Below are 144,179 nucleotides of genomic sequence, written 5' to 3'. Positions count from 1 at the left end.
TCGGGTCCTGGAATATTAGGTCCTTCATTGAAATACCTGTGAACTCATCCCTTTTTGACATGGCAACAAGTCATCATCGATAGGAGGGACCGCCTAAGAAGAATAAGTTTGCCGAACTGTTACACGTGCACATCTACTTAGGTTGTGCATATATATATCTTTTTTAAAAGCACAACAAATATTTATAAGCCAAACAACATTTACAAAATAAATTGCCAACAGAAAGTTTCAAATAGCTTGTGGAATTTGGAGAACATTGCACAAGAAATTCTTACTTATGAAACACATTGTTAGATGCAGAATTTGCTTTGTATTCTAACATAAGTATTATCCTGATGCTGTGTAATAGAACAACTGGAAAATTTATTATGTTAAAACACAAAAAAAAATGAATAATGCCATGGTGCAGTTTGAAACCTAGATTTTTTTACCAACTGATTAGATATTTTGAATCAAAATGAATGATATCACTGAAGAAATACTTCAACCCTCCTCAGCTTATGTGGCTCAATTCTCAAAAATGAAACAGAGCCACGCAGACAAAAAAGAAAGACTTGCATTTATATAGCGCTTTTCACGACCACCGGATGTCTCAAAGCGCTTTACATCCAATTAAGTACTTTGAGTGTAATCACTGTTGTAATGTGGGAAACTGTGAAGATCCAGGTCTGATCTTTGGCCTGTGTTAAGTTAGTTGATCTCAGCAAGGTGGTAGAGAAGGTGATATAATTTGCTTCAGCGCTCTAGGAATTTTGAAGAGAAAAATCAGACAGAGTTCCTGACCATCACCAGGTGATTCTCTGCTGGAAAGTGCACACGTGTACATGTCGGGTGAGGACAGAGGCTTTTCTATGATGTACCCCATGACTGCAGTTTACCAGTTCTGGGAGGCCGGGAAGTTAACCGGCTCCTATGCTGAGCTGGGAAGGGTAAGGCAATCTTGGGGGGTGGGGGCCTCAAATGGGCTGGCAGTTGGTCATCGTATTTAGGGAGCAAGGAGGAGCAGTCTTGCCCTACCAGAAAAGAAATGAAAGCTTCCAAGGTCATGTTTTGAGCAGTCTCCAGCGATGCTGTAAAGGGCCACTCCTTCGGCTGCTCAACTAGGTGTAGTGTGTGCAACAATATTCCGCCCATTTGTAACCGAAAATATAGATGCCTTACGACTGATATAGGACACTGATTTGCATATTTAAGCAGCCTCCCACCCATTGACATGCCTGCCTGAAAATTGCATTCGGTGGGCCATGGGCATCAGTGGAATGGCTGGCAAGCTCCCTCATTTTAAGTTGCTGTCTATCCATTCTTCAGGCAAGAAACAGGCCAATTAAAAATTGTCCCCTCAGTGTCTTAACCAAGGGTGGTTGTCATAGTTTTCAGGTTTTTACACTAGATATTCTCTTGCACTCGGCATCATCAGTCATATGAGGATATTGCGTCCTCCACATTCCAACGTGCAGCGTTTTGTGCGTAATATCTGGTTAAATGATACCAAGATCCAGGGCTTATAATAGAGAACTCTGATTCTGTACACTGGCTGCTGGAATCTATAACATTGCCACATGACTGAACATACAAAAGATAATGGACAGGATAAGCAAAGCTGGTCCATTGAGCCTGTCCCATACAGCCATGATACCCTAAATATCCTGATTTACAACATCCATCAGCAGCTATGTGATCTCTTGGGAGAGGCAAAAAATTTAGGCCAACTTAAGGAGAAAAAGATGTGGAAAATTCCTCTCTGACACCCCTAGGCAATCAAAAATAGTTCGGGAGAAAACAGTGACCACTCTTTATATTACTTATTCTTCCGTCTACCTTTTGTATGTTGTGATCTCTGCCCAGCCAGAAAATAGTCCAGCTCTTTTTTCATGGTATGTAGTGAATCCACACTTAATGCACAAGCTAGTAACTTGACCTATAGGTCTACTATTCTCTTGGAAAAATGAATCTCCTGACATCTAGCCTAGTTCTACCCTTATGCAACTTAAGCACATGTCCTCTTTTTCTGGAAGGCAGTCTAAATAAGCACTGAGACACAAGTTTTAAACCAATAAGTGGCTTATTTACATAAGATTTATGAATGAGCAGGTACACAGTTTTACCATTGAAAAATATATATTTCCTTGCACTCTTTTGTATGCAAAAATAATGGGCTCAATTTTCCCCAGTGATTTGCGCTGTTTTTTTGGCGTGTGCCGTTTTTTTTGGCCTAAATTTTAAAATCCAAGTTTCCCCAAAGATTTTTTTAGGTTTGTTTTTTTTTGCATCATAGGGGGCGTAACCTGATGTCTGCACCAGTTTTTGACATTTATGCAAGTTTGGCCAATTAGGACGGCATATGTGACCACTCCCAAAAAACCTTCTTAAGAAAAACCAGTGCACATCAAAAAATCGAGGCAGAAAGATGCCATTGTTTTTATGTGAAGCTTTGGAAGGAGTCAAGAATACATAAATATGCATCATCAAGCTTAATTTTTTGCAACTGAAAACACAGAAAATGGAAGTTACATGCAAAAAAAAAATTCTTCAATTTTAGATTTTTTTTTAAAGTGCCACGTCACCACTGATCGTCTCCAAACCAGACAGTAATGTGGAATGCCCGGCTTGGGTCTCTTCAGAGGCTGGTCTCGGGATTGGAGTGGGAGTGGCAGTTGATTCTGTTAATGGCCGCGGAGTTTGGGCATGTTCCCTTATTTCAGTGGCTAACTCCGACATTCCCTCCCTCATGTTCGCCGACGGTGTCTCAGCAACTTGTGACATTCCCTCCCTCATGTTGACCAACAGTGTGTCAACTACCTGCAACTTGTACGAAAGCATAGGCTTTAAACTAAACATCCGTAAGACAAAGGTCCTCAAGTTGACCCTGCCACACAGCACTGCCCCCCAGTCATCAAGATCCATGGCATGGCCCTGGACAACATGGACCACTTTCCATACCTTGGGAGCTTATAATCAGTAAGGGCAGACATCGACGATGAGGTTCAACACCACCTCCAGTGCGCCAGCGCAGCCGTCGGCTGCCTGAGGAAGGGCGTTTTCAAAGATCAGGCCCTCAAATCTGGCACCAAGCTTATGGTCTACAGGGCTGTAATGATACCCGCCCTCCTGTATGGCTCAGAGACGTGGACCATATATAGTAGACACCTCAAATCGCTGGAGAAATACCACCAATGATGTCTCCACAAGATCCTGCAAATCCCCTGGGAGGACAGATGCACCAACATTAGTTTCCTCGATCAGACCAGCATCGAAGCACTGACCACACTCGACCAGCTCCGTTGGGTAGGCCACATTGTTTGCATGCCTGACACAAGAATCCCAAAGCAAGCGCTCTTCTCGGGACTCCTACACGGCAAGCGAGCCCCAGGTGGGCAGAGGAAATGTTTCAAGGACACCCTCAAAGCCTCCTTTGTAAAAATGCAACATCCCCACCGACACCTCGGAGTCCCTGGCCAAAGACCGCCCTAAGTTGAGGAAAAGCATCCGGGAAGACGCTGAGCACCTCGAGTCTCGTCACAGAGCATGCAGAAAGCAAGCGCAGGCAGCAGAAGGAGCATGCGGCAAACCAGACTCCCCACCCACCCTTTCCTTCAACGACTGTAAGTCCCACCTGTGGCAGAGACTGTGATTCCCATATTGGACTGTTCAGTCACCTGAGAACTCACTTTTAGAGTGGAACCAAGTCTTCCTCTATTTTGAGGGATTGTCTATGATGATAATGATGACATTCCCTCCCTCATGTGCCCTGACAGTGTCTAAGCAACCTGCAACATTCCCTCTGTCATGTTCACTGACAGCGCAACAGCTACCTGCGACATTCCCTCCCTTATGTGCACTGAAATTGTATCAGCTGCCTGGGACATTCCCTCCCTCATGTTCCTGGACAGTGTTCCCATTTCTCATGAGAGTGTTGTTACTTCTCCCGACAGTCCCGATACCTCATCACCCACCCCACTGATGGTGTCCAGGAGTGATCGTGTAAGGACAATGCTCTCCGCACTCATTGCCATCATTTGAACCACATCTTTTAGATCCTGCACCTCAGGAGAACGCTGTTGAGCTCTTCTTCCCCTCCTAACCCTGAGTGTGGCTCTGCATCCCACTGGGACCCGCAGCCTCGGACTGTTGGAAACCATGGAATGTCCCAACACTCGAACCACTCAGGAAAGGGGCTGGCACCTCAATGGGCGGCACCTGCACCTCCTCCAGAGTGAGTACAACACTGGGGACTTCAACCATCACCTCCCCCTCACCCCCATGCGCTTGGTCTGGAAGGTGGGATTGGAAGGTATTCTCTTCAGGCTCATCCGCGTCCGAGTCTTCTGCATCGTCAGGGTTGGCCTCAACTTCTGCAAAATATAACAGAACAGATAAATGGTTAGCAGGAGAGGAGGGGGCAGGATGGGTGGCATGAGTAGACTCACGTTGCACAGGCAGCAGGCTGATTTGAAGGACAACGATGAATGATAGCACATTGCATCAATGAAGCGTAGCTGACGGAGACATCCCCTTGAACCAAAGCATGGCTAACCTGCGCAGCACTTAACATTTAGCAAAGCCAGACTGTGGAATTTGCAGGACTTGCCCTCTCCCTCGAGTGTGGGCCCAACTTATGCAATGGTGGTTGCTTTTTTCCAGGCAGGACACATCAAAGTAGTGACCCTGTCTTCCAAGTGTATCAGTGAGTACAGATTTGCCTCCTCCTGTTCGAGGTCTTTCCCTTTTGTTGTGGGCCACCTTCCTCTGCAAAGATGAAAATATAACTTTTTAGAGAGGGTGTCTTTCTGCTGGGTGGGACATATACAGATGGTCACATTTACCATTGCAATTCCAGTGAATAAATGAAAATATTACTTACACTAACTACTTGACCAAGGTCCTGCCACTTCTTTTTGCACTGGCCTCCAGACCTCGGAGTGATCACCATTGCACAGTAATCTTCTGCAAGTTGGTTCCAACGTTTCTTCATTTCTTTTGGTGAAACTTTTGTGTGACCTCTGCTGGTGTCCAACCTATGCCATCTGGCCTCAATTACAGTAACTAGTGCCCCCACTTCATCCTTTAAGAAATTCTTGATCCTTGAGCCACGTTGCATCTTGCATTGCAGCTTTGATTTTTCCAATGAGAATTAAAGTTATTACACTCAACTGGCTCTTTAAAAATGGCCGAATGCAGACCAGGAGCTGTACTGGACATCGCAGTCACATCAAAAACATCCTTTTTTTTGCGTATGCGCAGAAGGGGGGGGGGAGCATCGTTTGTTCAGCGCAGATATTAGGCTCCACCCCCCGAAGCTAAAGGAGAGGCTGCACGGCGCCAATTAAAAAAAATAGAACGGGGAAACTTGCTACTTATTTTTTTTGGAGTAATCGAGGCCCAAAAAAAACAGGCATAACTCTGGCAATATGCCAAAAAATGGCATTGGGAAAATTGATCCCAATTACTATGCTACTTATTTTTTTTCTAAACATGTGCTCGAAAACAGAAGATTACTTACACTAGCTTAACCCTACAAAGTTAAGTTGGCTCAGGTATTAAAGTACAAATAGCATTTACTACTGCCAGTTTGGCTGACAAACACTTTTTGAGACTGTGTCTCTGAACTACCTCCTTAGGTGTGGGAGAATGAGTCTCTGGCCACTGACCTGTGAGTCACAGAAGGCACAGTCAATCAAGGACCTTCTTCTTAGGCGGTCCCTCGTATCGAGGATGACTTGCTTCCACACCAAAAAGGGATGAATTCGCTGGTGTTTCGATGAGGACCCGATATTCCAGGACACAAACTACATATTGAAACGTGGATTTTTTTAACGTGGGGTGGCCGTTGCACACCAGCCACCACATGGGCTTGACAGAGCTAGGTCTTGGTCCAGTGGCAAGGATTAACCAAGACAACTGGAGACCGGTTTTGCTGCATGGACCTAGTGCGCGCACATATGGGTTTCATTGTCCTTACCCTGGGCTGAGGCCCTACCCTTTGATGAGAGGCTCAGGTGCTTCGAAGAGTTTGCCTGGCTATGCTTCCTGCTGTGCAAATTGAATAGAACAACACATTAGACAACCTGGTGTCAAAAGGAGCCATTGCTAGGAAGGAAGGACATTAGCTTGGATGATGTGGAATCTATATGGGTAGAACTGCAGAACACCAAAGGGCAAAAAAACCTTAGTGGGAGTTGTGTACAGACCTCCAAACAGTAGTAGTGATGTTGGAGAGGGCATCAAACAGGAAATTAGGGGTGCATGCAATAAAGGTGCAGCAGTTATCATGGGTGACTTTAATATGCATATAGATTGGGCTAACCAAACTGGAAGCAATACGGTGGAGGAGGATTTCCTGGAGTGCATAAGGGATGGTTTTCTAGACCAATATGTTGAGGAACCAACTAGGGGGAGGCCATCTTAGACTGGTTGTGTAACGAGAGAGGATTAATTAGCAATCTCGTTGTGCGAGGCCCCTTGGGGAAGAGTGACCATAATATGGTGGAATTCTACATTAGGATGGAGAATGAAATAGTTAATTCAGAGACCATGGTCCAGAACTTAAAGAAGGGTAACTTTGAAGGTATGAGGCGTGAATTGGTTAGGATAGATTGGTGGCGAGTGATACTTAAGGGGTTGACAGTGGATGGGCAATGGCAGACATTTAGAGACCGCATGGATGAACTACAACAATTGTACATCCCTGTCTGGCGTAAAAATAAAAAAGGGAAGGTGGCTCAACCATGGCTATCAAGGGAAATCAGGGATAGTATTAAAGCCAAGGAAGTGGCATACAAATTGGCCAGAAATAGCAGCAAACCTGAGGACTGGGAGAAATTTAGAACTCAGCAGAGGAGGACAAAGGGTTTGATTAGGGCAGGGAAAATAGAGTATGAGAGGAAGCTTGCAGGGAACATTAAGACGGACTGCAAAAACTTCTGTAGATATGTAAAGAGAAAAAGGTTAGTAAAGACAAACGTAGGTCCCCTGCAGTCAGAATCAGGGGAAGTCATAACGGGGAACAAAGAAATGGCAGACCAATTGAACAAGTACTTTTGTTCGGTATTCACTAAAGAGGACGCAACCTTCCGGATATAAAAGGGGTCAGAGGGTCTAGTAAGAAGGAGGAACTGAGGGAAATCCTTATTAGTCGTGAAATTATGTTGGGGAAATTGATGGGATTGAAGGCCGATAAATCCCCAGGGCCTGATGGACTGCATCCCAGAGTACTTAAGGAGGTTGCCTTGGAAATAGCGGTTGCATTGACAGTCATTTTCCAACATTCCATTGACTCTGGATCAGTTCCTATGGAGTGGAGGGTAGCCAATGTAACCCCACTTTTTAAAAAGGAGGGAGAGAGAAAACAGGGAATTATAGACCGGTCAGCCTGACATCGGTAGTGGGTAAAATAATGGAATCAATTATTAAGGATGTCATAGCAGCGCATTTGGAAAGAGGTGTCATGATAGGTCCAAGTCAGCATGGATTTGTGAAAGGGAAATCATGCTTGACAAATTTTCTGGAATTTTTTGAGGATGTTTCCAGTAGAGTGGACAAGGGAGAACCAGTTAATGTGGTGTATTTGGACTTTCAGAAGGCTTTCGACAATGTCCCACACAAGAGATTAATGTGCAAAGTTAAAGCACATGGGATTAGGGGTAGTGTGCTGACGTGGATTGAAAACTGGTTGGCAGACAGGAAGCAAAGAGTAGGAGTAAATGGGTACTTTTCAGAATGGCAGGCAGTGACTAGTGGAGTACCGCAAGGTTCTGTGCTGGGGTCCCAGCTATTTACATTGTACATTAATGATTTAGATGAGGGGATTAAATGTAGTATCTCCAAATTTGTGGATGACACTAAGTTGGGTGGCAGTGTGAGCTGCGACGAGATTGCTATGAGGCTGCAGAGTGATTTGGATAGGTTAGGTGAGTGGGCAAATGCATGGCAGATGAAGTATAATGTGGATAAATGTGAGGTTATCCACTTTGGTGGTAAAAACAGAGAGACGGACTATTATCTGAATGGTGACAGATTAGGAAAAGGGGAGGTGCAACGAGACCTGGGTGTCATGGTACATCAGTCATTGAAGGTTGGCATGCAGGTACAGCAGGCGGTTAAGAAAGCAAATGGCATGTTGGCCTTCATAGCGAGGGGATTTGAGTACAGGGGCAGGGAGGTGTTACTACAGTTGTACAGGGCCTTGGTGAGGCCACACCTGGAGTATTGTGTACAGTTTTGGTCTCCTAACTTGAGGAAGGACATTCTTGCTATTGAGGGAGTACAGCGAAGGTTCACCAGACTGATTCCCGGGATGGCGGAACTGACATATCAAGAAAGACTGGATCAACTGGGCTTGTATTCACTGGAGTTCAGAAGAATGAGAGGGGATCTCATAGAAACGTTTAAAATTCTAATGGGTTTAGACAGGTTAGATGCAGGAAGAATGTTCCCAATGTTGGGGAAGTCCAGAACCAGGGGTCACAGTCTAAGGATAAGGGGTAAGCCATTTAGGACCGAGATGAGGAGAAACTTCTTCACCCAGAGAGTGGTGAATCTGTGGAATTCTCTACTACAGGAAGTTGTTGAGGCCAATTCACTAAATATATTCAAAAAGGAGTTAGATGTAGTCCTTACTACTAGGGGGATCAAGGGGTATGGCAAGAAAGCAGGAATGGGGTACTGAAGTTGCATGTTCAGCCATGAACTCATTTATTGGCCGTGCAGGATCGAAGGGCCGAATGGCCTACTCCTGCACCCATTTTCTTCGTTTCTATGTTTCTAACAATATCATGAGTTGTTTAAGATTGTAAATAACAACCCTGAGTCACTGTGTTGTGTGCACCTAAATTGACAAACAGACTAGTAAATGTTTTCTATTAAAAGGAAACGATGTGCAGCTTTGGAAGTTAATACATTACATGTTGAATCTAGCATCACAACAACACAAGTTAAAAATTCAACACAGGCAAAATACATTCTACCACAGTGATACTAGAATTTTATGTCTACAATGTTGTAAAAAGTGGTAACTTTTACAACACATTAGGAAAATAATTTGAATTATTAAAACATGATGAAAAAATGATCGAAGGGAGAAGTGTTTGCCACTATAGGAGGAAAGAAACTATGAGAAACCTTACTTCACCCAATTATTTCATATGCAAACACATTACGAAGGGAAACAAAGTGAAAAATCAGGGTGAGATGCAATGTGTTAGATTGTCTACCTCATTCTTTTAGCATTCCTTACCGCTACTTTCTTTATGCGAGGAAAATTCAATTCCATGTGCAAACTCAGCAAATAACATTTCCTCTAAACTTGTTTTATTTCATGTGCGTGTTGTATGCCTGGGTACATAAGGGGAATACAAGATATGAAATACTGTTGAGTAAAACACTTCAAATGCCATAATGTTGCAGTTTTTTTGCAAGTGTAAAACATGTTTTTTTCACAATAGCAGAAGTTGTCAGGCACCAACTGATAATTTATCTTTCACTGATTAATGCTGAGGATTTGTTCAGTATTGAACTTGTGGAAAGGTCCTGACCATATTAATGGAGATTTGATAGTGACAGTAAGTGATATATTTGGTAAAAAAGTGGCTTGACTGCCCTTACCTCCTCGGCGGCGGGGTCCGTCCGACCAACATCTCGTCGGGGGCGGGCCCCGCCCGAACTCCTCGGTGGCGGGCCTCGTGAGCAGTTGGTCACAACACACTGTGATATCAAGCAGGTTTACACACAGTTCGGAGGGAAGCGTCCTTTTGGTGTTTCGCTGCTCAACATGGGATGGCATAAGCACTATGGCTGTCAGTTGCATCAGAGTGACCCCAGTGGAAATTACGGAGGGTGGAAGGCCACCTGCATTGGGAATAACAGCGCCGCTGCAGTATCTATGCTGAAACAAGACTTCAAAGAAGAAGATATGACTTTGCAGTCAGCACTTGCATTGGCAGTTAAAGTGTTGAATAAGACTATGGACATCAGCAAACTATCGGCCGCAAAGGTGGAAATTGCAACGCTAACCAGAGAAAACGGGAAAACGCGCATAAAGATGCTGAAGCAGAAGGAAGTGGAGGTTTTGATTAAGCGACATGAGGCAGAAGAAGCGAAATCTGAACGTGAGAAAGATGAGAAGGAGCAAAAAGAGGACAAATAGAGCTGCAAATGAATCATTGAAAATCTAGCTGACTGCAGGTTCTCAATTTATAGAATTGGCCATACCAGATATCATCCAGCCTTCCTCTTCAGCAGGCTGCAGGCTGTTAGAGGTCTCCCGGTGCTGCAGTAGGTGAGTAGAAATGTTTAATTTTTTATTTATTGATTGATTTTTTATAATTTTTTTATTTTTTATTAATTTTTTTTGATTGATTTATTGGTTGATTTGTTGATTTATTTATCATTTATTATTGATAGCTCTTTATTGGTAAAAGTGAAGTGTTTAATGCTTTGTAAAATCCCCTAACTTCGCTCTAACTTGCCTCCACCCCCCGCACCCCCCCCATCTCTCACTACCTGCGCCTAATTTATAAAGTGTAGGCAAGATTTTTCTGAGCATACAAAAATCGACACTTACACCATTCTAAGTTAGTTTGGAATAACTTTTCGCTGCCTAAACTTGCAAAACAGACGTAAGTGGCTGGTAATGCCCCCTTTTGAAAAAAAAACTGTACTAAAACAAAACTATTCTAACTAACTAGAACTGGACCAAACTAAATGGCGAGAATTGCGATTTCTAAGATATTCCATGCTAAATTAGTTGCTCCAAAAAAATAGGAGCAACTCGAGCCGAAACTTGAGCCCTGTGTATCTCCTTAACCAATCAGATTGAAGAATTGTGAAACAAACAGCAGGACTGAGAAGTAAGTGTAAATTAGAGTGGAATGGGAAAATTCAATGTTAAATCAGGTACAGAAAGAAAAATAAAAGAGAGGGGAATAAAACTTGGATGAAAAGGCAGAGAGAAAAAAAAGAGACAGAAAGGAAAAGTAACATTTGAAAAAAAAAAATTTATATTTTTAAAATCTCCAACATTAATTAATACTTATAGGAATAAAACTTCGCACTTGTAATAGTTAATTTTCAGTGGCAGAGAGGTTGATTGGCAATAATGAACAGTTATCACATCGGTAAAAGGGTACTTGCGCTTGAAATGACAAGACTTAACTTCTGTGGCGACTTTAGTTTGCATCGACTGCACAGCTCAATTATGACATATATGGAATTGTTAGAAATGGCCTGTTTAAGCTATATGCTATGAACTACTGGAACTTCAGTGGCAATGAGTCCTGTACTATTAATCAAGATTTGAAAAATATCTCATTTTGCTTTTACATTACTCTACTTATTATTACTGGTCAGTCTGTCAGTGCATTGCAGTGGGAAGATTAGAAATCTGGTTTGCTACAATACTTTGAATTCTTGTATGAAAATGCTGCTCCAAGTATTTTCAACCCCCCACATTTTTAGTTTTTCAACTCCCAAAATGATGCATACTATATGCTATTTGTAAACAGAGAAGAAGTGGAAGCATGCCTGTTTTCAGATGCCTGCTAATACTGCTGCTGAACCAGTTCCTGAGAAATGCAGACATGTGGTGATCAAGACTCATCTGCAGAAACTGTGCCACACCACTGCAATGCTGAAATATATACATGGCAATTTCTGTCAACAGTGCACATCGGGCAAGCAGTGGGTGGAGTGATTGCAGCGCCTGCCCTATGACACTAGCGAGAGGCACAAACTATTTTCATAGTTGAGCCTCATTTGAACAAGTTAAAAGCTCACGGGGTTGGGGATAATATATTAGCACGGATGGAGGATTGGCTAACTAACAGAAAACAGAGAGTTGGGATAAATGGTTCATTCTCGGGTTGGCAATCAGTAATTAGTGGGGTGCCGTAGGGATCAGTGCTGGGACCCCAACTATTTACAATCTATATTAACGACTTGGATGAAGGGACCGAGTGTAACGTAGCCAAGTTTGCTGATGATACAAAGATGGGAGGAAAAGCAATGTGTGAGGAGGACACAAAAAACCTGCAAAAGGACATAGACAGGCTAAATGAGTGGGCAAAAATTTGGCAGATGGAGTATAATGTTGGAAAGTGTGAGGTCATGCACTTTGTCAGAAAAAAATTGAAGAGCAAGTTATTATTTAAATGCAGAAAAATTGCAAAGTGCTGCAGTATGGTACATGAAACACAAAAGGTTATATGCAGGTACAGCAAGTGATCAGGAAGGCCAATGGTATCTTGGCTTTTATTGCAAAGGGGATGGAGTATAAAAGCAGGGAAGCCTTGCTACAGTTATACAGGGTACTGGTGAGGCTATACCTGGAATACTGCATGCAGTTTTGGTTTCCATATTTAAGAAAGGATATACTTGCTTTGGAGGCAGTTCAGAGAAGGTTCACTAGGTTGATTCCAGAGATGAGGAGGTTGACTTATGAGGAAATTTGAGTAGGTTGGGCCTCTACTCATTGGAATTCAGAAGAATGAGAGGTGATCTTATCGAAACGTATAAGATTATGAGGGGGCTTGACACGGAGTTTCCACTGATAGGGGAGACTAGAACTAGGGAGCATAATCTTAGAATAAGGGGCCACCTATTTAAAACTGAGATGAGGAATTTCTTCTCTCAGAGGGTTGTAAATCTGTGGAATTCGCTGCCTCAGAGAGCTGTGGAAGCTGGGACATTGAATAAATTTAAGACCGAGATAGACAGTTTCTTAACCGATAATGGAATAAGGGGTCATGGGGAGCGGGCAGGGAAGTGGACCTGAGTCCATGATCAGATCAGCCATGATCCTATTAAATGGCGGAGCAGGCTAGAGGGGTCACATGGCCTACTCCTGCTCCTATTTCTTATGTTCTTACGTTCTTATGATTGGTGATGGGTGGGGGGGGGGGGGGGTGAATCCATTGACTCTTCCACAGAGCTGTGCCTGAAGTCAAACCTTAAAAGTGGGGAGGCAGTCCCAGGTGGGCCACTGTTATTTGTCATTTGGTAAAGTTTTGTTTATTTACTGAGAACAGGGGAGGGAGAGAGAGTGTTTGGCTCAAGTTTTGGTTTTCAGTTTCAGTTTATCTTCCCCAGGTTTGTTCCCTCCTTCTCTGCAAACAGTGACTCATCCTATGGAGGGTAACTTTCAACTTTGCCACCTGAGTGATAATCTGGCAGAGGGGATCACCCGCACACAGAATGTGCCCCATTTTTATTCCATCAAAATCAATGGGATAAAAATCGGGTGCGTTCTACAATGGGTAGCTGATCTACTCATCCGGGCTACTGCACAGGTGATTCAGATGAAAACTATCCCCTATGATTCTATGGGTGATGGGAAATGTTCACTATTTCATACAAGTGATTATTTATTTGAGCCTAAACAGTGATTGCCAGGAATCTGTTCTAGCACAGGGAGTATCAAAGCTGAGCATGAGTTTATCTTCATCGGACATCCCTACAGATGCACTCTCCAGCAGGTGTCCTTGGATAGTAATTAGGAGCAGGGACTTTGCTTGACAGTTCCCCTTCCTTTAGCTTTAGATATTGAGGGCAGTTATAGTGCCCCATTATTACGTGACTGAAATCAATTGATTCAGCACTAAGCAGGGATCGAACTTGGAACTTACTGGGTCAGGGTGGCTAGATACCACATCACTTAGTCCAATTAACTGCTGAACTAATGGGGGATTTGTTTATCAGAGTTCTTCTACTGGATTTTAAGAAAATAGATATCAAACTTATTTTAAATTTGATTTGGCTATGATAAGAACTATCTTGCAAAATGAAACAGTTTATACAGCAAAGAGACTGTGAGCCTGCATTGGAGAATTGCTTCAGTTGCTGGCCAATGGGCCATTTAGTGGAATAACAACATAATTCATCAAAAGGCACCTTTAACCCTTCCTGTGCCACAGAGTTCTCTCAGTCCCATAAGTTTGCACTGTTTGTGTTGCAGATGAGAAAATTCAGCAGTTGCAGGGGTAAAAATATGGGCCTGAAATTTGTGGTGAGTAATAACAGGGAATGACCAGTGTTCGCTGTTATTATCCCTTTGAAACTGACCACAACTTCAGTGCATGCGGAAATCCTGAAGTTGGGGTCAGTCATTCACTGCTCTGACACTGGCTGTGCTGTGCCCCCAGCTGGCAATTAGTACAATCTGTGAAATAAGTGAAATGGACAAAAACGTTGGCTCTTCCGGGGTAATATTGCTATTAAATACTTCATTAAAAGTTAGGCCTTGTTGGATTATGTGTAACTGTGGTTTTAACAGTGTATTGCCTGCTAATCAAACATTATGGCCCTGAAAAACTAATTTTAATTTTGTGGAGTGTCAAATTTATCCAGTTTGATAAAAATTACAATTTTAAAGAAAATTTTAATTAAAAAAAAATGTTTTTTGAAAGTTTGTTCCTCTTTATTTCACGTTTACCTTTTCCCCATGTGAGAACCCCAATCTTTATTTTGCTTTCTATAACATTTTTAAAACATTAGAATCAAAGGAGCTTACTCACTTCCTGGTTTTTGGTCTGTGAGAATTCTGTATTGTGATTGGCTGCTTAGTCAGCTTGTTGATGTCAAAGTAGCTTGCACCAGGGGATTCCTAATAACCTATGTTGAAAGCCGAAATTCTCACTACACAGATCGCAAGATCTTTGTGGAAAGCTTACTTCGGGCCAATGGCGATTGCCTTTGCTTCACCGCTGACCGCAAATTACAGGCCATGAATTCTTGATGAAAAAAATAATTTGTTGCCTGTACCAAGAGGAATGAAATACTCTAAAGACACAAACCAATCTCAATTTCTATGGTTGTTTAAACACACTTTAGGGTTGTTTGTCTGACTTCATAGAGTGTTTATAAAGTCAATCAGTACAGGAAAGAAGTTGCTCAAAGGCTAACATGTGAACACTTTACTACATGAGGCAGTCAAGCAGACTGAGGAGGAGTTTTATAATCTCAAAATATTCCAAGGGCATCACCAAACTGTGCCAATCTCACGATGAGTATTAAAATGTTGCAAGTAATGGGCTGTGTATGCAACTAGCTCTTATTGGTAAGTAATTTGTATAATATTTTGGTTTCCTAATATGGTTGTGGATGAGATGTTAAATTGAGGCATGTCTACTTGTTGCTGGATTATCATTAAAAACTCAACAGGTTCACTTATGTCTTTTAGGAAACAAAATTTGCTGTCCCTACCTGGTCTGGCCTATATGTCAACTACAGTCCCACACCAGCGTGGTTGACTCCTAACTGCTTTCTGAAGTGATCTAGCAAGCCACTCGGTTCTAGGGGTGGGCTATAATTGCCAGCTTTGCCAGCAACATCCACATCCAGAGAATGAAGAAAAAAGATCCTGCTTCTGTGATCGGTCACTAGCTGGACATTAATGGGGTGGTAGCCTTTTTTATTAATGAATGCTGCTGACTGGTGTTCTGGTGCCTTGATTGCAGCATGTGTACAGCCAATGTTGCCCTGGCTGCAAGAGAAGTCAGCCACTGCTGCAAATCCCTGAGCTCTTGTGCTGACTGTTGAGGCCAATGGGAATATAATCTACTGCTTAGCCCTGGTTAGCAGTGACCTGTTTAATGCAGTTTTGTACTTCAGACTGGGAGGTGCAGCAGACTGAAAGTAGCCAGTGGTGAAGAAGTTAAGAACAGTGATGACTTTTACAACCACTGGCAAAGCATGATCCCCTGATCCAGTAAGCAGCAGGTGCTTCTGCAGGAGGCTGCAGAGGTCTGCAACATGCCGCCTGGAAAAGCACAGCTTCCTGCAGCACTGCTCTTTACATAGATCCAAGAAAGTGACCCTTGATCTGTACACCCTGTGTGCTGGGTACAGCCTCCTACAAGCAGCCCCTCATACCTGTAGTTTTCTGATAGGCGTAGCTGCTTCTGATGTTGGTTGCCATGGCTGCTGCTGTTGCTCCTCCCTCCATCCAAATTAAACTGGCAATAATTGCACCTATTATAAGGAAAATAAAACTTACGAAGCTGATATGGCAGAAAAAGAGAGAAAGCAGCGATGTGGAAGCTGGAAACTCTCCTGGCAAACCAAATAGCAGAAAGGTGAATGCCCCTTTAAATACTGCTTCAATGTCTCCGAGACACCAGGTTTCACTGGCGAGTCTGGCACTGGGCAGGATTTCTATGATTTTTGGTTAAGATGCGTAGGATCCTAATTGTATCATAGGAGTCTAATTTAAATGTGTTCATGTTGCCCCCACCTGCTTGTTCTGGAGGCCTCAGCCATCTTCGAAAAATGCATGGCTAAAATGGTGACAGATGTCTAGAATGAAGCGATAGGTACACAACCATTATTTTACCCACTCGCCCGCTCTGTCCCCGTCGGGCAGGCAGTGTTAAAATTGGGGCTTATGTTTAAACAAAGGTACGAATTACATGTTTTGTAGATTATTCAATGGCTGCTTGGGAAACTCACAAAAATGTTGTGAAATAAATTTGTTTCCTTAGTCAACATTTTAAATACTGTACTTTGCAAATGATAATTTTAATGGGTCTTTGTTATCTCGACATCAAAATAAGATCCCTCTCCTTACATACTTCCAAGCTTAGTATGTGCAAGATATGAAACCTGAATTCAATGTTTTTTTCATTGAACCCTGTTGACTCGTTAAAAGAGCCTCCTCCATAAAGACTCTTGTATCCAACTACTTAAATACCACTGCAGAAACAATTATGAAAGACCAAGAATTACCAGCATTCTTTACAGTTCCATCATCATTAACCTGCATTAATCAGCACTTGGAAAAATATGGAAAAATAAATGAAAGCCAGCATGGATTTGTTGAAGGAAAATCATGTTTGACTAAATTGATTGAGTATTTTAATGAAGTAATGGAGAGGGTGGATGAGGGTAGGGTGGTTGATATGTATATGGACTTTCAAAAGCCGTTTCATAAAGTAGCACATTATTAACAAACTTGAATCCCATGGGAGTAAAAGGGCAGTGGCTACATGAATACAAAATTGGCAAAGGACGGAAAGCAGAGAGTAGTGGTGAACAGTTGTTTTTCAGACTGGAGGAAAGTGTGCAGTGATATTCCCCCAGTGGTCAGTGTACTTGGGTATACAGGGCATAATTTCAAAGTTTCCAGATGTCATGAAACTCAGAAATGTAATAAACAGTGAGGAGGATAGACTTCAGGAGTACATAAACAGACTGGTGAAATGGGAAGACACACGGAAGATGAAATTTAATGCAGACAAGTGTGAGGTGATTTATTTTGGTCGGAAGAATGAGGATAGGCACTATAAACTAAATTGTACAATTTTAAAGGGGTGCAGGAACAGAGAGACCTGGGTCTAGAAATTCGTCTCAGGCGGTGGCACAAACGGGCGGTATCGGATTGGCCCGCCATTACACGCAGTGCCTGACATTCAGTTCGAATGACTGCACTGGAACTGAATATCAGGCGCTGCGTATAACGGGCGGCCGTTCTGAAACCGGCCGTTTTGCACCACCCACCGAGATGAATTTCTAGGCCCTGGGGTGTATGTTCACAAATCTGTGAAGGTGGCAGGACAAGTTGGGGAGGCTGTTAAAAATGCTTACGGGATCCTTGGCTTTATAAATAGGCCTTAGAGAGGGTGCGGATGATATTTGCAAGAATGGTATCAGGGACAAAAGTCTTCGGTTATGTGGAGAAACTAGAGAAGGTAGGGCTGCTCTACTTAGAGCAGAGAAGGTTAAGGGAAGATAGAGGTGTTCAAAAGCATGTGTCATGTATTCAACTGTCATTGTAACCCATGTATAAACTGACCTAAGTTGTACACCGTGAGAACACTGACCACTAGGTGGTGAACTTGTGGGAGACACTCCTAACCTGGACTTTCAGGTATAAAAGGGGAGGCTCCAACCACCTTCATCACTTCAGTGCTGGCAAATAAAGGTTACTGGTCACAGAGTGACCTTCTCTCTAGTATGGGCCTCGTGTGCATTTGTACTGTTTAGTAAGGACATATTATTGGCGACGAGAAACTGGGATTTAAACCACGCAAGCATAGCCACGAGCAGCACAGATGAGAGGTACCGTGTTGGTGATGATTGGGACGATTTCATTGAGAGACTACAGCAAAGTTTCATCACTAAGGAATGGCTGGGACAGGATTTGGTCGACAAACGCAGTGCTCATCTCCTGATGGTTTGTGGATCCAGGAGGTACTCCCTGATGAAGGACCTTCTAGCACCAGAGAAGCCGGCGGACAAGACTTTTGAAGAGCTCAGTAAGTTGATCGGGGAACACTTTAAACTGGCGAGCAGCATGCACATGGCGAGACACTGGTTTTACATGCACCAGCAGCAAGAAGGGCAAAATGTTCCAGACTTCGTGGCAGACCTCCGGCAACTGGCGAGCCTATGTAAGTTCCCAGATGCATGCAGAGCGGAGATGCTGCGAGACTTTTTTATTGAGGGCATCGGGCACGCTGGGGTTTTCAGGAAACTGATTGAGACCAAAGACTTGACCCTGGAAATGGCGGCTTTGATGGCCCAGACATTTATCTCAGGGGAGAAAGAGACCAGAATGACGTTTGACAAAAATCTTTGTTTAAATGCAGCAAATGGACAGGAAGTCAACATTGTTAACGCAGCACACAGTTCTCCAGGCACACAGGGGCAATCGGACATGCCCGAGCATGTAGTCGAACCCAAAGGGGGAATTCAACAGAGACAATGGCTAGCTGAACGGCGATTCATGCCATCACAAGGGACAATGCGATCAGTAATGGGGCCATCAACACCTATCAATGGTGCATTTAAGGACAGTTACAGAGACAGTCAGAGACGATCGACTGGTTATGGACCTTTTGTTTCCAACAACGGCTCATGTTGGAGGTGTGGAGGCAAACACCCTGCCAGAGCTTGCAGGTATCAACAATATACCTGCAGAAATTGCAACGTCAGCGGTCACTTGGCGCATATGTGCAGGAAGCCTGCAGCCAGGTTGATGTACGAGGAGGACGGGCCCTATGCAAGCCCTATAAGGCCAAATGGACACTGGGGGAAATCGCTGGAAGCTGAAGTTCAGCGAGTTCAGGTGGAGCACATATACAGTTCATACACCAGGACGCCACCGATAATGATGAAAGTGCTCCTCAATGACATCCCAGTATCAATGGAGCTAGACACGTGGGCCAGCCAGTCCCTGATGAATATCAAACAGTTCGACAAGTTGTGGGCGTCCAAGGCCAGGAGGCCAAAATTATTGCCGATTGACGCACAACTACGGACATATATAAAGGAGATCATTCCGGTGCTAGGCAGCGCCACGGTAGTCATGACCCACAAAGATTCGGAGAACAGGTTGCCACTCTGGATTGTCCCGGGGGACGATCCCGCACTGCTGAGGAGGAGTTGGCTTGCTGTCATGAACTGGAAATTGGGGCGATGTCAATGCAATTTCTTCTGTGGAGCGAATATCATGCTCACAGGTCCTGGACAAATTTGACTCACTATTTCAAACCGGCATTGGAACTTTCATGGGGTCCAAGGTAGTGATTCACATAAACCCGGACGCCAGGCCAGTACACCACAAGGCCAGAGCGGTGCCGTACGTGATGCGGGAAAAGATAGAAGGCAAATTGGACCGCCTGCTGAGGGAAGGCATCATCTGGCCAGTCGAATTCAGTGACTGAGCGAGCCCGATTGTGCCGGTGCTCAAGGCGGATGGGTCGGTCAGGATATGTGGTAATTACAAGGCCACCATCAATCAGGTGTCACTCCAAGACCAGTACCCACTACCGAGAGCGGAGGACCTCTTTGCGACGCTATCCGGTGGCAAACCTTTTTCAAAATTGGACCTGACCTCAGCTGACATGACCCAGGAGCTGGCGAGTGAGTTGAAGAAGCTGACCACCATCACGACACACAAGGGGTTGTTTGAGTACAACAGATGTCCGTTCGGGATTCGCTCGGCCACCGTGATCTTTCAATGAAATATGGAAAGCCTCCTCAAGTCGATTCCAAGGACGGTAGTTTTTCAAGACAACATCCTCATCACGGGTTGCAACACTGAAGAACACCTCCACAACCTGGAGGAGGTGCTACGCAGACTGGACCGGTTAGGTCTGCTGCTGAAAAAGGCGAAGTGCGTCTTCCTAGCTCCAGAGGTAGAATTCCAGGGGATGAGGGTCGCAGCAGACGGGATCAGACCTACTGTGTCCAAAACGGAAGTGATCCAGAGAGCACCCAGACCCTGTAACACGACGGAGCTGCGTTCGTTCCTGGGGCTCCTGAACTATTTTGGTAACTTTCTTCCCAAATTGAGCACGCTGTTAGAGCCGCTACACGTGCTCCTACGCAAAGGTCGCGAATGGGTCTGGGGGGACAGCCAGGAAAGGGCTTTTGATAGAGCACGCAATTTGTTATGCTCCAACAATCTGTTAATGTTATATGACCCTTGTAAGAAACTTGCTTTAACGTGCGATGCGTTGTCCTTTGGGGTTGGGTGTGTTTTGCAGCATGTTAATGCCAAGGGTCAGTTACAGCCGGTAGCTTATGCCTCCAGATGTTTGTCCCAGGCAAAAAGGGGCTACGAGGTGGTAGAAAAGGAGGTGCTTGCATGTGTATATGCAGTAATAAAAATGCACCAGTACCTGTTTGGCAGGAAATTTGAGCTGGAGACAGATCACAAACCCCTAAAGTCCCTTTTGGCCTTCAACAAGGCCATAAATGCAAATGCGTCGGCCCGCATACAGAGGTGGGCACTCACGTTAGCCGCCTATGACTATACAATTCGGCACAGACCGGGCATTGAAAACTGCGCTGATGCACTCAGCAGGTTCCCACTAGCCACCACCGAGGGGGCAACCGAGCATGCTGCTGAGATGGTCATGGCTGTTGAAGCTTTCGAAAGCGAAGGCTCACCGTGACAGCCCGTCAGATCAAAGTCTGGTCAAATAGAGAAATGTGTCCTGAATGGGGACTGGGCAGCCACGTACAGGGTATGCCCTGAGGAATTTAAACCATTTCACAGACGCAAGGATGAACTCTCGATTCAGGCTGATTGCCTACTATGGGGAAACCGAGTAGTCATGCCCCAGAGGGGCAGAGAGGTGTTCATCCGAGAACTTCACAATGAGCACACGGGCATTGTCATGATGAAGGCAATTGCCAGGTCACACGTTTGGTGGCCAGGGATAGGTGAAGACCTGGAACTTTGTGTTCGCAGGTGCATCACGTGTGCCCAGCTGGGCAATGCGCCCAGGGAAGCCCCCCTTAACCTCAGGTCCTGGCCCTCCAAGCCATGGTCACGCATCCATGTGGACTACGCAGGTCCTTTCATGGGAAAAATGTTTTTGGTTGTAATAGACGCCTACTCCAAATGGATCGAGTGTGACATTCTCAATTCAAGCACATCCTCTGCCACGGTAGAAAGTCTATGGGCAATGTTCGCCGCCCATGGTCTACCGGACATCTTGGTCAGCAACAATGGTCCGTGTTTTACAAGCATTGAGTTCCAGGACTTCATGGCAGGAAATGGTATGAACCATATCAGAACGGCACCGTTCAAGCCGGCCTCAAATGGCCAGGCGGAATGAGCAGTGCAGATAATCAAACAGAGGATACTCAGAATCCAAGGGGGTTCCCTACAAAGCCGCTTATCATGCCTCCTGTTGGCCAATAGATCCCGACCACACTCGCTCACAGGGGTTCCACCCGCAGAGCTGCTGTTGAAAAGGACGCTCAAAACCAGGTTATCCCTCATACACCCCACCATGAAAGAAATTGTTGAGAGCAGGCGCCGGTCACAATCTGACTACCATGACGGGAATGCGAGGGCGTGATGTATTGATGTCAATGACCCCGTCTTTGTCCTCAACTACGCTGCAGAGCCCAAATGGCTTGAAGGCACAGTGATTGCCAAAGAGGGGAATAGGATTCTGGTAGTTAAACTTACCAATAGACAAATCTGCCGCAAACATGTGGATCAAACAAAAAGGAGGTTCAGCAACCCCATAGAAGAAGCAGAGGAAGAACACAATGTAGAGTTCACTCCACCACAGGTGACCGAACACCGGAACCAAGTGGAGCAGAGCCCAGTCACTGTGGGCAGTCCGGACAGGCCTGAGGCACCGCAAACAGCAGACACTCAGGCCAGCGCCCCAACTCAGATGCTCTACAAGGAAGCGTAAACCACCAGAGAGACTTAACCTGTGATCCCAATAAGACTTTGCAGGGGAGGTGATGTCATGTATTCAACTGTCATTGTAGTCCATGTATAAACTGACCTAAGTTGTACACCATGAGAACATTGACCACTAGGTGGTGAACTTGTGGGAGACACTCCTAACCTGGACTTTCAGGTATAAAAGGGGAGGCTCCAACCACCTTCATCGCTTCAGTGCTGGCAAATAAAGGTTACTGGTCACAGAGTGACCTTCTCTCTAGTATGGGCCTCCTGTGCATTTGTACTCTATAGTAAGGACATATTAGCATGAAGCATTTTGATAGAGTAAATAAGGAGAAACTGTTTCCAGTGGCAGAAGGGTTGGTAACTGGGAGGACAGATTTAAGGTAATTGGCAGAAGAACCAGGGGCAACATGAAGAAAAAAAAGTTATGTTGATCTGGAATACATGTCTGAAAGGATGGTGGAAGCAGATTCAATAACTTTCAAAAGGGAATTGGATAAATACTTGCGGGTAAAAATTCCGTTGAGCCCCATTTGGGGACAGTAATATCTGCGAGGTGGAACTTTTTGCACTCGGCACGGAAGTCCTGCCCCACTCTCGAAATTGGAGTTACTGCCCCCGAGAGGAAGTGGTCCGCAAAATAACATGCTCCACTTCCTCTCTGGGGCGCTAATGGGGTGGAAGCAGAGGGAGCGGGGTGCAGCGCAATGCACTGGGCCACGTAGCACTGTCGTGTAGGAAGGGCTTTCCCCTTCATTAAAGGAGAGGGTCCAAGTTGCCAACTCTGCGGGGTCCACCAGGGAGCGGGGTGCCGTGCCACCAGCCGGAGTACTAGGCTGCTAGATCGCGACACGAATCCCCCATTCAAAGCAGCAACGGGGTGCTTGTGAAAATTCCTACATTTTTTTCAAACATGACCGACACCTCCCCTTTAAGTAGCGCCTCATGAACCTCAAGCCATCCCATTCACATCCCCTAAAGCTGTCGCTGTCATCATCCGGCGCAGCTTCAGGATGCATGGCCCAATGTTTGTTCCGGGGTGAAAACGGAGCGCTGTCCACGGTTGTCATCAGCGGAGCTGGGTGCTACCAGTTACCTCCGCCGCTAACTCCCGCGGAATTTAGCGGAAGTTATTGGGACACTGCACCCGGATGAAAAGTCGTTTGGGAGGGTGCTAACGGGAGGCACAAATGACCCCAATTTCTCCCCCTTGAAGTAGAAAAAATTGCAGGGCTATGGGGAAAGAGTAGGGGAGTGGGATTATTGGATAGCTCTTCCAGAGAGCCGACACAGGCACAGTGGGTTGTATGCCCTCCTTCTGTGCTGTATCATTCTATGATTCTAATAATAACTGAGATTATTCTATCAAAATAGCTTACCTCCTGAACACAGTGGTATTTCTCCTTCAAGAACATTTCGTTAATTAATAGGATGGTTATGCTACGCAGATTGCATCAATGCAAAGTGGTTGCAGTTTTATATTGACAAATAATGTACAATGCAACTCCAGAATGAAATTTCTGAATTGACAGTGATTTGCATTTTCACAGGCCTTAAGCAGGTAACCTCACACCCCTTCAGCTTCATGTCAGCAACATTTAAAAAGCTCTCAAGCACTTAGTTAGACAACCTGAAAGCTTGCTAAACTTAATTTTTGACCTTTTCAATGTTTGCAGGGAGCCATTTTCCAAAGAAAAGTGAAAATATCACAAAGATTATAAGAGCCTCATATCCTTCAAAAAACTCAAACTTTTTGGAAAAAAACAATTGTATTCTCTTAAAGAGGGAAAATACTTTGTTTCCTTCCTTATTTTCAGACATTTGATATGTTTAAAAGTAACAGAACTTTCAATATTATTGTCATTTAAATATAACTCAACTAATCTGCATGATATTTTTGAGTAGCTGGATAATTCAACTAGTTAAAATGGTCTTTGTTGTATTAATCGATATATTATTTTTCCAGTAAGACTTTACAGTCCAGAGGGGTTTTACTAACCCAGTGAACAAAACACTTTTAAAAAGTCACTAATTAATTAAGAATTCTGCCGAGACCAGTATGTGCAATTCCACCAAACCTGTTTATGAAATATGGCTTGCAGGTGAATGTCAATGTTTGGTATGCAGTTTTGTCTTGTGCTGTCTTGTCTTTGTACCCCTTTGGAAGGCAGGCTAAAAAACTTCACTATGACAAGTTTGTGCTGGAATTTGTAATGATTTAGAATTGTGCATAAATCTCCAATGTCAAGTGCATGAAAAAACATAATCCTTTTTGAGAATTGAGCTCCAGGTCTGGTGCATCATTTGTTGAACAGCCTCTTCACAATAAACCATATTCTTCACTAAACAGACTCTGTCTTGTCAATCATTTCTAATTATCAAAAGAAAGGTATCGCACCTTATGCTACTACTTTAATTGATGCATAAAATATCAGGAGGTATCTCAAAATGCCATGTCCCAAGGATTTCTCAAAATTGTTTGCATGCTGATGTGAGTGATGTGGTAGAAGAAATAGTTTCAAATCTGATGAACTAAAACAATGTATCTAGAGACAATGATAATGATATGTTTTGGTATGAGAAAATTCTAACTGATTGGAAACATTTTTAAAAGAGTGAATTTAACTAAAATTTGGAAAGGTCAGTTATTTTTTATAAAAACATAAGGATGAATATGTTGGAGTTTTGAGAAGACCGACAGTCTGGGTGAAGATATATGCAAAAGCTGAGGTCAGAATTTTGCAGGAGGTCAGCGGCCATGATCCGTGGTGGGTCGGATGGGAAAGCGTTTTTGTTTACAGCGGGTTGGGACCCCGCTGCCACGTGCCTTTCCCAAATGTCGGGTATGCCAGCGCTGAGTAAACCCAACACGCAGCAGTGGGGGAGACAATTGATATCATTACTGGCTTGACTACAGCCACTTAACAATGCTTTTTTCCTAGCTTTTTGATTTTGACAGGTCGCCCACCGGTTTCCCGCAGTGCCAGGACCTCATCTGTGAAACTGAGGTGGGAGGCCACTTGTCATTGTTTCAGCTGATAAGTTAACAGCTTCAAATGTCAAGTCAGCTGATTGAGAAATGTTCCCTTAAGCACTAGCTGCTCTAAACTGCATTTCCACTACAGATTCAGAATGTTGCAAGTATTTACAGAAGTCTCCATCCAGTCTGATCTCATTACCTCTCCCATCATTAACTGATCACTTCTGTCAACTCTACTTCACCTGCCATCTATTCCATCAACATCGGTGCCCTTGAAATTATCTCACCTTGGTCCTCAAAATTTCACTACGATCAGCGCCAACACCAGCATTACCAGGCACACCAGCAGCACCAATAACAGCAACAACCTTCTCCGCAATCACCTGATGCTGCACAAGACACAGGCATCAGCACCCAAGCACATTGCTGCCTGGGAAGGCAGGGATAGCCTTACCATGCCCAAATTTACTTCACTTGATGCTACACATCCTGACTGTCACATGATATGGCAGGTTTGCACCACCCCACACCGACACCATAAAGCATCCCTACAATGCCCAAGCTATTCCTTTTACATTTATCAGCATTGCTGGGGGGAGTGGGGGTGGAGTGGGGGGATACCATTATGTCTCATCATTCACTGCAACTCACTAAGCCACTTCAAAAGGTGCACACAAATCTGTTCAAGAACAGAAAGTGTTGAAAATAAAGATTTCAATGTTTGACAGCACATTAACAGAAAGTTCACATGAACATTGGCTAAAACAAGTGCCTACCCTTGTGTGCTGTTAGTTGGTATGATTGGACTAGGATGAGGGTGACTGTGAGGGGTGTCTAGTGAAATGGGGAAGTGATAATGTAGATAGAGAGGGATCGGTGGAGGTGCAACGTAATTGGTGTAAGGATGTGCAGGAGTAGAGTAGGGAAGGCAGAATGATGGGGATGTGATGAGTGGCACAGCAGGATGAGGTTGAGTGTGCCTTTGCCGTAACGTTTCATGATCTACTGAGATCATTGAAAGGTTTGTGTCACTGAAGCCTGGTCCCCCTGATGGCATCCCTGCTTGTGTCCTCATGTGCAATGTCCAACCAGACTGCACTGGTCTCCTGGGGAGGTCTCTTCTGCCCATGCGAAGGGAAGAGAACCATAAGCATATGGAGTGAGTCATGGGAGAACCTGGGTGCAGCTGTGCTCCTCTGTGCAGTGCTTGTCAGTGTTTGCAGCACCTCAATGCTGTAGAACACGGACAGCACAAATGGCAAATTTAATTTGTGCATTGTCCCTTTAAGGAAACCGGCTGATGATGCATCATCAAATGACATCATCAGACCCGCTTCCTTCAATTAGCCGGCAAACGCACTAGCCGGGCTTAACAAGCCCAATCAGGGGAAAATCATTTTGGACAGCGGGCTGAGCCAGTAGCGAGGCCGGGACCCGCCAATGACTTCACCTGCCATGTCCTGCCGAGCTTGGTAAAATTCAGTGCTCGTGAAATCTAGAAAAGCAGTTAGAGACCTGAAATATTTGCTGTCTGTTTTCTGCATAAGTAAATGTCCGCTTGACTGGAAATAAACAATTTTATGAAATCAAAATGCTTTAATTAGTCTCTTTTAAATTATAACCTAGAAATACTATTGGTGAAATTAGCAAATTATTAACTTTCCTGCTTTAATGTAAACAATAATCTGTACCTCTTTTATTTTTTCTGATGATCAAGGCGAGGGATGTCGGTGCTGAAGAATGGAGCACATTCAATTCAAATGCCCAGAGGGTGAATTTCCCCTGGATTCTCCCACTCGTGCACCATAACTTTAGCTGAAGGGCGCGTAAACCGCAGAAAAATGGTGTGAACTGTGTTCATGGCTTTTTCTGAGATTCTGTGGCTCTTCTACCAAAGATATGGTGGACAAATGGGAGAACCACTCGAGAAATCCACTTGCATCAAGCATTTTCAGATCAGGTACAGCACAGATACAAACATAGACCTCCCTCAACAATGTACTTCAGCTCCAACCTCAGAACAGCATTAAACTCCTGCAACATTGTGGCAGCTTTTCCATTTCCACACCAACCTGACCTGTCTGAGTGACATAGTTAATTAGTGCCAAATTAGGGACAATCTTGTACTGTATGTCTACTCCTTGGAACTGGATTGAGACTATCCATATTTATTTCACAAAGGACCCTTCGGGATTTAATTTCTGCAAGGCTTCTCCCGATCGTCCACCATAAATTCGGCAGAAGATCCATTCGGCATAAATCCTTCTATGCCGTCTCTCCAGAGTTTCTGCAGATCTTCCAATGAAGTGGTGGACAATCAGGACAACTATTCAAGCAATGTAACCCCTTAAATTCAGCAATAACAGAAGGCTTTCATTCCACCTTAGCAGAATTTGAACCCAGTTTTTTAGCGAGATCTTGTTATTTTAAATGTGTTTATGTCACTATTAAAATAGTCGACAAAGGAGGATAATGCAAATACACTATGTATTCAGCCACTAATACCACCAATAATAATTTCTGGACTTGTATGTTTTATTTAAAATAGGATTCATTAATCACAGGATTAGACAGAAATAAACCTGAAACAATTTTAGTGTTTCGAGTGACACAGAAGTTTGATATTGTTGATTGACTAATAATTGTCTTATGTACAAACACAGTTTCAGTATAAATGGTTTGATTTGCAATCGAAAAGGAAGAACTGAACCCTGGAAAATGTAACTCCCACTCTGTAACTTACATTTTTTGCGAGATTTTTTTATTTTAAATAACTTAGATTTTTTTGACACAGTACCCTAATGGCACGACGTAATAGTCATACTGTTTTAATCAAAATATCAACTTAACTGTTTCTCCTGCCTGATTATGAAAATCTCTAAACTAAAAGTCATGTAATTAACTCTGAAAATTGATCTGGTTGCCGGTTAAAAAAAAATCCTGTCCTGTGAAATAGAAATAGAGAGCACTGCAAATACACAGCAGGTTGAGCAGCACATGAAAGTGAATGATAGGTTAACATTTCAGATGTAATCCTTCATTCGAATGACTAAGTACCAGTATTCACACAGTTTTTTTTCTTTTTATTCTCTAAAAGCTGTTGCTTGAGAGTTTTTGTAGTAGAAAAACAAAAGAATGTTATGAGGGAGTGGGGTAATTTAATTATGCTAGAGCTCGAATTACTTTCAGGTTCAGATTACCATTATTAATACTAGGAAAAATAAACAAAGCGGTGGAGTGGTAGAATGCCATGTTGCAGCACCAACACATGACACCATAGAGTGGTATGACTGCTTTGATATTGGTGCCATTTTAATTCAGGTTCCAGGAAACATCATCCATGAGCTGGTGCCTGACATTTATGCTGTACAATCCAGCTCCCTTATCCTGGAAGTAGATTCATGGTCCTAGTTTTCATTGACAGCGTAGTTGACTAATGAAATAACAGACATGACAGAGACCCAACCAATGAGCGAGGACTTGTCAAATTTCATTTTTACAACAATGCCGAAAACCACAAGATTCTGAACCTTACTATCAATTCTGTTGTTCTCCCTAGCTCCTGTCCCAGCCTCAACCCCACAGCTCCTTGTCCAGTAATGCCTATGCTCCTGGCCTCAGCCTCACTAACCCCTTGGTGTCTCCTATACCCCAGACTTTGCCCCTACCAGACTTAGGCAGAGAGACCTTAGGCCTTAGACTTTCCTGCTCCGCTCCATGCCCAGTAATGCCTATGCTCCTGGCCTCAGCCTCACTAACCCCTTGGTGTCTCCTATACCCCAGACTTTGCCCCTACCAGACTTAGGCAGAGAGACCTTAGGCCTTAGACTTTCCTGCTCCCAGATGATAGCTTCCTGGAAACTGATCCTGCACCATCCCATTTCAACTCAGGCATTACAGCCTAGGCCATCCTGCTTATATTTCCACATTCCATGACTGATGGGGCCCCTGCTCCACTGTGCCACCCCATTCGCCATTCCCCCTTGGACTATTATCCTGCCTGTCACTTGCTTCATTCTCCATTCTAATGCCCGTGCCCCAGATTACCCGCAAACAACACCATGGGAAATATATAGCTATTCAGAAGAACTGACAATCTGTACTCATAATTTATAAATCAGCATTAAAAAACATGGTCTCTTATTGGGAGATGTTATAAGGCCACCTTTTTATGTTTGGCCATTGATTTTACCATTTATGTTTAATTCTATGCCACGATCCTTTAAGTAAAGCCCACATTACATTACATATACAGAATAATAGTTTTTGTCCAAAATTCGCTGGTAACCTTACATTTTTTTTTTAAGTATCGAATCAATTTGAGTATTTTAGCTGGGAATTTTAATGATCATATAGGGGCCAAAATATTTTGATCCCATCATAACTGCAGTGGCGAGGGATTCATGTCCAATCAGTGGCCTACGTTCCTGACCCCATTGGAGTATCAGAGGTCAAGGTAGGATCTTTACATTTAATAAATTAAGTAGGTGTCTATGGAAAAATAGGTGCATTTACTGAGGTGGAGATGGGGCACAAAATACGATATCTGGTGACAGTCCAACCAGATTAAAAAGCTTGCATAACCAACCTTTGTTATAAGAGGGTAGAATTAAAAAAATTAGTCAGAACAATTCTGTGTCTTCCAGGCCATAACCCCATCCTCGAGACTGTGTGGGCACCGATTTATGTACCTGGATGCCGGTATTATTCTGGTGTCCGGGTCGCTTGATGCTCAGGAAGTGGGAACTGCAGGATACCACTCCACCAACCGCACCACCTTTCAGACATCAGGCTATTTGTGGGGCAAATGGAATAATTGCCCTCCTTATGTCTTTAAGGTGGAGACTACAAGATGCACTGCAGCAACTCGCCAAGGCTTCTTCGGCAACACCTCCTAAACCTGTGACCTCTACCACCTAGAAGGACAAGGGCAGCAGGCGCTTGGGGCCATCATCATCTGCAAGATCCCCTCCAAGTTACATAGCATGCTGACTTGGAAATAGATCACTATCATCGTTGCTGGGTCAAAATCCTGGAACTTCCTCCCTAACAGCACTGTGGGAGTACCTTCACCACAGGGACTGCAGTGCTCCAAGAAGGCGGCTCACCATCACTACCTTCTAAAGGGCCACTTAGGGATGGGCACTAAATGCTGGCCTTGCTAGTGATGCCCATATCCCATAAACCAATATTTTTTTAAAAACTCAGCTTTTCTGGGCACTTTGCACAGGGAACCTGCCTCAGACGCTGAGGAAATTCAGGGTCATATGTCACTTTACAGTGGCGGATGCAGTGGGAAGGTCAGAAGTTTCATGACACCAGCCCCCCAATCAATTTGAGGTCAGCCAAGTTTGTATGTCGTGATTCGGACAAGACTGACTGCAAATAATTCACTCACTTAACTTTTAAATCCCCAATTGTGATCACGTTGTGGTTTTGAGGCCGACGTAGACAGCAATTGTAGTATTGGAGGATTTTGTGGCTGCGTTGTGCCAAGTCGGCCAACTACGCGCTTCATGCCCCTCCTCAATCCTTTGACCTTAGCTGCACTCCTGTCACTTTAGCGGCACAATCAAGTGGTACGAAATTACAATTGAATGGCAATGTTGTCAAATAATTTATTCTGGCTATAATTGAGGGATTTTGATTTTTTTTCTTGAGTGCTCCAAAAATATCAGCATAACTCAGTGATGTACAGATGAGACACAAAATACAGCAAGCTAAACAATAACAAATCAAGCAATAGACATGACAACAGCCACTTGCATTTATATAGTGCCTTTAATGTTGTAAAACATCCCAATGCACTTCATCAAGGCTCAAGTGGTTTATTAAAGTCACTTTACTGTTGAAATGTATTACTTGAGGGTTACTGCTTTGTTACTACTGGGATTGCTTTACAAAATCAATTTGAGAGAATTTGATTCATTTTATGAACAGCCACAAGGGGGCGCCATACCCAATAACATGTGCAGCACCTTCTAGTTTAATGGATGTTAAGCTAATGTACATTTTCAATCTTCTAGCAAGGGGTTCTCCACAATGGGTAAATCAGTGGTTTTTGCTCCAGGACAGAGAAATAATGAGATTAAAGAATACTGTATGGAACAGGACTAGTCAAAAAATCTCTCCAGGTGAATGAAAATGCTGTTCTGATGTCTAAAGTGTCAAAAGAAAAATATTAAACCTAGTTAAAATCAATGTTGATAATATGAATTGACCTGACAGGAAGCTAGATCCATTTTTGTTACTTTCTGTTCAAGTAAATGTTCAGAGTCGATAACGGCGCACAGCGTTCGCTGTTGCAACCCTTGTAAAAGGCCCCGATGCTTCCAGGTCTCCGTGTGCACTGCACATGCGCGAAAATCCGGAACTTGTGATCGATCAAGGTTCGCCTTGACAAATCTACCACACCAACCCAAAAATCACTTTCGCTGGCGCAGAGTCCAGCAAATGCCCACAAAACCCGTATGCTTGATAAAAGCAGGCGTAGAGCCTGCTTTCACTAGTGGAAGGGTTAATATAAATGTTAAATACAACATTTAAAAATAAACAAACAATCATCCACAAACATTTAAAATTAGTTGATGTAAATTTCAGCCCAGATTAAAATGTTTAAAATATATTTAGCAAAAAATTAATTTTTATTGTAATTTTTTTTATTATTAAAGTGACTTTTAATTAATTTGAAAATGGGAACATTTATTTTTATTCCAGTTGTGTAAATTATTGAATTATTTGGGGATTCCTCATATGCTAATGGGGATTCTGTTGGTAAATGGAATCCCCATAACCATACGAGGAATCCTCCTATCTGAAAGGAGGACCTGGCCCGCATGATCCCAGGTCCGCTTCCAACCCGCCTGTGTCCCTGGAGTCCATGGGCCTTTACACAGGCGAATCCCAGGAGCCAGCAGGTATGTTTGGATGCTTTTTCCGGGTTGTGGGCATACTCCCGAGGTATGATTCCAACCACACATTCCGGCCCAATATCTCAAGTAACCAGTTATTGCAGTCGGTATCAAAAAATTACATGTTTCTCTTGGTAACATTAGATTTTTAACCCATGTGAATGAATGTGTTTGCAGAAGAGTAAAGATCCTTTTATTCTAATAATGCTGAAAGCATGCTAATGAACAACAATGAGCATTGCATTTATATAATACCTTTAATGTAGAAAAGTATCCTAAGGGGGTCACTGTAATCCGACAAAAATGGATGCTGAGCCGAGATATTATGAGGGGTAACCAAAAGCTTGGTCAAACAGGTGAGTTTTAAGGAGGGACTTAAAAGAGGAGAGCGAAGTGGAGAAGTGCAGAGATGTTTAGTGAAGGAATTCCAGGCCATAGGGCTTAGTCAGCTGAAAATGCAGCCACCAATAGTGGGGCAAAAGGATGGGAATTGCACAAGAGGCCAGAAACGGAAGAATGCATAGTTCTGAGGGCATTGTATCGCTGGAGTAGTTTACAGAAATAGTGAGTGATGATGCCATGACAGCAAGGATTGGTGGGATTTGTTGCTGGAGAGGATATGGGCAGCAGTGTTTTGGATGAGCTGAAGTTGATGGAGGGTAGAGCATCTGAGGCCAGCCAGGAGAGTTTGGAGGTGACAAATATATGGGCTGTGATTTTGCCCACCGAGGCGGGAGCTAGGCGGATGATGTCCATAGTGTGTTCCCAAATTCCTAGCCCATGCCATCCCCCACTCTACAAGTGAATTTAAAGTAATTGGGCTTGTTAAGTCTGCCCAGTGAGGTACCCGGCCAATTAAAAGGAAGTGGGTCTGGGTTTCCTTAAAGAGACCATGTCCACATTGACTTTGACAGTTGTGCTTTCAGTGTTCTACAGCATTGACGTGCTGGAAACACTGATGAGCACTGCATAGAGGTGCACAGCTGCACCCAGGTTGTCCCATGACTCCTTCCATATCCTTCAAATGGGCGGAAGAGACCTCCCCGGGTCATCAACACAGCCTGGTTGCACATTGCACAGGAGGGCACAAGCAGGGATGTCATCAGGAGGACCTGACTGCAGTGGTGCAAACCTTTCAATGATCTCAGTAGATCACAAAACATTACTGCAAAGCCACACTCAACCTCATCATGCTGTGCCACTCAATACATCCACATCATTCAGTCTTCCCGACCCTACACCTACACATCCTTACATCAACTTACCTTGCACCTCCACCCATCCCTCTCTCTCTATCTACATCATCACTTCCCCATCTCACTAGTCAACCTTCACATTCACCCTCCTCTTAGTCCAATCATACCAACTAACAACACACAAGGGTAGGCACTGGGTGTTTTTGCCAATGTTCATGTAAAGTTTCTGTTAATGTGTAGTCAGACATTGAAATCTTTACTTTCAACACTTTCCGTTCTTGGACTTTTATGTGCACCTTTGGAAGTGGCTTAGTGAGTTGCAGTGAATGGCGAGACAGAATGGCAACACTGCAATGGTGATAAGTATGAAATGAATAGCTTGGGCATTGTAGGGATGCTTTATGGTGTTGATGTGAGGTGGTGCCAACTTGGTGCATCATGTGGCAGCCAGGATGCACAGCGTTAACTGGTCAATTTGGCCATGGTGAGGCCATCCCTGGCATCACAGGCAGCAATGTGGTCAGGTGCTGATGCTCCTTGTCCTGTGCAGTATCAGGTTATTGCGGAGAAGGTTGGTGTTGTTGTTGGTGCTGCTGGTGTGCCTGATAATGCTGGTATTGGGGATGATCATGGTGGGATTCTGAGGATCAAGGTATGATTTTTTTTAAGGGCACTGATGCTGATGGACAGGTGAGGTTGAGATGGCAAAAGTGATCTGTCAATGGTGAGAGAGGTTGTCTCAAGGAGGTGACAGTGGATAGAACATTTACTCCAAACACTTCCAACCTGCATAAAGCTCAAATGTGTCTTCCAAATCCTGAAGGCACTAGCTTGTAAGATTGGAAAGTGAACAGCTATGAAATAGGAGCTTTTGTGTCTCATTTGCAGCTATCAAATATTCAGCAGAATGGATACTGATTGAACACCCGACCTACTTACCTGATGTGATCCCCGAGTGGCGTGAACCCTGGAAAAATGGTAAGCTCAAAATTATGTTTAATTGCCTTTTAACAAGCTCTTAATAATCTAAATTGCCTCCCCCACCACTTGGTGCTGGGTCTGCTCAGCGCTGACAGACGCGACACCTGGGAGACTAGCGTGGAGATGGGTTGACAGCGGGGTCCCGACCCACTGTCAATCATTTCAAATTTCAATGGATGAGGGTTTCAGCAGTAGATAGGCTGAGGTAGGGGAGGAGGTGGGCAATGGTATGAAGGTTTGCAATGTAGGATACTTTCCAGCAGACTTAAAAACAGCTGTGAAATGTAAGATAACAATGTTTAAATGTTTTTGTATATTACATTCAGAATAAATGTCAAGCTTGTACATATAAAAATCTTTTAGAATGAAAAAATAAAAATGTCTAAAGGATCTTTTAGAGACATAGGTATGTTTCATCTCTAAGCAAGGTCCAAGATGTTGCAAAATGCAGATTTGTCAGATGTTAATAAAGTACAAATTTTTGGGGGGGAAGTTTATTCTTTAAAAAAAGTTATATTTATATGTTTTTTTTTTAAATACTGCACTTTTAAAATTCTGCAAGCAAAAGATTGAAAAATTCTGCTTTTATCTAGATATTATCATTGCTGTGGTAATAAATAAAGTTGTTACTGTAATTACACTGTCTCCCTCCTTTCACCACAGGGCAATAATATCCGGATAAAGCGAGCAAGTCAGAAACATTTGCTGTTCCTTCCAAAAAAACTGCAGAATATGTATAATAGTTTGGTATAGACATTTATTTTTGTGTGTTGATTATCCCTCCTGTGATAAAGCTGAAAAATAAATATTGGCCCGGATGTTGTGGACTTCGAAGAAAGCTGCCACAAAGTTCTGGTGGGCTCGGTGGCATCTAGTTTATCTTTTCCAACGTGTATTTCCATCTGGCGCCATCTATAGGGAATCTGTGGAGACCAGCAACAGTGATGTCATCAAACAAGCTGTACAACCAATCATATTGAAGAATTCTCACAGACAGCAAACGAGGAAATAAAAAGCAGGTTTTATCATTCACTTTTTAATAATTTTACAGAAAGCAAAATAAAGATGGGAATATACACATGTGATTAAGGTAGAAGCTAAAATATAAACAAACTTAAAAAAAATTATTTAAAAAATCTATCAAATTTTTATCATGGAATGGAGGAAATGACACTCCACAATATAACATTCATGTTTCGGGGCCAGAGAGATTGTTCAGCAGTAATTATGACTTAGTATGCCAGCAGAAACTCAGTTATACCTTATTCAACAAGGTTTAACTTTTTCAGGAATTTTTACAATGAGAATAGTGCGTAAAAGTGGAAGTTCACATTAAATCAGTGATTTCTAATTGATTCCATCTGCGAAGACTGCAACAGTGCACCCTGTGGAGGAGCAGGGTATCACTGAGCAACTTCCGGATTTCCACGTTTAACTGAACATGTGCAGATGCCAGAAGTTATTGTCAGTTTTACACAGTATGATGATGAATGCTGACAGTTTCACCGTCATTACAACAGCAAATTCTGGGCTAATATAGATAATAAAAGGTGCAACAAATATATGAAAATAGAAAAGTTAATGTGGTACAGTTAAATGTTGAGGAAAATGAGCGTAATCATTAAATTCACAATATGGCTTCCAAAAAAGTAGGTCATGCCTAACAAATTTGATGGAGTTTTTTGAGGAAGTCTCAAGGGTAGTGGATGAGGGAATTCCAGTAGACACTGCCTAACTGGACTTTCAGAAAGCCTTTGATAAGGTTTCACTCACTTGGTTACTTCAGAAGATGGAATCTTGTGGAAACAGTAGAAATTTGAAACACTGGATTAGGAATTGGTTCCAATTCCACAGGCAAAAAGTTGCAATAATGAATGCGGTTCATGTTATATATGTAAACTTGTATTTACTCTGTACAGCCACCAGAGGGCTCATCCCCTGGAGTCCCAAGGGATCCCATAATCCCTTGGGAGCACAGGTATTTAAGGAGGCTTCACAGGTTGGAGAGGCACTCTGGAGACCTGCAATAAAAAACTAAGGTCACACTTTACTTTGAGCTCACAGTGTTCAGTCTGACTCTTTCTCCATACACAACAACTGGCAACAAGATACAGATAGCGAACCCAAAGATGCAGAGAACGGTGGGTATCCTGGAGAAATTCTCAGAGGGAGATGATTGGGAAACTTTTGTGGAGCAATTCGACCGATATTTCGTGGCCAACGAGCTAGATGGAGAAGAGTGCGCTGCCAAATGAAGGGCGATCCTCCTCACCATCTGTGGGACACCAACTTATGGCCTCATGAAGAATCTGCTCACTCCAGTGAAACCCACAGAGAAATCGTACGACGATTTGTGCACACTGGTCCGAGAACATTTGAATCCGAAGGAAAGCGTTCTGATGGCGAGGTACCGGTTCTACACCTACAAAAGGTCTGAAGGCCAGGAAGTGGCAAGTTATGTCGCCGAGCTAGGACACCTTGCAGGACATTGCAAATTTAAAAGGACATTTGGAGCACATGCTCAGAGACTTTTTCGTACTTGGCATTGGCCATGAAACCATACTTTGCAAACTTTTGACTGTAGAGACCCCAACCTTGAGCAAGACCATAGCGATAGCCCAGGCGTTCATTGCCACCAGTGACAATACTAAGCAAATCTCTCAGCACACAAGTGCTGCTATAAGTACTGTGAACAAAGTGATGTTGTTTTCGAATCGTAACGTACAGGACACGTCACACATACCTGCAGCTACACGTCTGCAGATGTCTCAGAGTCCACCATCAAGGGTGATGAATGCAAGGCCATTAACACCTTGTTGGCGCTGCGTGGGTGATCATTGTTTCCATTCATGCCGATTCAAAGAGTACGTTTGCAAGGGCTGTGGAACAATGGGAAACCTCCAACGAGTGTGCAGACGAGCTGCAAAGCCTGTTAAACCTATAAACCACCATGTTGCAGAGGGGGACAGATCCACGGAGGATCACGATGAACCAGAGCCTCAGACCGAAGAGGCAGAGGTACATGGGATGCACACATTTACCATGAATTTTCCCCCGATAATGCTGAATGCTGAACTAAATGGACTCCCAGTGTCAATGGAGCTGGACATGGATGTGAGCCAGTCCATCATGGACAAAAATACATTCGAAAGGTTGTGGTACAACAAGGCCTCAAGGCCAGTCTTAACTCCAATTCACACAAAACCAAGAATTCACATGAAAGAACTGATTCCTGTCATTGGCAGTGCTACCGTAAAGGTCTCCTATGAAGGAGCGGTGCACAAGCTACCACTCTGGGTGGTACTGGGCGATGGTCCCACGCTGCTCGGCAGGAGCTGGCTGGGAAAGATACGCTGGAACTGGGACGACGTCCGAGCGCTATCGCCTGCTGATAACACTTGGTGTGCTCAGGTCTTAAACAAATTTCCATCGCTGTTCAAACCAGGCATTGGGAAATTCCAAGGAGCAAAAGTGCAGATCCACCTAATTCCGGGGGTGCGACCCATCCATCACAAGATGAGAGCAGTACCGTACATGAGAGAAAGAATAGAGATCGAGCTAGACCGGCCGCAAAGAGCGGGCATCATTTCCCTAATCGAGTTCAACGAGTGGGCCAGTCCTCAAAGGAGACGGCACCATCAGAATCTGTGGCGATTACAAAGTAACTATCAATCGTTTCTCCCTGCAGGACCAATACCCACTACCAAAGGCCGACGACCTTTTTGCAACGCTGGCGTGAGAAGACGTTCACGAAGCTGGACCTGACTTCAGCCTACATGATGCAGGAACTGGAGGAATCATCGAAGGCCCTCACCTGCATCAACACGCACAAAGGTCTTTTTGTTTATAACAGATGCCCATTTGGAATCCGATTGGCGGTGGCGATATTCCAGAGAAACATGGAAAGCTTACTGAAGTCGGTCCCACACACCGTGGTCTTCCAGGATGACATCTTGGTCACAGGCCGATATACAGTCGAGCATCTGCAGAATCTGGAGGAGGTTCTTAGTCGACTCAACCGCGTGGGGTTCACGTTAAGATGCTCAAAGTGCATTTTCCTGGTGCCTGAAGTGGAGTTCCTGGGAATGAGGATTGTGGCGGACGGCATCAGGCCCACCAACGTGAAGATGGAGGCAATCGAGAATGCACCGAGGCCACAAAACGTGACAGAGCTACGGTCGTTTCTGGGATTCCTGAACTACTTTGGGAACTTCTTACCGGGTCTCAGCACAATGTTAGAACCACTGCATGTCTTACTACGAAAAGGGGACGAATGGGTTTGGGGCAAAATCCAAGAAAATGCCTTTGTAAAAATGAGAAAATTGTTATGCTCAAACAAATTGCTTGTGTTGTATGATCCATGTAAGCATTTGGTACTAGCATGTGATGCGTCGTCATATGGGTTGGGTGTGTATTGCAACAAGCTAATGATTTCAGAAAACTGCAACCAGTTGCTTATGCATCCAGGAGTCTGTCTAAGGCTGTGAGAGCCTATAGCATGATTGAGAAAGAAGCGTTAGCATGTGTTTATGGGGTAAAGAAAATGCATCAATACCTGTTTGGGCTAAAATTCGAATTGGAAACTGACCATAAGCCACTTATATCCTTGTTCTCCAAGAGTAAAGGGATAAATACCAATGCATCGGCTCACATCCAGAGATGGGCGCTCATGTTGTCTGCGTACAATTACGCCATCCGCCACAGGCCAGGCATAGAAAACTGCGCCGATGCTCCCAGTAGGCTGCCATTGCGCACCACGGGGGTGGAAATGGTGCAGCCCGCAGATCTAGCCATGGTTATGGAAGCATTTGAGAGTGAGCAATCACCCGTCACTGCCCAGATCAAAACCTGGACAAGCCAGGACCCCTTATTACCTCTCGTCAAAAGCAGTGTGCTTCACGGGAGTTGGTCCAGTGTCCCAGTGGAAATGCAGGAAGAGATAAAGCCGTTCCAGCAGCGCAAAGATGAAATGTCTATACAGGCAGACTGCCTCCTGTGGGGCAATCGAGTAGTGGTCCCCAAGAAGGGCAGAGACACCTTCATCAATTACCTCCACAGTACTCACCCAGGCATCGTGATGATGAAAATGATAGCCAGATCCCACATGTGGTGGCCCGGTATCGATGCGGACTTAAGAGTCCTACGTTCATAGATGTAATACATGCTCGCAGTTAAGCAATGTACCCAGGGAGGCGCCGGTAAATTTATGCTCTTGGCCCTCCAAACCGTGATCTAGGGTACATGTCGACTCTGCAGGCCCGTTCTTGGGTAAAATGTTCCTTGTGGTTATAGATGCGTACTCCAAGTGGATTGAATGTGAGATAATGTCGGCTAGCACGTCCGCTGCCACCACTGAAAGCCTGCGGGCCATGTTTGCCACACACGGCCTATCCGATGTCCTGGTGAGTGACAACGACCATGTTTTACCAGTACTGAGTTCAAAGAATTCATGACCCGTAATGGGACCAAACATGTCACATCTGCCCTGTTTAAACCAGTGTCCAATGGTCAGGCAGAGAGAGCAGTGCAAACCATCAAGCAAAGCTTGAAGAGGGTAACTGAAGGCTCACTGCAGACTAGCCTATCCCGAGTCCTGCTTAGCTACTGCATGAGACCCCACTCACTCACTGGGATCCCACATGCTGAACTGCTCATGAAAAGAGCACTTAAGACAAGGCTCTTGTTAGTTCACCCTGATCTACATGAACAGGTAGAGAGCAGGCGCTTCAACAAAGTGCATATCACGATAGCGCAAATGTGTCACGCAAGATTGAAATCAATGATCTTGTATTTTTATTAAATTATGGACAAGGTTCCAAATGGCTTCCCGGCACTGTCATGGCCAAAGAGGGGAGCAGGGTGTTTCGGGTCAAACTTTCAAATGGATTCATTCACCGGAATCACTTGAAGCAAATCAAACTCAGATTCACGGACTATCCTTAGCCTATCTTGGACCCTACCATTTTTGATCCCCCAACATACACACCAGTGGTAACCGGCACCACGGTTGACCACGAAGCAGAACCCATCATCCACAGCAGCCGAGCAGGGCCCAACTCACAGGCAGCCCAGCAAGGCCAGCAGCACGGCAGCCCAGCGAGGGCCCAACAAATGATTCAACAACACCAGCTTTCACATCGAGACGATCAACCAGGGCAAGAAGGGCCCCAGATCGACTCACATTGTAAATATTTACACTATTGACTTTGGGGGCGGGGGGGGGGGGGAGTGTTCTTATATATGTAAACTTGTATTTACTCTGTACAGCCACCAGAGGGCTCATTCCCTAGAGTCCCAAGGGATCCCATAATCCCTTAGTAGCACAGGTATTTAAGGAGGCTTCACAGGTTGGAGAGGCAATCTGGAGACCTGCAATAAAAGACTAAGGTCACACTTTACTTTGAGCTCACAGTGTTCAGTCTGACTCTTTCTCCATACACAACTGTTCAGCTCAGAAACATGTTACTAATGGTATCCCCCAGGGATTGGTCCTTGGCCCGCTAATCTCACAATCTTTATTAATAACCTGAACAGTGGTTGGAAGTATGGTAAGTAAGTTCACAAATTATAGCAGAATCTATGCAACGGTTAACATAAGAATTAGGAACAGGAGTAGGCCATCTAGCCCCTCGAGCCTGCTCCGCCATTCAATAAGATCATGGCTGATCTGGCCCTGGACTCAGCTCCACTTACCCGCCCGCTCCCCGTAACCCTTAATTCCCTTATTGGTTAAAAATCTATCTAGCTGTGACTTGAATACATTCAATGAGCTAGCCTCAACTGCTTCCTTGGGCAGAGAATTCCACAGATTCACAACTCTCTGGGAGAAGAAATTCCTTCTCAACTCGGTTTTAAATTGCCTCCCCCGTATTTTGAGGCTGTGCCCCCTAGTTCTAGACTCCCCGACCAGTGGAAACAACCTCTCCGACTCTATCTTGTCTATCCCTTTCATTATTTTAAATGTTTCTATAAGATCACCCCTCATCCTTCTGAACTCCAACGAGTAAAGACCCAGTCTACTCAATCTATTATCATAAGGTAACCCCCTCATCTCCGGAATCAGCCTAGTGAATCGTCTCTGTATCCCCTCCAAAGCCAGTATATCCTTCCTTAAGTAAGGTGACCAAAACTGCACGCAGTACTCCAGGTGAGGCCTTACCAATACCCTATACAGTTGCAGCAGGACCTCCCTGCTTTTGTACTGCATCCCTCTCGCAATGAAGGTCAAGATTCTATTCGCCTTCCTGATTACCTGCTGCACCTGCAAACTAACTTTTTGGGATTCATGCACAAGGACCCCCAGGTCCCTCTGCACCTCAGCATGTTGTAATTTCTCCCCATTCAAATAATATTCCCTTTTACTGTTTTTTTCCCCAAGGTGGATGACCTCACACTTTCCGACATTGTATTCCATCTGCCAAACCTTAGTCCATTCGCTTAACCTATCCAAATTTCTTTGCAGCCTCTCTGTGTCCTCTACACAACCCGCTTTCCCACTAATCTTTGTGTCATCTGCAAATTTTGTTACATTACACTCTGTCCCCTCTTCCAGGTCATCTATGTATATTGTAAACAGTTGTGGTCCCAGTACCGATCCCTGTGGCACACCACTACCTCCATTTTCCAACCCGAAAAGGATCTATTTATCCCGACTCTCTGCTTTCTGTTCGCCAGCCAATTCTCTATCCATGCTAATACATTTCCTCTGACTCCGCGTACCTCTATCTTCTGCAGTAACCTTTTGTGTGGCACCTTATCGAATGCCTTTTGGAAATCTAAATACACCACATCCATCGGTACACCACTATCCACCATGTTCGTTATATCCTCAAAGAATTCCAGTAAATTAGTTAAACATGATTTCCCCTTCATGTTTAAGAGGGTAGAGGAGTGTAATCAAATCCAAAAGATTTAGATGTGCTTTTTAAAAATTTGTTCCTGGGATGTGGACATCGCTGGTAAGGCCAGTATTTATTGTCCATCCCTATTTGCACTTGAGAAGATGGTGGTGAGCCTCCTTCTTGAATTGCTGCTATCCATGTGGTGAAGGTATTCCCACAGTGCTGTTAGGGAGGGAGTTCCAGGATTTTGACCCAGGGAGGATGAAGTAACTGCAATATGGATGGAACTGTGACTTGGATGGAAACATGGAGGTGGTGGTGGTGCACCTGCTGCCCTTGTCCTTCTAGGTGGTAAAGATCGCGGATTTTGGAGGTGCTGCCGAAGAAGTCTTGGCGAGTTTCTGCAGTGCATCTTGTAGATGGTACAGACTGCAGCCATGGTACGTCGGTGATGGAGGGAGTGAATGTTTAAGGTGGTGGATGGGGTGCCAATCAAGTCGGCTGCTTTGTCCTGGATGATGTCGAGCTTCTTGTGTGTTGTTGGAGCTGCACTCATCCAGGCAAGTGGAGAGTATTCCATCACACTCCTGACTTGTGCCTTGTAGATGGTGGAAAGGCTTTGAGGACTCAGGAGGTGAGACACTCGCCGCAGAATACCCAGCCTCTGACCTGCGCTTGTTGAAACAGTATTTATGTGGCTGGTCCAGTTAAGTTTCTAGTCAATGGTGACCCCTAGGATGTTGATGATGGGAGATTCGGCAATGGTAATGCTGTTGAATGTCAAGGGGCAGTGGTTAGACTCTCACTTGTTGGAGATAGTCATTGCCTGCCATTTGTGTGGCATGAATGTTGCTTGCCACGTATCAGCCAAGCCTGAATGTCGTCCAGGTCTTGCTGCATGCGGGCTGGACTACTCCATTTCTGCAGAGTTGCGAATGGCGCTGAACACTGCGCAGTCATCAGCAAACATCCCCATTTCTGACCTTATGGTGGAGGGAAGGTCATTGATGAAGCAGCTGAAGATGGTTGGGCCTAGTACACTGCCCTGAGGAACTCCTGGGCTGTGATGATTGATCTCCAACCACCACAACCAAATTTCTTGACTCCAGCTAGTGGAGAGTTTTCTCCCCTGATTCTCATTGACTTCAGGTATACTAGGGCTCCTTGGTGCCACACTCAATCAAATGCTGCCTTGATGTCAAGGGCAGTCACTCTCACCTCACCTCTTGGGGAGTGTGCCACATATTGGCCAATGGCATTTAATTTAGATAAATGTAGTGTCATGCATGTTGGTTGGGCCAGCAAATACATATAATTTGCAGGGAACAATACTGAGAGGTCAAGAGAATAACATATCTATGTGTTATTCTGCACAGGTCACTAAAGGTTCATGACCAATGTAGAGAAGCTGTAGCTAAAACTAAGAAGGTACTGGGTTGTATTAATAGAATCATTCAGTATAAATCAAAGGACACCATTATGACACTGTACAGGTCACTGGTTAGACCATATCTAGAGCACTGTGCCCAGTTTTAGTCCCTCCACATGGTGGATGACATAGTGGCCTTGGAAAAGGTCCAGAGGAGAGCTGTAAAAATGATACTTCGTTGAAGAACTTCAGCTACTCAGATAGGCTAAAGGACCTTGGTCTATTTACTTTAAAGCAGCATAGACTTAGCGATGACCTGATAGAGGTCTATTAAATAACTGAAGGGCTGGATAGCATCGCTATTGATAGATTATTCCAGTTTATCAGATTGGGGAGGCATAGGAGACACGAGTTTAAACTATGTAAGTGTAGGAATAGATTGAGTATTTTCCCAGAGAGTATTGAGCCTCTGGAATGCATTGGATACAAACATACAAATATGGCAGGCAGGAAAAGACCAGCTGGCTGATCCAGCCGACCCCACATCATGATGGCTCAACCATCATGGCTAAACACTCCTTCACCTTCTACCCCCACAGGAATGTTATCTCCTGGGAGAGGCAAAAAAACAGAAATAAAAATCCAAGGTCAATAAGGGAAAAAATACTCTGTAAATTTCCTTTCCAACTGCCTCAGGTGATCAAAACCATTCCAGGAGATCACATGGACCAAGTATTGCGTTTAAAGACACTTACCTTCTACATGATGCCATCTCTGCCCAATCCAACCATCTTCACCTGCTTCATCAATGACCTTCTTTCCATTTTAAGATCAGAAGTGGAGATGTTTGCTGATGACTGCACAGTATTCAGTGCCATTCACAACTCCTCAGATAATGGAGCAGTCCATGCCTGCATGCAGCAAAACCTGGACGACATTCAAGCTTGGGCTGATAAGTGGCAAGTAACATTCACGCCACACAAGTGCCAGTGGTGGGTGCTGAATCTCTGTACACCTTCAAGAGGGAGCTGGACAGATTCATGCCGAATGCGCTCGAGTAGCACCCGCGAACCCGTCTTACAAGAAGTGGAGCACGCGACATTGTGCTCCACTTCCTGTGAGGGGCGGTAACCATAATTTCGCCGCTGAGGCGGGACTTCCACGCCAGGCACAGGAAGTCCCGCCCTAAATCAGTTACTGCCCCAAATGGGGCGCTGTAGAATTTTGCTTCCTAAAAGTTCTTTACATCTTGGCTTTGAAAGGGCCAGAGGTTAGATTTTTCTCAATGGGCGGTGAAGAGTTTATGTTGCTAAATTTGCTGATAATCTGCACAATATTTGCAAAGTGATCATGTACATTTTTCAAAGTTTAGTATAACAATAAATCTGCTGCTAGTCAATCCAAGTTGAAATATATATATATTTTTTTTAAATGAGCTCAACAGCCTAGAAGTATGCCAAATGATATTCATAAATCAGTTAAGCACTTTCTTTATTGGAAAAAGGCAGTGAAAAGTGGTACATTATTGCCAACCGGACCTCTGGTGAAAGTTCTGATAGCTAAAAGGACAAGGGCAGCGAGCACATGGGAACACCATCATCTGTAAGTTCCCCTCCAAGTTACACATCATCCTGAATTGGAAATATATCGCCATTCTTTGTACTTGTTAAGTACTTCATTGGCCGTAAAGCGCTTTGAAACGTCCAGTGGTCCTGAAAGGCGCTATATAAATCCAAGTCTTTTTCTTTCCTTCATTGTCATTGGGTCAAAATCCTGGAAATCCCTCCCTAACAGCACTGTGGGTATATCTTCACCACAAGGACTGCAGCAGTTCAAGAAGGCAGCTCAAGGGCAATTAGGGATGGGCAATAAATGCTGGCCTTGCTAGTGACGCCCACATCTCATGAACGAATAATTTTTAAAAAGCTCAACGATAGGGACAGGAGCAATCACAAGCACTTTTTATTACTGAGGCAAATTTAGGATTCCACCTCAGACCCCTTCACCATAGTTTCACATAAAGCAATACAAAGCATTGACATGAGAGACAATGGCAGGTCATAGCAAGCAAATGTATCTATCTAGGAAACGGCACAAAAATAAATGTGATCAGTTTTAATGATGTGTGCTGAGCGAAAAATATTGGCCAGGAGAAGTCCACTGCTCTTTTTTGAATGGTGCCATGAGATTTTTTTTACAGCTGCTTGAGAAAGCTGATGGAGCCTCAATTTCACATCTCATCCAAGACAGTACCTTAGTTAGTGCAGCACTCCCTCAGTATTGCATTGAAGAGTCAGCCTAGATTATATGGTGACGTTTCTGGAGTGGGTCTTGAACCAATGATCTTCTGACTCAGAGGTGGGAATGCTAACACTGAGTCAAGGCTGACACTGCAAAGTGTTCTGAAAAGTTTGCAGAGATAACCATTTCATTTGTGTGACCTTTTAGCTACTTACATTATTTCTGAATGTAATTAAAAGGTACTCCTCTGGGTTACCTTGTCTTGATGTGGTGGAGAATGAGTCACCAGTGTAACAATGGTTGACTGTTATCACTTTAAGCATGACTGACATTGGAGTATGGAAATGAATGTAACGGTGTTATGGTTATAGCAAGCTCCAGTCCTACATGTTTAGAAAGTAGCTATGAACAGAGATATAGGCTACACTTGAAAACAATTAAAAACATTTGATGAGAAAAGCTTTTTCACCAATGGTTAATAAGAACAGTATTAATGATAGGACCATTGTTTGTGAAATTTATGCTCAAACTGGTTTTATTAGGTGTATGAATCCTCTTTGTGTCACACATATTTTTATCTCTACCTACTCTAAAACATTCATTCACCTATTGAAACAACAAATGTAATAGTCATGGCTGGATTAACAATGTAGTATTGGCTACTTTTGCTGTGTGATGCAGGTGGTAATGTCTTTAGAATAAACAAGTTTTAGCACATTAGTCCTTATATATTCATGCTACATTTAGCATTTAGGACCAATTAAGCAGCTTAATCCTAGTGTAGATTAGTATAAATTAATACATTCTTCAACATTCAAATGTAGTACATTATTGTGGTAATAACCAAATTTTGACTAGAAATATTCTCTCAGAATTAAATATTGCTAAATTGATTCAAGACTACCGAAGGAAATACAGCAATCTTAAAGAAGACTGTTGCTCCACAGATTACTACTATTCATAATCAGTAATTATCTGATTGTATCTGTTTTTATTTTTACGATCTACTGTGCCGACTATGTGAGTTTGCAGGTCTCCTCCATGGGAGCTCTGGGCTCATCTATATCATGATCCATAGGCAATGTATCTACTGCATAATAGTACCACCTATGAGCCACCTATGAGATGTTAAACTCAGACTCCATCTCCCTTTTTAGGTGGATGTAAAACATCCATGACATTATTGATGAAGAGCATAAAGGTTTGCTAGCCAAAAATAGATGCTTTCCTTTAACCAAAACAAATTTAACTCATTTACTGTTTATATGACATTGTTGTTTGCAAATTTTATGCTGCATTTGACTACACAACAATATTGACTGCATTTCAAAATTATTCTTTGATTGCAAAGTGCTTTTGGAGGCCCTAGGATGTGATAAATGCTATATAAATGCAAGATCTTTCTTTCTCAGTTTAAAATAATATAGCCTGACTTGCCTTGTAACACAGACCCTTAATTCTTATGATCCTGGTAAATCTGCATTGCATTTTCTCCACCCCAACAGTATTCTAGGATTACATTACAGAGGATTACATAGAATGTACGACACAGAAATAGTTCATTTGTCCCAACTAGTCCATGCTGGTGTTTATGCCCCACTCGAGCCTTCTCCCATCTTTCCTTATCTAAATCTGTCAGCATAAGCCACTATTCCCATCTTCCTCGTATGCTTGTCTAGCCTCCCCTTAAATGCATCCATCATCATCATCATCATTATAGGCAGTCCCTCGGGATCGAGGAAGACTTGCTTCCATATTATTCACTTGAATCACTCCCTGAGGTAGTGAGTTCCACATTCTCACCACTCTTTGGGTAAAGAAGTTTCTTCTGAATTCCCTATTGGATTTCTTGCTGACTATCTTATATTGATGGCCTCTAGTTATGCTCTTCCCCACAAGTGGAAATGTTCTCTCTGTATCTACTCTATTAAAACTTTTCATAATTTTAAAGACCTCTATTAGGTCACCTCACAGCCTTTTTTTTTTCTAGACATGACCGAACCATTACTTAGTACAGAGTCATGATGACCTTTTTGCTTTTGTACTCAATCCCTCTCTATATAAACCCTCAAATGCCATTTGTCTTCTCAATGGCATTTTTTTTACATGTCTACTTACTTTAAGAAATGTATACATTTGCTCCTCTACTGCATTGAGATATTTACCAAAGATATATTTCCATTCTTTATTTTGCTTCCAAGATGTATTACATTACATTTTTCTGTATTTAACTGCATCTGCCATTTATCTAATAATTCCCCTTGTCTAATTATGTCCTTTTGTAGCCTCCTGCATTCTTCCTGACTGTTTGCTACTCCTCCCAGTTTTGCATTTTCAGCAAACTTTGATATCCACCTGATATGTTTATGTATACTGTGAACAAAAGTATTTCCAATGCATTGCCACCTGTCAGTGTGAGCAAAATTAATTTACCATAGCCCTTTGCTATCTACCTATCAGCCATCTTTCTAATCATATTGTTACTTCCCTTTTTAAGGAAGAGGCCCTAGCTTTTTCAACACATTTCTTTTTCAAAACTTTATCAAATGGTTCGAGAGTCCATATATACAACTCTTACCACATCCCCCATCAATACTTAGTTATTCTCTCAAAACATTATATTGTGTCATATATGACCTATCCATTACAAAACCATGTTGACTATCTCTGATCTAGCCATGTCCTTTGAGGTATTAATTTATTTTATCGCTAATTATGGTTTGTAATCATTTTTCCATTCTTGCAAGGCTAAGCAATTGATAGTTGCAAGTCTGATCCTTTAACTCCCTTTTTAACAGACAGACATATTATTTGCCACTCCAGTTCTTTCACACAACAGCCAATTCTACTGAATTTTGAAAATTTCCACCCATTACTTTCTCACTAACTCTTTCAGTACTCTGGTTGCATACCATTTGGTCCTAAACATTTCTCATTTTTTAGTACTCTTGGCCTCTTAAGAACTGTTTCAGTTGGTTGTCCTTCTACATTCTCATTTAAAGCCTTTGAATACTTTCTTCACTCTTCTCTGTAAATACTGAAAGAAAGTATTCATTAAGAAAATCTAGCATTTCATTAAGCAGTACTATAATCTCACTATGCTCCTCAGTAAGAGGCTGCATCCCAGACTTAACTGACTCTTTGTCCAAATGTATTTTCAAAAACATGTCTTTTTTCACCGTATGTTGGCTGTGAGGTTTTTCATCCTCTTAATTCTCCTCTTATTCTTTGTTTCTATTTGTAAATTGTTGTATTTCTCTTATTTGATTTTGTGTCATTAACTTTGTCAAACTTCTTTTCTAGCCCTTATTTTCAGCCTAATTGACTGTTCAGCCATGGAATCATGACCACTCTTCCTCATTTGAATATTCCGAGATGGGGTTGTAGCAATCTCACACTGAAATGTTTGCCACTGATGCTCTACTGTTTTATCAGTTTCCTTTTCTCCTTGTTTATCTGAACTCCTTTCTCTTCCATTCCGCTTTAGGTTGCTCTTCTCCAATCAACTTTTTTTGACTGTGCTCTTCTCTGTTTTACCATTAAAACCAAACATGTTGTGATGGCTCATCCCTAATTTATCTCCTACCATTACACTGCAGAATTACTTTGGTTTGTGATTGAGAACCAAGCAGAATATTGCATTCTCCTTGTAAGACTGGTTATGCACTGACTCAGAAATCGGTTTTTAATGCACCCTATAAACCAGGAGTCCTCAACCGGGGGTTCTGGTCGGCGACAAGCTTTAAAGGGGATTGCCGCTATAAGAGCATCACTGAATGAAATCTGGGTCTGCCGTGGATGCCAATCAGTTTGACAACCAGGAAAATCAAAGTCTCTCAATAGCTCAGAGAGTAACTAAGAGAGAAGGTCCAGCCATAGGATGAATCCCAACGAGTGCTGATGCTCAATCACCTGATCTCAGTTGGGTGATAGGGGCACAATAAATGGCCTCGTCATCTTGGCTTAAGGGAGGGAGAGAATCCTCAAGTGATCAATGAGGGCTTTTATTATTGCTTTCAAATTTCAGACTCCAGGTGAACAATTGACTGTCTTTCTCCATTCTTTAAAATAATGTTTTATATATTGATCAAAGTATTATCTGCTGCGCAATTTCCGAAAGACGACAGGTTTACATTGTCTTTATATCGAATGGTGGCATTTTCAACAGAGAAGAAGACCATTTGTTAGATGGTGTCCATCCCAGTTTCGCATGAGAACTACTTACTCTAATTCTATTTCCATGCAGATAGATATACGAGTTAAAGGAGCCGATGCCCCATTAAATGTTCAGGCCACTACTGCACGAATGTCCTGTTTGCCCGGCTCATTTCCTTGGATCAGCATTATTTAAACACTATCACATTCCTGCATGTTCAACAATTTGAAGACAATTTTGCTTCACGCAAATGTTCACAACTACTGTAGCCAACCGACTATTTATGCTGTTATTTTTACTTTAGTCAGTCATACTGTTTCCAGATATTTGAACTGAGTTCCCGCAGCTATGTGCTCATCCATAGCGTTTGAAAATAATTCCCATATCATGCCGGGAGATCTCAGAAATGCAGTAATCGTAACCATCTTTAAAAAAGGGGACGTCCGACTACAGCAACTACAGAGTAATCTCCCTGTTGTTGGCCACTGGGAAAGTCATCGCTAGAATCCTCCTCAACAGTCTCCTCCATGTGGCTGAGGAGCTCCTCCTGGAGTCACAGTGCAGATTCCATCCACTACGGGGTACAACGGACATGATCTTTATGGCGCAACAACTGCAAGAGAAATGCAGAGAACAGCACCAACCTTTGTACATGGCCTGCCTTGACATTACAAAGGCCTTTGACACTGTTAACTGTGAGGGACTATGGATCGTCCTCCTCCATTTCGGCTGCCCCCAAAAGTTCTCACCATCCTCAGCCTGCTCCACGACGACATGCAAGATGTGAAAATAATTCGCACATCAATCCCAGGTTATCTTATTCAGTGTGAGCAATTCTTGTTTTGTTAAGGACACAGCACATGTTGGAGTAGAAACTCTCTGATGATAAACCATGTTACACTGTATACCATGTGTTTTCTTAATACCGGAAATAAATTAAAATCCGCGATTAATTATGAGGTAGATACTAGTAATATTTCGACAGCAATGGTAGTCTGTGCTGTTATATTTATTTCCGAACAGTGACGTTTTGGTTTATGGGAAAGTTATGGTTAGTTTGATTAGTTTAAGCAACTAGCAGGTGCTTTTCAACAGTTTTCTTGGATTGAATTCTCTTTGTTTGCAAACACTTTTGTATTGTGTAACCCTGGACTTAAGGTAAATGTGAAATCTATTCTTTATTTTGAGGACGCCATTCATGTTGTTAGAAAGTTTTCAGCATACTACAGTTTTCCCATTCACCAACATCAACGCTCCAGTTCCCCCAATGAGGATGGGACGATCTAAATATTTATGAAGACGGAATCAAATCTGTAGTCAATTGGAATCCCGCAGTGAGCGATCAGTAGTGCTCTCAAATTATTTCCTATAAGCATATTCTATTTTTTCAAATGTGCTATTTTTTTTGCCGATTATGGATAGTCTTCCTCAATTCCCCACCCCAACACGCACACACACCAACAGCCTGGAAACATCAGTAGGACATCTTTCAAGTATAATTACCTTCAGTCTAAATATTCATGTTGCTAGGAGTAATCTGAACGGAAGAAATTTAAACTGGAGATAACACAAATCTAAGAACAGATGCAAAACGCCGCAGGCGCCGATGACTACAGCATACACAGGGTGCGGACCAAAGCATCAGCAACCAAAGGGTAAAAAGAAGCGGGTCAAGATTCGGAATTTGAAATTCCTCCAATTCAAAAGGAAGTTCTATAAACAATTTTCTAAACGATCTCAAATAAATGTAATAATCACGGGGCAAACCAATAAGTTTTAAGACTCAACAACAAGAAAGGTGACCCGTTGTCATTTGATTGCTAGTGAAATAAAATGGAAGGACAGAAGGAAACAGAAACCACAAAAAGTGCATTGAACAACATATTGGAAAGAACTCCATCTACTCCTGTTCTTGTAGCAACACTACACAATAAGTGCCAAGTAAACAGCTTTTGAAACAATATTTGGCAACTCCAAAACACCATTGTCCATCTTCGAAGAGTGAAGACATCAATATAAAGAACTCAAAAAAACGGTTGTTCACTTGAGTTAACAACACCAGAACAGATTAGAACTGGAATGTCAATTATCTTTTTTGCAAAGATTTCATATTCTGGTGCTTCAATGACCAGCTATGTAAAAGGTAAGGCTGTAAATAAATTATGTTGTGGTGATAATACGAGGGCACAATAAGCAACTTGCAGGATCAAAAACGACACCACAACGTTTTAGCATACTTTTGTTATTGTATCCAAAAACAAGATTACTTAGTCATAAAATACAATTTGAAAGACTTACTTTTTCTAATTCAATGCTCCAGTGTCTTTCTTCACTGAAATCCTTCCAGTTTTCCTTGTCTTTGTTTTCAGTTTTATATCTCTTCTCGTCACCGCACTTTCCATTCAACAACATCCTTCACATACAACGCAAATCACCAATAGCATTGAAGTGAGTTCGTGCTATGTCAATCCACCTACCGCCCAAGCACCCAAGGCCTGACCCCACTGCTGGCCAAGAATGGGGAGACACTCATCAAGGACACCGAGGCAGTCAGGACCTACTGGAAGGAGCACTTCGAAGATCTCCTTAATCAAGACTCTGCCTTTGACATAAGTGTTCTCGACTCCATCCTGCAGCATGCTACCCACCACCAGCTCAGCAAAACCCCAGTCCTGCACGAGGTAGAAAAGGTCTCAAGAACATCAAGGCATTGGGAGCAGACGGAATCCCCGCTGAGGCACTAAAGTATGGCAGATAGGCACTATTGGCATAAATGTATGACCTCATCTCTCTCATCTAGAAGGAGAGCATGCCGGGAGATCTCAGAAATGCAGTAATCGTAACCATCTTTAAAAAAGGGAAAGTCCGACTACGGCAACTACAGAGTAATCTCCCTGTTGTTGGCCACTGGGAAAGTCATCGCTAGAATCCTCCTCAACGGTCTCCTCCATGTGGCTGAGGAGCTCCTCCCGGAGTCACAGTGCAGATTCCATCCACTACGGGGTACAACGGACATGATCTTTATGGTGCAACAACTGCAAGAGAAATGCAGAGAACAGCACCAACCTTTGTACATGGCCTGCCTTGACATTACAAAGGCCTTTGACACTGTTAACTCTGAGGGACTATGGATCATCCTCCTCCATTTCGGCTGCCCCCAAAAGTTCTCACCATCCTCCGCCTGCTCCACGACGACATGCAAGCCATGATCCTGACCAATGGATCCACCACAGACCCAATCCATGTCTGGACCAGGGTCAAGCAGGGCGGCGTCATTGCGCCAACCCTCTTCTCGATCTTCCTTGCTGCAATGCTCCACCTCATGCTCAACAAGCTCCCTGCTGGAGTGGAACTAAACCATAGAACCAGTGGGAACCTGTTCAACCTTCATTGCCTCCAGGCTAGATCCAAGACCGTCCCATCTTCTGTTGTCGAACTACGGTATGTGGATGACGCTTGCATCTGCACACATTCAGATATTTGAATAGTGGCATGGGATGATTTATGTCCACTTAAGAGGGTGAAGGGCTGAAGGACAACACTTTCAACAATGTAGCACTCCCCCAGTTTTGCACAAAAGTGTCAGCCTAGGCTTTGTACTCCAGTCTCTGGAGTGGAACTTGAACCCACAACCTTCTGATTCAATGATGAATGTGCTACCAACTTAGCCAAGGCTGACACCTATTATATAAAACTAATCTATATCACTATTTTTTTCTTGGAGTCACCCAGAGATTTGTACTGGGGCCTCAGCTTTACATTCATAGATGAAGGAATAGAGAGCTGTGTATACAGGTTTGCTGTTAGGTGGCACAGTAAATAGTGTAGATGGGAGCAGAAAGTTGCAAAGGGACAGTGATAGATTAAGTGAATGGGCAAACTGTGGCAAATGGAGTTCAATGTGGGAAAGTGTGAGGTCATCCACTTTGGACATAAGAAAGATAGATCAGAGTACTTTCTAAATGGTAAAAGCTAGGAACTATGGAGAGCAGAGATATTTAGGGGTCCATGTAAATAAATTTTTTGAAAAGTGGCCAGGTAAAATATATAATTAAAAAGGCTAATGGAATATTAGCCTTCATCTTAAGCGGCTGGAATACAAAAGGTGGAGGTTATGCTACTGTTGTATAAAGCTCTGGCTGGATTACATCTGGAGTACCACATTCAGTTCTGGCATTGCGCATCAGGAAGGATATATTGGCCTTGGAAGGGATTCAGCACAGATTCACCAGAATGATACCAGGACTAAAAGGTTTAACTTATGAAGACAGGTTGCATGGATTAATCTTGCATTCCCTCGAGTATAGAAGCTTAATGTGCGCTATAATTGATTCAAGATGATCAAAAGATTCGATAGGGTAGCTAGAGAAAAAAACTATTTCCTGTAGTTGGGGAGTCCAGAAAAAGAGGGTGTACAAAATTGGAGCTCGGCCATTCAGGGGTAATTTCAGGAAGCGCATCACACAAAGGGTAGTAGAAATTTGGAACTCTTTTCCCCTTCCCTGCCCCCTTCCCCATAAAAGCTGTTAAGGCTACGTCAATTAAAAATATCAAAACTGAGATTGATAGATTCTTGTAAGACAAAGATATTAAGGGACATGGATTCAAGGCAGGTCAATCGAATGAAGAAATAGGCCCATAATTTGCGGTCAGTGGTTTCACGTGGGTGGAAGCCTCTGACCACAAAAATTTCTATGAAAGTATCTGGTGGTCCCAGGCCTCTAAGCGAAGGCCTACGTTGAGGCCCACGTATCCCAAGAGCATATGGGCTTCGTACGTATTCCTAGGATCACATGGGCCAGCCCAACCTATCAGTGTAGGGGTATTCCCATTCATTAATCAAAATGGAATTTAATTAATTATTTAAAACAAACATTTAATTTTTTTAAAATTCATATATTTTAAAAGGACTAAAATAAACTTACCTTATTTAACAGGATTTTAAATGTCTAAGTTATTTTTTAATGTATTTTTCTGTACTTCAAAAGTCTTACACTGATAAAAGCAGAATTTCAAGGGCAATCGCTGGGCAGAAGTTGGACAAATAGCCCAACTTTCCGCCCGCGGAGGCCTTTTACCTCTGCATGTGTGCAATCAATCAAAAAGGATGAAATCGCAAGTTCTGGGTTTAGGCATATGCCTAAACTTGGAACTTGCGGGGCCCCTACGAGCGCGTCAGCTATAGGGTCTAATTGAATGGTTGAACAGGCTGGAAGGACTGAATCACCTACTCCTGTCCCTACGTTCCATACATTTTTCCTGATTTGCTTGCCTGCATCCAATTTCATAAATTTTCCCCGCGTTCCTGCTTTGGTTTCCTTGCTGCTTAATCACAATATTTGCATGATGCTCTCCCTTCCCCCATAACATTAGTTCAGACACAGCTCTTCGCAATGAAAATGTCGGAACGTTATAGCCTGTTCATCTGACATCAGTGAAAATCAGGCAAATTATGAAGCCTATTTAGTCGGATGAGTCTTTTTTGAAATGGATGCCTCTATAGGAAGCAACACTTGTAAAACCACCTTCCCAGGAGAACTGAACAAACATGTCTTAACACCGCCAGCACCTCGGACTGACATTTCCCTTCAATTCCAGAATTGAAGCAAACCACTTGCGTCAATTGTTGGCACACATGCTTGATTTTGTCCTGCTTCTAATCATTCATTTCCCTTTACTGATAATACCTTAAACATCTTTTTCTTTCCTCGTTCTGAATTGTTTTTCGCCCATTTTCTTTCTGTAACCCATTTGCTGGTATTTTACCGAAGCATTTTCTTTGCCTACAACCTTGCTGCTGTGATTTTTTTTTTGCTTTGTTACTTTTTTCTTTTTCTTATTTGTAAGGCGATGTTTTTGATCAGCTATTCTCTCTCTACCGATCATGCTCCTGTGCCTATTCTTCCTCTTTTATTCCAGAATTCCAATTGTATGTTCATTCTCTGTCTTCTCTTAATTTTGCTTCATTTTAAAAATAATTTTACTTATATTCATTTCCTAATCCACACTGAACATAATGAGAGTTATGTTTTTTTTAAAGATTGGATCTAAACGTTTAAATATATTTAAAATATGAATAATAGGGCTCATTAAAACGTTTTCAGTTCCTTTTGCGGCTGTGACATATTTAGTCTCTGTTCCAGTTGGATACTGTGACATATCAGGTTCACTGCACGGATAAATCCTTCAGGCGAAAACTCCAGCAAAGTGAAATTAGCGGAGAACCAACGTTCTATCGTACAACGTATAACATATGCTAGGAAATAATTTTCCCGGTTGATGTGAGCTAAAACAAAACAAGATGCTTGGATGGATTACCTTTTAAGCAGGCAAAGTTGTTTTAGTATCTATTATAAACTAATATTGTACTGTATTTTAATGAAACGAGCTTATAATATTTGCAAATTATTTCTTTCAACAACCAAATAAAAGTTGAAATGGCAACGATATCATTAAGTTCTGTGGCACACTGCAATTTATTGTGTCCACTTGAACAGAGATACTTAGCTGGAATCAACAACAAGTTGCGTTTAATGGGGACAGTAATATAGCAAAGCGCCTGGCAAAGGATTTCGACCAAAAGACCAAGTGGTAGGTTTTAAAGAGGGTTTTTGAAGACGCCAACAGATCTAGCAGGACGAAAGTGGTGTGGGGAAAGCTGTCTGGAAGCTTCAGTAGACTAGAGGACGTGGTCAACTTATCATTCGGTCCATTATTTGCAAACAAAGAATAGCAATTATCTAACAGAGAATGCTGGACATCTCAGCGGATCAGGCAGCATCTGTGGAGATAAAAACAAAGTTAACGTTTCGGATGGACAGTGAACAAAACACACACAGCAGCCATACACGAATTAATTATAAACTGTTTAAAATGTGTCTATGTTATTCGTTGTTATTTCCTGTTTATAACACCCAGTTTAATTCACCACATTTAGATAGATCGGTGCTTCAGAGCTGTTTTCGATCACTGCAGGAAGCCTAAATGTATCAATCTCTACATTTCCTCCCCCGATAGGGGAATCTACCATCACTTGGCATCTCCCTCTTTAGCTCCATAGAGATCAGTATTGCGTATCAAACAGCCGCTGCTTGGTTCCACCACTAAGATTGTAAAGAACTACAAACATAAATACAACGTCCTGTGCATACATCTATGAAAACAAATACCAAAGAATCGTTTCAAGATCATAATTTGCCTGATTTACATAAACTATTGACGAACCACCCTGGATTACAATATCCATTGGGTTGCTTTCTATTGACGGATGTACAGTTAAAGTGGAAAAAGGACCAGCCAATTTAAATAAAATAAAGTAAAATGGAAATCTACAAGAAGCATAAGTTTATAACAGAATAAATTTACAGACATTTTCTACCATTTAATGTAACGATTTTATATTGGCCGGAAAACTGCTTAGCAATGTCTCAAAGGACAGTTTAGGCATTGACTTAAAAATCGTAGCACTTCAATTCGCAGACTGTCAAGTATCATCGGTGGAAATCAGTTCATGAGTTTAATTGTATTACTAAAATAGTTGACAGCTGAGATCGACGTTCTCACACAGCGGGAGTCCTCATTGCTTCTATTACTTAAACCAATCGTTCTCTGGTGAAAAATCGCATCACACTGGTACTAGGCAGATATCCACTATACAACTACGGAAAGAATCATTCTGGCATGTACAGCGGCGAAAGTCACGTTTATTATATAATAAAGTGGCGTTTGTCACATATATAACCAAAAGAATTCATCGAAAAGGATTGACCCATTTTACGTTTAATATTTATTTCTCACAGAAAATGTAATGTTTCGTTAAGTACATGATGAAGGTTCCTTACATGGAATTTTCCAGTTGAACTTTGCGGCTATATTTTACTCCTTCATGACTTCGCCTCTTTGCCGTGCCTTGTTTATGATTCTTCTCTACTCAGTAAGATAATGGGACCAAAGGCAGATAAATCCCCTGGACCTGATGGCTTGCTTCCTAGGGTCTTAAAAGAAGTAGCGCAGGGATTGTGGATGCATTGGTTGTAATTTACCAAAATTCCCTGGATTCTGGGGAGGTCCCAGCAGATTGGAAAACTGCAAATGTAACGCCCCTATTTAAAAAAGAAGGCAGACAAGAAGCAGGAAACTATAGACTAGTTAGTCTAACATCTGTGGTTGGGAAAATGTTGGAGTCCATTATTAAAGAAGCAGTAGCAGGACATTTGGAAAAACAAAATTCGGTCAGGCAGAGTCAGCATGGATTTATGAAGGGAAAGTCACGTTTGGCAAATTTGCTGGAATTCTTTGAGGATGTAACCAACAGGATGGATAAAGGGGAACCAGTGGCTGTGGTGTATTTGGACTTCAGAAGGCAATTAACAAGGTTCATAAAAGGTTACTGCACAAGATAAAAGTTCACGGGTTTGGGGGTAATATATTAGCATGGATAGAATATTGGCTAACTAACAGAGAACAGAGAGTAGGAATAAATGGTTCATTCTCTGGTTGGCAACCAGTAACAAGTGGGGTGCCACAGGGATCAGTGCTGGAACCCCAACTATTTACAATCTATATTAACGAGTGTAACGTAGCCAAGTTTGCTGACGATACAAAGATGGGAGGAAAAGCAATGTGTGAGGAGGACACAGAAAATCTGCAAAAGGACATAGACAGTCTACATGAGTGGGCAAAAGTTTGGCAGATGGAGCATAATGTTGGAAAGTGTGAAATCAAAGAATGTTATTATTTAAATGGAGAAAGATTGTAAAGTGCTGCAGCACAGCGGAACCTGGGCGTACTTGTGCATGACACACAAAAAGGTTAATATGCAAGTACAGCAAGTGATCAGGAAGGCCAATGGAATCTTGGTCTTTATTGCAAAGGGGGTGGAGTATAAAAACAGGGAAGTCTTGCTACAGTTGTACAGGGTATTGGTGAGGCCACACCTGGAAAACTGCGTGCAGTTTTGGTTTCCATATTTACGAAAGGATATATTGTTTTGAAGGCAGTTCAGAGAAGGTTCACAAGGTTGATTCCAGAAATGAGGGGGTTGACTTATGAGGAAAGGTCGAGTAGGTTGGGCCTCTACTCATTGGAGTTCAGAAGAATGAAAGGTGATCTTATCGCAACGTATAAGATTATGAGTGGGGTTGACAAGGTGAATGCAGAGAGGATGTTTCCACTGATAGGGGAGACTAGAACTAGAGGGCATGATCTTAGAATAAGGGGCCGCCCATTTAAAACTGAGATGAGGAGAAATGTCTTCTCTCAGAGGGTTGTGGATCTATGGAATTCGCTGCCTCAGAGAGCTGTGGAAGCTGGGACATTGAATAAATTTAAGACAGAAATAGACAGTTTCTTAAACGATAAGGGAATAAGGGGTTATGGAGAGCAGGCAGGGAAGTGGACCTGAGTCCATGATCGGATCAGCCATGATCGTATTAAATGATGGAGCAGGCTCGAGGGGCCGTATGGCCCACTCCTGCTCCTATTTCTTATGTTCTTATGTTCTTATATCTTCTATCTCGATAGCATGGAATATATTGTCATGACTAATTACATTAATATGGGAACAACAACTTTATTTTGAGCGGAAAGAAGAACAACAGCCTTTCGGGGTTGTCCGTTAAGACCGTTTCGATGTTTTGCTGTACTATCATACAACAGGTGGGTCCCGCTCAAAACATCTGTGTAAAATGAGACTTGGTGGAAGATGACAATTGTGCATCATTGTAATATGGAGGAGTTTCAATCAGTTTGTCTCTCTGGTAATATTTGAGTCATTCAAGAAGCGAATCGATTTATCATGAAATAGAATGGATGCGCATCCAATTGGAGCGCACTGATTGTGCTGGATTGAAACGCACTGGAAACTTGACAGATATAATAGTCTCAAATGGTTTGCACTAACACTTGAGCACCTCGATTTGTGGACAGCGTTAGATCAGAAAAGTGAGCGTGGTGCGAGAGAATAGCTCGTCGCATCTTCAGCACAGAAACAAATCTGGAGGTTATGCACCAGAAGTATTTTCCAGTTTGGCTAGTGTTAGGGTTATTTATATATCCCTATTATAAAAGATCGGCGTTTGGGACGGATTTTGCTCTCCCAGGCAAACGGAAGGAGTCAGTCGTCCATTACATTTGCATTTCCCACGAACTTTCTAAGTGATTTTGCACTGGAACGTGGGCCGTATTTTGCGGTAAACATATCGGCGAGGCTCACCATTATTAAAGATTAATCTAGAGGGCGTTTCTCTGAACTGGCTGTCTCATTGCGGCAAGTTACAGTGCAAAATCCCATAGAAAGTCTGTGTGCAACTGTAATGAATGCCTCGTGCAGTTCGTTCATAACTGAAAGCAACATCGTGGTCGCTATAAATTAGAGAGACAAAACGGTGGCACGTCCTCTACAGGACACCTGTGCGAACAGGGCCAGCAACTCTGGATCTACTTAACAATGATATTGACGAATCGAGTCTGAACTGGAGAGTGTCAGAATATTGGCTTGGATTTTATGGTTAGACAATTAGTGGGCATTTGCGCTGCAAAGTATGGTTAAAGAGGAGACTAACACAATAGCAAGGAAGGACATTAGCTTGGATGATGTGGAATCTGTATGGGTAGAGCTGCGGCACACCAAAGGGCAGAAGTGTAGTGAGGTTGGCGATGGCATCAAACAGAAAATTAGGGATGCGTTCAATAAAGGTACAGCAGTTATCATGGGTGACTTTAATCTACATATAGATTGGGCTAACCAAACTGGTAGCAATACGGTGGAGGGGGATTTCCTGGAATATATAAGGGATGGTTTTCTAGACCAATATGTTGAGGAACCAACTAGAGAGCTGGCCATCCTAGTCTGGGTGTTGTGTAATGAGAGAGGATTAATTAGCAATCTTGCTGTGCGAGGCCCCTTGGGGAAGAGTGACCATAATATGGTAGAATTCTTCATTAAGATGGAGAGTGACACAGTTAATTCAGAGACTAGGGTCCTGAACTTAAAGAAAGGTAACTTCGATGGTATGAGACATGAATTAGCTAGGATAGACTGGCGAATGATACTGAAAGGGTTGACGGTGGATAGGCAATGGCAGACATTTAAAGATCACATGGATGAACTTCAGCAATTGTACATCCCTGTCTGGCGTAAAAATAAAATGGGAAGGTGGCTCAACCGTGGCTAATAAGGGAAATTACGAATAGTGTTAAATCCAAGGAAGAGGCATATAAATTGGCCAGAAAAAGCAGCAAACCTGAGGACTGGAAGAAATTTAGAATTCAGCAGAGGAGGACAAAGGGTTTAATTAGGAGGGGGAAAATAGAGTATGAGAGAAAGCTTGCAGGGAACATAAAAACTGACTGCAAAAGCCTCTATAGATATGTGAAAAGAAAAAGATTAGTGAAGACAAATGTAGGTCCCTTGCAGTCAGAATCGGGTGAATTTATAATGGGGAACAAAGAAATGGCAGACCAATTGACCAAATACTTTGGTTCTGTCTTCACTAAGGAAGACAAAAATAACCTTCTGGAAGTACTAGGGGACTGAGGGTCTAGCGAGGAGGAGGAACTGAAGGAAATCCTTATTAGTCAGGAAATTGTGTTAGGGAAATTGATGGGATTGAAGGTCGATAAATCCCCAGGGCCTGATAGTCTGCATCCCAGAGTACTTAAGGAAGTGGCCCTAGAAATATTTCTAACATTCTATAGACTCTGGATCAGTTCCTATGGATTGGAGGGTAGCTAATGTAACCCCACTTTTTAAAAAAGGAGGGAGAGAGAAAACAGGGAATTATAGACCGGTTAGCCTGACATCGGTAGTGGGGAAAATGTTGGAATCAATTCTTAAAGATATAATAGCAGTGCATTTGGAAAGCAGTGACAGGATCGATCCAAGTCAGCATGGATTTATGAAAGGGAAATCATGCTTGACAAATCTTCTAGAACTTTTTGAGGATGTAACTAGTAGAGTGGACAAGGGAGAACCAGTGGATGTGGTGTATTTTGACTTTCAAAAGGCTTTTGACAAGGTCCCACACAAGAGATTAGTGTGAAAATTAAAGCACATGATATTGGTGGTAATGTATTGACGTGGCTAGAGACCTGGTTGGCAGACAGGAAGCAAAGGGTAGGAATAAATGGGTCCTTTTCAGAATGGCAGGTAGTGACTAGTGGGGTACCGCAAGGTTCAATGCTGGGACCCCAGCTATTTACAATATAAATTAATGATTTCGATGAAGGAATTGAATATAATATCTCCAGGTTTGCAGATGACACTAAGCTGGGTGACAGTGTGAGCTACGAGGAGGATGCTAAGAGGCTGCAGGGTGACTTGGACGGGTTAGGTGAGTGGGCAAATGCATGGCAGATGCAGTATAATGTAGATAAATGTGAGGTTATCTACTTTGGTGGCAAGAACAGGAAAGCAGATTATCTGAATGGTGACAGATTAGGAAAAGGGGAGGTGCAACGAGACCTGGGTGTCATGGTACATCAGTCATTGAAAGTTGGCATGCAGGTACAGCAGGTGGTGAAGGTGGCAAATAGCATGTTGGCCTTCATAGTGAGCGGATTTGAGTATAGGAGCAGGGAGGTCTTACTGCAGTTGTACAGGGCCTTGGTGAGGCCACACCTTGAATATTGTGTACCGTTTGGTCTCCTAATCTGAGGAAGGACATTCTTGCTGTTGAGGGAGTGCAGTGAAGTTTCACCAGACAAACCGATTCCTGGAATGGCAGGACTGACATATGAAGAAAGACTAGATCGACTAGGCTTGTATTCACTGGAATTTAGAAGAATGAGGGGATCTCATAGAAATATATAAAATTCTGACGGAATTGGACAGGTTAGATGCAGGAAGAATGTTACCGATATTCCCAGAACCAGGGGTCACAGTCTAAACAAAAGGGGTAAGCCATTTAGGACCAAGATGAGGAGAAACTTCTTCACTCAGAAAATTGTGAACCTGTGGAATTCTCTACTACAGAAAATTGTTGAGGCCAGTTCGTTAGATATATTCAAAAAGGAGTTAGATGTGGCCCTTACGGCTAAAGGGATCAAGGGGTATGGAGAGAAAGCAGGAATGGGGTACTGAAGTTGCATGATCAGCCATGATCATATTGGATGGTGGTGCAGGCTTGAAGGGCTGAATGGCTTACTCCTGCACCTATTTTCTATGTTTCTATGCTTCTATTAGAGAGCCATTTTGGCGTGGTTCCCTCTACAGGGGATTTGGGACCTGTGTGAACAGAAAAAGCAACAGTGTGTCTCTTCAACCAACGTATCAGATTGAAGAATTCTGACTGGGGCACGCAGAGTCTAAAAGAGGAAGTGTCAGTTAGAATATTTAATTCAATGTAAAACCATGTACAGAAAGCAAAATAAAGAAAGGGAAAGAAAGATGGGGGTTAAGAGTGAGATAAAAGAGACAGAAAGAAAAAGTTTTAAAAAGTAATACTTTAAGATCTCAAACAATAATTAAAATCTAAATGAATGAGACTCCATGCTCGTAAAAGTTAATTTTCAGTACCAGAGATGTTGTTTGGTAGTAATTAAGACTTATGAAGCTGTTAAAAATTCACTTATGCTTGAATTAACCTTCTCTGGCATGTTTAGTGGGTAATTACTGGGTAAGTACTGCAACTTCACGTCCTTCATGTGTTTGAATGCTCAGTCTCTCGGCAAGGTACTGGTGTAGAGAAGCTTTTTTATTTACATTTGTTTCTGAGATGTGGGCTTTGCTGGCAAGGCTAGCCTTCATTGCCTATCCCTAATTGCCCTTGAGAAGGTGGTGGTGAGCTGCCTTCTTGAACCGCTGCAGTCCTTGTGGTGAAGGTACTCCCATAGTGCTGTTGGGGAGTTCTAGGAGTTTGACCCAGTGATGTTGAAGGAACAATGATATATTTCCATCAGGATGGTGTGTGACTTGGAGGAAAACTTGCAGGTGATGGTGTTCCTATGAGACTGCTGCCCTTGTCATTCTAGGTGGTAGGGATTGTGTGTTTGGGAGATGCTGCCGAAGAAGCCTCGGTGCGTTGCTGCAGTGCATCTTGTAAATGGTACAAACTGCAGCCTCCATGCACCGGTGGTGCAGGGAGTGAATGTTTAAGGTGCCGGATGGAGTACCAGTCAAATAGGCGCGGATGGGGTGCCAGTCAAATAGGCTGCTTTGTCCTGGATGGTGTCAAGCTTCTTGAGTGTTGCTGGAGCTGCACTTATCCAGGCAAGTGGAGAGTATTCCATCACACTCCTGACAAGGCTCTAGAGCAGAGCAGAGTTTTTGTTAAAAATAAGCAGAGTGAGTCGGTAAGGGACAGAGCGGAACAAAGGTAATAGGCCATCAGTGACTAAGGTGACATCAGGGAAAAATAGAAAAAAGTCGAAACTAAATGCACTAAATTTGAGTGAACGAAGCAATCGCAACAAAATAAATGAATTAATAGTGCAGATAGATATTAGTAGGTTTGATCTAATAGCCATAACGGAGACGTGGTTGCAAAGTGACTAAGGCTGAGAACTAAATATTCCAGGATACTAAACTTTTAGAAGATATAGGCAAAAAGGAAAAGGAGAAGGGCTAGCTCTGATAGTAAAGGATGGGATAAAGACAGCAGAGAGAAAGGATCATCGCTCCAAAAATCAAGAAGTAGATTCAGTTTGGTTGGATTAAGGGGCAGAAAACATTGGTGGGAGTTGTTTATAGGCCCCCAAATAGTAGTTGTAATGTAGGGCAGTGTATAAATCAGGAAATTAGAGGCACATGTAACAAGAGTAATACTGTAATCATGGGGGACTTTAATCTACATATAGACTGAGCAAACCAAATTTGCAGTAATAATGTGGAGGACAAATTCTTTGGAATGTATACAAGATAGTTTTCTAGATCAGTATGTTAAGGAACCAACTGGGGAACAGATATTTTAGATCTAGTTTTATGCAATGAGAAAGGGTTAATTAATAATGTTGTAGTAAAGGGGCGCCTAGGGAAAAGCGACCATATGATAGAATTTTATATTAAGTTTGAAAGTGATTTAGTTAAATCTGAAACGAGGGTCTTAAATCTAAACAAGGCAAGCTACATAGGTATGAGGGGCGAGTTGGCTAAGGTAGATTGGGAAACTACATTAAAAGGTATGATGGTAGACAAGCAATGGCTAGCATTTAAAGAATAAATACATAATTTACATTCCTTTAAAGGCCCAAAGGAAAAGTAGTCAAACTGTGGCTAACAAGATAAGTTAAAGATACTTTAGATCAAAAGAAGAGGCTTGTAATGTTGTCAAAAAGAGTAGTAAGACCGAGGACTGGACACATTTTAGAATTTAGAAAAGGAGAACCAAGACATAGAAACATAGAAACAGAGACATTTACAGCGCAGAAAGAGGCCATTTCAGCCCATCGTGTCTGCGCCGGCTGAGAAAGAGCCGCACGGCCCTTCGTCAGCAGCCCTAAAGGTTAAATACAAACCCATGAACAATGACAGAAAGGCAAAGAGCACCCAGCCCAACCAGTCCGCCCCACACCACTGCAACATCCCTTAGACTAAAAACATCTATACTCCACCCCAACTGGAGCCATGTGATCTCCTGGGAGAGGCAAAAACCAGATAAAAACCCAGGCCAGTTTAGGGAGAAAAAATCTGGGAAAATTTCTCTCCGACCCATCCAGGCGATCGAAACTAATCCAGGAGATCACCCTGGCTGTATTCTATTCCCTGCAGAAAGAAAGGGAAAATAAAATGAGAGTAAACGAGTGAGAGACATAAAAACAGACTGTAAAAGCTTCTATAGGTATGTAAAAAGGAAAAGACTAGCAAAAGTAAATGTGGGTCCCTTACAGGCTGAGACAGGAGCAATTATAACAGCCAAAATTAAACAAATACTTTGTGTCTGTCTTCACAGATGAAGACGCAACGCAAAAAACCTCCCAGAAATATGGAGCAAGAATGAGGAATTGAAAGAAATGAGTATTATTTAAAAAAAAAATACTGGATAAATTAATGGGACTGAATGCTGATAAATACACTGGAGCTGATGGCCTATATCCTAGGGTTTTGAAAGAGGGAGCTATAGAGATAGTGGATGCATTGGTTGTCATTTTCCAAAATGCCATAAACTCTAGAACAGATTGCAAGGTAGCAAATGTATTTAAGAAAGGAGGGAGAGAGAAAATAGGGAACTACAGACCAGTTAATCTGACATCAGTAGTAGGGAAAATTATTAAAGACATGGTAACAGGACACTTAGAAAATAATAGTATTGGAGTCAACATGGATTTATGAAAGGGAAATCATGTTTGACAAATCTGTTTGAGCTTTTTGAGATTGTAACTAGCAGAATAGATACGAGGGAACCAGTGGATGTGGTGTATTTGGATTTTTAGAAGGTATTCAATAAGGTGCCACACAAGAGGTTATTATACAAAATTAGGGATTTGGGGTAATATACTAGCATGGATTGAGGATTGGTTAACGGACAGAAAACAGAGAGTAGCATTAAACGGGAAATTTTTGGGTTGGCAGACTGTAACTAGTGGGTACCACAAGGATCAGTGCTTGGGCCTCAGCTTTTCACAATCTATATCAATGATCTGAATGAGGGACCAAATGTAATATATCCAAGTTTACTGATGATACAAAGCAAGTTGGGAATGTAAGTTGTCAGGAGGATGCAAAGAGATTTCAAGGGGATATATACAGGCTAAGTGAGTGGGCAAGAACATGGCAAAAGGAATATAATGTGGAGTTATTCACTTTCTTAGGAAAAATAGAAAAGCAGAGTATTTTTTTTTTTAAATGGTGAGAGATTGGGAAATGTTATTGTTCAGAGGGACCTGGGAGTCCTTGTACACAAATCACTGAATGTCAACATGCAGGTACAGCAAGCAGTTAAGACAGCAAATGGTATGTTGGCCTTTATTGCAAGAGGATTTAAGTACAAGAGTAAAGCTGTCTTACTGCAATTATATAGGGCCCTGATGAGACCATACCTGGAGTATTGTGTACAGTTTTGGTTTCCTTACCTAAGGAAGGATATATCTGCCATTGAGGGAGTGCAACAAAGGTTCACCAGACTGATTCCTGGGATCGGGGGATTGTCCTATGAGGAGAGATTAGGCCTACATTCTCTAGCATTTAGAGGAATGAGAGGTGATCTCCTTCAAACATACAAAATTCTTACAGGGCTTGACAGGAAAGATGCAGGGAGGATGATTCCCCTGGTTGGGGAATCTAAAACCAGTGGTCACAGTATCAGAATAAGGGGTTGGCCATTTAGGACAGAGATGAGGAGAAATTTTTTCACTCAGACGCTGGTGAATCTTTGGAATTCTCTACCCCAGAGGGTTGTGGAAGCTCAGTTATAGATTGTTGGATATTCAGGGAATCAAGGGATATGGGGATAGTGCAGGAAAGTGGAATTGAGGTAGAAGATCAATCATGATTGTATTGAATGGTGGAGCAGGCTTGAGGAGTCAAATGGCCTACTTCTGCTCCTATTTCTTATGTTCTTATGACGTGTGCCTTGTAGATGGTGGAAAATCTTTGGGGAGTCAGGAGGTGAGACACTCGCCACAGAATACCAAACCCTTGACCTGCTCTTGTAGCCACAGTATTTATGTGGCTAGTCCAGTTAAGTTTGTGGTCAATGATGACCCCCAAGATGTTGTTGGTGAGGGATTCGGTGATGGTCATGCCATTGAATATCATGGGGCGGTGGTTCAACTCTTGCTTGCTGGAGATAGATGGCACTTGTGAATTGCGAATGTTACTTGCCAATTATCAGCCTAAGCCTAAATGTCACCCAGGTCTTGCTGCATGCCGGCATGGACTGCTTAATTATCTGAGGAGTTGTGAATGGAACTGAACACCGTGCGTGCAATCATCAGCCATCTTTGGACCTTAGGATGGAGGGAAGGTCATTGATGAAGCAGCTGAAGATGGTTGGGCCAAGGACACTGTCCTGAGGAAGTTCTGCAGTGATGTCCTGGGGCTGAGATGATTGTGGAGGAGCAGAGCAACTTGGACAACAACTTCCTGATTTCTACAATTGCCAGAAGTTGCTGTCTGATTTACCCTGTAATAATGGTGCTGATAGGCTCACTGTTATTCTCACTACAAAATCCAAACTATTGAACTCAATGTCAAATCAGGTATAGAAAGTAAAAAAAGTGTTGCAAAGATGGTTTTAAGTGAGCGAGATAAAAGAGACAGAAAGAAAAAATATTTTAAGTTTTTAATTTTTAAAAATCTCCAATTATAATTAAAATCTGACGGAATGAGAATTCCACGTTTAGTTATGTTTTAGTGCCAGAGATGCTGTTTGGCAGTAATTAATATTAACCACATTATTAAATGGGTACTTAGACTGGAATGGATAAGCTTGAACGTTTTCTGGTGAGTTTAGTTCTTATCTCTGAGGTAAGTACAGGAACTTCATGCCATTCAAAGTATTTAAATGTTGAGCCAGACGGTGAGATTACATTATCACACAGTATTTGAAGGAAGAGGGCTTCTCGGCGGCAGCTTCGTGATTTCTGCATTTAACGGCACATGTGCGGTCATTTGAAGTTGTTTGATTTCCACGTAAATAACAGGCAAGTGCTGTTAGCCTCATTGTTATTTCTATAGCAAAATCCGGCCCATAGGAAATTGCTGTCTGAGTTGCTCATTTCCTCCAGAAACTATGCTACACAGGTATGTTGCTAAGAGACTCAGCAGTGAAATACATGAAAAGCATGAAGTTGCTATACTTACCCATTAGATACCCAGTAAACTCGCCAGAAAAAGTTAGGGCTTCTCTATTCCAGTGTAAATAAATTTTTTTTAATAGCGTGTTAAGTCTTAATTACTGCCAAACAACCTATCTGATACTAAAAATTAACTGTTCCAAGTATGGAATCTAGTCCTTCAAATTTTAATTATTGTTCGAGATTCAAACGCCCGGAATTTGAGGTGGGTAATAACAGTGAATGAAAAGCATTCGCTGTTATTACCCCTTTGAAACTGACCGTAATTTCAGGATGTAGTGCATGCACATCCTAATGTGGAAATCCTGAAGTTACGATCAATCATTCACTGCTCCAACACTTGCAGGTCAGCTATTCGCCATGTGAGAGCCCCAATCTTTGTTTTGCTCTCTATAATATTTTTTTAAAGTTAGAATAAAAGCACTTCTTCACTTACGGTTTCCTTGTCTGTGAGAATTCTGCATTGCGATTGGCTGCTTAGACAGCTTGTTAGCGTCACAGCAGATTGCACTATGGAATTCCCACTAAACTCATCATCATCATCATAGACAGTCCCTTGGAATCGAGGAAGACTTGCTTCCACTCTTAAAATGAGTCCTTAGGTGGCTGAACAGTTCAATATGAGAGTTACAGTCCCTGTTACAGGTGGGACAGATAGTTGTTGAGGGAAAGGATGGGTGGGACAGGTTTGCCACACGCTCTTTCCGCTGCCTGCGCTTGATTTCTGCATGCTCTCGCGATGAGACACGAGGTTCTCAGCGCCCTCCCGGATGCACTTCCTCCACTTAGGGAAATCTTTGGCCAGGGACTCCCAGGTGTCAGTGGGGATGTTGCACTTTTTCAGGGAGCTCTAGGGTGTCCTTGTAACGATTCCTCTGCCCACCTTTGGCTCATTTGCCATGAAGGAGTTCTGAGTAGAGCGCTTGCTTTGGGAATCTCGCATCTGGCAAGCGAACGATGTGGTCTGCACAGTGGAGCTGATCAAGTGTGGTCAGTGCTTCAATGCTGGAGATGTTGGCCTGGTCAAGGACGCTAATGCTGGTGCCTCTGTCCTCCCAGGGGATTTGTAGAATCTTGCGGAGGCATCGTTGGTGGTATTTCTCCAGCGACTTGAGGTGTCTACTGTACATGGTCCAAGTCTCTGAGCCATACAGGAGGGCAGGTATTACTGCAGCCCTGTAGACCATGAGCTTTGACAAAGAAAGGCCTTTGAGACTGTCAACCGCGAAGGTCTATGGAGCATCCTCCTCCGTTTCGGATGCCCCCAAAAGTTCGTCACCATCCTCCGCCTGCTCCACGACGACATGCAGGCCGTGATCCTTACCAACATCCACAACAGACACAATCCACGTCCGGACCGGGGTCAAACTGGGCTGCGTCATCATCCACTAAACTACACTGATCTCAATTGCATGCCGAAAAAGGAAAATTTCTTGCCACAGAGATCGTGAGATCTTTGTGGGCAGCTTTGTTCAAGGCCAATGGTGAACACGTTTGCTTTGCCTCTGACTGCAAATTCCAGGCCAATAAAAATAAAAAAATTAAATACAATTTTTAAAACTTTATCTTTCTGTCTCTTTTATCCCTCCTTCTTAATCCCATCTTTCTTTCCCTTTCGCTTTCTGTACCTGATTTGACAATAAATTCAATATTCTAACGGATACTCCCTGGTTCAGACTCTGTTGCTCATTAACTATTCTTCAATCCGATTGGTTAAGGAGATACACAATTACTTGCTCTGTTCACACGGGTCCCAGACGCTCTGTAGAGGGCGCCGCGAACTTCCAGTGCAAAAGCCCATAGAAACTCTATGAGCAAGTGCAAGTGTAATGCACGGCGACCGCAAAATCCGGTCGAGTGTATCTGTCAACGCTTGTCGGGTCGGTTATCTCCGAAGGACGGCTGCTGGAAACGGTTATGTATTGCACCAGAAATTACACTTGCGATGTGACTTTTAAGCGAAGAAGTTAGCGTGTCGATAAGGAATGCTTCTTTGTCCTATAATTTACTAACTGGATATCGGACTCAAGTCCCAGTCCTTTGATTGAAGATGGTAAGTGTTTGTAATGAGAAGTAAATTGAGAGCCCATTCATTTCATTAGGGCCATAATGGTCCGGAGCAATAATTCGCGCGTTTATTATCAACCATTGATGGGGCGGCTGTTACTCATCGTGCTTTTTGTTCGCACGATAAGAAGTGTTGTATGTGCTGCTGTTATGAATATACTTCAGCGACCTTGATAATATGCGGGGAAAGTGGTTGTTATTCGAAGTGTGTTAGAGCGACTGCAAGTATATAGGTCAAACCGCATCATTTTGTGTGCCATACATTACATTAGTTTTTGGGTCATATGCTCGACAGTGTAATGGTGCAGTATTTAGTGGAAATATTTACACATACATCGCAGGCGGAATGTCCCGGCAGTCATACGAGGTGCTATGAATGTAAATTATGCACCCCAATTGTGTCCCAGAACCAAATTTAAACAAATACTCGATACGTGTTTGAAAGCGCAGCATAAAAATGGCGAGCAGAGCCCGCTTAAGGAAAAATAAATTGAATATTAATTTCCTGGGGGGCAAAAAGCCTATGGTGCAAGATTGTATTGAAGGACGCAAATGTCAGTTTGAATACAATTGCAACTACAAACAGTAGAAATATGCGACACGTACATATAATTCCACGTTACATGGCCCCAGGGCGTTTCAGCATTTTCACAAAGGCAAATAGCACACTCGGTGAGTCAAGAGATTCAAATCTGAATATATTTGACAATAGGGCGATGGAATGTTGACTAAGCTAAAATATACCTTTTTAAACAGGGGTTATGGGTATGTGGCTTCATTTATACGCTGAAAATGCTGCATTGGGCATGATAATCTTAACCAATGAAAAATGTAAACAGAACTTATAAGACTAGGATGTAAGCTACGATTTGACTGATCTATGCTTTCTTTTGTAGTATGGATTTATTAACACTTGTTTGAAGTCTTTGGTCATAGAAAAATTCGGAGAAGAAACATGGGAGAAATTGAGGTAATTTCTGATTTTTCTCCTAAGCTAATCATATATTCCCTTCATACCAAAAACAACAAAGTGATCCGAGTACTAGTCTTGCTGTCCGTACACTTGTAAATGATAATGGAAATAAACAATTACTCCGTTCTCTCGGCGGGCATCAGGGCACTCGATCCCTTCGACATGTACATTCGAGTCATACCAGTGATTCTTTTAGATATAACTTTACGTTTATAGTAGTTTAAAATAAAATAGCAATCCACGCAAATAGAATCAATGAAAACATTATTTCTTCGCCAGATTTGTTTATGGTTTATGCGTATATACTTAGAATTTGCAGGTACAGGGAATTCCTTAAGATCAGAGCTGGACATTTACAAACACATCGCTGGAATCGATTAGAATCTGAATAATAAATTAAGCCTCGAGGTTATTATTTTTGCTTACACTTAATAGATCCTATGGATGCTTTCTCTTAGTTCAAACATCGAGCACTCGTTACCCTAGTGCTACCGCATATGTCTTCAAAATAAATCTAAATTGTTCACTAGGTCATCATCTTAACATAAATGATATATCTCAATTTGATGTGCCGTGATTTATAAGTTAAGGTAAATCTGATCTTTAATTTTTTTTAGCTAACGCGTGTCCTTAAAGGCGCATGCAGCTGTGAATAACTATAGTTGAATGACATGTAATCACTGCGGCAGCCTATATTTGCCGGTCCTGCCTGTAGCAGTGGTTGACGAGGTTGGAGTTTAAATTTCCAGCAGGCGGCGCGCTTCAGTGACTTTGCAGCTGTGAGATTGAGGGTAACTGGTGTCGCATTTACACAGGATTACATAAGATATACTGCACAGAAACTGGCCATTCGGCCCAACCAGTCCATGCCGGGTTTATGTCCATTCGAGCCTCCTCCCGTCTATCAGCATAACTCTCTATTTCCTTTTCTCAACATCATCATAGGCGGTCCCTCTAACGAGGATGACTTGCTTCCACATGAGTTCACAGATGTTTCAATGAAGGACCTGATGTTCCAGTCCTGAACTCCAATTGAAGGGGTAGAAGATGCCGGTGCGTGGATTTTTTTTAACATGTGGTGACCGTTGCACATCAGCCACCACACGGGCTTGACAGAGCTAGGCCTTTATCCAGTGGCAAGGGTTAACCAGGACGACTGGAGACCTGCTCTGCTGCACGGACCTAGTGCACACACATATCGCGGTGTGGGCTGGCCTGTTCTGCCCCTGGGCCCTCAGCTCTTCTGGGCCCCGTACCCTCATTTGCCACACCTCCGCCATGATCTCTCGCCGCTCCTCCGCCACAAACTAGCCACTCCTTAAATGCATCTTTACAATTTGTTTTAACCACTCCCAGTGGTAACGAGTTCCACATTCTCACCATTTTCTGGTTAAAGAAGTTTCTTCTGAATTCCCTATTGGATTTCTTGGTGACTATCTTAGCCTTTAGTTATGCTTTTCCCCACTTTCAAAACCTCATAATTTTAAAGACCTCTCAACTTTTAAAATACAAAAAGAGTTGTGGTATATTTATCTGTCTTAATAAGTATTTATAGGGGCCCTAATAATTAGGGAATTAAAGCAATGGTTATTATTTTGAAACTAATTACATTTTTCAATAGAATCGCAGCTGGAGTCCCAGACACTTTTATGACATTTAAAGTATATTCGGATGATAATACAATGCGACTGGTAGAAGAAACTTGCAAATTGTTAGGTAGGTTGCATATTATTATTACAACTATTAATACACTGCATTTCTAACTTCACAGTATTGCATTTAAATGAATACTCAAACTACCCCACCATGAGTAGAGTTTTCTCCCAAGTTAGAAACTTAAATGTCGAGAGCATACAGAGAGGAGAATGCTTGCTCTCTAACATTTAAAGTGAGGTAATATGGGTTTGAAAAGTACCCAGGAGTTCCAGCGGATCCCACAAGCACTTTGGATACCTAATTTGACACAGCAATGGATTAATGAGGAGAGACTGGATCGACTGAGCCTGTATTCACTGGAGTTTAGAAGAATGAGAGGGGATCTCATAGAAACAAATAAAATTCTGACAGGTGTGGACAGGTTAGATACAAGAAGGTTCCCGATGTTGGGGAAGTCCAGAACTAGGGGTCACAGTCTAAGGATAAGGGGTAAGCCATTTAGGACTGATGAGGAGAAACGTCTTCAACCAGAGAAACCTGTGGAATTCTCTTCCGCAGAGAGTTTTTGATGCCAGTTTGTTAGATATCTTCAAGAGGGAGTTAGATATGGCCCTTAAGGCTAAAGGGATCAAGGGATATGGAGAGAAAGCAGGAAAGTGGTACTGAGGTGAATGATCAGCCATGATCTTATTGAATGGTGGTGCAGGCTCGAAGGGCCGAATGGCCTACTCCTGCACCTAATTTCTATGTTTCTATGTTTCTAATACCCTATGCAATTTCAAACTGAAGCAGTGAGAATACCTCCTTTGGAGAGATACTAAACTTTGCTCCAGGCTGAGGTTGGGCTTCGCTTTGATTTACACTGTTAAACTTAGAGTGCAAATGGCTATAATTTTCTCTCAAATTATCGGTGAGGTTGATGGTGCTCACCATTATTTATGTGTCAATGGTACAGCAGCTTCATGCAAGAGCAGAGCGTTGTTAAATGTGGAAATCCAAAAGTTTGTGTCCGAGATGTGTCGCTTCCACATTAGCTTCGCAGAAACAGCATCTCGCTTCTCTGGCTCACAGTTGAAAAGCATTGAACGACGTGAAGTTGCTGTATTTGCATTGTAGATGTGAACTAAACTTATCACAGAATGTTAAATCGTGCACATTTCAGTCTAAGTATGCTTTTAATGATATAAGTGTTAATCATTGCCAAATAACCTTGCTAGCGATGAAAATTATCTATTACAAGTGTGGCTTCTCATTCTTTTAGGTTTGAATTGTTGTTGTAGATTTTAAAATGTAACATTTAAAATTAACTTTTTAAAAACTTTTCCTTTGTCTCTTTTTCTCTCTCTCTTAATTCAATCTTTCTTTCCTTTGCTTTATTTTTCTTTTTGTACCTGGATTGACATTGAATTCACCAGTCTAACTTATACTTCCTTCTTAGTCCTTGTACTGTTAATTTCACAGGGGGGGCGCCATGCTCTTGGGTTGGGGGTTGGGCTGTTTGGTGCTGGGATTGGGAGAGACTTCTTCACTCGGGGAGTTGTTGGCCTGTGGGGCTCCCTGCTGCGGAGAGTTGTTGATGCCAGTTCATTGGATGTGTTCGGGAGGGAGTTGGATGTGGTCCTTGCGGTCGGGGGGTGTGGGGGGGGGGGGGTGCTGGGGTGGGTGATCAGCCATGATCTTGTTGAATGGTGGTGCAGGCTCGAAGGGCCGAATGGCCTACTTCTGCACCTATTTTCTATGTTTCTATGTTTCAATCCGATTGGTTAAGGAGATATATAATTGCTTGTCCTGTTCATTCAGGACCCAGATGCGCAGTTTCCATCACTGTGACGTTATCAACTTGCATTTTCAGCAATCTGTCATGCCAAAATTTCTTGGGCTGGATTTTCGGCTTTTAGCGTTTTCGCACATTTCCGGGCGCAAATTGCGACAAAATCAAAAAGTTAGTGCCGGGTTAGCGTTAGTGCCAGGTTAGCGTAGTGCCAGAGCGCGCAACTTTCACCAAATGAATCTTCACGAACAGCATTAACGCTAACTCCGGCATTGCACCACACAATTTGTGCGGCGGAGCTGAATCTTCTGGCATTTAAAAAAAAATCAAAAAAAAAAAAAAAAATCGCTTGTTCTATGCATGCACAAATTTTTAATTAAAAATGTTTTTTTCTCTTCCTGCGCTTCTGGTCTGCTGTCCAATCGCAAACGCAAATGCAGGGCACGGCCGCGCACATGCGTAGTACACCCGGGGCTGAATCAGCTATTTTAAAATTGGATTTTAATCATGGAGGACGAGGAATCGAGACAGCGTGCCAGGCGATTTAGTCAGGAGGCTAACAAAGCTCTAGTGGGGGCTATGGAGAGAAGATGGCAGGAGTTACATCAGAGGGGTGGATCTATACCCCTGTCCATTTTAAATCTCATATGGAGGGAAATCGCTGAGGAGGTCTCTGCCTCAGACACAGTGGTCAGGAGTGGCAAACAGTGCTGAAAAAAGCTCAATGATTTTTCGAGGGTCGCTTGAGTGAGTACAATTTTTATTCATGCATTCCTTCATTACTTCAAGTATAAATCTGACACTATTTGTCTCATGCTTTTGGTGTCTGTCGGTAGTCTGTGGGTGTTATCATGCTGTTGCTGTCTTTCAGCACTCTGGGTTGCCTCCTAAAATGCATGACGCATAGATAGGCATAGTTTAGCACCCTATTTGCCATGAATGATCTTTACACATTATTAAGATTGTTTTCTGAGATCTCACAAGATGTCTCCGCACTTCGATGTCCTCCTGATGAACCACATGCAATTTCAAAGGACATTAAACAGAGGACTGTATTATATTCAGACAGTATGGTATAAGTGCTATGTGTACCACAAGAGCAGAGGGACCCTGTTGTAACCATCCCCATTTTAATCTTTGCAGGCAAAGAATTCCCATAATCGGTGGGAACAGGTGAGGACAGGCGGCGGTCCGCTTCAGACACTGCCTCTCACCGTCATCGAGGAGAGAGTGGCAGGCCTCATCGGTGTCTCAGGTCGGGCAACTGCCACTGGGAGCGCTGACCCCTGCTTGGAAACTGAGGGTACGTCCTGCACACTCCCTGGGCTGGGTTGAGACAATGTCATGCAGTGTCTGTGGACTAGATATAATGGAGTAGCGGCGGTCCTTCAAATAAGCCTGTGCTATGCGACTTTCCACATGTCACCCTGCCCCCTTCCCTGCTGCTAACCACTCATTTGTTGCTTTCTACTTTCAGATGACCAGCCACAACCACAGCATCCCTCAAGGCAACACTCCATGTCAGGTCATCATGTGGAGGAAGAGGAAGAAGAAGAGGACGAGTTTTCAGATCAGCCGACTCCGGGGCAGATGCAATCCACCTCTCTTTTACCACCGGCACTCACTCGTCTGAGGACAATGATGTAACTTTCTTGGGATTCGACAACGCTGAGGCTCCTGAAACTAGTGGTATGCATCAACACATTTCTGGGGTCGAATCCCGTATGCCATCTCTCTCACGGGTGAGTCAGCAAAGTAGGTCTGCTGACAGGCAGGCAGACGTGGAACTGGACATGGTGGGAATGTCCAGGGAGAGCATACAGCTCACCCGTCAGCTCCTTGATGTCTTTTATAGGATTCCTGCGACTATCGAGACTCTCACTGCGACCATTACGGAGGTAGGTTTGCAGATTGTCGGTGCGAGCTGTGAAACCTGCGAGGCCATCAGTGCCCACGAGGCTGGTGGCCTCCAGCAGTGACACTGGAGTCCCGGAGAGTGTGGCGCGAAGCCTTGTGGCATATGGTGCATCAGAGGCACAAGCTCAGCTTCAGCTTGGGCAGGTGATGTAGTCCATAAACCCTTCCGCCATACTCTGAGTTCCCCACTGGCACACCCAAACCCAAACCACCTGTGACTGTCGACGCCGATGAAGAGGCTCGCTTGTCAGAAGCCGGACCTTCCGTGCCACGATCTGGTCCAGTGTGTCCCCAGACAGTGTCGCTGTTGTCTTCCCCCCACCCCACCCACCCGCCCCCCCCCCCCCCAACACAGCAGCGCTCTGACAACATTGCTGTATGCTGTCTTGGTACCACTTGGGTTAGGAGCAGCAGGCAAGGGAGGGGGATAAGGACAAGTGGGGGAAAAGCCGGTGGTAAAAGATAGTGGGGCAGGGGTTGCTGCATTTATGTTGTTGATGCTGAATGCATCCTATGTTTTATGTTTTATTATTATGTGCTGATTTATCTTGTTCATAATGTTGTTGAATTATCACACTGCTGGATGCAGCTAATTTATGTTATTTTATTAAAGTTTACAAAGTTTAATAAATTCTTTTGTTCACCTTAACCATTCCTCTGTAGTGTCTCATTTGCAGAATAAGAGGGGGAATAGTCAACATGGTGGGATACAGTGGCCAGGCAACGGTCAAACATGCCATTTATTCTTCAAGAAAAGTGTTCAATTATTAGCTGCTGACGTAAAGCTTTTGCAGCGTTGAAATTTTCACGATGCCTTTCCTGTGGTTGTGGTGGGGGTGGTGGTGGCCTGAGATGGTCCTGCAATCCCCATTGGCAAATCCTGTCCCCTCATGATGGTTAAGTTGTGCAGCATGCAGCACACCACAATGAACTCAGACACCTGCTAGGGGGAGTATTACAGGCAGCCTCCAGAGTGATCCAAGCATCGGAAGTGCTGCTTGAGCACTCCAATTCTCTGATTAACGATGTTGCATGTGGCTGCATGGCTCTTATTATAGCAATGCTCGGCTTCTGTCTGAGGGTTCCAGAGGGGGGTCATGAGCCAGGTGGCGAGGCCGTAACCTTTGTCCCCTTGTGGTTGATGCTGGAACATGTATGAGACACTGCTGTCATGCAAGGGAAAGCATCATGAATGCTCCCTAGATATTGGGCATTGACTGTCGTGATGTGCTGAGTATGGTCGCAGACGATCTGTACTTTCATGGAGTGGAATCCATTTCAGTTACTGTAAAGGTGCTTGCAGGGCGATGTGCATACAGGTAAGGGCATCCTGAACCTTGGGGAAGCCAGCAAATTGTCCAAAGTCCACAGCCCTGAGTATGAAGAGCTGAAAAAAAGGTTAATAAATATTTTTTTAATGTTTTCTTTACAGCAGCTTACCTGGATGGGGTCCCCTGAAGGTGTTGCGATGTATTTTTTTGATGATTTTCGTTTTCAGGTCTTCGAACCTCCGTGGGCCCGACTCCATCCTCAGCAGCACTTCCAAAAATAGGTGGTCACAGAGGTATGCCAGCTCATACCGGCAGACCTACAGCCTACCAGTGGCAACAGGACTGCACTGCCTGTCGAAGTGAAGGTGACTGTGGCCTCCTTGGGAAGTTTATGAAGTCCATCCTGCATGCGTACAGTGCAGTAGTCACCTGGCGAATGCAGCAATGTGTAGCATGCTGCGAGATGGAGCATATATCCCCCGCAGATTCCTGAAAGGAGCCAGAGGCATAGAAGGCAAGTGCCACAGTCACCTTCACCTCGACAGGCAGTGCAGTCCTGTTGCCACTGGTAGGCTGTAGGTCTGCCGGCATACCTCTGTGACCACCTCTTTTTGGAAGTGCTGCTGAGGATGGAGTCGGGCCCACGGAGGTTCGAAGATCTGAAAAGGAAAATCATAAAAAAAAACATCGCAACACCTTCAGGGGACCCCATCCAGGTAAGCTGCTGTAAAGAAAACATTAAAAAAACATTTACTAACATTTTTTTTCAGCTCTTCATACTCACCATAGGAGATCGAACAGCCTCCAACCAGTGGTCCTTCCCCATTCTGGCACCAACTCACGCTGACTCCCGCCCGCACCAATATGGCATCTCGGCGAGTGGGAGGTTCGTTGCATCACTCGGCTGTCCGCTGACGTCAGCGAGCAGTTCCTGGCGGTTAAGAACATAAAAGGACATAAGAAATAGGAGCAGGAGTAGGCCATACGGCCCCTCGAGCCTGCTCCGCCATTTAATACAATCATAGCTGATCCGATCATGGACTTAGGTCCACTTCCCTGCCCGCTCCTCATAACCCCTTAATCCCTTATCGGCTATGTTATGTATATAAATCCGTAATTACCATGTCTAACCACCAGAGGGCTTATCCCCTGGAGTTCCAAGGGATCCCACAATCCCTTGGGAATACCTGTATATAAGGAAGCCTCACAGGCTGGAGAGGCACTCTGAGATCTGTAATAAAAGGACTATGGTCACACTTACTTTGAGCTTACAGTATCTAGTCTGACTCCTTATCCAAGACATAACTGGCGACGAGATACAGATGACGAACCCTAATGCAACAATGCAGAGAACTGTGGGCATCCTGGAGAAGGTTTCGGAGGGAGATGATTGGGAAACCTTCGTGGAGCGACTTGACCAATACTTCGTGGCCAACGAGCTGGAAGGAAAAGAGAACGCTGCCATATGAAGGGCAATCCTCCTCACCATTTGCGGGGCACGTATGGCCTCATGAAAAACCTGCTCGCTCCAGCAAAACCCACAGACAAGTCATACGATGAGTTGTGCACACTGGTCCGGGAGCATTTAAACCCAAAGGAATGCGTTCTGATGGCGAGGTATCGGTTCTACATGTACAAGAGGTCTGAAGGCCAGGAAGTGGCGAGCTACGTTGCCAAGCTAAGGCACCTTGCAGGACATTGCGAATTTGAAGGACACTTGGAGCATATGCTCAGGGACTTCTTTGTACTTGGCATTGGCCATGAAGCAATACTTCACAAACTTATGACTGTAGAGACCCCAAACTTGAGTAAAGCCATAGCGATAGCCCAGGCGTTTATCTCCACCAGTGACAATACCAAACAAATTTCCCAGCACACGAGTGCTGCTACAAGTATTGTGAACAAAGTAATGTTGTTTTCAAATCGAAATGTACATGGCAGGACTTACACACCTGTAGCTGTACGTCCGTAAATGACTCCGGGTGATAAATACAAGGCAATTAACACCTTGTTGGCACTGCGGGGGTGATCATCGATTCCATTCATGCCACTTCAAAGGATACATTTGCAAGGGCTGTGGAACAATGGGACACCTCCAACGTATGTGCAGGCGAGCTGCAAACCCTGCTAATCCTGCAAACCACCATGTTGCAGAGGAGGACAGATCCACGGTGGATCATGATGAACCAGAGCCTCAGGCTGAGGAGACAGAGGTATATGGGGTGCACACATTTACCACAAAGTGTCCCCCGATAATGCTGAAGGTTGAATTTAATGGACTCCCAGTGTCCATGGAGCTGGACACGGGCGCAAACCAGTCCATAATGAGTAAAAAGACTTTCGATAAGTTGTGGTGCAACAAAGCTTCAAGGCCATTCCTGACTCCCATTCGTATCAAACTCAGAACGTACACAAAAGGAACTGATTCCCGTAATTGGCAGTGCTACCGTAAAGGTCTCCTATTATGGAGCGGTGCATGATTTACCACTCTGGGTGGTACCGGGCGATGGCCCCACGCTGTTCGGCAGGAGCTGACTGGGAAAGAAACGCTGGAACTGGGACGAATCCGAGCGCTTTCGTCCGTCGACGACACATCATGTGCCAGGTCCTAAGCAAGTTCCCCTCGCTGTTTGAACCAGGCATCGGGTAGTTCCAAGGAGCAAAAGTGCAGATCCATTTAATTCCGGGGGCGCGACCCATCAATCACAAGGCAAGAGCGGTACCTTACACGATAAGAGCGAGGGTGGAGAGCGAGCTGGACAGGCTGCAACGAGAGGGCATTATTTCACCGATCGAACTCAATGAATGGGCCAGTCTGATTGTTCCAGTACTCAAGGGAGACGGCACCATCAGAATCTGTGGTGATTACAAAGTAACTATCAATCGTTTCTCATGCAGGATCAATACCCGCTACCAAAGGCAGAGGACCTATTTGTGACGCTGGCAGGAGGGAAAACGTTCACGAAGCTGAACTTGGCCTCGGCCTACATGACGCAGGAGCTGGAGGAATCTTCGAAAGGCCTCACCTGCATCAACACACACAAAAGTCTTTTAGTTTACAACAGATGCCCATTTGGGATTCGATCGGCCACGGCGATATTCCAGAGGAACATGGAAAGCTTGCTGAAGTCGCTCCCGCGCACCGTGGACTTCCAGAATGACATCTTGGTTACAGGTTGGGACACCATAGAGCTCCGGCTTAATCGTGTGGGGCTCAGGCTAAAACATCGAAGTGCATTTTCCCGGCACCTAAAGTGGAATTCCTGGGGAGAAGAATCACGGCGGATGGCATCAGGCCCACCGATTCGAAGACGGCGATAATCAAAAATGCACAAGACCACAGAACCTGACAGAGCTGCGGTCATTTCTCAGACTCCTGAACTATGTTGGTAACTTCTTACTGGGTCTTAGCACATTGTTAGAACCCCTGCACGCTTTCCTGTGTAAAGAAGATGAATGCGTATGGGGTAAAAGCCAAGAAAATGCCTTTGAGAAAGCTAGGAAGCTGTTATGTTCAAACAAATTGTTTGTGTTATATGATCCATGTAAACGTTTGGTACTACCATGTGATGCGTCGTCGTACGGGGTCGGGTGTGTATTGCAACAAGCTAATGAATTTGGGAAATTGCAACCGATTGCTTATGCATCCAGAAGTCTGTCTAAGGCCAAGAGGGCCTACTGTATGATCGAAAAAGAAGCATTAGTGTGTGTTTATGTGGTAAAGAAAATGCATCACTATCTGTTCGGGCTCAAATTTGAACTGGAAACCGACCATAAGCCACTTATATCTTTCTTTTCTGAAAATAAGAGGATAAATACGAATGCATCGGCCCGCATCCAGAGATGGGCGCTCACGTTGTCCGCATACAACTACGCCATCCGCCGCAGGCCAGGCACAGAAAACTGTGCCTATGCTCTCAGTAAGCTACCATTGCCCATTACCGGGGTGGAGATGGCACAGCCTGCCGATTTAGTTATGGTAATGGAAGCATTCAAGAGTGAGCAACCACCTGGTACTGCCCGACAGCTTAGAACCTGGATGAGCCAGGACCCCTTACTGTCCTTAATAAAAAACTGTGTGCTCCACGGGAGTTGGTCTAGTGTCCTGTTAGAGATGCAGGAAGAAATAAAGCCGTACCAGCGGCGCAAAGATGAAATGTCTATACAGGCAGACTGCCTCCTATGGGGTAATCAGGTAGTTGTGCCAAAAAAGGGCAGGGACACTTTCATTAGTGATCTCCACAGTACCCAGCCAGGCATTGTAATGATGAAAGCGATAGCCAGATCCCATGTGTGGTGGCCCGGTATCGATGCAGACTTAGAGTCCTGTGTCCACAAATGTAATACATGTTCACAGTTAAGCAATGCACCCAGGGAGGCGCCACTAAGTTTATGATCTTGGCCCTCCAAACTGTGTTCTAGGGTTCATGTCGACTATGCAGGCCCATTCTTGGGAAAAATGTTTAGTGGTTGTAGATGCGTACTCCAAGTGGATTGAATGTGTGATAACGTCGGCAAGCATGTCCGCTGCCACCATTGAAAGCCTATGGGCCACATTTGCCACGCACAGCCTGCCTGAAGTCCTTGTAAGTGACAATGGGCTGTGCTTTACCAGTGCCGAATTCAAGGAATTCATGACCCGCAATGGGGTCAAACATGTCACGTCTGCCCCGTTTAAGCCAGCGTCCAACGGTCAGGCAGAATGAGCAGTTCAAACAATCAAGCAGAGCTTGAAAAAGTTAACTAAAGGCTCACTGCAGACTCGCTTATCCCGAGTCCTGCTTCGTTACCGCACAAGACCCCACTCACTCACCGGGGTCCCTCCCACTGAACTGCTCATGAAAAGGGCACTTAAGACAAGGCTCTCGTTAGTTCACCCCGATTTACATGAACAGGTAGAGAGCAGGATACATATCATGATCGTGCAAACGTGTCACGCGAAATTGAAGTAAATTATCCTGTACTTGTGTTGAACTATGGACAAGGTCCCAAGTGGATTGCTGGCACTGTTTTGGCCAAAGAGGGAAGTAGGGTGTTTGTGGTAAAACTCACAAATGGACTCACCTGCAGAAAACACTTGGACCAAACCAAACTCAGATTTACTTACTATCCAGAACAACCCACAATAGACTCTACCTTTTTTGACCCTCCAACACACACACACATAAGTGGCAACCGACCCAGCGGTTGACCATGAAGCAGAACCCATCACTCGCAACAGCCCAGCAAGACTCACCACCCCCAGCAAGACCAGCTGCGTAGCAGCCCAGCGAAGGCCCAAACATCTCACCAACACAAGCATTTGCACCGAGTCGATCAACCAGGGAAAGGAAGGCCCCAGATCAACTCACATTGTAAACAGTTACACGATTGACTGGGAGGTGGTGGTGGGGGGGTAGTGTTGTTATGTATGTAAACCTGTAATTGCCATGTCTAACCACCAGAGGGCTTATCCCCTGGAGTTCCAAGGGATCCCACAATCCCTTGGGAGCACCTGTATATAAGGAGGACTCACAGGCTGGAGAGGCTGTCTGGTATCTGTAATAAAGGACTACGGTTGCACTTACTTTGAGCTTGCAGTATCTAGTCTGACTCCTTTTCCAAAACATAACAAGTTAAGGTTCTCTGCTTCCGCCTGCTCCACACCAAATGGAAAGTGCCACTGGACGCAACTTCAAGAGGAATGTCGGCGGCAGTGGGTAGTAAGGCCATCAACACTGTGCCTCAGAGAGCTGCAGTTATGAGCAATGTTCCCGGTAAGGTCCTGGGGGGTAAGGCATCCTCCCCAAAATTCTGCGACCTCTTAGATTACGTTGAAAATAATCATCAATAAACCTTCTTCCAGCTCGACGCCATATAAATATAGCAGCCAGGATTACTGGCTGACATAGCATAGCCCCCATCTTTTAAAATGTCCTTTAAAACAAACTATAAACTCACATAAACTTCACAATCAAAAGTATGCAGTAACGCAACGTTCTTCTCCCAATGCTTTTAATCACTCACAGCTGCCACTTTCTTTTCCATTTTCAAGATGGTGCCATTAGCATCTGGTGTGCCCCAGATCCGACTGCTTTTTGCTGGCGGGTTCATGGGCGGACGCTAAATCAGGTGACATGCTTGAAAGTTCTGCTCAGGGCACAAGCACATTGATGCATGCCAATTTACATCATCCAAACGGTCAAAACAGTGGGCAGGGGCTAAGTTTTAGCACCGCTGCAAAACCATGTGTGAAAATTCTGCCCGGGCGCAAAATCTTGGTGCGCCTCGTTTCACGCCAAAAAAAATGTTTGCGCCCCGCCCAGGTGCCAAATATCAGCCAAAAATCTTGCCCTAAAAACCTTAATGTACAAGGGTAAGTCTAACAACAGATGCCATTAAATACCCTGTCCTTTTATTTTATTTTCTTTCTCCCTCCCCCCTTTAAGTGCCTATGGTCTTTTCTGCATTAAAGTCATTATATAAATTCAAGTTGTTGCTGAAAGTCTTTTGTTGTTTTATCCTAGTAACATTTCTTTATTGTGACTTCCAGATGTGGGGCCAGATGTGGTGCTGAAACAATTTGGAGTGTATTTTTTTGAGTTTTGCAAAAGATCGGGATATGATCACATGCTCCGTACTCTGGGAGGTAACCTAATGGAGTTCATCGAGAATCTTGATGCATTACACAGTTACCTTTCATTGTCCTATCAGGTAAGTTTAAAAAACTTAACTGGGGTACTTTAGGGTCAGTTGAATACAACAGAAGTTTGTATATTTATTAAATAGACCAATTTACAAATATTTTAACCATCACTTTAATGCTGCTGATTTAACTTTTTGTTTTAAGATAATAAACTCTAGGACTGCATGAATAGATCTATTCGCAAACACAAGTCCTGAACTATTAGTAATGCATGTTGTTATAAATCCAATTTCTATTCCTATATGCAATCAATATTTACTTTACATATTAGGATGCCACACAAAAAGGCATAAATATTGCTTATTCACTGTACTCATAATTGTTACACTACAACCTGCGGTTGGGAAAATGTTGGAGTCCATTATTAAAGAAGCAGTAGTAGGACATTTGGATAAGCAAAATTCGGTCAGGCAGAGTCAGCATGGATTTATGAAGGGGAAGTCATGTTTGACAAATTTACTGGAGTTCTTTGAGGATGTAACAAACAGGGTAGATAAAGGACAACCAGTGGATGTGGTCTATTTGGACTTCCGGAAGGCATTTGACGAGGTGCCACATAAAAGGTTACTGCACAAGATAAAAGTTCATGGAGTTGGGGGTAATATATTAGCATGAATAGAGGTTTGGCTAACTAATAGAGAACAGAGAGTCGGGATAAATGGTTCATTCTCTGGTTGGCAACCAGTAACTAGTGGGTTGCCGCAGGGATCAGTGCTGGGACCCCAACTATTTACAATCTATATTAACGACTTGGAAGAAGGGACTCGTAGCCACGTTTGCTGATGATACAAAGATGGGAGGAAAAGCAATGTGTGAGGAGGTCACAAAAAATCTGAAAAAGGACATAGACAGGCTAAGTGAGTGGGCAAAAATTTGGCAGATGGAATATAATGTTGGAAAGTGTGAGGTCATGCAATTTTGCAGAAAAAAATCAAAGAGCAAGTTATTATTTAAATGGAGAAAGATTGCAAACTGCCGCAGTACAGCGGGACCTGGGGGTACTTGTGCATAAAACACAAAAGGATGGTATGCAGGTACAGCCAATGGTATCTTGGCTTTTATTGCAAAGGGGATGGAGTAAGCAGGGAAGTCTTGCTACAGCTATACAAGGTATTGGTGAGGCCACACCTGGAATACTGCATGCAATTTTGGTTTCCATATTTACGAAAGGATATACTTGCTTTGGAAGCAGTTCAGAGAAGGTTCATTAGGTTGATTCCAGGGATGAGGGGGTTGACTTATGAGGATAGGTTGAGTAGGTTGGGCCTCTGCTCATTGGAATTCAGAAGAATGAGGTGATCTTATCGAAACATATAAAGGTTATGAGGGGACTTGACAAGGTGGATGCAGAGAGGATGTTTCCACTGATGGAGGAGACTTGAACGAGAGGGCATGATCTTAGAATAAGGGGCCGCCCATTTAAAACAGAGATGAGGAGGAATTTCTTCCCTGAGGGTTGTAATTCTGTGGAATTCGCTGCCTCAGAGAGCTGGTGAAGCAGGAACATTGAATAAATTTAAGATAGAAATAGACAGTTTCTTAAATCGATAAGGGACTAAGGGGTTACATAAGAACAGGAGTAGGCCATACGGCCCCTCAAGCCTGCTCCACCATTCAATAAGATCATGGCTGATCTGATCATGGACTCAGCTCCACTTCCCCACCTGCTCCCCATAACCCCTTATCGTTTAAGAAACTGTCTATTTGTCTTAAATGTATTTAATTTTATACTCCATCCCCTTTGCAATAAAGGCCAAGATGCCATTGGCCTTCCTGATCACTTGCTGTACCTGCATGCTATCCTTTTGCATTTCATGCACAAGTACCCCCAGGTCCTGCTGTACTGCGGCAGTTTGCAATCTTTCTCCATTCAAATAATAACTTGTTCTTTGATCTTTTCTGCCAAAGTGCATGACCTCACACTTTCCAACATTATATGCCATCTGCCAAATTTTTGCCCACTCACTTAGACTGTCTATGTCCTTTTGCAGATTTTCTGTGTCCTCCTCACACATTGCTTTTCCTCCCATCTTTGTATCGTCAGCAAACATGGCTACGAGACCCTTCTTCCAAGTCGTTAATATAGATTGTAAATAGTTGAGGTCCCAGCACTGATCCCTGCGGCACCCCAGTAGTTACTGATTGCCAAATAGAGAATGAACCATTTATCCTGACTCTCTGTTAGTTAGCCATTCCTCTATCTATGCTAATATATTACCCCCAACCCCGTGAACTTTTATCCTGTGCAGTAACCTTTTATGTGGCACCTTGTCAAATGCCTTCTGGAAGTCCAAATACACCACATCCAATGGTTCCCCTTTATCCACCCTGTTCGTTACATCCTGAAGAACTCCAGCAAATTTGTCAAACATGACTTCCCTTTCATAAATGCATGCTGACTCCACCTGACCGAATTTTGCTTTTCCAACTGTCCTGCTACTGCTTCTTTAATAATGGACTCCAACAAAAGCAAAATACAGAAAGGAGATGAGTAAAAGTGGAGGGCAGAGAAACCCAAGGCAAAAAACAAAAAGGGCCACTGAATGTAAAGGGGCTGCAGGAGGGGTCAAAACTAAAAATCATGGTTTAAAAACTAGGATGAAAACACTCTACCTAAATGCACGCAGCATTTGAAATAAAGTAAATGAGTTGACTGCATAAATCATTACAAATGTGTATGATCTGGTGGCCATTACAGAAACATGGTTGCAGGTTGGCCAAGACTGGGAATTAAACATACAGGGGTATCTGACGATTCGGAAAGATAGTCAAGAAGGGAAAGGAGGTGGGGTAGCTCGGTTAATAAAGGATGATATCAGGGCAGTTGTGAGAGATGATATTGGCTCGAATGAACAAAATGTTGAATCATTGTGGGTGGAGATTAGAGATAGTAAGGGGAAAAAGTCACTGGTGGGCTTAGTTTATAGGCCCCCAAATAATAACTTCACGGTGGGGCAGGCAATAATCAAGGGAATAATGGAGGCATGTGAAAAAGGAACGGCAGTAGTCATGGGGTTTTTTAACCTACATATCGATTGGTCAAATCAAATCGCATGGGGTAGCCTGGAGGAGGAATTCATAGAATGCATACGGGATTGTTTCTTAGAACAGTATGTTACAGAACCTACAAGGGAGCAAGCTATCTTAGATCTGGTCCTGTGTAATGAGACAGGAAAAATAAACGATCTTCTAGTAAAAGATCCTCTCGGAATGAGTGATCACAGTATGGTTGAATTTGTAATACAGATTGAAGGTGAGGAAGTTGTGTCAGAAACGAGCGTACTATGCTTAAACAAAGGGGACTACAGTGGGATGAGGGCAGAGTTGGCTAAAGTAGATGGGAAACACAGACTAAACGGTGGCACAATTGAGGAACAGTGGAGGACTTTTAAGGAGCTCTTTCATAATGCGCAACAAAAATATATTCCAGTGAAAAGGAAGGGCGGTAAGAGAAGGGATAACCAGCCGTGGATAACCAAGGAAATAAAGGAGAGTATCAAATTAAAGACCAATGTGTATAAGGTGGCCAAGGTTAGTGGGAAACTAGAAGATTGGGAAAATTTTAAACAACAGCAAAGAATGACTAAAAAAGCAATAAAGAAAGGAAAGATAGATTACGAAGGTAAACTTGCGCAAAACATAAAACAGATAGTAAAAGCTTTTACAGATATATAAAATGGAAAAGAGTGACTAAAGTAAATGTTGGTCCCTTCGAAGATGAGAAGGGGGATTTAATAATGGGAAATGTGGAAATGGCTGAGACCTTAAACAATTATTTTGCTTCGGTCTTCACAGTGGAAGACACAAAAACCATGCCAAAAATTGTTAGTCACAGGAATGTGGGAAGGGAGGACCTTGAGACAATCACTATCACTAGGGGGGTAGTGCTGGACAGGCTAATGGGACTGAAGGTAGACAAGTCCCCTGGTCCTGATGAAATGCATCCCAGGGTATTAAAAGAGATGGCGGAAGTTATAGCAGATGCATTCGTTATAATCTACCAAAATTCTTTGGACTCTGGGGAGGCACCAGCGGATTGGAAAGCAGCTAATGTAACGCCTCCGTTTAGAAAAAGGGGCAGACAAAAGGCAGGTAACTATAGGCCGGTTAGTTTAACATCTGTAGTGGGGAAAATGCTTGAAGCTATCATTAAGGATGAAATAGCGGGACAGCTAGATAGGAATAGTGCAATCAAGCAGACGCAGCATGGATTCATGAAGGGAAAATCATGTTTAACTAATTTACTGGAATTCTTTGAGGATATAACGAGCATGGTGGATAGAGGTGTACCGATGGATGTGGTGTATTTAGATTTCCAAAAGGCATTCGATAAGGTGCCACACAAAAGGTTACTGCAGAAGATAGAGGTACGCGGAGTCAGAGGAAATGTATTAGCATGGATAGAGAATTGGCTGGCGAACAGAAAGCAGAGAGTCGGGATAAATGGGTCCTTTTCGGGTTGGAAATCGGTCGGTAGTGGTGTGCCACAGGGAGCGGTGCTGGGACCACAACTGTTTACAATATACATAGATGACCTGGAAGAGGGGACAGAGTGTAATGTAACAAAATTTGCAGATGACACAAAGATTAGTGGGAAAGCGGGTTGTGTAGAGGACAGAGAGAGGCTGCAAAGAGATTTGGATAGGTTAAGTGAATGGGCTAAGATTTGGCAGATGGAATACAATGTTGGAAAGTGTGAGGTCATCCACCATGGGAAAAAAAAACAGTAAAAGGGAATATTATTTGAATGCTGAGAAATTACAACATGCTGAGGTTCAGAGGGACCTGGGTGTCTTTGTGCATGAATCCCAAAAAGTTAGTTTGCAGGTGCAGCAGATAATCAGGAAGGCGAATGGAATGTTGGCCTTCATTGCGAGAGGGATGGAGTACAAAAGCAGGGAGGTCCTGCTGCAGCTGTATAGGGTATTGGTGAGGCCGCACCTGGAGCACTGCGTGCAGTTTTGGTCACCTTACTTAAGGAAGGATATACTGGCTTTGGAGGGGGTACAGAGACGATTCACTAGGCTGATTCTGGAGAGGAGCGGGTTACCTTATGATGATAGATTGAGTAGACAGGGTCTTTACTCGTTGGAGTTCAGAAGGATGAGAGGTGATCTTATAGAAACATTTAAAATCATGAAAGAGATAGACAAGATAGAGGCAGAGAGGTTGTTTCACTGGTAGGGGAGACTGGAACTAGGGGGCACAGCCTCAAAATACGGGGGAGCTAATTTAAAACCGAGTTGAGAAGGAATTTCTTCTCCCAGAGGGTTATGACTCTGGAATTCTCTGCCCAAGGAAGCAGTTGAGGCTAGCTCATTGAATGTATTCAAGTCACAGATAGATAGATTTTTAACCAATAAAGGGAATTAAGGGTTACGGGGAGCGGGCGGGAGCTGAGTCCACGGCCAGATCAGCCATGCTCTTGTTGAATGGCGGAGCAGGCTCGAGGGGCTAGATGACCAACTCCTGTTCCTAATTCTTATGTTCTTATGTTCTTATGTTTCCCAACCACAGATGTTAGGCTAATTGGTCTATAGTTTCCTGCTTTTTGTCTGCCTCCTTTTTTAAATAGGGGTGTTAGATTTGCAGTTTTCCATTCTGCTGGGACCTCCCCAGAATCCAAGGAATTTTGGTAAATTACAACCAATGCATCCACTATCCCTGCCGTTACTTCTCTTAAGACCTTAGGATGCAAGCCATCAGGTCCAGGGGATTTATCTGTCTTTAGTCCCATTATCTTACTGAGTACCACCTCCTTAGGTGATTGTGATTGTGTTCAGTTCCTGCCCACCTATAGCCCCTTGGCTATCCACTGTTGGAATATTGTTAGTATCCTCTACCGTAAAGACTGATACAAAATATTTGTTCAGAGTTTCTGCCATCTCCATGTTCCCCATTACTAATTCCCCAGTCTCGTCCTCTAAGGGACCAACATTTACTTTAGCCACCCTTTTCCTTTTTATATACACCGAAAGAAACTCTTGCTATCTGTTTTTATATTTTGTGCTAGTTTACTTTCATAGTCTATCTTCCCTTTCTTAATCATTTTTTTGGTCATTCTTTGTTGGCTTTTAAAAGCTTCCCAGTATTCTGTCCTCCCACTAGTTTTGGCTACTTCCTATGTGGAGCGGGCGGAGAAGTGGAGCTGAGTCCATGATCAGATCAGCCATGATCTTATTGAATGGCAGAGCAGGCTCCAGGGGCTGCATGGCCTACTCCTGTTCCTATTTCTTATGTTCTTATGTAATCTATTTTGCTCCAGGTATTTGGGGGCGCGCGGTTAGTTGTGTTCCTTGGATGAGAAGGCTCCAAGATGATATGTTGGCCAATCGAAGATTGGAACCAAGTAAACACCCTATTGTAGACTCAACTATTTCATATCTGAGCCAGGTAGGCTCTACATATTCTGGTGCACTGTTGCTGATTAACCAAACAGTGTGGATCATTAATGCGACTTGGAAGGAAAGACCTGCCACTAAGGGGCTGGGATTCTTCACATTTGTCTCCAGATAATCCTTTAATTTAAAACTCCAATGGTTAGGATGATACTGTCTGAACAAACAGTGTGAAGCTTACTAGTGCTCTGTACTGGTGAACTCTATGATTTTAGCTGCTAAAATTACAACAGGACCCCTGTGCACTCTTGGGAGTTCCTAAACCTCCACTCTTTTCAACCAACTCTCTAGACTTAGGTAAGTGGGATGTGTCCCTATTGAGAAAGTGTATACATTACATAGCAGACAAAAAAAAATGAAGGTGGTTGCTCAGTAGCTTGGTTTGTAGGCTTCTAAGCATTGCAATGGGTTTTTGCACATGCCATACCTGGCTGATCAAATCAACCCTGTGATTGTTATATATTCAGGCAACTTGTAAAGAGTATCTGCATATTTCTTGCCATTTGCTGAGTTGAAGAGGGAAAACATCTGATGCACCACTCCTTTCTGTGCACAGAACCCTCCCAACCCACGATTTTCCATCTATTAATAACAAGGAGCCGTGTATCAGAATTTTACCGCAAAATGACAACACCACCACATTTTTTGAAAAAAAAAGGTCTTCGTTTATAAACCTTTCAAAAGCCATTTAAAAATTTAAATCATTATCATTAGGGTGTATAATGTTGGAGTACCGATCGTGGAATTACATTAATCAATGCAATCCAACAAGTTTCAATTTTAGTATTTCATTCATATTATGCAGGAGATGAATGCGCCATCCTTCAGAGTGGAAAAAAACAAAGACAGCTCAATGCTACTGCATTATTACTCTGACAGGAGAGGACTGTGTCATATTGTTCCTGGTAAGAATGGTCAGATAAGACTAATTTTATAGTTATGCACTATTTTCACTTGGAAGTCAAGGTTGTATCTGTTAAAGTAAGAATGAAGACCAGCCCAATTCACATTGGCCTTCTGTTGCATGTATCTAATATGCAACAAACAGCTGTGCTAATATGTAACAAATTCATGCATAGCCACATTCAAGTTCAGATAACAAAGTGATGCAATACTGAAGAAACTTAGGCTGTGGTTATACTGTCACCTTTCTGTTGATGGGAAATGATTTTGGATTTATATCAATGCAAAAGATAAGTACAATTGAGGGAAGCCACTTGGCCCATCTACTCCATCCTTCCATTGAAAACTGTGATAACTCCAGAAGTTTGCCTCCACAATCCTACCTGCAAGATCACTCCAGGTATTTTATTAATCATTCCTTGTGTTGAGTGTTTCCTGACATCAGTCCTGAACTTGCCCTTTACCAGTCTGTTCCTATATCCTCATGTCTGGCAATCATTAATTAGCTTGACGTAGTGCTCAGGGTTGGCTTTTTCTATTCCTGTTGATATTGTGCACACCTCCATAATGTCATGCCTCATTGATCTCCTCACAAGTTTTCCTCACCTTTTCCCTTCACTCAATCCTCTGACACTAAGGATTAGACACAAGGATCTTCTGTACACCATTTCCAGCGTCTAAATATTTTCCTTGTATTTTGGTGATTGGAACTGTTTTGAACGGTGTGGCCTGTCCAAAGTACTATGCAGCTTCAATATGATGATCTCAGACTTGGGCTCTACTGCTTTGGCAATAGAGCTGAGCATTCCATTTGTCATTGTTGCTACTATGCAATTAATGGCCACAGTCATTATTGAGTTTCTGTATTCCTAGAGGTTTATCTGCTTCTCCTTTAATAAATGGTATAAAACTGGCTAGGCAAATATGTCCCCCATTTTTTTCTCCCAGTCTGCAAGAGCTTGCACTTATCTGTATTGAATTTCATCAGTCATAGTTATTCACACTTCTAAATATTGGCGCAGAAAATGTAGTCGGAGGCTTCCCATGGGCGGATGCCTCCAACCGCAAAAATGTCTACGAAGGTACTTGGTGATCCCGGAGGTTTGGAGACTTCTGGTCCCGGGCCTCTATGCGTAGGCCTGTGTAGGAGCCCACGTATCCCAGGGAAGTGGTTTGCACATGTCACTGGGATCATGTGGGCCAGCCCAACCTATTGGAATGGGGGTATTCCCAATCATACTTTTAGTGAGTTCTATTTCTGTGGAGCTGCCATAAGTTTGAATGGGAATACACCCACAACACACAAACATATTAAATAAATAAAAAACACATTACATATTTAAAATTTATTAAAATGCAATTTAATTAAATATTTTATACAAAAAAATTGATTTTTTAAAAAGATGTTTTAACACAGCTAAAAATAAACTTACCTTAATGGACAGAATTTTTAATATATAAATTAGTGATAACATTTTATTTTTCTATTTGTTTTAAATACTCTTATGCTGGTAAAAGCAAACCTTACTCCTGCTTTTACCAGGCGTAAGAATCTGAAGGGGTTCACCGGGCAGGAGTTAGGCAAATAGCCCAACTCTCCGCCTTTTCCTTCAGATGTGGTGGATTCTTGACAGACCACAAATTCCGGGTTTAGGCGCATGTACTTCATACGTGCCCAGATTTCAGGCCCATTGTCCAGCCCCTTGTGTAAATTTGACTATTTCATCAGACTCTGCTGCCCCATCCTTTCTATCCCCGACATCTGACTTCATTAGCTTTATAAGGGCAGAGGCTTTGCCCGTTCTAAAGCCCTATGGAATTTTAAATGTCAGGACAGCATCTGGCATATCCAGGGTTCAGCCTAAGCCTTCTGGGAGTGTGCCGGAAGGGCAGAAGATTTCTGATCCTTTAATGACATATAATATATAAAGAACTGACAAGGCTGTTGGTCCTTCACCAACTTTAATAGTATAATTGGTAAGCTGAATAGAGTATTTAGCATCCATGTGCATAGCATGCTTTGCCGAAGCAGAGAACAAAGTGGATAACTCAGTGTTTCTGACTCGCATCACTCGACAGCAGAAATCAATGTGAAACCAGTAACTGCCTTATATGGCTTGTGGTCCTTTTTAATAAGTAACTCACCCATAATCCGCCTGCAAGATAATTTGGGGCTGATTTTCCAGGCCCTTCTTTATCTAGTGTTGGACAGGTTCAGCATCCAGGCCGTCCACCCCCCAAATTTGATGGGCTATTCCATTTACATGGCCCAGTTGTACTTCCAGTGCATACCCATATTTCCTGGAAGGGCCCTTGTGCCAGGAAACAACAGTAGAAACAAGAGTGTAACTGCAGGCCTAGCTGCTGGTCTTGCTCCTTCTTGCTGTTGTTGAGTAAATGTTATAAAGCATCTAGACCTGATAATCCACGTGGTGCTTCAAAGAAAAGAGTGGGTCGCCACCCTTTTGGCCTTGCTAACCCTCTGATCTGAGGGGTTCACCAGCACAAGACCCATTGCCAACATCTTTGGGTAACTAGACACCTGACTGGCCAAACCACAGGAAAGCGAGGTGGGAAGATCGGGAAGGTCCCCTGCCTGCCTTATTTAAATGAGAGGTTTTAGGCCTTGCACGTCCAGGCATACTCCACCCCTCGGGCAAAGATCAGAAGTCTCAGGGCGAAGTATGTAGAGAAGCAGGGAGACAATTTTAACCCAATTCACCAACAGGGAACCACATGGGATAGGGTGGAATGCCAGTTTTACATCCCACCTATATCACTCAATTGGCTTCAACGGAATGTAAAACCAGCATTGCAACCAATCCCATCAGTTTCCAGATGAGGGAATTAGGTTAAAATTGCCACCGCAGTGTCATTGCTTTCCACTACCTTTTTCCTGGTTTTGCTCCTTGGATTAAGGCATTTCCTAGGGCTAAAGGCCAGGAAAATCAAACATTTTTTCTTAGCTCTTGGGGCAAATAACAAATATTCAAATAAATTATGCTCCACATTCCCTGCAGTAACTTTAGTTTGCAGTAGTTATACAATTTTTCCAAAAGTATTCCCAAACATTCTAGATAGCTTAAGAAAAGGTATGTATTAATTGCACACAATATTAATCTTAACATTTCCTTATGATAAAACATGCATAAATTAATGAAATGAAACAAAATGCTATCAAATGGATTGAAAGCAAAACCATACACAATGGCAGAAGAAACCATAATTGTTTGAAGCACATAACTAATGGAAGGCAATTGAGTAGTTCAGTAAACATAATTGGGGTAATTTTCCTTCTCCACCGGCAATTCATATTGGAAATTCGGAAGGGTGTGGTACATGATTATTCATTTAAGTGGTAAAATAAAAGAATCATGCCTGCGTTTCCAATATGCACCTCCAGCAGCTGAAGCTCCACGTCAGATTCAAAGTCAGAAATTTTTGTGCTTAATTTTTGGTAAGATCAGAAAACGTCTATAGGATACTTTGAATAGTTAGAAGGACTTGATCTTATCAAATGAGTTTCAATTAATCATTTTTTGAGAGTAATTAGTGTTGGGAAATGGAAAAAAATCTTCAACTTTTGTCCCACAGTGCCAGCATCAAGCATAATACAGTTTGATATAGAGTAAAGCCTCCTAGTTTTCCACAACAATATGCCTTGACCCCAACTTCAGGGAGGGCACCTGTGCAGCATTTTCCATTTCACATTTATTCGATTGCTATTGCTCATTTAGAAAATATGGTAGGAATGAGAAAATGTAATTTAGTGTATTCAGCCTACATCATTTATATTCTCCATTTAAGACTAACACAATCCATGTCCCCTGCTTTGCCAGCAGATCCAGATCCTTCTATTTCCTTGTGAATCAGAAATGTGCCCATTTTCTTCGTTAGTGTATTACTTTGGTCAGAATATCTTGGGTTAGAAGGCAGTCTATTCCCTACATTAGCACCTTCAAGTTTGAAGAAAGTTCTCACTGAGTGATGTTACCTTATGGCTTCCTTAGTTGGTAATAATCATGTCCCTGGTATGGCCTTTCTAATTTAGGCAAATTTCTCTCAAGTGATTCGCTTTGTGATTTTAACCCTTCATTTCATTGTTTATATTTACAACTGAGAACAGACATGCTATTTGTTTGACAAGTGTGCTAAACTATCATGCCTACATCCTGTCCTGCTGCATTTTCATTTAATCATTTCTCTTTCAGTGTAATCATATGTATTTTTAATCACAATTATACATGATCTTACATGTCTTAACATTAAATGACATCTATTAATTTGTACAGCTGTAAATACTAGGGCCCAAAATTCCACATGGCTGATTTTTGGCGCAGTTGTCGAGGTACGTCCGATATTTTAGTGGCCCGACTGCGCCAAAAATAAGTTCCAAGTTTTGCCGGAAAAAACTTTGAATTTGGAGCAGCGCAGATTGTCCTTGAGCTCTGTGGGTGGAGCTTAAGGTCTGCGCCAAAAACTGAGGTTGCCAGGGTAATGAGGGACACACTGAAGGGCTTAGGCTGAAAAGTGAAACATAAGTGCAGCAAGGCATAAGCAATTGTAGAGCCCGGTGCCTCTCCTATCCCGGGCCGAAAGGCCTCCCCGCCCCTGGTGTCGTGTCTTCAGCTAAAACAGTAACGTCTTCTCTGCGCCGATTTTCTCTTCGCCGCGTGATTTTCTTAAGGTTTTTCAAAAGGGTACAGTGCGCCGTTTTTGAAAAAAATCGTACTTGGCCAAACTCGCTTAAATGGCCAGAAATGGTGCTCCTGGCCGGTTCCGCCCCCAGTGACGTCAAAAAAATCAGACGCAAGTACTCTAGGATGCCGCAGAAACTTTGGCAAAACTTGACGATTTTAGTCTGCGCCAAAAAAAAGCAACATAGGCCAAAAAAACGGCGCAGAATGGTGGTGAAAATTCAGCCCTTTTCTTTGAACATTTCTCTCTTTCGAGCATTCTGTCTATTTCTATGTAATTTCATTAACAAATGTAAATATCCTTCTAACAATACCCTCACCAAGGCCATTAATGAATGTCAACAACGGGGGTTGAAGGATCGATTCCTGAAAGAGTCTGATAATAGTTTCTCGATGACAATTTTGACTATTGAGGAACAAACTTGAAATTAACAATTTACAAAAACAATCCCCCAAATTCCTCCTATGCATCATATTAAAATCCAATGGCTAGTTACCTCCTGTAACACAGTTGTACCTAATGACTCTTACATAGAAATACACAGAGGTTTCAACTTGGAAACAGTCCATATTAATGTTTATCCTCCACATGAGCAAATGGTTCTAATCACTATTCCCAAACACCTTCAGCCCCATTTCCTTCATCTATCCAATCTAATCTTAAATGTTGATATTGCCCCTGATATTGACTTGGGCGGGCTCCGTGAGCAGGGTGGGTGGTGAGGTTGGAGGGCAGAGGACGGAGTTTTGTTCGGGTGTGGAGTTTTAACTCCCAGCTTGTGTCTTCTTTTTTCTAGCAGGTTCCCCGCCCGGAAGCCAGCCAGATTGACAGGCGTGGCTCCCTGTCGGGTGGGGAATGCTCTGGAGGAGGCCGCGGCCCCAGGAGCAGGTAGGGAGCTGCAGCTGCATTAGAAGGAGCATGGGGGGGGATTGGAACCTGGGGGGGGAGGGGGCATTCCGATCCCGATAGCATCTTTGAATGGTGGGGTTTTGGTCCGATGGCAGGCAGGGAAAAAGGTAAGCTTGCAGGTAGTGTGGGGGAAAAGACTGCTGCTTCTCCTGGCCCACAAGTGCTGTAAAGGCACTTAACTTTGCTACAAAGCAATCCTCACCTTCTTTCAGCTGCCGGGTTTCCCCAAGGCCTGGGAAACCCGGCTGGTGGGGGTTAAACCTGGAAGACAGGTTGGTGCAGAGATTGTGGTCGAAGGCTTCCCACGGGCGGATGCCTCCGACCTGAAAAGAAAAGTTGATGAACTTACCTGGTGGTCCAAGAGATTCGGAGGCTTGCTGTTCTGGGCCTGCATAGGGGCCACGTGTCCCAGGGTGTAGGCATTTTGCAAGCGTCCCTGGGATCACGTGGGCCGGCCCAACCAATTAAAGTAGGGGTATTCCCATTCATATTGGTGGAGCGTTCTGTATATACAGAATCACCTTAAGTATGAATGGGAACACCCCACAAAATACACGAACACTTAAAATAAATTTTAAAAACATCACATTTAAAATTAGTTACAATGGAATTTAATTAAATATTTAAAACAAAAATTTAATTCATTTTTTAACATATTTTAAAAGGGTCTAAAAAATAAACTTAGGTTTTAAAATGTTTAAATTATTAAAAATAATGTATTTTTAGTCCTTTAAAAGTCTTACCCTGATAAGAAGCAGGCATAATTCATAAGAATTTAACGGGCATTCGCTGGGCAGAAGTAGCCCAACTCTCTGCCCGTGCAGGCTCTTTGCTTCCGGATGCGTGCGATCTGTCAAGAAGATTCTTGACAGATTGCAAGTTCCGGGTTTAGGCGCCTGCGCAGTGCATGCCTAAACCCGAAACTTGCGGGCCCCTATGGGTGCGTGAACACCTCGTACACGCCCATAGGCGCTGCAAATTCAACCCTGTTAAATATGTAGCATGCAGCCGTATTAGAAGATCTAAATGGACAACTCGCATCCTGGGAGCGGGTTGGCTGCCCACATCCAATTCCGCCTCAGTTAAAACTGTAGTGGGTAGTTTGGGGTTGGGTTTGAGATTTAAAAATTAGCATCCCACCCGATCCCAACCCACCCATTTTTAGTGGTTAAAATTACCCTCATAGATTCTGCATCAACCACTAACCCTAGAAGTGAATTCCACAGCTTCACATCTCTGTTGTGTGAAGGAATTTCTCCTGCCCTCTGTTATAAATCTCCTGCATTTAACCTTGCATCTATGCCCCTACATTCTAGACCACTCAATACTGAAAACAGTATGAAATCCTTTCATAATTTTAAACACTTTTCTCTAATATGTGATGTGATGGGAGGATATCTGTCACAACCATGACCAGAAAGTTAGCTCATTTAATTTGTTCTCAAGTTTGCAGGTAGACTTTCTTTCTGGTGGTGGACAAGGAAAGAAAGTATCAAGTTATGTACTTTGCTAAAATAGGAGGCTGCCATGGCAGGTCGTGTGTTGCTGGTTACTAGAAACTTAACTTTGAATGAATACAACACAGACAGATTGGGGAATACATTCATCTTGGGATGTAGCACAAAATGGCCGAATCAGCAGCCCGCTTTGCGCTCCCCTTATTTTCCTTGATTTGGAAAAAAAACAGGCTGTGTGCAAAATGGGCTGCCGATTCGCTATCGCTCATTTTGTCATGCAGTCCAAGATAAATTTATACCCAATTAGGTCTAGCTCTCCACTACACTCTTATGTACTGATGAAACTGAGAAATCAATTTATCCTTGAATCTAATACTAAGCTTTGTGGCCATTGTGCCACACTTAATTAAAGGCAGCAGATATGTTCAGAAAAATTATATGGATTTTTTTTCTCTTTGGATCACTGTCACTTAGTAGATGTGGGCTGAGGTTAAAGGAAATATTTACTCATATTTACATGCATCACACAATTGGATGTCTCTGACCTTGTTCTGGGAAAACTGATTGATAATATCCTGCACACAATAAGATGATATTTGCACATGATATTTAGGGGGTAGATTTTCAACTTGTCGTCTCAGTGTAAAAATTGGCGTTGTTGATTGGCAGCCCATTATACATACCGCCTGCTTTTCATTTCCATTGATTTTAAGTTGGAAATCTACCCATTACTGTTGATAGTTGAAGTGCTCACTGTGCAAAGATGAATCCATTCATTTGCCATGTACTTCAATTCAGTAGTTTGACTGACATCATGGGGAAAATATGCTACAAAAGTTCCCTCATTAAAGCAAAACAATTATAAGCACTTACAAGGGATGACTGCAGTCAACAATTGATGAAAATGATGAAGTGACTAATTAAATTGGGGAAGTTGCTGATTTATATTCTGTAAATTATTTTTAGTGAAACCGGAGTGTTATTGCTGTAGAGGTTGTAGATCACTTACAAAAAAGGGAAACTCATGAGCCAGCAATAATACCTCAAGACCGTGAAATTACATGGTGTAAACATAGCAGCTATGCAATTCCTTTATCTACTATTTTAATGGAGGTGTTTAAAATAAATAGGTTAACACCTCTGTTAAAATATCAGACAAATAAATTGCATATGCGTTAATCACACTCTCATTTTAAGCACCAAGTGTTGTAGTATGTGTTCACATTCTGAAGAGAGCAGGAATGTGATGGAGGTAGGTGATGCAATGCTGACTGAGAAAAAGTAAAGAAAAGAAAAATTAATGGTAAACTTCATAACATTTAATGGTCTGTCCAGTCCATTTTACTCCGAGAAAACAGAATTCGGACCATTGCTCAAATAACTTATCGATAAAAGCATTCCATGCACTGTGAAATAATGGGAACAGAGACTTTACCTTGAATGAACTTCCATTCAATTAACCTCATTATTACTGTTTGATGTTTCAGACAAAGGATTTAGAAACATAAATTTGGAAGATCTTATTGATGCAGCATTACAGAAAATCAGGCTACAGAAGGTTTAAAGTATTTAAAACACTATATAAAATTAATCAGAAAGAGCCTTTATCAAATTGCAGACATTATCCAAGACTATCATTTTTGGAATGTAGCTTTAGTACACAAGAACATAAGCAAAGTCAGGAATTATAAAAGCTCATTTAATCCATTGAAGCTCATCCCTTCTGTTATGGATTCTAAATAACAACTCAAGTAGGGTGTGTTTTTGTGATGAACTCTATTTCATAGCCCTTGTTGCCTTGCTTGGATTATTAACCATATGCGCCAAACAACAGACATTATAGAACACCTAGAGCTAGGCCCAAAGAGCCTTCTGTTTGATTTGGGTATTTTTTTTTGACTTAAAAAAAAAATTGTCTTCTGTGGCAGACATTTACACATATAATACAGAAACAACAATGTCTGACCTCCGATCAAACACCTTCAAAATTATTCATTACATGCAACTTTTTATTTAATCCAAAATAAGGCTTTACTCTTACATAACATGCAAAGCAAACATGGTGGTCTATCAAGGAGTTACGTGGCTCCTAAAATATGAAAATGAAAAAAAAGCATTTATACACTAGTAACATCAAAATGGTTCACTAGCACAACCAAGTTCTTAAGCAAAATACAATTAAAAATAACCTGCATTAGCAGATTGGAAACAAAACTGAATTACCAAGACATGGAGAAAACATTTCCTCTTGTGAGGGAGACCAAATCTAGAGGCTATAAATTTAAGATCGTCATTAATAAATCTAATAGGGAATGCAAGAGAAACTTCTTTACCAAACAGTTAGACCAACGGGCGAGAGGTGTTGGAGAAGGATGGTATGTTCAACAGTATCAAAGGCAGCAGACGGGTTGAGAAGAATGAAGAGGGAGAGTGTACTATGGTCACAGTCACATAGGATGTAATATGTGACTTTCATAAGGACTGATTCTGTGCTGTGGCAAGGGTGGAAATCTGATTGGAGGGGTTCAAACATGAAGTTATGAGATTTGGGAGAGGAAAGGGATGTTTCAGATGGAGCAGTAGTTTGCAAGGATAGAGGGGTCGAGGGTGGGTAATGTTGGAAGATTTGAAATGGAACCGTTAACAATATCAGCTAGCATGGGGGCCAGGAAGGGAATTTGGGTGGTTAACAGTTTAATGGGAATAGGGTCAAGAGAACAAATGGTGGGTCTCATGGACAAGATAAGCACGCAGGGCATGAGGGGAGATAGAGAAACTACAGAAATATGTGAGTTCAGGACTAGGGCAAAGAAAGGATGTGACAAACCATGAACAACATTTTGGAAATGTGCAGTTCGGCAGCATGCATTTCTTAAAATGTGGTTTTGTTTACAGTGATAAACAAGAAAATTCACAGTCAGTCAATCATTAACACTTCTCAAGCAGCTAATAAGCTACTAAGTACTTTGGCCCAGATTTTCCTGCAACAATAAGATTGGTGACATACACTGTAATTTTCGCCATCTAGTGCATCGGTCTCACCATTGCTTACATAGTAACATAGGAACAGGTGTAGGCCAATCAGCCCCTCAAGCCATTCCGCCATTCAATTAGCTCGTAGCTGATCTGTATCTTAACTTCTTCTACCCCCTTGGTTCCGTAACCCTTAATACCCTTGCCTAAAAATATAATCTATCAATCTCAGTTTTATTATTTTTAGTTGATCTAGCCTCAATGTGGTGGAGAATTCCAAATTTTCACTACCCTTTGTGCAAAGAAATACTTTCCGTCATCAACCCTGAACAGCCTAGCTCTAATTCTGGACTTTCCCATTTGAAGAAATAGTTTCTCTCTATCTACCCTATCAAATCCTTTAATCATCTTAAACAGTTCAATTAGATCACTCCTTTATCTTCTTTATTCAAGCCTAGACTATGCAACCTATCCTCATAATTTAAACCTTTTAGCCTTGATTTGATTCTGATGAATCTGCACTGACCCCTTCCAATGCCAATATATATTTCCTGAGGTGCAGTGCCCAGAACTGAATGAAGGACTCCAGATGGGGTCTAACCAGAGCTTTGTATAGCTGCAACATAACTTCCAGCCCCCTTGAGATAAAGGCCAACATTCCATTAGTCTTTTAAATTATTTTTTGTACATGTTCACTAGCTTTTAGTGATTTCTGTATTTGGAACCGTAAATCTCTCTGCTTATCCACAGTTCCTAGCTTCTCGCCAATGTTTCCGCCAAGCTGCAAGGTCACGCAGTCATTTGCAAGGTCCTGAGCAGGCCGCTCACTGGTTTTTACATTGTAGATGCCACACATGTGCAAAAATTTGAATGGGCCATGCACTGGGGGAGGCCGGCCGCGCATGTGGCACTGGAGCTTACGGGGAACATTGTTTCTCGCCATTTAGAAAATGCTCTAATCAATCTCTCTTGGGTCCTAAGTGGATGGCCGCAGACTTTTCCATTTGAACTCCGTCTTAGTTTTGTCCCATATTTTCTTGCATTTCTAATTAAAATATGTCTCTACGGGCTTGGTTGCCAGATCCTTTTAGTAATTGATCTCTACATCCTATTAAATTACAATGCTCCTGGAGTTCCCCCCCCCCCCCCCAATCCTAGCAATTAGACTCACTAAAGGGTTCTTTTACACCAACTTCTTGAGAACTAACTCTGGTCAAAGATTGAGATTAAAGTTGAATCTTGGTAATGGTCATTAGCATTTGGAAGCACACTCGGTTGCATTTTGTCATTTTGTGAAACCATCAATAGTATTTGCTACTATTGGGGATTAGGAAAGAATTGGGATCTTCCAATTTTGTTTTAAAATCAAATATCAGTAAGCCATAAAAGTTATGCATTCAACTACTCGACAGTTAAGTTTTGTGCCAGGAGCAACTTTCTCATTAATAAATCAAGACTTAAAATTATTAATGAGGGCAGAGGTTAGGTCTAGCTGGAGGTGTAAAATACCTCCTGTAATTGGTTAGTAATATAAAGTTCCGATCAGCAAACATATTTGGCAAGTCTTTTAAATCAATCAGTGAATGCATTATAGAGTCAATAAATCACACTGCTGCCTGGCCACCAGCACCATTATATTTCAGTCTAAGTGGGAGCAGAGTGAAAACTGGGTTAAATTGCGGTTGCCATTGATTCCAATTAGGGGTGGAACTATGATAATTACCTTCTAACTGTTTTCGGAAAGGGTAACAGCAGAGTGGCATATATGGAGTGGTCTAATTAATGGTGTAAGTCACTTATTCCGTAACCTCTTCTTTCTTTTGCACTATTCAAGGATGCCTATAATGTAGATGCAAGTCCCAGGAAATTCTGGGCTGTGAATCCAGCTGCACAGTGCTCAGATTTGTGGCAAGTCACTCAATGGTCTAGAATTTGTTGAAAACGTTAATGGCGTCTGAACAACGCATGCCATTATTAATATGCAAATCATTCAGAAACTTGTGGCAAGGCCGAGATAACTTGTGAATTGCGAATCACCTCAAGTTGCTGGCCAATTTGCAGCACTCCGCCGTTAGCTTTGCGAAAACGGCATCCTTAACTTCCTCATGACTTTCATGAAGTTGCTGAATTTGCACATTAATTGCCCACTAAACTCATCTCAAAATTCCATCTACTAATTAACAGAGTAAGTACCCGTTTAGCAATGTGATAATTATTAATGGTTGCCAATCAACCTCCTTTTCCCAGAAAGTGAACAATTAAAAGTGTGGCATCTCATTTGTTCAGGTTGTGAATTGTTGGAGATTTTTTTTTAAATATCAACATTTTTTTTTCTTATTTTTCCGTTCTGTCTCTTTTCTCTCACTCGTAAATCAAATCTTTCTTTCCCTCTCTTCATTCCGCTTTCTGTACCTGATTTGACATTGAATTTGCCCACTCTAATTCATTCTCCTTCTCAGTCCTTTTGCTGTTTCTTTTTCAATCCTTTAATCGCATTGGTTAAGGAGATACACTGTTTGTCCCATTGATGACAAGATGCCCTGTTGCCCTCACCATATTATCAACTCCCACATCCAACAACTTTATTGGGGAAAACATTTTTGAGTTGAAGGATCAGGGACATGTTTAACTAACAGGGCTTGCTTTGAGATGTTCCGCTCTAGCAAATTCTGGATCATGAAAATTGAAGAAAAAACAAACAGGGGTTTTGGGACCATTGGGTAAATTTTAACTTCCTGCTCAAGAAGTTCAGGATCCATTGCTATATTATGGTGTTTAGCTGCCAACCTAACCTTTGTTATAACAAGAGGGACGTCATAGCTGAAAATACTTTATAAAATTCTCTGCCAGTTTATTTTTGTTGCACTTCTATGAGATCTGACTGGTCCATCTCAGATCCATAATTACTTACTTGTTGGAATTTCAGTCTATGCAGTCCTTCTTCTCAGATTATAATATATGTTTTTATTGACTGCAAAGGAAATAAATGTGCATTGTTTAATACTGTAAGTATACTTAGGCCCAGGTTATGTAAAATACAATGAAAGTACTTGCACTACTACATTATACAGTACATCTTCCAAGAACCTCATATTGGTAATGTTATTCCATTTAAGATGGAATTATGTTTTTTGTTATGAAATTGTTAGTTTTAATAGTGGAAACATGTAATATGTAACATTCAATATGAATCTATTTATATATAATAGGCATAATTGGAGCAGTAGCTATGGACTTTTTTAACAGTGAAATCACAATGGAGATTGTGAATCAAATGGAAGAGGAGGAACGAACGGGTAAAAAGGAGCATGTTGTTTTTCTGGTAACTCAGAAACCAGCATATTCACATAAACGACGCAGCAGGTTGTCTGCAAAGCCACAGTACCTGGCTGATACACGCAAACAAAGTGAGAAACAGTTAAATAAACAGGTATGTTGCAATGTTTACATTTTCATATTATGTCAGTCCCCCAAGGATCCACCCTGAACCCCCTCTACATCTATACGATGCCTATTGGCGACATCATCAACATGGGGCCAGCTTCCACGTGTACCCAGCTCTGCCTCTCCACCACTTCTCTTGATCCCTTCGCTGCCTCTGTGCTGTTTGTCCGATATTCAGTCTTGAATGAGCCACAATTTCCTCCAATTTACCATTGGAAAGACCAAAGCCATTGTCTTCAACCCCACCACAAATGCTGTACCTTTCCCACCAACACTACCCCCTTCTTTATTCACTGTCTGAGGCTGAAGCAGACTGTTTGCAAAGTCATCATTCTATTTGACTCTTCAGCTGAATTTTCAACCCCGTAATCCTCTCGAATACAAAAAAGGCCTTCTTGCACCTCAGGAACACTGCCTGCCTGTGCCTCTACTTCTGTTGCTGAAACCCTCACACTGATCTTTGTTATCTTAAGAGTCAACCATTTCAATGCATTCCTGATCAGTCGCCCATCTTCAACCCTCTGTAAACTTCAGCTGATCCAAAATTCTGCTGCCTGTCTCCTACCTCCCATCCAAAGTCTGTTCAATTCCCTGTTCTTGCCAACCTACATTGGCTCCCAATTCCCCAATGCCTCAAATTTAAAATTCTCATCCTTATGGTTAATTCTCTCTCTATGACCTTGCCCCTTCCCATCTCTATAACCTCCTCGAGCCCTACTTTAGGTTCCTGTAACTCTGGCATATTTTGCATCCACCCTCCTTTCACCCCTTAAAACCTATAGCAGCCATGCCTTCAGTTGCCTAGGACTAAAGCTCTGATATTCCCTCCCCATACTCTTCCACCTTTCCACTTCCTTTTCCTACTTTAAAACCTTCCTTAAAATCTATCTATTTGAACAAGGTTTCGGTCACTCCTCCAATACATCCTTCTGTGACTGAGCATCTATCTTTTTTCTTGTGCTTCTGTGAAACACATTGGGATTTTCTTTTTACATTAAAAAAGTGTTCTATAATGCAAAATTGTTGTTGACATAAAAGGGATACCATTTCACTTTGTAAATACAGATTGGTTAACTATTGAACTTTATGTAGCACATGCATAAATAGTTGAAAACAAAATAAAAAATGTTTTAAATGTACGTACAATAAAATTCTGTGTTTCAGGATTTGGAAAGAACAATGAATAGGATTAGAAACAGAACTTGTTGTGCCTCTGGATCCCCTGTCAGAAAAAACCACTGGGAAACAGTTCGTGTGATTGTCAAATTGGGAAAAGGTAACCTTTTAGAACATTTCCAAAATCAGTACAGATGATTTAGAACAAAAGGGCGCAAACTCATTAGTTTTGTGGCGCTTTGTTTTCCATGTGTTAAAAATGTTATTTAGTTGGAAAACAAACGCCTGTCAGTACCAAGCGCACATTCTTCTGAATGATAATTTTGTAAGGTGCCTAAACATATTAGGTAATTTTGTAATCCCATATATGTAAATTAAAATGTCTGTATGTCATATTTTATATCAGTCACATGAATATAAATCGCATGAATCACACATATTTTGTCTCTCTTCATAGGCAAACTGTTAAGAGGGTTTGAACCAGCCTACCCTGACAGACTATGGATAGATATAAAAACATTTTGTAATTCTTTTCCTTTTCACATTGTCTTCAACCAAGAGGTGGGCCTTCAATCTATTTGTTCTTTTAAAATGTGTTATTAATATGTATTTTCCTATCAGTTCTTGCCTTTCTCATCTGAAAACATTGGGGTTGAAATTGCCCCTTTGTGCAGTGCTAGTTAGCGCTGCTGACCAACATTAATGGTGTGCTAATGATTAGAAGACCGGAACGGCGGCCACATCGGCGCAAGTGGATTTGCCCCCGCGGTTCCCCTGGTGAAATGTAGTTTGTGCCGTGCTTCCCGATTAGCACACCAGTGCGGCGCACGCACAGCGATGATGATGTCATCGCCGAGCACATCGACCCTTTATCGCCCCGTGCCAACCCCTTTGCGCCCTTCGGGGAAATTGCCCCACAGGACGCAAGGTCAGCGTGGGGCGATGCCAACAACAGCTTCTCAGTGCGAGAAGCTGTGGTGGTTGTGGTGCCCCGGTTGCCCTTAAAGGGGAGGTGGAAGCATGGCGGCCGGCATCTTTTTTCTGTCGGACGACTTATCAGTCGGCCAGTGGTGTGGCCAGGCCACCAACATGCAGCGGGGTACTCTGTCTTGCATGCCAGACCGCTGGCCTAGCTGACACTCTCCCTGGTGGCCCAGTGGGTGCCAATAAAGAGTTCGCAGAGTTTGCAGCAGCCCTCCCCTTTAAAAAGGGGAGTGGGGGAACGTTGTGAGGCTGCAGCGTGATGCAAGAAAGCTCCATTACCGCAGCAAGCTTTTTTAACTCCACGAGCCCAAATCCGCACAGGTGAAAAATTATAAAGCTAATTCGAATTATGCGCTGCAAACCTAGCGCGGGGCAGATTCGGCCCCATTGACTTCTTGCTCGGATAGGTTCCATGCGTGTTAAGTACCATAGTGTAACTTGACTTGTCCATTATTCATGTGCAAGTCTTGACAGTAATTGTTGACAGCATATTTGACCATCACAGCAGTCATCACAATTGGTAAGTTGGATGATTTTTAGTCTAACTCAAAGGTTCTGAGGCAAATTGCAGCACTCCTGCTGATGCCTACCTCAGATTGGCAAACACAGCACAGAACAGGGATCAACCTGGGACCTTCCTTATATATAAATAACCTGGACTTGGGTATAGGGAGTACAGTTTTGAACTTTGCGCATGATACAAAACTTGGCAGTATAGTACATAGTGAGCAGGATAATAGCAGATTTTTAATGGACAAGGACAGACTGGTGAAACTAGGCAGATGCAATTTCATGCAGATAAGTCTGAAGTGATGCATTTTGGGAGGAACTACATGGATAGGTAGTAAAATCTAAATGGTACTATTTTGAGGGGCGTAGGAAGAGCAGAGGGATTTGGGGGTGCCAATTCCAAATCTTTGAAGGAGACAGGACAAGTTGATTAGGTGGTTAAGAAAGTGTATGGGATACCTGGTTTCGTAAATATGGGCATTGAAGACAAAAACAAGGATGTCATGGTAAATCTTTATAAATCATTGGTTAGGCCTCAGCTTGAGTATTTTGTACAATTCTGGGTACCAAACTTTAGGAAACCTTGGAGACAGTACAGAAGAAGTTTACCAGGATACCACCAGGGATGAGGGACATCAATTATGTGAAGGGATTGGAGAAGCTGTGATTTTTCTCCTTAGAGCAGAGAAGGTTAACGGGAGACCTAATAGAGGTATTCAAAATTATGAGGGGTGTTGATAAAGCAAGTAAGGAGAAACTGTTTCCTCTGGCAAGTGGGTTGGTAACCAGAGGTCATCGATTTAAAATAATTGGCAAAAGAACTAGAAGTAAAATGAGATGAATATGTTTCGCACAGCGGATGGTTAAGATCTGGAATGCATTACCTGAAAGGTGGTGAAATAAGATCCCGTGGGAACATTCAAAAGGCAATTGGAAATGTACTTGAAAAGAATTTATTTGTAGGATTATGGGGAAAAATCTGGGGCGTGGGACTAAATTGGACAGCTCTTTCAAAGAGCCAGCACAGGCACAATGGCCCAAATGGCCTCCTCCTGTGCTATAAGATTCTATGATTCTGAGTTTGTATGGCTCAATTACTTACTGGATCAATCCACTGAGTCATTGGGGGAATACTGAAATGTATTTTTCTTTTTAATGCAGCTATTAGTCCCTCGTAAAATCAAAGGTCTTGTCATATCCAGCCTTATCACGAAAAAAATGAAATCAATATTAGGAACTTTCCTATAAACCAAAATGTATTTAATTCACCTACTTCATTAGTGCTCTATTATCATGCACAACTGATGTTGCATGCTTTCTAAATTGGATACTTTTAATCATTTTGAATTCAAAGTTGTATTTGCATATATTGAAATAGCAAATAAAGTACCACAAAAATACACTTGTTTTGTAATTAGATTAAATTAGTTTAGTTATTGCCAATGCATTTCCTTTAAAGTGTTATCTACAATTAAGTCCTTAAATCAGGATTAGAAATTTTAATTGAGGATGCATTTACACCTCAACTGTAATTTTGGGGCAAAGCAGTTTAATTTCATAATAGTATAAACACAGTCTAAATCTGGGGCTTGGTTTGACACTGGAATGAATCAGAAACCACTACGTAGCAATACTAAATGTACAGTGTAAATATGGCCTTAATTGGAAATTAATGTTGCATCTGGTTTGAAAACTGATAAAAGACAACAATTATCAGCTCCATATAATTGAACAAAAGATGCCTTATCTCCCAACATTCTGCATTGCAAGCTGACGATTCAATTTATTTATTGTGAAGATGTTATTGAATGTTTTACTTGGTCTTGGCCTTTTAAGCTCAGGGTAAAACAAGCAGGGATAAATATACAGAAGATAGTCCCAGGTCTTCAGACAATGGATATCCGACTTGACGAATACTTCACCATTGTTCACCCGGAAGTAACGTTCAAAATATCAAGTGTACGGAAATTCATTAATAGCCAATTTGTGTTAAGAACAAAACGGGAAATGATGCCAGAATCATGGAAGCAGCGACCAATGCTGGAACTAAGAGGTGTGTTAAAAAATGAAGCAACTTCTAAAGTGGGATATATGTATTTAAAGTGAAATATAGGTTGCAGTGTAAAAATAATGGAAAAAGAATTGGATTTGCAAATTACATCTTATAACATTATTTTTTCCATTGTCTAGTTCCATGGGACATCCCTTTCACGATTCCATTCATACCTATCCAAACACAGCAGTGGCTTCTCTTCTCTTTCTCACACTGTTACCTATCCTTGGACCTTGCCTTTTCCTCATCTACATTCTACCCCTCGACAATATTTTAGGGTCAGCTTTTATATGTATTTGAAATAGAATGCTTCACATTTGCAGTCCATAAATTAAATGGCAGTGCTGTCCCCAGGCAGACTTTTTTTTTTTAAATGAGCAGTACGCCATCCAATGGGGCTCCAAACTAATCACCAACACAACCTTTTATTTTAAAAAAAAGTTATAAATAATTAAAACTAAGGTTCTTGTTATATTTTTTATGTTGTTTAAATAGTGCTAATGAACTCAACAGGGTAGTGGCTTCAAGGAACTATGGCACCCCAAAAATATGAATTGAATTGGCATTCAAGGAGATAGTCCTAAATCCAGGGACGATTGAGCATCAGCTGTGCTCATGCATAAATTCAACAGTCCTGCACACGGAGTTCCATATCTCTTCTGAGAGAGTACCCCAATATGATTCAACAAAAACATTTCAAAAACCAACCAAATACTAAGAACAAAAGAAAACATTGTTTACTATAGTTCTATGCAATTGCAATTTTTTAAAGTCTCATTAACTTTTTAAAATCAAAAAGTACTAAACAAAAAAAACTCACCTGAAAAATCAAATACAGTACTTGATTATAAATCTAAAAGGAAAAGCAATATCTGTTCTTTCTTTATGCCAATTATACACAACTCCATTTATCCTCCATTCTATTAGACTGCTTTTCTAACATCAAGATGAGTCACACCACGCTCTCGCTCAACATCAAGAAAACCAAAGCTATAGCTTTCAGTCTCTGCCACAAACTCCTCCCCCAGCCACAGTCTCAGGCTGACCCAGACTGTCCGTAATATTTATACCCTGTTTGACATTGAGCCAAGCTTTAAAGCTCACATCCTATCCATCATCAAGACCACTTATGCCCACCTCTACAACGTTGGATCTCCAACATGTTTAGGCTTACACTGCTTTGCTTCAAACTCAATATTTTCATCAGTGTTACTACTTTGTAAAGAATCTTGCATTATTAATAACTCAGGACAGAAAAACTAATGACCAATTTAAGATGCATTGCAAATCTGAAACATGAGTGTAATAAAGCTTTCACAATAACAATACTTTTCACTTAAAGTGTAAATTAATATTAATTATATTTCCCTTTATAGACATGTATGCACCATATGTATTTTTATCTTTATTCAATGTTTTATGCAGAATTTAAATAAGTTTTAAATCAAGCACATTTCCATTGGATTCTCATTTGAAATTTGGGAAGATTTTACTCTTGAGTTACACTAGAAAAGTAACTCGGGCAGAGGCAGGAAATTGGACAGAGATGTGTCCCACTGAATCTCTGCTCAGTCTGGCCAAGTAGCAATCTTCCAATCTCACTTCCACTGGAGGCTCCGTCTAGTAAGGGGTGGACATAACCAAATAAAGTGATAATGATAGAGTCACATCAAAAGCCACATTTTCTAGCATAGAAATGCTATTGCTAGTAAAATTAAAATCCACCCTAGGGAGTGGACTTGATCACCGGGCAAATGACTCACAGTCCCCTACTGATATGTTACACTGGATCTAGCAGTGGCCAGACATTTATTTTAGCTCATTAGGGATTTTTCATTCTGGCCCCAGGTTGTCTCTTTTGTGCAGGTGAATACTCTGTTGGGACCTGCCAGAAATATGTAAATTAGGCTGACTCTGGAAAAATTCTGGGGTCAGCAGTATGACCGTCAGGTGGATAAATTTCCTGCTTAATACCCAAAAACCAATGAAGAGGAAAATCTCAGCAATTTCTAAGGAGGCCAAAATGTAGTAGAAGTTAATAGATTGATGTATTTGGTAGAAAGGTTCTCAAATCCAATTAAAGCAAGGAATATTTTGACTGTTATCAAAATATTACTATTGGAAGGGAATTTAACGTGTTTGTCACACTGATTTATCATCATCTTCCTTCAGGTCAAATGGTTTGGATGGAATATTTACAATGCATGTTGTACCTATGCTCTCCTCTGTTACGTAGTTTGCATGAGCTTGAAGAAAGGCACATGCACATTTCAGACATCGCCTCTCATGATGTGACCAGGGATCTTATTCTTCTGAATCAGCAGAGGCTTGCTGAGATGGAATTATCCAATCAGCTTGAAAGAAAGAAAGAAGAACTGAGAATTCTCTCCAAGCATTTAGAGGAAGAAAAAAAGAAGACGGAAGCATTGCTCTATGCAATGCTACCAAAGCATGTGGCTAATCAACTCAAAGAAGGAAAAAAAGTTGAGGCAGGTGAATGGATTTAAATTAGTTTATATTATTATATAAACACATTGCCTGTAGAGGATTGATTCGTTGTCAAAATTAAAGCTCAGAAATGAAAATAGGAGGATACTGGAGATAATGAACCGTTGATAAATGTTACAGCATGTTCCCCATACAACATTCTTTGGAAGGATTATTATTTGAGCATTTACTGCCCTATACAACCAATAGTCAGCCACTGAAGTTCAGCTACATGCAATTCTAGTGTTGTTACTCTTTAATGGTGCTTCCTCGCTTCAAGAAACTGGGAGCAATTCACTCCAGAATTCACTTCAGGTTTGAAAAGTTGATTGATACCGACTCCTCCAAACACACCATCTACTTCCTGGATTCAAATGTCTATGAAGACTGTTGACATTATTGCATCATGACATGTGTGATGACGTCACAACATCAGTTGATAAAATTTATGAGAAATTAAAAATAATCTTTCGTACTATCCTTAGGAGCGATGACCAATTCTATAAATCTGTTCCTTCAATTTAAATATTTTCCTGCCTTGCTGGCAAAGTTCTAGATGTACTTTCCCTTTACAGAGAACATCTCATTTACACTGCGGTCTGTGATGTGTGGTTGGGTCCCACATGTTCAAATAGTGGGGCTTCTTCTCGGTCTGCAGTTTGATACAATCTGACATCACTGCATCACCATCTTTAGAAGAAACCACTTCACACCAATACCAAAGGTGGTATGTAGGTGCTAGATGCATCAGAGATAGCACTTTACAAAGTTTAATTGTTGTTAACAATACCTTGATTCCTGTAATACTGACATTTTCAAAATTATTTCATTTTTTTATCTGGTATTTACATCTCCTCATTCCATGCAGCAATCCATCCTTAAGTTGGTGTTGTTCTACCAATTTAAGCTTTGTGTTAAATGTACCATTGACTTCACGACCCTTCTTCGCTGGGAGAAAGTGTCTGTCTACACAGAACTTCTCTTCCTTGATTATCTGCTCAGGATTGGGAAGTCACCTTATGTGCGCTGTTATATGTAACCTGTCTTTTCTCTTTACAGATGGTCACTGACCTATGTGTATTTCCAGTAATTTCTGTTTTTATTGCAAATGTCCAGCATTTATACTTTCCCATTTTTATTTTGGCAAAAGTAATACCACAGCTTTGGACTCTCCTCATAGCTGTGTATCTTCTTCTGCTTCAAATGTTTATCTACTATTCCCTTAAAAGACACATGGGGCAATTTTAATCTCCCTGTTGCCATGTTCATGTTGAAAAGGCAGACAGTTTAAAAAAAAAACTCCGCTCATTAGCTGGCCAAGCCTGTCGATTTTCAAACGGGCCTCGAAATGGACAGCCAGTGCTCCTGTCTGAAACAGACAGAGGTCTTTTTAAATATTTTTAATATTAAAGGACTCCAAAGTAATTTTGATGTTTCACTGGGTGGAGTATGTGAAACCTAGCAAGGTGTAAAATGGACTGCCAGTTTGCTATCATTGATTAAAAGTTAAAATTACCACCACGGAGTGCTGGCAGCTGTCCACTCAAATTAAAATAAGGCTCGATAATGAAAATGGTTTGAGCCTCTTGCTAGTGACATTGGGCGTGATCACTCTGTTCATTGCCCCCTCGATTTGCACTATATATGAAAATCACCCTCATAATATTCTCTGCCTCAACTATGCTCTATGGCAAATCATTACTTGAATCAATAACTCCATGCTTAAAGAAACTGCTCTGAACTCCCCACCCCCCAATTCGCTTAGTAACAATTTTAAATTTATATATTTTTCTTAATTCTAATAAAAATTGAACTGTCAAACTGACAAGTTTCAATAGATCAATAGTATTAACAATGATTTTCACAATTTAGTTAAATTGTTACTGATATCAAGTGTTCTGCTCTAGGTGAATTTAAGGAGTGCACCATACTGTTCAGTGATGTTGTGACATTTACTAGTATCTGTGCTCAGTGTGAACCAATTCAAATAGTGGTAATGCTCAATACCATGTACCTGAAGTTTGACAGACTAACCACAGTTCATGATGTCTATAAGGTATGAATTTTCTTCATTCAATGAATGTGCAGGAAGGCAGTAATATATTGTATTTTAGTTACTTATTTAACTACAGGATTAATACTATATAGTAAGAAGTTAGGATTTCATTAACATACATGTTGTCACAGAAAAACAGTTATTACTAAATAAACACTGATAAGACAATAATAATTTAGCCTCACTAATATAATCCCAAGTCCTCTGAATGTGATACTTTAAAGATATATCTTTGTTCCAAATTGTAAAGGTGGAGACAATAGGAGATGCCTACATGGTGGTCGGAGGAGTTCCTGTACCAGTAGCTTCACATGCTGAGAGGGTTGCAAATTTTAGCTTGGGAATGATCATAGCAGCTAAAGGTGTAACAAATCCTGTAACTGGAAAACCTATCCAGGTACGTTATTATTTTGAATAGTATTAAAAGTGTATTGATACAAATTGAATAGTGCAAAGTAATAAATCACAGAACCATGTTTGTATTTTTAATGATCATATTAGTTATGCGAGTACAGTAACTTCTATCTTTTCTTTATAAAGATAAGAGTTGGGGTAACCACTGGTCCAGTCCTGGCTGGAGTGGTTGGTGAAAAGATGCCTCGATATTGCCTTTTTGGAGATACGGTCAACACAGCTTCAAGAATGGAAAGCCATGGCGTACCAAGCAAGATCCACCTCAGTCCTAGTGCTTTCCGGTAAAAGATTCAGTGCAATGTTTTTGTAGCATAACCTGAATGATATACATGCACTTTATTAAAATAACTGTAACCAAATACAAAGTAGGCAGCTGAAAAACTTCTACCCCAAAAGGAAATTTCGATTGAAGCCACAAGTAGAGGATGTATTTATTTCTTCCTTGCACCCATGATAAATTGAGATTTGATTTCTTTTGTTTTCTATTTCAGAGCACTTAAGGATAAAAGCTTTGAAATACATGAAAGAGGTGAGATTGAAGTTAAAGGGAAAGGGAAGATGTGTACTTATTTCCTCATTAGAAATCTGATTGCGTCAGAAAATGAAATCCTGGGCAGGCCGCTAAGGGAGTCAGATTCTGGCCGAGAATCTGTGCAGTCCCTGCCTGAATCAAAGGCAGAAGATGCCAATAAAAAAGGTACAGTTTAACTCAAAAGCCATAAATGATAAAATGCAAGTTAAATGTTCAGAAGCATATGGTGGATTGTGGCTGCAAACTTTAGTTTTTCAGGAAAAATATATCATTGACAAAAGGTTTGCTGGAGTTTTGGATTTATTTTCATAATCACAAGTTTATGATTGTAGGTTAAAAAGATGACTCACTGTTTGCAACACCACATGTCAAGACCAAGTCTAGTCTTCAGGTAAAGTGGGGTTAGAGTCAGGTAAAGTGGGGTTAGAGGGCAAAAGATAATTGGACTAGGATGCAAAGCAAAAGTTACAGCAAGTTAGGATGCAAAGAAGTCATATTTGAGAGTCGCATTTTATCTGCAGTAAAGACTGAGAAGATAAAGACACAATATGGAGTCTACAGGAGGGTACAATTATAGTATGACAAATTGACATAGGCAGTTTCCATTATAAATTTGACATAGGAATTTATAAATGGGAAAAATTACCCACAAGTATGACAACAAGATGTAAGGTTTTGTTAACAGAAAGTGCTTGCAAATACAAGAATTTTAAAATTACTTGTCAATTACCGAACCTGTTAGACCAGTGCCATAAAACAAAATCCAATACTAGAAGATTATGACTGTTTTTACCCTTCTCTCTTTTGTACATATTTTCTGGTAGTATTATGCAGGGACAGAAAATTGGGTGGAGACCAGAAATACAGGAAATTTACTCATTTGTATGGCCATTCTGATCTTGTGGCATAATTTCTGTCAGACACCAGTAGTGCCCATCCAAAAGCAGCCAGGTATATTTAAATGAGGCAGTAATGATGGAGTGGCAACATATTTTCCATCACTTTTGCTTCAATAGTCCCAGAGTTTACTTATGCTTGAATACAGCAGGCATCCAGCATTGCTAGACGATGTGTAATGTGTGAAATAAATGAAAAGGGCACAACAGATAGCCACATTACTTAATTGACAATTTTCAGTGGAGGCTGCATCTTGTTTTTATACTGCGATGGTACCTGCACATTTTAATTCTGCAATAACTAGTGCTCCTTCCCCACTTCCAATACTGCCAAGACCCAACTGAAAATATTAATATTTTAGCTTTCAGCCTTGGCTCAGCCTTGGTAGCACTCCGAGTTAGAAGGTCATGGGTTCAAGCTAACTCCAAGGTGACACTTCTTCAGAAGTCGTTCAGTGCTGCTCTGAATACAATACTGGCTTTCAGATTGTCTGCCTTCTCTGGTAGGTAAAAATGGCACCCAAGAGGAGCAGGGAAGCTTTTGGTGTCTTTGACAATATTTATCCCTCAACCAACTTCACTAAAATAGACAATCTGGTCAATATCTCATTCATATTCATGGGACCTTGCTGTGCACAAATTGGCTTCTTCAATTGGACTGTATTCCATGCCCAGCACTAACATTTTTCACATTGTTCAGCACAAAAAGTCAAAAAGTAAAATACATGTTCCAAGCTCCCATTCAGTTCTATACACTGTTAAAGATTATTTTTAAACTTTCTGTTGCACTATTTGTAAAGTTAGTGACTTGGTACCTGAACTTACACTGCACAATCGGTCTTTATTCCAAGTCCAACTGTTTCCCATCCAGGTAAACTATGTAGTGTAACTCACCTAGCATTAAAGGAGGCATGGAGAGACTAGGGCACTAGCTAAGTGAGATAAGGAGCTCCATATTTCATCCAATCAATTGTGCATTTGGTCGCACTTGATAAAGTTGCCAGCTGGAAAATGGCCCATTTTGCAAAACCCTTATCATTTGTTTCACATAAGAAAACAATAAGGATAGCACCCAACTTTCCTATTATTCGTTCTTGCACTTAAATAGTTTTAGAAAAAAAGTTATGTCTTTTATTGGAATAATTGTGAGTATTGGTGCCTTTCTATACTGTTTCCAGAATCTTGTCCAGGAGATAATCTAGTTAGTTGTTCCATTTCTAGATTTCCCTTATAGTGAACTGATAAAATGTTATTACAATTAGTGTCAGCCGTGGCTCAGTGGGTAGCACACTCGCCTCTGAGTCAGAACATTGTGGGTTCAAATACCACTCCAGGGACTTGAGCACATAAATCTAGGCTGACACTCCAGTACAGTGCTGAGGGAGTGCCGTACTGTCAGATGAGACGTTAAACCAAGACCCTTTCAGGTGGACGTAAAAGATCCCATGGCACTATTTCAAAAGAAGAGTAGGGAAGTTATCCCCAGTATCCTGGCCAATGTTTATCCCTCAAATCAACATAACAAAAACAGATTATCTGATCATTATCACATTGTTGTTTGTGGGAGCTTGCTTGTGCGCAAATCAGCTGCCGCATTTTCTTCATTAGAACAGTGATTACACTCCAAAAGTACTTCATTGGCTGAAAAGTGCTTTGTCTCGTGGTCATGAAAGGCGCTATATAAATGCAAGTCTTTCTTTCAATTTCCAAATATTGGAACAAATCATATTTTCCTGTTTAAATTGCTGCTTTATTTTTTGGATAGATGCCACTTGCAATACATATCAGGATCGGCGACCCACAGTTGCAATGAAATACACCGATAGGCCCGAGGTCATCCCAGAAAACAATTATCCAAAAATAAAGGATATGGCAGGTTCGCTTCATTTTTCAAATAAATAAAGTAAGTGGTGGGAAGTTACAAATGGAAATAATGTGAGATTCTTTTTCCCTCCCCACAGGAAAAACTCATGACTCGGAAAGTTATGGGAGTCTGCAGAGTGTGCAAAGCACTCAGCAATCAGAGGGTGACCCCCACCAGCTTCCAAAGGATCATGGTGAACAAGCAACAGGAAAACACAGTCAGAAAAACATCAAATCGAATTTGTGCATTTTACTGTAAATGCTCTAAATAAAAAAAGATTACCAGTTCTTATTCAGCTTTCACAATGGTATGTGTTGTGCTAAATAAACAGCCCAATTGCTCCGAAATTAATTGCTTCAACAACACATTAAATTCATGTTGAAAACAGAAAAGAAGCGGGGCAGTATATACACATTCTTGAGGGCCATTTTATTAACGTATTGCCTGATAAATTGTGTGTTACCTCAGAAAATTCAGTAATTTACAGTGAACACAATGTTTGTAAATCTATTTAATGTACTGCACAGCATTTATGTGTCTGGATCCCACAGACTGTCTGCCACATATGACATTCAAAAGGCAATACAATTTTAATATTTTACTTTTATGAATTGTGATTAATATATAAAATAAACATTCAGATTTATACATTATTAAGAACGTGCCAAATTTTAACCGAAGAACATAGGAAATAAGAGCAGGAGTAAGCCATTTGGTCCTTCGAGCCTACTCCACTATTCAATATCATGGCTGAGCTGGCTCCGTGATCCTTATTTGAACTGTATCCCAAAGCTTAACGATTTCTTTCTCTCATCTTATAGCAAGAATGGAGCCTTTCAGCCCCTCGCACCTTTATCAACCCTTTGAAAGAACTATCCAATTAGTCCCACTCCCCTGCTCTGTCCCCATAGCCCTACAAAATATTTCCTTTGAAGTATGTATCAAATTCCGTTTTGAAAGTTCCTATTGAATCTGCTTCCACCACCCTTTCAGGCAGTGTATTCCAGATCATAACTCCACGAGTTAAAAACAACTCTTCCTCTCCCCCATCCAACAAATCTTCACCTAGAGCTAACTAAAACTCCAGTGTTAAGTAAATAAATCCATGCATTAAGATTTTGGAAGAAAATAACAAACTCGGCTAAATAAAACAACATTTAATGATTCGGGTTTAAAATGTGATGTGAAAGAAAATAGTTTCATGGCGCATGGGTTAAATGGCCAGCCCATTTGCCCAAGTGGACATGTTTTTTGAAATGTGTCCGGGTGGTAAAAGAGGATAGAAGGTATAATCGTTGCAATTTTTCCCGATTGTGTTGAACACTGATATTTTGGACTCACTTATCTCATTTTATTATATCTTCCATACAGTTAGTAGATATAAGCACAACACCAAGGTGCAGACATAGACGCACTTGCACGCACACGCCGGTTTATCAATGAAATAGAAATTCAGGTCAACGGTGGAACATGTATTGAATTTCCTCAAGTCATTGTTCAATACGGGTACACATTTGAGCCGCAGCAGTTACTTACATTTATGGAATTACAGATAGCATAGGTCTGGAAACTATACCTCTCCAAGGTATAGAAACCCTTTCCTGAAAGAACGTAGCAATTTGATACAAATGTGTACGTAAAACTATTCAAATATAAAGCAAATCACTTCACTTAGGAATCGTTTTCCTGAATAGGGGACAGCTGATCGCAATTCTGATTCTCTGGACGCTGGGAAGGGCCTTGATTTTCAGAATGAGATGCAACATCCACAGGCAAAAGAAAGGTTACAGACTTTACTTTAAATCTGTTGAGAGAAATAGAAGAAACATGTTCACTGCACTATATAACCTGAAGTGTTAACATAGAATACTCTACCGCCTATCATTTCTTTAAATTGCAATGATCTTAAATCGTTTGAAATTGTTATTGAGCAATTGTCAGTATGCATTTAATTGGTCAAAACTAGAATTATAGCAATCCAAACTGAAATACAACGCAAGAGTGGTTGAATCTAGTACGGACTTGGGACCATGTAAAATATACAATTTACAGAAGGATACAAGGGCACAGTGTGCTTGAATATAACTGCTCAAATGATTCAAGTTATTCAATATCTGTTCTAACATTTGACACCACCAATTTCATTTAATAATTCTAATATCACACACCTCTATTCCTCTGTTGTAGGAATTACATTATAATTTTCACAAAATATTGGTTTCTTTAAAAAAAACAGAAATGGCTGCAAACACACAGCAGGCCCGTCAACATCTGTGGAGAGAAAACAGCATGACGTTTCAGGCAGAACCCGCTGCGTGTTTCCAGTATTTTCTGTTTTTGTTCAAATTTCCAGCATCCGCAGTATTTACATTTTAGTGTCTGGAACAGTGATAGATACCGAGCGCAACTACCCGCTGTTCTACATCATTGTTCGAATTAATGTTACAGCTTCAGGTCTGATTGAAATCAAAATTCCACCGCCACTCCACTTTTGTTTAGAACTCAAATTATACTCAGTCTGATCGTATATAAGGATAACAATCATTTACAGGTTAGTTAATCTCACAAATTACGTACTTTGGCGGTACAGCTCTTAAAATTGAAACCACGTTATTTTGAATGAACAGGACACTATTGTTTTATTATTGTCTTGGCTTTAAACAATTTCGCCTCCCGCTGAGATATCAATTCTCATATAATCCTCAGTAAGCGGATTCCAGGGTCAAAATAAAAGTGATGCACGTGCAACACTTTAATAAGTCAGACCATCCAAATAAGTCAGAGAATCCAGTATCATGCACTTCATTGCTCATTGGAAAATAAGCTTTTGGAGAATTCGGTTTTACTTTAGAGCGTACATTTGTATCCCATTTAACTCTTTATAGAAATATTTATAATAAATTACCTAAGATAACCGATAAACACCCACTAAATTGATTTGGTCATCATAAATCTCAAATATATCACAGCTATTTTTCTAGGGCCGATGGTGAGTCACTGATTTGTTTACGGAATCATTTTCTTTTTAGAAACATGCACTTTCTCAATCTGAACTTAACATTTTTAATGACGATTAATCTGGTTTGAAGTGCCATTTCTGGAAAGTCAGCTGCAACTTTCAGTTTGATCTCAAGAGGCTTATACTATTGCTCACTTGCACTTATGGACGTATTCTTGCAAGGTTGTTCCTTGAGGGTATTTCTCTTCAGAAGTGTTCGTGCTCGGCAATCGAGCAAGAATTCCTTGGCTTTTAGCGAGTTTCATTATTGTGCAAGGCTGAGTCGCTGCCGCGGATGCTGGCTCCTCTTGCTCACTCATTTGATAGGTTTGGTTTTGATCTGAAGAATTCTGACGCTTATTACCCACAGTGAAGGCATGTAAAGATGATATGGAGTAGCGTCTCACGGTCATCGTGTTATCTGCAAATTAATTTGTGCGTTATTTGTTGTATGTCCAATGCATTTATCAGACACTGGCGAAAACACGTCTGATTGAAATCAAAATGCCACCGCCACTCCACTTCTGTTTAGAACACAAATTATACTCAGTCTGATCGTATATAAGGATAACAATCATTTTACAGGTTAGTTAATCTCACAAATTACGTACTTTGGCGATACAGCTCTTAAAATTGAAACAATCCAAATAAGTCAGAGAATCCAGTATCACGCACTTTATTGCTCATTGGAAAATAAGCTTTTGGAGAATTCGGTTTTACTTTAGAGTGTAAATTTGTATCCCTTTAACTCTTTATAAACATATTTATAATAAATAAGATAACCGATAAACACTCACTAAATTGATCTGGTCATCATAACGTTATTTTGAATGAACAGGACACTATTGTTTTATTATTCTCTTGGCTTTAAACAACTTCGCCTCCCGCTGAGATATCCATTCTCATATAATCCTCAGTAAGCGGATTCCAGAGTCAAAATAAAAGTGATGCACGTGCAACACTTTAATAAGTCAGATAATCCAAATAAGTCAGAGAATCCAGTATCACGCATTTTATTGTTCATCGGAAAATAAGCTTTTGGAGAATTCTGGGAAAGGATTACTGTTTTATAGTAACATTTGCCTGCATAATAACTATGTAGCGACACTATAGGTTGCCTGCACAATAACATTCACTGTACTTTAGAAGTAACTGGTTGTGAAGCGTTTGTGAGATCGCGATAACGAGTTATGGCGCTATATCAAAGCACGTTCTTTTCCTAACAATTTGTTCTTGAGATTTTTTTCCTGGTTTTTGCAAACCAACTCGGTTTATAGAATTGTTTTGGAAATGAGGCAAAGTTGCTGAAGATTAAAAAAAAATGAATTGATTAATTTAACATTTGAAATGTGCTGCCATTATCGATAAACGGTAAACACACACGTGTCTAAAGCAGAAGTGTGAACTAGAGGATTAACTTGAAACCAAAACAGACATGTCAATAGCACCAAGTAAGCAATAAGTCATGCCTGGAAAGGTAGGACGTAGCTGGACATTGAACATTACTGCGATCAGTGGTAAATGCGGATACTCTGTATACGTTTTTGCATTTTCCAGTTCACTGGCACTATTTACCTCTCGTTTCTCCTTCCAGCACAGGGGCGGAGATATTCCTGCGCAGGTTAGCGTGCGTTAATGCCTCCTCGGATTTTAGCTGCTGTTGGAGAGCAGAAATAGTTGCTTTTTCCAACATTTCTGCTCTTTTCCCAGACTGACTTAACTTCACTCGTAGGGCCTTGTTTTCTGACTCCAGTTTCTTCATGTCAGAACGCATTTCTTTGATGATCTGCATGAGGCGCTTGTTACTGTCCATGGTGCTGAAAGCTCCCGGAGCAGCCATTGGCTGCACAGGCACAGCCGGCTTTCCTTGGCTGCTCCACAGGCTTGTTCACACAGAGACAAATGTTCAATCCTCGGCCGTCCTTTTAATAGATCAAGCACCACAGGCGGGAAGGTCGCATTTATCACTCAATGATCAAAAGGTTCAGGTGACTAGACACAAGACCTTTTAAATAATTTATTTGTGAGTTCAGATGGTTTCAATTTTCGGTCGAACATTGGTTTGTAAGTTTAACCAAACGACATGTGTAAAACGATACTCATCATTGTTGGTTTTATTTGGTTATGTAAAAATTATAGCATTTTATGCATTTCTCCTACAATATGACGGTACCGTAGTAGTAAAATCATCCCTGCCATTAAAACGTATACACATTATACGCCGTCTAAATTTCCATTTTGTTACAAATGGCTCTTTCGATTTGAATACTTCTTGTAACACATACACACATAAATCCTGTGGGGGCAATGGGCCATGCCCTCACATCAAAGTGTTTCTTTTTTCCACCTCCAGCTTCTCAATTATTCATGCTTCCCATGCACGCCAGGGATCCAGTGAAGTCCTATCGGATTTGTTGTTGTACAACAGCAATATAATTGATATAAAATATGTTGGCACTTGTTAAGTCGGTAATCTTTATACCATTTACAGTACTATTTCGCTGCCTATTTTACCATACCTTATTCTACTCTTTCACTGAGGCATGAGAATAGAAAAGTGGTCGGTAAATTTGAGATGCCAGGCTCGGGTATTTAATATTGCATGACACTGTTTGTTGTCAGTGCAGACGTCAGTGACTATGATTCGTGTTTCATGCCATGTACAGACATGGTGCTTAACGTTTCCTGCAGAATTATTATGCATACAGCAAAGTGAATCCGAAGTTCACTTTCCATTTTGATGATAAACTGCAGCAGTTAGAAAAGGACCAAAACAAACATTTGAATAAAGAAAAGCTCAACCTGCACAACCGAATTTAATAAATAAAACTTACCCATTAACATGTCAGTGTATACAAGACGTTCTGCAAGAAAACATATATTGCCAAGCTTACAGCGTTTTACACGAAGAAGGAAGACGAAGTGCCTGCGACATAACTGCATACCCCATGAATCAAGCAGAATAAGAGAGTTAAAGAGGAACGCTCAATATTTATTATTTGTTGGGCTAAATGAAGATATTGACTATATTGGGAGTGTTCTAATTATGTTTGTACCATGTATGCAGTCTAAATATTGATAGTTTAATTGTAGTGGAGTATTTTTGAAACTAGAGCAGTCATTCCACAAATAATCTATATATTAAGGAACATATAAAAATGCAAAATCAATATGACATCTTTTAAAACTATGACAAAGGCAATATACTGCAGATGCTGGAAATCTGAAATAAAAATAGCAAATGCTGGAAATACTCAACAGGTCAGGCAGAGAGAAACAAGGCAAAAGAAGATGGTAATGGACCAAGTAAATAAAGAGAAGATGGGTCTCGAGGAGGTGTAACTGGGAATATTAGCAACAGCTGCCATCTGAAAAAATAGGGGCAGAGGTTGTAATCTGAAATTGTTGAACTCAATGTTGAGTCCGGAAAGCTGTAAGGTGCCTAATAGACAGATGAGATGCTGTTCCCTGAGCTTAAATTGAGCTTCATTGGAACAGACTAGGAGACTGAGGACAGAGAGGTCAGAATGGGAGCAATCTAGTGAATTAAAATGACAGGCCACCGGAAGCTCGGGATCACACTTGCTGACTGAATGGAGGTGTTCTGCAAAGCGGTCACTGCATCTACATTTGGTCTCCCCAATGTAGAAGAGACCACATCATGAGCAGCATATAACTGCAATAATTTAATCATGATTCAGATTAACACCAGCAACACAGTGTCAGATCAGTTCTGATTTCCATCAGCTACAGTTCAACTGCAATTGGTGCAAAGAAAATTTTTAAAGTGTTACTAAAATTGTAAAGGGCGAAATTGCCCCGCACCCAGTTTGGAGGCAATAACCTTCCGGAGCCGAAACATTTAACACCCAGCCTGGAATTCCGCCCCCTGCTTGGAATTCAGCCCTTCCGCTTTGTGTCCATGGAGGGGTGTTTTTGGGGCGGAAGCTGGCGCTGGGCCCAGTGCCACGCTGTGGAACCCAGCACCCCATCGGCAATGTCAGCGTTACATGGATGCTGCGCATAGTGCTAATGCAGCAGAATGCCCCTCCTTCTCAATTAAAGGGGAGAGCTGCTGCGTGCTCTGCAGTCCCTTTGGCGGCTACCACTGGGCCGCCAGGGATGCCCTCGACTGAGCTAACAGCCTGGCACCCAAAACAGAGTGCCGGGATGCAGAATGGTGGCCCAGCCGAGGCAAAGGCTGCCACTATCAGGCTGACTGAAGAGTCGGCTACAAAAAAATATGGCGGCCCACAGCGCAAATGGCCTTTTTAAGGGTGCCCTGGCAGCAGATGTCCGCCAGCTTTGCGACTGGCATGGGGCGGTGAGGGGTCGGCGGTCATCGCCGTGTTTGCGGCAGTCTGGGGCGCAAATCGCAGGCACGGTGTCACCAGCATAACGACCCACGGAGGCGCTAATGAAGGCTATAAAAAAGGGTAATTCCGCCCCCTATCTTTTGAAAAATGGTATTTTGGATGCAAGTAATCAGACTTTGCTTAATGCTTTTAAGTACATACACAGAGAGCTCCACTTCCCCTAAGAGAGTGACTACAGCAGGAGCAATAGCTCAGTACTGTTGGCTTGCAATGTTCTAAGGCAGATGCCAGTATCAAACTGATAACTGTAGCAGAACCGGGGAAAAGCTCTTCAAAAAGTATTTGAATAAGGTTGTAAAATCTGTCGGCACATGGTGCTATAAAAAGAAAGTGCACAATAAACTCAGTGTTTCACAGAAACATAAGCCATGAGTCAGTCAATCTTGTGTAAATTGGTGTCAATTAGTAGTTTATTTTTCCATAAATCTGCAATGGATCATTTAGTATGTTTACTGCTCTGTCAGGACAAAAAATATGCTGCAGAAAATGTTCTCTATTGAATGAGAGGGACTGGAAAATCTGGGAATACTAAAATTGTTGGCTTCTCACTTAGTTTGTGCACTGCTTAGATACATGGGTCTCCTGTCAATGTCATTTGTTCCACATTGAAAAAACATTCAAGAGAGGGCATTCAGATTTCCAATGTTTCCTGTGGTTGTTAATGCTTATTAAGTTTATTGCCTGTTGGTAAGGGAGTTCTTAAATGTACACTCAAAATTTTTTTTAACAGACGATTTTATATTGCAAGATGGGGTTTTGCTTTAAATTGTACCTACAACATCAAGAGGCTGGAAAAGATCAAAGAATATATGTCAGGATGATCAGATAATATCAGAGCCAGACTGCCATTATGCCATGAACAGTATGTGCAACCTCAGGTACATTTACGTGGACAACAAGAACAACTTCCTCTGCAGGCTTCAGGTGAGCAGGAAGGCAGTCGTAGATCTGTTGCAAGGAGACATGCAGCCAACCTTTAACACGGAGAAGGCGCAATTAGTGACAATGAAGGTCTCTCACAGATTTTTTGTCTCTGCCTCCTTCCAGTCAAGCAAAGAATCATCAGGCCTTTTTCTCCCCACAGATATATCAAACATGTCACTGACACAAGGGTAATTTCAGGTCAATAATAAGAGAAGGAAATTTTGTTAAATCCAGAATGTACATGATAAAGTAAAGAGGTTTTTTTTTTGCATTGATGTTGGTCTTATAAGAACATAAGAATTAGAAGCAGGAGTAGGCCATTCGGCCCCTCGAGCCTGCTCCGCCATTCAGTGAGATCATGGCTGATCTTCTACCTCAACACTTTCCTGCACTATCCCCATATCCCTTGATTCCCTTAATATTCAAAAATTTTATCTATCTCTGTCTTTAATATACTCAATGACTGAGCCTCTACAGCTGGCTGGGATAGAGAATTCCAGAGATTCACCACCCTCTGAGTGAAGAAATTTCTCCTCATCTCAGTCCTAAATGGTTGACCCCTTATTCTGAGACAGTGACCCCTGGTTCTAGACTCCCCAGCGAGAGGAAACATCCTTCCTGCATCTACCCCGTCAAGCCCTGTAAGAATTTTGTATGTTTCAATGAGATCACCTCTCATTCTTCTAAACTCTAGAGAATATAGGCCCAGTCTAATCAATCTCTCCTCCTAGGACAATACCCCATCCCAGGAATCAGTCTGGAACCTTAGTTGCACTCCCTCAACGGCAAGTATATTCTTACTCAGGTAAGGAGACCAAAACTGTACACACTACTCCAGGTGCGGTCTCACCAGGGCCCTATATAATTGTAGTAAGATGTCTTTACTTTTATACTCAAATCCTCTTGTAATAATCACCTTAATTATGTAAGAGGAACACCCATGAGGTAGTAGTGTTAGAGGAAAATTCAGAAGGTGTAAGAATTACAATATGTTTTATATTATTTTTATACAGAACAAAGACAGAACAATAATGTAGATAGAATTATTTCAAACTGTGTTCTTGCAAATCCTGTCTTTTCCCCTCAATGACACTGATGACATTGGTGAGGATGAATTTCAGAACCAATAACATGGTACTGTAAGAATAGGTACATACAGATTATTAAATAAATAAGCTCGTTGGATAATGTTGAGGTACAAGGGTTGCTAGGATTAAAACGCACAAGGAGGCCATTTTCCCCACTGGAGCACTTTTAGTTTAGGTGCAGAAGAGTCTCCAATGTGGCCAAGATGGGATCTTGAGTTGCAACAGCTGGTTAACCCGACTTTAGCGCAAGATGCCATTTTGGCAAAGGTGTTTAAGCACCCACTAGGAATGCCACCCCGAGGATGATTAAGCCTCTGATTACCAATTAAATTGGCTCCTAACACTCATTAAAGCACGGCAATTATCGACCTCTTCTAACAGCGACCAGCTGAACAGGAGTAAATAATGAGATGTCCAGCATTTTCTGTTTTTATTTCAGATTCCAGCATCCGCTGTATGTTGCTTTTGTATTGTTGTAGGAGTAAATGAGTCATTGGTGAGGATTGCGATCGCTACTTAAAGCCATGCTCAACTTTTATTGTTCATTTGCTGATTGAGATCGACTGACTACAGTGTGTTTGAAGAAGACTTTTGATGCACATCAGGAGACTTTCTGGGACACTTTGTCAAGACATCACCAACACTTTTTCAACATTAATTCCATAAATTCTCTGAGGACTTCAACTAAAGACAGTGAATGCTGCACTACTCTGAAGCGTATAAGATTCTGAGGGGGCTTGATAGAGTCGATGCAGGGAGGATGTTTCCTCTAGTAGGGGAATCTAGAACTAGGGGCATATTTTCAGATGAATGGGTTGCCCATTTAAAACGGAAATGAGGAGGAATTTCTTCTCTCAGAGGGTCGTGAATCTTTGGCATTCTCTACCTCAGAGAGCTGTGGAGGCTGGATCATTGAATGTATTTAAGGTGGAGATAGACAGATTTTTGAATGATAAGGGAGTTAAGGGTTATGGGGAGCAGGCAGGGAAGTGGAGTTGAGGCCAGGAACAGATCAGCCATGATTTTATTGAATGGTGGAGCAGGCTCGAGGGGCCAAATGGCCTACTCCTGCTCCTATTTTTGACTTTCTTATGTTCTTATGTACTGTACCTTGTAGGGGACCTTATAGGAGTTACGAGGAGAAAGGGAGTGGGGATATTACTAGGTGTCTCCCTTGGTTTGGAGAAGAAACGGGAGGAAGAAATGAGACCTGGTAGAGCAGCACCAGCTGTTGGAGGAGAGAGGATCAGGAGGGCAAGGAGGGCTCCAGATTCATGGTGATTTGCTGCATACTCCACAAGCTGGCAATCATGAGAGACCAAATGTTGCCACCAGCAATTGTGCCAGAGGGACAAGCTCAGAAGCCACTAGAATAAAAGAAGAAAGACTTGCATTTATATAGCACCTTTCATGATCACCGGACGTATCAAAGTGCTTTACAGCCAATGAAGTACTTTTGGAGTAAAGTCGCTGTTGTAATGTGGGAACCACAGCAGCCAACTTGCGCACAGCAAACTCCCACAAATAGCAATGTGATAATGACCAGCTAATCTGTTTTTGTTATTTTGGTTGACGAATAAATATTGACCAGGACAATATTTTGGAGGAGGAGGAAGATGAGGGGGACCAGGGGGAGCACCAGAGGGTTCCAGGTAGATGGCCGGCACCTGGGAGGGATGCTCGATGCCATCTCATTAAAGACAGCTTTTAAGAGACTTCCTCCACCATCGGACTCTGGAGCACTGTTGCCACATGCCTTACCTTCCACGACTGAGGATCCATCAAGAAGCCCACCATCTGCACTCCATCCTTTCAACCCCTTCCGTATGAAGAACACAATAAAAAATAAACCACCAATTCCACCACTATCCGATCACCATAATCACTCCTTATCGAGAGCAAAAACAAACAATGAAAACATGACACAACCAACAGCACATAGAAATATTAAACTATTCACCCTGGTGTTTATACTTAGTGGCTATCCTATAAGTGTTCTTGCTTACTCTGGTACTTCTTTTCAGCCAGCCCAGTGATCTTCTGGAGGAGAGATCTCTGGACAGCTTTCAACCGAAGAGCCCAAACCCACCATGGCAGTTACCTGAGCTTCCATTGCTGCACTTTGCCATTCCATGGAAGATGCTAGTAGTGTAATGGAAGCTATTTAGCCTCTAAGTTACACGTGGTGCCGGTTTCTGAGCTTGTGCCTGTGACATTGGAGCGATTGACAGTGCGTTCTTCCTCAGTGGATAAAGGTAGAAGGGTTAAGGTGCAGCGCATGTGGTCACTATAGGAGAATCTGGGTGAGGAGAACATATGGAGCTTGTGAGTGAGGATAGTTTTGGGGGATTAGGGATTGGGAATAGGTGTGGATATGCAAAGAACTGGCCACATATCTTTAGGCAATATATCCTCTTCTCTGCCTGTGGCCACAGCATCTGCCACTCCCCTCCTGATTACCACCAGCACTGTTTCCTCAAGGGGAGTAGTCTCATGGAGTTGTGCTTCCCTTCCCCCAGTCAGGTCCTGCTGTTGCCTATTATGTGTCATCTTTTCCTGGAAGAAAAAGAGTGGTGATTGTGAATGAGTGTATTGGCAGGTGTTTTAGTGCGTGCGTGTGATGCCTCACATAGTTGAGGAGCTGTGAGATGTGTCTGAGGTGTGAGTAGTGCCTGTGCAGGATGCAAAAGTGTGGGTTGTGTGAATATCAGTGTATAGTTATATAGCTGATGCAGTGCGTTGAGGTTGTGATGCTGGTAGTGGTGCAGTTATTGAGAAGTGTGTTTGCAATGGGATATTACCTTGACCACTCATATCAAATCATGAACATTTTTGCGGCAGTGCAGCCATGTCCTTGGGGGCAGTGTTCCTGGATTTGACTTGCTTGGCGATCTCCTCCCACATCCATCGCATTATTTTCCTCTGTGGTCTCCTTCCCCTGTGAGTACATGACATCCTTCGTCCGTTGTACCTCCTCCACCAGGACCTCCAGTGCTGCCTCTGATAACCTGTGAGCCCTCTCCCTCGGACCCTGAAACGTGCTGTTGTCTGTTAACCAACGCACTCTACACCTTCCATGCAAGTGCGTGCGTGAAGACTACATATACCACTCCATGAAAATTGCAGGTCTCTGTTTTAGCATCTCCAGGTACGTTTAAATCATGGTAATCAGCCATCAGCCCCAAAATTGTGGGCTAAAACCAGACTTTTAAATGGATGTGCCTTATTAGCACAGCACTCACTTAACGCCTGTTTTCACCCTTTCCCCAAAATAACCCCCAATAGGTTTCTATAGAGAATACATCAAAGGTTTGTACAATAAAGTTATGGCTCGGGAAAAGCAATGATATGAAGTAACACTATGGTATGAAAGCATATGAGGCCCCTTACCACTATCTGGAAATCAGTTCAAAGAAGTGGGAGTCTTAAAACACCCGGCAATGTTGCATCCATCAAGAAGTAGAAAATGTATAAAAAGAGATTTAACATTTCACTCAGTAGAAACTTTAATTTGCCGGCCTTCAAGACCAGCTGCGGGAATAGGCTTGGATGGGCCATTCTTGCAATTTACTCCTAGAAATTCCAAGCACAGATTATCAGATTATTTCAGACATGGCGTGAAATGTTAAATGATGAATGTTTTGATGCAAGAAAAAATGGTTAATTATCAGATCTATTGCTGTCTCTAGCTTTATGAATCTGTTAAAATGATAAGGAAGGAATTATCCCAACAGAAGGTGGGTGGAATGAATGGGTCAGATGATAGGTGGGACTGTTGGCATGCTGGTGGGAAGGGTTGCTTAAGAGAATCTCTCCTCATTAATCTGTTGCCTACAGCTCTGGAAGTTGGCAGCACTGCTCGACCTTGGTCTTCCTCATCAACCTCGTTCTCCTTGCCCACATCTTCATCTTCTTCCTCCACTTCTTCCTGTAGCAGCTGCAAGGGTTGGCCCCTTTGAATGGCACAGTTGTGTAGCATGCAGCAATCTACTACAAATTTGGAAACTTGCTGGGAGCCATACTGCAAGATTCTACCGGGTCGGTCCAGACACCAGAACCGTTGTTTAAGGGCACCTATGATTTACTCAAATAGAGCTCTGGTTGTGGTGTGGCTCTCATTGTATCAGCACTCAGCATCTGTACCTAGGTTCCTGTCAGGAGTCATGAGCCAGGTGTAGAAGGGATACCCTCTGTCTCCAAGGAGCCAGCCTAACACTGGTCTGGGAGCATGATGACGGGGCGGGGGGAGCGGGGGGAGGTGGCGGGGGGGGGGGTTGGAAATTGAGGACTGACACAGTAGGAGGGCATCATGACTACTGCCAGGAAACTGGGCACAGACTGACATTTACTGCCTGTGATCACATACCAGCTGAACATTCACGGAGTGGAACCCGTTCCTGTAATAAAACATGACTGGTTCTTAACAGGGGTAATGTAGGACAATGTATGTGCAGTCAATGAGGCCTTGTACCTGGGGAAACCCACCGATGCGGGCAAATTCAAGAGCTCTCTCCTCCTGATCAGCAGCCTGCATTGGGAAGGTGGTATATTGCTTTCTCCAGACAAAGAGGGCATCCATCACCTGCTAGATTATTGTATGATTGATGTTCCTTATGTTACCTGTTGCAGCCTGGAATGAGCCTATGGAATAGTAGTGTAGGGTCAAAATAATCTTTACAACCACAGGTTGTGCATGCCCTGGTTTTTGGCTCCAATTCCTTCTGCAACAGGTGACATAGGTCAATGATTGCCTGCCTTCTGAAGCAGAACCTTCTCATACTCTGCTCTTCTGCCATGTTGAGGTAGGCCATATTGTTGTGAAACACCCACATGCTATAAGGCCTCCTTTGCCCTCTTTTTTGAGCCTCTGCAGGTCTGTGATGCTGTGTTTGTTGCTGCTGCCGCTCAATCTGGTTTGGCAGCCTCAATGGCAATCTCAGCAACATTGCCATCTTTTCAGTACTCCTGCAACCAGTGAAGTGACAGAGTCCAGATGCAGCCAAAAGTCAAACCTCCAAAAGCTAGCATTGAAGACTTTCAAATCTCAGCCAATGCAGCCAGAAAACAGCTCCAAAAATCTCCAGCAGCCAAAAATAACTATCCATAGACATACCCTAAAGAGGCGGGGGTTTCCTTTAAATATCTGTTGAAATAGCTGATGTTCACAATTTATATTAATGATTTAGACCTTGGAATCAAAAACACGATTTCTAAATTTGCGGACAACACCAAATTGGGGATCTGGGGGATGGCTGGAGGGGAGGTAGCGGCGGGGGGATAGTCAACACTGAGGACAAATAACAAGAAGATATTTATAAACTTGCAGAATGGGCATATAATGGGCAAATTAAATTCAACATGGATAAATGTGAGGTATTACATTTTGGTAAGAAAAATAGGGAGGTCACAGATTACTTGGAAAATAAGAACCTAAATGGGGTAGAGGAACAAAGGGATCGAGGAGTACAGATATACAAATCACTAAAAGTATTGACACAGGTTAACAAGGCCATAAAAAAGCAAACCAAGCACTCAGGTTTATTTCTAGATGGATAGAATTGAAAAGTAGTGAAGTTATGCTAAACTTGTATCAAACCTTTGTTAGACCACACTTGGAGTACTGCATACAATTCTGGTCACCATATTATAAAAAGGATGTAGAGGCACTGGAGAGGGTGCAGAGATGATTTACAGGGATGATGCTAGAAATACGATGGTACACCTATCAGGAAAGGATGAACAGGCTGGGTCTCTTTTCTCTTGAAAAGAGGAGGCTGAGGGGTGACCTAAAAGAGGTCTTTAAAATCATGAAAGGTTTTGATAGAGTAGATACAGAGAGAGTATTTCCACTTATGGGGAAGAGCAAAACTAGAGATTATCAATATAAGATAGTCACCAAGAAATCAAATAGGGAATTCAGCAGAAACTTCTTTACCCAGAGAGTAATGTGGAACTCGTTACACATGGAATGGTTGAAGTGAATAGTATAGATGCATTTAAGGGGCAGTTAGATAAGCAAATGAGGGAAAAGGGAATCGAGGCTTATGCTGATAGAGCTGGATGAGGAAAGATGGGAGGAGGCTTGAGTGGAGCGTAAACGCCGGCATGGACTGGTTGGGCCGAATGGCCTTTTTCTGTGCTGTATAGCCTATGTATCGCTGCTTCAGCCAGAGTATTCACACCATGTTTTTCTGGACCGACTTAAAAATGATGGAAGCAATTTCTCCAAGGCAATAATTTCCCTAAAGGGTATTAATGTTAGCGCAGGACCCATATTTAAGTATTTTAAGAGCCCAGTGTTAATTTCAGGCAGCCGTCAGGGACGCCTAAGGAGCGCCTTAACCAATATGGTGATCAGTGCCTTACATGCGCGCTATTGGTGCGGGACGTCCCACCATGTAATTGATATGTGGAATGCCAATTTAGCACCCGAAAACTGTACGAAACACAATCGCGTTTCTCCCCCAATAACTCTTAACTACTCTCCTGGATTATACTTGTGAGCCTGGAAGCAGCTTTCCCCTGCAGCTTTCTGTTTCAATATCTGACTGTCAGCGAGTGTTTCTGCATTAGCTGGAAAATTGGTCTCATCAGTTTATTTATATTTTATGAATCTCTATGCTTATCATTTTTGAAATTCAGAATCAATATTTCCAGGTCAAATATAGCATGAGCAAGATGAAATTATAGATCTCTCTTTTCTTGCTCAATCTGAAGTGCAGCCTCAGTTTACCTCCTTTTTGATATTACTATGGCTTTAATATGATGCCAATTAAGTATCAATTAGAGTTATGGGTAGTTTTATACTGTGGGTTCATGCCCAAAAGCAACTGGTTTGAGATTGCACCAACTAATTTCACTTAAGACCCCTAGAGCTAGAAAAAAAATTACATTTTCATCCCATCAGTCTGGATTAGATTCAAACCCATAACCCTGAGCTGATAAGACAATGTTCTAATCCATATCACTATCCATTTCCCAAAAGATCTCTAAAACCTGATTTTACTTCCCCCTTATTCCTTGATGCAATGGTATATTTAGATCAATGATATCTCCAACCATGTCCTAAAGGTTGTATTAATTTTGGTAGAAGATCCCCTTCAGCTCAACAGACAAATTAGTGTCCCTTTACCAGTAATTGATCTTTGTTAAGAAAAGCTGGGATGTGCTTCAGGAGTACAGTACGAAATTTGAACTTTAACAACCCTCCTTTGGGAGAGTATGCAACACGGCAAGAATGGTGCTTCAGGGTAATATAGATTTTGAATAGGAATATAAATTTCCAAGACATGGAGCTTGGGTGAGAAAAATGAGAAATTCTTTATACCACAGAGAGGAGCTCCATACTCAACTGTGTGGAGGGCCAACTGAATTTCTAACTAGAAATATTCCATGCATGGAGCCAAGTTGGCCCATCTGCTCATTTATTAACCTAGGAAATAGCATCATGATTGGTGGGATTGCATCTGTTAAGGCAACAAATCAGACAGTTTATGAGGTCAGTTTTATAAGCACACATGTAGTGTTCAAAACTCCCCAGCCATCAATGTACATGCTAATTAAGACAAATTCAGTGAGGTAAAGCAAGTGTTCATGGATACTAAAATCTGAACTAAAGAGGTAGTTTATACTTCCTGGCAAATACTTGGGCATTGGACAAGTTTTCCATTAAATCCTAATAAAAATGGATACTATATATAAACTCGATATCAGCCTAATTGGAGGACCAATATTTTTAATTAGACCTTTAACATACATAAAGCTGTCATCAGTCTTTGCACTTTGAATCAGAGGGAGTAACATTTAACTTTCACAGGGCCCAAAATGGGTGACAACAGATCGTCCACTTATTATACATCCTTCCTGGTTTTCCTTTCCATTAAAGTCATAAAATCACAGAACCAAGCGGTTTTATGTACATCACGGGACTATTATTTGCATATTGAAAGCACCTACCCCCTGAGTCATGCAGGTATTTGAATTGGAATAGTTAAGTCTGGAGATAACAAAAGCATGAATGAAGTTTCAGCAGCAGATAAGCTGAGGCAGGGGCAGAGACAGGTGATGTTTTAGAGGAGGATGTAGGCCATCTTTGTGATAGAGAGGATATGGGGTCAGAAGCTCAGCTCAGGATCAAATAGAATGCCAAGGATGCGAACAGTCTGGTTCAGCCTGAGAAAGTGGCCATAGAGGGCGATGGAATCGATGATGAGAGAACAAATTTGTAGCGGGGGCCAAAGATAAAGTTTTCAGTCTTCCCAATATTTAAGATTGAGAATGGTCTGCTAAAAGGCATGACAGTCAATTTGCAGGGGGATGGAATTAGTGGAAAGAATGCAAATTCTGTGGAAGAGGCCTAAGAAAATACATGTAAATGGGGTTACCACCGCATTTCCAGTGAAGTTACGATGGTGAAGCAGAAGCAGCTTCAAAGAAATACCTGGCCATTGGCTTTGGTCATTTCAGTGTCTCCTTGTCTCCAGTGGCAGCTAGTCATTATTCCGCCATTCACATCCTATCGAGACTAACCTTTTCTAACTTCTGCCATTACCATTTCAGTTCGGCCCATCATCCCTTTTGTCTCTCTAATCTCTTCTGCCTTCCATCCTATCACAGACCTTCCCTTTTGTTCTTCCTTCCCCTCCCCCTTTCAGTGCTCTTTAAGAATGTGTTCTTTTCGAACATTTGCCAGTTCTGACGAAGGGTCAATGACCTGAAATAGTAACTCTGTTTCTCTCCACAGATGCTGCCTGACCCGATGAGATTTCCAACATTTTCTATTTTTATTTGAGTTCATAGACGACCTTATCCACCCCACAGGGCCTATAGGCCAAGAGATATTTTCCTGGATATGAATGAGGAGCACTGCATCAGGAAGCTACCCTTCACCAGGCAGGCTATCTCTGATCTATGCAACATTCTGCAACGGGACCTGCTGGCCCAGATGGCCATGATTTGCCAGTGGCTGTCAAAGTTACCATTGCCTTTACATTTTTTACCTCAAGCTCCTTCCAGGCTGTTTCAGGGGCCACCCAGATCTCACAGTCTGCAATGAACAGCTGCATCAAGCAGGTTACTAATGCCCTATTTGATAGAACCAAGCAATATATCACCTTTCCCATGGATGCCATAAATCAAAATGAAAGGAGAATGGAATATGCAGCAATGGCTGGCTTCCCTTGTGTCCAGGATTATAGACTGCACTCATGCAGTCATCAAATCACCAGAAGACCAGCCAGCAGCTTTCGTCAATAGGAAGGGCTATCACTCATTTAAGATCCAGCTGGTGTGTGATCTGAAAATGCGTAGGCTTTCTGTTCTCAACGTGACAACTAGTTCTGATGCGCAGATCTTCAGCACTACAGTCGGGATGTTCTAAGGTCCTATGGCCAGTGCACTCAGCTGTACCTTAACATCATGTGGTGTGAACTAAATTGGCTAGACACTGGCATCTATGATAATGGGGACCTCGGAAGGAGGCCGATTAAGATTATCCACTCAGTACTATAGAGTGTTGCTTCTTGGCCTGCCAGAATGATGGCCAGATCAGTGACTCAAAGATTACATTTTACATTTATTAACCAGTCTGCAACTTTGCCTAAACATCCTACAACTGCTCACATGGTTCCATTTTGCATATTAGAATTCTGCATGCGCCATCCAGGAATAAAAATATACGGTAGCCTTCCTCTATTCTATCTTTAGATTGATATCCCTCAGAGGCATAAAATGCTCAGCTGTTACATACTTCTTTCCAGAGTTCCTGTGCTCATTCATTAATAAATGCTGAGCTCGCCTCTTTATATGGTAAGCCTGTTACTATAGCAACAGGACTCCTCTAATGCCATTGATTGAACAAAACTATGATGCTGCATACTGAAAAGTATAATTTCCATTGGAAGCCTATTTATTAATGCCGCTGAATATTTTCTGCAATCTTCCTTTTCAGAAAAAGAATTTGGCATGGTATACCCAATATATCTAACCCTTTCCCTGAGGGAGCACCCGGTGTAAAAGTCAGGAAAAAGAGCTTCTTGCCCAGACTGCCTGATCTCTGCCCTTTTAACACTGCCCCAGGATTTTTGTGGCTTTCCAGGGGGTAAGCGAGTTATGCCTGTGTCTCATCTGAAGATGAAGATTGGATGGAACAATGTCAATGAAGTGGCAGAGGGTATTCCAGGTCTCCCACCTCATTCTTCAGATTGTATATCAGCTGGGCACATTCGGGCACAGGTACCCCAGGAAGGGCAAGCTGAGAAACGACAGGTGAGGACTTGATGTTAATTACTTATCCATGCCCAGAATTTTAAAGTACAGCCAGGAACCTTTGGTTGCCCATCCCATTGGCAGTCAGAAGGTCCTGTTCTCTGCTTGGAGATGTAGTTAAGAGGTCTTAGAGGCACTTTGGGTATACTGCACCAGGGGAAAGTGGACTCTACTGTGTCGCCTCATCCCATACACAAACACAGTGGGCTTTAATTGTTGTGCTGACCTGAAAATCTGCCACTGGCAAACCAGCATTTCATCTACAAGAAGATAGACAATTGTCATCAGCAAATCATGATTCCCTTCTAAAGACACTGACAAATGTTCTCCATTACTGTTTTCTCCATAGTTCTTAATTAGCAACTTTTATCTCAATTATTCAACTTGTCATGGCATTTAATAGATAAAAGAAAAAGAAAGACTTGCATTTATATAGTGCCTTTCACGACCACCTGATGTCCAAAAGCGCTTTACAGCCAATGAAGTACTTAAAAAAAATGTAGTCACTGTTGTAATGAAGGAAATGCAGCAGCTAATTTGCACACAACAATCTCCCACAAACAGCAATGTGATAATGACCAGGTAATCTATTTAATGATGTTGATTGAGGAATAAATATTGGCTGGGACACCGGCAATAGCTCCTCTGCTTTTCTTTGAAATAATCCCATAGGATCGAACAGATGATACCAACGACCTCCTGTACTGATTGGTTTGTGTGTTGCCACTAAAATGAGTGACACAGAATATTAAAGTATTGCCCATTGGGGTGGGTTCAGGTCACACCAGGTTTGCACTGGCAGCCACTTGTTATTTGTTATTGGCATCCTTGCTAGCAACATCTTCAAAGGAAGAGGAATTATAATTCACTAGTTGCCATGAGATGCAGCTTTCTCTCTAATCCACAAGCCGCATGAACATCCCGAGATAAATTCCTCTATTAGTGCACTGATTGTTCATAAAATAATGCACAAAGTAATTTTACAACACAGTTGTTATCCCTTTAAAAATAGCACACAAAGGAATTCTACATGAATGCTTTAACCAGTACTCTGTTGGAAGAAAATAAACCTCTTAGTGTCCAATATCTGTTTCTAATTGATAACTCACGATATTAGACAAGAATGAAACTCTTGGTATAAAAGTTTCCATTTCTAATCTGGTTAATTTATTCATCATAATTTTTCTACATTAAAATACATCTGTAACCCCATACCTCACCTGTTTAATTGAATGAGAACATTCTCCAGCACCCAATTCCTCTACAATAACTAGCCTAAGTGATTCTGTTTTTCTCATCTGTTCTCCTATAGGAGAAAGATAGAACCAACTTTCCTGGTCATGGCTCTCTCACTAACATACAAAGGACAGAATTTTTGACCAGGAGCTGCTGAGATTACTGTGCCTGAGGAACACTTATCTCAAGAGTGATTTCCCCAGGAAATGTACTCATCCGTAGCAAAAGGCAGATTCTCAATCCAGAGTCAGAAACAGCTGGCAACTTCTTTGCACAGGTATCCATATGCACCTGGAAGAATGCCCAATCAGAGAAAGACAGCTGTGAGAGAGCAAAAAATATCTTGAAAGGAAACAAACAAGACACCTCCACACAGACCAAATTCAGAAAACCAAGCTCTGAATTGTCAATAGGATGAGAAGAGATCAATGTTTTAAATCAAGTAAAAAGCTGAGAGATAAATCTGAGACACTGGATAATTTCTACAGGGCTCACCACCATCAACTTACCCAAGAGGAAATACAAAGTTTTGACAAGTTTCTCGAGCAATAGGTAGAGTGTTTACATTCTGCAAGTTACTCTCTAAGGGCTCAAATTTGGCCCACCCCTTTTTTTGGCGCACTTACCAGAGATGCACCGCTTTTCTCTGTTGATAAGTGCGCTGAAAAAATTGCTCCCCACTTTGGCCGCCGTCCGGCCTCTCCTCAGTTGTCGCGCAGCATGGCCAGTCGAGTCGGGGGCGGAGCCAGCGTCCTGCACTGAAAACAGTGCTGGGATGTCTGCACATGTGCATTGGAGTCGGGTTGCGATGTCGAAATTTGGCAATTGACCATTTTTGAAGGGATACGCAGCTGCTTGAGTTTTGGTGCCAGAAGGAGTGCTGTGGAACGAAATTAACTGCTGGAATCAAGAAGCAGTGCTTTGTGTTAATATCAGTGCGACATGCCTCCAAAAGTGCCAGAAGGAGTGCTGTATTTCTGAAAATCATTGCGGCATGCAAAATAAGGACTGTGTGTTTGGAAAAATCACTGTATGTCTAAGAGCATTGGAAAAGTGCTGTGAGTGTCAATACAGCAATGCAACAATGTGCACCAAGAATGAAGAATTTCTTGCATGACGAAGTGGAGATACTAGTTAATGCCATTGAAAACAGATGGCAGGAGTTGGATACCAGCAGAGGTCACACAAAAGTGCCACCCAAAGAAATGAAGAAACGCTGGAACCAAGTTGCAGAAGATTACTGCGCAGTGGTGGACACCAAGAGATCTGGAAGCCAGTGTAAAAAGAAATGGCAGGACCTTGTCAAGTAGTTAGTGTAAGTAATATTTTCATTTATTCAATGCAGTTGCATGTGTAAATGTGACCAGCTGTATATGTCCCACCCAGCAGAAAGACACCCTCTCTAAAAAGTTGCATTTTCATCTTTGCAAAATAAATTGTCCCACAACAAAAGCAAAAGGGAGAGAACTCGAACAGGAGGAGGCCTGCCAAATCTGCACCAACTGACACCTGCTTTGATGGGTCCTACCTGGAGAAAAACAATCAGTTCTGCACAAGCTGGGCCCACAGGCAAGGGAGAGGGTAAGTCCTGAAAATTCATGGTGGCCCTTCAAATCAACCTGCTGCCTGGCCTGTTATGTGTGATCCTACTCATGCCACCCATCTGGCCCCCTCCTGTGCTGCTAACCATTTAACTGTTCTGTTATATTTTGCAGAACCTGATGCCAATCTTGAAGATCCAGAAGAAGATTCAGATGCGGACGAGCCTGACCCCGCAGACCAACATGGGGGGGAGGGGAAGGGGATGGAGATGGATGAAGGGAATAATGTTGCACTGAATATGGATGAGGCCACGTTAATGCTCTTGGCGTTGGCAACCTCATCCATGAGCTCTGGAGTGACATTCCTTGGTTTCAGATAGTCCATGATTAGTGGTTTCAGTTCTGATGCGACATTCCATGGTTTCCCAGCGTCCGAGGTTGAGGGTCCCAGTGGTGGTGGAATGCAGCATGGAACCCCCAGGGCCCCACCATCTGAGGTTGCGGGTCCCAGTGGTGGTGGGACGCAGCATGGAACACCCAGGCCTTTCTGTCCCAGCCTGCATCTTCCAATGATGGTGGGATACAGCATGGAACACCCAGGGCCCCACCGTCCCAGCCTGCGCCTCCCACTGGGGTGCCGCGAGGCAGACCCAGAGTGAGGGTAAGGAGAAATCGACCACGCTCTCCTGAGATGCATGATGCAACAGATGTGGTTCAGATCATGGCATTGAGTGGCGAGAGCATTGACCTTACCCGATCACTCATGGATACCATCAGTGGGGTGAGTGATGAGATAGTGGGACTGTCAGGAGAAGTAACAGTAATCACACGGGAACTGGGAACGATTTCTGGGAACATCAGTGAGGGAATAGTGTCCATGAGGGAGGGAATGTCCGAGGTGGTGGAAAGGACGACACTGGCAATGACACAGGTCAGCAGGGAGAGTATGTGTGAGTTAGCTGCTGCAATAAGGGAATGCACCCAGGCCATGCGTCATTGACAGAATCAATTGCCACTCCCACTACAATCCCCGCACCAGGCTCTGAAGAGACCCAAGCCAGGTCCCTGAGGACTGGGAGAATTTTGGAATGCAGCAGAGGAGGACAAAGGGTTTAATTAGGAGGGGGGAAATAGAGTATGAGAGGAAGCTTGCTGAGAACATAAAAATTGACTTCAAAAGCTTCTAATGATATGTGAAGAGAAAAAGATGAATGAAAACAAACGTTCCCGGTGATGGGGAAGTCCTGAACCAGGGGACACAGTCTAAGGATAAGGGATAAGACATTTAGGACTGAGATGAGGAGAAACTTCTTCACTCAGAGAGTTGTTAACCTGTGGCATTCCCTACCGCAGAGAGTTATTGATGCCAGTTCATTGGATATATTCAAGAGGGAGTTAGATATGGCCCTTACAGCTAAAGGGATCAAGGGGTATGGAGAGAAAGCAGGAAAGGGGCACTGAGGTGAATGATTAGCCATGATCTTATTGAATGGTGGTGCAGGCTTGAAGGGCCGAATGGCCTACTCCTGCACCTATTTTCTATGTTTCTATGTTTCTATGTAACACCTGCCTCCCCCCCTCTCCCCCCCACCCCATATGAAGAAGTGCATATTTTGTATCAGTCTTTACAGTAGAGGACACTAATAATATTCCAACAGTGCATAGTCAAGAGGCTATAGCAGGGGAGGAACTTAACACAATCACAATCACTAAGGAGGTGGTACTCAGTAAGATAATGGAACTAAAGGCAGATAAATCCCCTGGATCTGATGGCTTGCATCCTAGGGTCTTAAGAGAAGTAGCAGCAGGGATAGTGGATGCATTGGTTGTAATTTACCAAATTCCCAGCAGATTGGAAAAATGCAAATGTAATGCCCCTATTTAAAAAAAGGAGGCAGACAAAAAGCAGGAAACTATAGACCAGTTAGCCTAACATCTGTGGTTAGGAAGATGTTGGAGTCCATTATTAAAGAAGCAGTAGCAGAACATTTGGAAAAGCAAAATTCAGTCAGACAGGGTCAGCATGGATTTAGGAAGGAGAAATCATGTTTGAAAAGTTTGCTAGAATTCTATTAGGATGTAACGAGCACGGTGGTTAAAGAGGAACCAGTGGATGTGGTGTATTAGGACTTCCAGAAGGCATTTGACAAGGTGCCACATAAAAGATTGGGGTAATATATTAGCATGGAAAGAGGATTGACTAATGGACAGAAAACAGAGAATAGGGATAAATGGTTCATTCTTGGATAGGCAATCAGTAACCAGTGGGTGCCACAGTGATCAGTGCTGGGACCCCAACTATTTACAATCTATATTAACGACTTGGAGGAAGGGACCGAGTGTAACGTAGCCAAGTTTGCCGACGATCCAAAGATGGGAGGAAAAGCAATGTGTGAGGAGAACAGAAAAAATCTACAAAAGAACATAGACTGGCTAGGTGGGTGATCAAAAATTTGGCAGATGGAGTATAATGTTAGAAAGTGTGAGATCATACACTTTGGCAGAAAAAAAATCAAAGAGAAAGTTATTATTTTAATGGAGAAAGATTGCAAAGTGCTGCACTACAGTGGGACCAGGGGATACTTGTGCATGAAACATAAAAGGTTAGTATACAGGTACAGCAAGTGATCAGGGAGATCAATGGAATCTTGACCTTTATTACAAAGGGGATGGAGAATAAAAGCAGTGAAGTCTTGCTACAGTTGTACATGGTATTGGTGAGGCCACACCTGGAATATTGCGTGCAGTTTTGGTTCCATATTTACGAAAGGATACACTTGCTTTGGAGGCAGTTCAGAGAAGGTTCACTAGGTTGATTCCAGAGATGAGGGGGTTGACTTATGAGGAAAGGTTGAATAGGTTGGGCCTCTACTCATTGCAATTCATAAGAATGAGAGATGATCTTATCGAAATGTATAAGATTATGAGGAGGCATAACAAGGTGGATGCAGAGAGGATGTTTCCACTGATAGGAGAGACTAGAGCTAGAGGGCATAATCTTGGAATAAGGGGCCGCCCATTTAAAACTGTGATGAGGAGAAATTTCTTCTCTCAGAGGATCTGTGGAATTCACTGCCTCAGAGAGCTGTGGAAGCTGAGACATTGAATAAATTTAAGACAGAAATAGACAGTTTTTTAAATGATTAGGGAATAAGGGGT

At 42.3% G+C, this 144,179-nt stretch overlaps 3 protein-coding genes and 1 pseudogene across 3 annotated transcripts in view; 2 read left to right on the top strand and 2 right to left on the bottom strand.

The window, feature by feature from the left end:
* LOC139266251 (uncharacterized) overlaps window positions 1-1,047 on the bottom strand; it is a 13,142-nt gene extending 12,095 nt beyond the window's left edge. The window contains exon 1 of the mRNA XM_070884080.1: window positions 1,018-1,047. Coding sequence (XP_070740181.1) covers window positions 1,018-1,047 — 30 coding nt within the window. The remainder of the gene's footprint in view (window positions 1-1,017) is intronic.
* Window positions 1,048-1,559: 512 nt separating this feature from the next.
* On the top strand, window positions 1,560-10,141 carry LOC139266250 (proteasome subunit alpha type-4 pseudogene; annotated as a pseudogene).
* A 23,610-nt stretch (window positions 10,142-33,751) lies between these two features.
* Window positions 33,752-118,849, top strand: gucy1b2 (guanylate cyclase 1, soluble, beta 2). Its single transcript, XM_070884079.1, has 18 exons — window positions 33,752-33,889; window positions 44,125-44,273; window positions 71,145-71,196; window positions 71,521-71,594; window positions 73,219-73,313; window positions 84,745-84,905; window positions 92,101-92,200; window positions 105,445-105,665; window positions 106,844-106,955; window positions 107,253-107,356; window positions 110,126-110,342; window positions 112,515-112,835; window positions 114,737-114,885; window positions 115,136-115,282; window positions 115,426-115,580; window positions 115,791-115,996; window positions 118,493-118,603; window positions 118,689-118,849. The coding sequence occupies exons 1-18, from the start codon at window positions 33,752-33,754 to the stop codon at window positions 118,847-118,849; spliced, it is 2,673 nt and encodes an 890-aa protein (XP_070740180.1).
* Window positions 118,850-120,262: 1,413 nt separating this feature from the next.
* On the bottom strand, window positions 120,263-123,402 carry LOC139266248 (putative coiled-coil domain-containing protein 195). The gene is made up of 3 exons (XM_070884077.1): window positions 123,165-123,402; window positions 121,746-122,010; window positions 120,263-120,395 (listed from the first exon to the last, which is right to left on the bottom strand). The coding sequence occupies exons 1-3, from the start codon at window positions 123,400-123,402 to the stop codon at window positions 120,263-120,265; spliced, it is 636 nt and encodes a 211-aa protein (XP_070740178.1).
* Between the last annotated feature and the right edge of the window lie 20,777 nt (window positions 123,403-144,179).

Source organism: Pristiophorus japonicus, chromosome 6, assembly GCF_044704955.1.
Source record: "Pristiophorus japonicus isolate sPriJap1 chromosome 6, sPriJap1.hap1, whole genome shotgun sequence".
In the NCBI taxonomy this organism is placed as follows: domain Eukaryota; kingdom Metazoa; phylum Chordata; class Chondrichthyes; family Pristiophoridae; genus Pristiophorus; species Pristiophorus japonicus.
Note: the sequence above shows the minus strand (reverse complement) of the source record. Positions and strands in the feature narration are given on the sequence as shown.

What these genes read in the sequence shown, in the direction of transcription:
- gucy1b2 (XM_070884079.1), top strand. Translation starts at nt 33,752, where the DNA reads ATGTGGTCAGGTGCTGATGCTCCTTGTCCTGTGCAGTATCAGGTTATT. An exon ending in ACCTTTCATTGTCCTATCAG is followed by an intron (nt 84,906 to 92,100) that starts GTAAGTTTAAAA and finishes CATATTATGCAG; the next exon opens with GAGATGAATGCGCCATCCTT. An exon ending in ACATTGTCTTCAACCAAGAG is followed by an intron (nt 107,357 to 110,125) that starts GTGGGCCTTCAA and finishes TGGCCTTTTAAG; the next exon opens with CTCAGGGTAAAACAAGCAGG.
- LOC139266248 (XM_070884077.1), bottom strand. Translation starts at nt 123,402, where the DNA reads ATGGACAGTAACAAGCGCCTCATGCAGATCATCAAAGAAATGCGTTCT. An exon ending in GCTGGAAGGAGAAACGAGAG is followed by an intron (nt 122,011 to 123,164) that starts GTAAATAGTGCC and finishes ATTAATTTGCAG; the next exon opens with ATAACACGATGACCGTGAGA. An exon ending in GAATACGTCCATAAGTGCAA is followed by an intron (nt 120,396 to 121,745) that starts GTGAGCAATAGT and finishes TTCTCTCAACAG; the next exon opens with ATTTAAAGTAAAGTCTGTAA.